This window comes from Rhipicephalus sanguineus, chromosome 8 (assembly GCF_013339695.2).
Source record: "Rhipicephalus sanguineus isolate Rsan-2018 chromosome 8, BIME_Rsan_1.4, whole genome shotgun sequence".
NCBI classification, from domain to species: Eukaryota; Metazoa; Arthropoda; class Arachnida; order Ixodida; family Ixodidae; genus Rhipicephalus; species Rhipicephalus sanguineus.
The window spans coordinates 44116839-44261017 of record NC_051183.1 but is presented as its reverse complement, the minus strand read 5'-3'; the positions used below and the strand labels follow the sequence as shown (position 1 = coordinate 44261017).

Sequence of the window (144179 nt, the reverse complement as noted above, 5' to 3'; positions counted from 1 at the left end):
CATGTGTGGCACATACCCGCATACCACGGCCTATGGAATGTGAGCATATGTCACAGATGATTCACAGTCTGTATGCACACAGGAACGGCGACCAGAGAGTTTGGAAATCTAACTCGCTCGCCCGATAAAGTTTTGCTTCCTTAACAAGATAATGTTCAGGAGCCCGTGTCGCAGAAAGTCCGGTGCTGGCTTATCGGCATTGTCGTTGAGCAAAGAATCCCGAGGTAAACAAAGAATTAAAATAAGGTTCGAGCTAGAATCGAAGCACGACGTTCTGCGAGGCAGTCTAGTATTCTACCAAAGAACTGCGCCAGTTATTTTAACTGCTTCGGAAAAACACTTGTCAGGTCAACGTGAATTGTGGTTCCAGTGTTGTCTCTCCGTGTTGAAAGAAATGCAATCAGCATTGCATTATACTCCCATGACTTAACAAGCTGCAGTCAAGCGTTGCTCGACCTCCTAAAAATACCCCAAGGACCTCTATTTATGACGTGCAGAACATCGCAGTGTACCCTGCTTTTTTGTTTAGATCACGAGTTCTCAAACTGTGTTCCGCGGAACCAATGGGTTCCGTGAAGGACATTCTCGGGTTCCGCGAGCGGCCAGAGCGAATGCAACCTGCTCCCGTTTTACCCTTATTAGCAAGCAATTTATTTATTTAGACAAGCATATTTGCGTTGCATTTTGCACTTAACGCAGCTGTCGCACGTCAACGTTGATCGCATGTCGCATCTCCACATCGGGTGTCTGCGGGTAGCTGGCGATCCACATGGTAGCCGCACTAAACGCTCGTCGTGTAGTGCGCCACTTGAAACTTTCACGATTTTGGTACCCGTGACGACAGATCGCGCGGAGCGCTGGTAAATCATGCTCGTGACCGTTGAAACCAGTTCAAACTGCATTATTGGGCACCTCGGCGCTTTATTCTTGGCTCATGGCGCGTCGGCGTTCACGTGGTCCAGTTTTCATACACGGTGATCGGCCACTGCTCTATGTCGGCTTAAAAAACGAGCGCTTGAATACGAGGCGTCGCTTCGTGCGGGCTGTGGGCTACACGAGCATTTATGCTTACCTTTACGACTGTTGTATCAGTCGACGGCCGTTTTGCTGTGCGACTGGCATGCCTCCTTTTTTGTTTTGGAAAAAATAAAACAGGCATCTGTACGTCCGGCGCTTCGTCTGCGTGAACACATGCCTTGCGATGCGCGGTGCCTGATGCACGAATGTGTATGGTCCGGCGCTTCACTCGACTCGCGGAGCGGCGCGTGAGGGAATAGCAAGCCTATCTATTATCCGAAGTTCTACATAAACGGCGAGGGCCTTCGATATTATAGAAAAGAGAAGAGGGCAACGCGGACAGCAGTGCGAAATACTGCGGTTGCGCGCGTCGAGAGGCGTCATCACCCCACTCCCCGCCAATTTTAAACGTTTTATTGCTACACGTATCATAACATTGACGATATATCACTATAACAGGGAGGTGAGCATGCATAACCAGATCACATTATAAAGCTAAGTACTGAGTGGTAGTAGGCCGAAAGAAGGAAAGGATAAATGAAAGGCAAGGATGTTAACCATAACTGACTCCTACTTTCGTCCTGGATGTTGCATTCAGAAATGCATATTTATTGAACCGGTTGATGAAGCAACTACACTATTGATAACTATAGATGAAACGGCCGATAACCGCAGCTTGTGCGGTTATGAGGATACCACCGAATACCTGTTACTACTATCCGTCTCTATGAGAATGAGATGACTCTTTATTTTCTCGTGCAGAACTGCTAGGTACCAACAATGTCGTCCCTTCGGTGCTTATATGCGTGTAGTCTCCTAGGCGTTGTACCCTGGGAGTGCACCCGCTGCTGTCTTCATTGCGTGCCTTTTGTATGCCATGTTGGCGCATCAGGTGTATATTTCACACTCCTCGCTTCCTGAAAAGATAGGTCTCATTTATAAAAAAAGAAATGCGAGGCCGGTGTCCACAAAGCTATGATATGCTAACGTTCATAATGCTGACATTATGATTGGTTGATTATATGCATTGCGATCATTTGTAGGCTGTAGCATATCATTATTGAAGCCTCTTGGCCAATGACAATGATGAATAACCTAGTGAACTCTGTCTCAAGTTTCTAAGAAAAACTAAAGGGGACGCGTTATTCGAAGGTTGCAGGTTCGGTCCCTGCCGGCGGCAAGTTGTCTTTTCATCCACTTTTAATTTCTTCCCGCTTATATCATAATTACTACAAATAGCGCCCCGTACATTTTCTTTGACTTGATTGTCTGTTGGTTCTCATTCAGTTCTTATAATCAGGAGCGTTTCATTGTTGTTTTTATAAACGCCCTGCAAGATGGTGTTTTTGATTCGTTCAAGCTACAAAGTTTACGTACTGAACAATACCATAGATTTGCTCTGACCAAAGCTGCGGTCTTCTAGAAGAAGTAGTTCTTTTTTTTTCACTCACAGTCTAAACAAATCCGCATCAAATGGTTTGCTCCTTTATTGCTGAACGGCTCATGTGTATTATTTTAACGACGTAGCACTGAGCAAGACGTAGGGTGTTTGGCAGCACATCAAAATATTACTAGCAGGAACTGCCTCCATAAATGTGGCCACAAAGTAATATAATTCGAATCACAATATTTTCTAAATATTTGTCGCTCTAAACGTTTTGCTAAAAGTTTACCAAGAGGTTTAAGCGACAAACCATTGGGGGGGGGGGGGGGGGGGCGCCTTGTCCTGTCGTATCTGTGTGTTTTCTTCATTCCTGTGCTGGAATGTTTTACCAACATGCAATTAAGTCAACGAATGAGCCCACTTAACTATTTTACTGCGCTGTAAACCTCAATTCCAGCCAAGGTGGGCAAATAAAAAATAACGACAAATGACATCTTCTGAGAACGTATCGCTTATCCTTGCCTAAATACACACGGTTGTCGACCTTGTTCTAACTTTGCAGTTCTCCTCTCTGTTCCGTTCGAAAGACACACTTGCAGCAAAACATTTTTGCAGTCTCTGAGCTTTTTCACGTGTATGCGAGTAATCGCAGTTGAAGAATTTCACAGAATACGCCGACAGAAAGTTATGATGGTGTGTCGTACGTGTGTGCAAATAGCGATGTCCGTTTTGTCTTACCCTTGTCACAACAGCGACATTGCTGTTGTAACAACACATTTCCGGCACTGCTACAAACATTTGTAGTAGTACTTCAGTCCTCTGTTGTAATCACACTAGCGGAAAAAATCACTTCTGTTCCCACGATAGAAAATGTCTGTTCTTCAACAGATAAGTGTCTAGCCGTATCAGAAATCTCTAGGAACTGCAGACAAATACTGCTGTAACAACATCAATATCTGTTGTGCCGATGGCAAGTTTTGTTCTCATTTCCAACTGGCATCTACTGCCTTCCAAGCAAGAAGACAGTGTAAAAGGCTGATTTAGAAAAACTCAGAGGGTCCCTTTATATTGGCCTACGACGACTTGAAGGCGAAAGCCATCTTCTTTTTCTTCTAATTCGATGTAATGATCTCCCCCCGCCACCCTCGAAAAACTTTCGACACTTAAGGTGACCTTGCAATGACTCCAAGATCGGAATCATTGCAATCTTTCTACACTGCCTCCGTGATCGGCCCACCTTTGAACAAGCGACGATGCCATGTGGTGACGTCGTCATGTCACGTCACGTTATGTGACGTCATAGTGACGCCATGATGATGCAACAAATATTAACAAACTGTGACGTCATAATGACGTCATACGGCCTGTGATACTTTCTTTAGCCTGTGAGATACGCGACGAATGTACGCGTATCTCACAGGCTAAACAACTAGATACGGCGTTAATGTTGTTTTCACGGCTGCCAATAAGCTAGGTAAGATTTGTGCCGCTGTGCAGAGGAAGAATGAGGGAGTAAAAGACAAGAAGCGGACAGATATTTGTTTCGTAAAACACACCAACAAATTCACTGATTGCCGTACGAGTGTGGTGTATAAGATCCCTTTCAGCTGCGGCCGCTTCTACGTAGGACAGACGGGCCGATGCATCAACCAGAGATTGTTGGAACATAAGAGATCGCTAACAGGAGGCTCACCTTCTAATCTATTTTTACATTGTCGAGATTGTAAGTGCACGCCAAAATTTGATGAATGCGCAGTGCTGTACCGGCATAGAAATGAAGAAACGTGCCTGATGATTGAAGCATGGCATATCGAGATTAGTGGTAGCGTATGCGTGAGCCAACCGTCGATTAACTTGCATAAAGATGAAATTAAATGCCTTAACAGTTATCTTCCACGTAGACCGCCACGCATGCCGGATTGAAAGGTTCGCCTGTTGCATGGGCATGCGCAGATAAGTTTTCGTGCCTTCTTTCTTTTCAGCCGTTGTGCGTCTTCAGTTGTTAGTCGGCGTTTGTGGTGTCCTGGCTTCTTTCATGTCTCCGTGTTTGCACGCCCTGTCTGTTTAGAATGAATACTTACCAACTAGCTCAGCTCTCTGTTATTCTAAACACTTTTGGCTGCTTTCTTGTTGTCCTTTATTAAGTCTTGGAGAATTTCCCAATTTTTTTTATGCAGCGGTAAAAAAAAACGCAGGTCAAACCGCAACGTATGCAGGCATTATGCTTGCGTCTGTATAAAATGATAAAACCCACTGACTTCCTAGACATATATGGAAGACCGGAAGGCAGCCACTGTACATCCCGCGCCGCGCAGCCTGATTATCGTTTTCCCGCCAAACACTCCGACGGGCTTGACGTGTCGCAACAACCGCTTTTGCCACGGCGTGCACAGTCGTCGCATCGCGGCGGCTCACTCAGCAGCCGCAGCGTTGCGTCCATGGTTGCGTCGATCTCTCTCCGCTGCCGCCTCCGCGATATCACGAAGCCTTGCCTTGCTCTCCTAACCGTAGGACTTTCCTCCTCACCCATCTACCGCGGAATTCGCTCGCGTTGCGAGGCCGGTGAGGCCTGCCTGCCCCTGCCTAACGCCAGGCGCCGCAGCAACCGCCGCCGATCGTGCGGTCTGGCGTCAGACGCAACAGTCGGCGTTGTTTTGATCGGTCTGTCTGGGGCTCTCGTTTCCCATGGTGCGCGCGCAGATCTAAGTCTACAGTTGCTCACTCTTCGAGTACCGCGAACCTCGTATCGTGTCTCCTGAAACCTAACAGTGCAATTCATCCCACCGCCTGTGTTCGTCGCCAGTCAGACCACGTGTCATCTCCAGCTGGTGCTTTATTTGCTGCGGGAGCCGCAGGCTGCGAGACATTTCTGGATTGTTCTGTGTCCCATAGTTTCGTATTGCGGCCCCCATCTGGACATCACGTTCTTAGACAGATTGTGGTACACTTCTTAAGTAGGTGTGTATACTTTTTCTGCTGTCCTGGTCACAATTTTCGCGGTGCTACGAAAGTGTACAGTGCTCCGTAATATTAGTCTAGAACTGCATCGGCAGTCAAAAAGACCATGGCAACCTCGAAAGAACGCGAGCTCGCAACGGTGACGGAGGTTCCACCATTGTACCCGGAAATGCCGCCACCGTATCCAGACATCAAGGAAACACCTCCACCGTATGTTCAGTACGTGCCGGCTGGACCGTCGAGCAACAGATTCGGAGTTGTGAATTCTGCGTCTTCAACGTTGCCGCAGGAAGGACCAGCTCTGAAAACGACACGGTTGTCGAGAAGGACGATCGTGAAATATTCTGTGTTCGCTTCGCTTTTCGTAGCGATTGTGATTGTGGCCATACTCCTTCTCCTGCGACTTGTGAAGGTGAGTGGTTGCGTCGCATTCCTGAAACGGTTTTGTTTTTGTTACCGTTTCACGAAATCGAACGTTGTAGCAGTGTGGATCGCTGGGCGAGACGTTGAGCATTAGAGCGCGAATGTTTCACGTGAACGATGATATAAAATCTAAGCAAAAAGCATAGTGTGGAGCAAGCACTACAAAACTTTCAAGCAAGCACTATAAACGGAAGGTTTATTTTAAATGCCTCAAATATATACATGGAGATGACTCAATGATCAAGAAGGAAGACAACAAAGTTGATGACTGCCTGGCAAAACTAGAAGAAAAAAATGATCGTCTACACGTTGTAAAGGAAAATGACCCACTAAACCCGGGAGTTCGTGTTACCGGCCAACAACTCTAACTCCTTGCCCGAAGGCGCGATGGACGATTCACTGACGCGTACGCGTGGTCAGATAATCACTTGATATTTTTATGGTTTTCCTATCCATGTGAATTTTTGACGCATTTTGAATAAACATTCAGTTGGCAGTCTGTTGCCGAAGAGGCGGTCAGTTATTGTCCGCGTAAAAATCTCGCGCTGTTAACCAAACACTCTGACGTGTATTATTTTCATAAAACATTGATACTGCGCAAACGTAGCACATTTCGCAACACATAGCACAAACGTTTAAACCACTTCAGTCATTGGTACAAAGCTTAATTTGATTATAGTTTTTTTCTGAACCGGCGCATAATTAGCTCAGCTGCAAGGTGTCGCGCTGCTAAGCTCAGAGACATGTGTTCGTTTCCACGGCTGTGGCTGTCGTATTTCGATGGGGCGAAGTGCAAAAGGACAGGTGTAGTTAGATGTAGGTTTCCTTTTCAGAAGCCCAGGTTATGAATATTGATCTACTCTCACCACGGCACGCCTCATAGCATATCGTTGGTTAGGCGCGCAAAATCCCAGAACTGGTTTTTTAATACGGCTCTTGTAGGCGATCGGCGCAAAGGAATGGTGGGCGCGCATTTTTCGCAATGCCGTAAGACGACCTGCATTGCATGATGGCACAAAACTGGCTGGCAGTTTTCAGGTGATGTGTGGAAATACACGAGCAAAGAAAAAAAAAATCTTGTTTTGAAGAACTTCTTCCGTTATCAATGTGTAATGAAACAGTATAATAGACACATCGTGCTATACAAAGCTGCGAGAAATGTTTTCAGGCCACCCGATCCTGCGGTCGTCGAAGGTAAATAAATTAGTTGCGCAATGAAACAATGTAATAAACACATCGTGTTATACAAAGCTAAAAGAAATGTTTTCAGGCCAGCAGATTCTGCCATCGTCGAAGGTAAATAAACGAGTAGCTTCCGTCGACGGTCAGTTTCTAAGCCCCTGGCAACAGAAGCACTAGGCAGTCCAGCCGTAGAAGCCTCGCAACAAAGTGCTGACAAAGATCCTTGCATGCGAGGCTGAGTGCACGTGCAAGAATCTGTTGATGCAGTACAGGGCTTCTCGTTTTCTTTCTCGTTGTGTTTTCTAATTCAGAAGACCTTAGGCAGTAACTCCAGCTATCTGAAGCCGTATGCAGCCAGTCTTGCTGCAGCGCCAGATGAAGCACGCTTTGTTTCCCGGGTGCCACGAAATACATTCGTGTTGCAAATAGGACGGAATAGGTATTGTTCTATTGAACATCAAATTCTACTAAGGCAGTGCAAAACGAAGATCAACTTGATAATTTTCGAGCGAGTGTCATCAATATGCGGCTTTGAAAAGATGGGATATCATGACTCTTAATAAAGTTTTGCGAATGAATGAATGAATGAAAAACTTGACTTTTCAAAACGTTTCTTTTTTTTCTCTCCGGTGCAGACAACATTTCGAATTTCCTTAAGCTTGAAAGTTCTGTCATAGCAGATTCACTTAGTGTCAACGATTGCCTTCAACGAACATAGAAGGCTTGCACACTAGTTTTCCTATTCTATTGCTATAATAAGTGCTTATAAATGCTCATATTGAGGAAACAATGTTGTTCCAACGTAAGTACCTCTAAGCATAATCCATTTTGGAGCGGATATTGTAGCATATATAACCAAGCCGCAACAAAACCCCCAGAATTGGCCGAAGTCATAGGCCTGGTGGCGGTTCTTTCTGTTGCGGCTTTGTCTGTACATGAAATGAATCTCGTATCGGAGAAGGTGTTCGAACATGCTGGGACAAATATGCACGAAGCTCCATGCAAGATAGAGGATGATAATTATATAAAAGCGGGCTGCACAATAAGTACGCGTGCAGTTTGTTTACGAAGAACAGTTGAGCGTACCTATTCAGCGCTAATATGGCTGGACGCAAAAAACTAATAATGTACAAGTGAAGAATCCTGGGAAAATAAACAGATAATGCCCCAGCTCTTCCGCATTTGTTATTTCTTGTTCTGTTCATGAGGTGGTAAGTGAAAGCACCGGAAAACACTTGGTGAATTTAGTGACATCTTTGAAAACAAGCCTCCAGCCAGATTTAAGAAGAACGAGCGATCTTTTGAGCGCCGCATTATCTTTTCTCTGGGGTAAAGCGACAAGTCGAGGGAAACGCTTAAAGGGCTGGTACCATCAAATTTGTAGCTTGCGCATTCTTTGTTGAAAACGTTTGTTACTGCTCTGGAAGCATGATACATGCTTCAAGGTTCGTGTATTCTCGCTAAAAAAATTGAAACCGCCTTATTTATATGAACGACTTTCGGTTTCGGTTTCTGGGCGCAAATTGGATAGTGACGTTTCTGTGTAGGAAGCTTGAACAGGTGGGCCCATACTACTGTGACGTACGCAGCGCTGTGTCGTCTCCTCTGCGCCCACCCTAATAACCTAAGAGGGGGGGGGGGCGCAAAGTCTGCCCCATACATTGACCTCCCTAGTCAAATCTGCCGTACATTTATTTACAAGGGGGGGGGGGGCGCTGCGATGAACCTGAACCCTCGCCCCCCCCCCCCCCCCTGATGGGGAACCCTGCGCACGCCTATGCCTGTAACAGCGCTCCTCCCACGCTAATCCGCCTACTGCTTTGTTTTATTACAGTTTAATATATATATATATATATATATATATATATATATATATATATATATATATATATATATATGTATATATATATATATATATATATATATATATTCTGCGGACGAAAAGTGCGGCGGCCAACTTTTACATTAAGATTTTCCTACAAATCCGATGTTGGTTGAGAAGCTGGCGACGTCGAGAAGTGTGCATGGTCGCAGAAACACGTGCACATGTGTTAGTAGATCATGTATGAAAGCTCGTACTTGCATACCTGCACTTTCGGTTTTCTACGAATAAGCGTCAACATTACGTGCCCCGAGCCACTGTCAGCACCTGCTCAAGCGTTACAGCTGCTCTTTGCGTCTGCTTTCAGAGGTCACGCGACAGCGTGTGCGAGCAATCAATTCAAGTACCGTGAAGGCTGCTTCACGGTTGCCTTGCTATAAAGAATGCCAGGAGTGAAAGGAGACGTAATATTTTGTGTTATTTTCCTTTGTTTCGAAAACAATGTGTTGCATTGAATTACGAGGCTATTTGTGATTAGAGGGCCACTGAAGGAAACGCCGATTTTTCACGTATAAGTAAATTACTATTTAGCAATACGAAAAGCACCAACCTTGATGCGAGAAGAAGCTTCGTAAGCAAAAAATGTGCAAGAACAAAATGCATGAGGCGAGGCCTTTGCTAGGGTTTCAGCAGCAAGTAACCGAAACGTCATAGATGTTGACAGCGTCCACTGGAGCCATGCGTAATTCTACATCGTTAAAAGTGAAATTAACTTTGTTTTAAGGCAGTCAGATTATTAGTATTGCAAATTTTAAGGTGTTTTATTCAACAAGTGCGGCCAATATACGAAAAACTGAAATTTGTAACTTCACATGCAATTCTCTTTCATAAATTTCTGCCCGAAATTCGAGAATCATCAACTTCATCTTATCTGATAATAACGAACCAACGTTGATGGAATTTCCAACACAGAATTTAAAGAATAATGTATCGGCCTAAATTGATATTTTATTGTATATTAATGTCCGCTTTAAACGAAGATCTACTCGGTAGCTCGTCTCTGTCATGGAGACTGAGCGAATTTGGGTACACTAGAATACACGTATGCACACACAAAACACAACTAATGTGTTAAAACGGTCTCTGTTTTTTTTTTTTCTAATGACATTATATAAAGGCGTGTGCTCTGTCGGGTCGAATTTTTCTCCGATTGCACTGCCGATGTTTCGTCCTACTAATAGTAGGTGATTCTTTGGATTTCACACAATTATAGCAATATCATCGTTCTTGTTTTGCTGTTTTGATTTCGTGATTACAGCGCCACTAAATGCACACCAGAACACGTGGACGTACCGCTGCTTGGATTTAATGACAGATGCAGTAATCAATGAAAGCTTTGAAAGCTGCAGTCTTCCTATATAGCATCGTGATTCCCTCGGATTGCCGTCGATAAGTATTGACATAACGAGAATATGATAACGCTCAATACCAGACTCCGGCTCTCACATAGCAGCTGTAGATCCCTTTAAGCGTAACTGTAGACCTTATTACAGGGCTCGTGTTGATATGAAGGCTTACAGAGTTTCTATACACGCCACAGACCTTTTGGCATCTGCGCATGTTGCATGCTCCACCGCCTACGCAGCGTCACGTTTCGTTGTTTGCTCTGATAAGCTGCAGCTAGCGGGGCAAACGGCCTCTTGTACCTACGCCAGGAAAGTGAGATAACTGCGCCCGCTTCACGTGCGCGGAATTTTTCATCGCGTTGTTGCCAACGGCTGCGATAGGTGCGTCGCCAATATACCCGTTGATAAGCCAACCAGCAATGCTTAGGCTAGAGTTCCATGTGCGCTTTTATTGCCATGCATGATGCTTATATATGGAAAAGCAAGGTGTGAAAAGATGTGACATTCTCAGTAGCTTATGTTACGTGTTTCGTAGGTTAGCACATCGTGCAAGTTATTTGCAAAACATTACAGGGTGTGTCAGTGGATGCAGAGGTTTTAGGAGGAAGGAACGCGTAATCACGTTACCTTTAAGAAGCACTCCCTCGTTAGCTCTAATTCCAGATATTGTCGTCAGCCTAAAAGAATGAAATTACTTGGCTCTATGTACCAACATCACGATGTGATGTTGGGACATGCCGTATGTGAGGGATTCTGGATGAAGTTCTTACAATAAATCTAAGTACACACGTGTTTTCAGCACTTCTCCCTGTTGAAATGTGGTCGCCGCGAGCGGCAGTCAATCCCGCGTCCTTGAACTTAACAGTGTAACATTTCACTTGCTACGCTGCAACGGTAGGCAACAGAAATAGGTATAATTGCCTCTGCAATTATTGATTTATTTCTCTTTTGAGCCTTCATGCAGAATGAATGCGATAGATGTGTTCATTACCATCATTTGGCGGGAAAACAATTGTTGGGGCTAATTTACATACTTCAGAGGTGCAGCTAAGCCATAATGCTTTTTTTTTGTTGTGCACGATGTTTATGCATCTTACCATCTTAAGTCGTAGAGGAGTATGGTCCGCCCGTGTAGCTTGCGTACCCTTCATTGGTTAAATGTTGTGCCATTTCTTCAATATTATTAGATTTATTACAGATGCACTGTACTAATACTGCTTTATTAACCACGATTACTAACCTTTAACTTGAAATGGTCATGTTTGCTCAAGTTTACGTAGCTTTTTCTGCCAATACCGTGCTTCATGAACTTTTCATTTTTCTCGAGGACTTGTGCATTCACCGCCCCTTTTGCTTTGGTGTCATTGAACGTGCCAGCATCGCTAATAATAATAATAATAATAATAATAATAATAATAATAATAATAATAATAATAATAATAATAATAATAATAACAACAAGCCTGAGCGAACTGCAGGTGGGATTTTGTGCTCCTATGTGGTTCTGGTCAATCATAATTTACCAAGCGCGTCATATATATCTGTTCCGCACACAGAGGATCTGTTTTGTCGAAGAATCACAATCCGACTACTTCCCAACTGGCACTCAAAACAGCTTCTCCACAGCTCAGATAAGCAAACACTTTTCAGCAGCTGCATCACCGATGTGCCGCAGTGGCAGTCACAACGTCTATAGGCAAACAATGCACCGGGCGTGGCTGAAAAAAACAACAAAAAACAATGTGGCAGCTGAGACGGCCCCTGCTGCAGGAGGATACCTAGACGTAAAAATTTCGTTCGTCAAGACTGCCTCTTAAGGTAACCAAAAATTTACGTCTTCGTACGCTTAAAACCTTCAAACATGTTTTGCGCAATGTTTTATTGCTTAATAGGCGTACATTATAGTGCCGTTCCATCGAAGTGAGCGCACGCAAGTGTTCGCGCAGGTGAGATGAAAGGGCGAATGTTTTATTTTTTTGAAGTCCTGAATGTGAAGCATGTGTTATGGCAAAAAAGAAATTTCTCAGCTGTATTACTGCTTCACAGTTTCGCGCTGATGCCTTTAATTTATCTGCATCACTGAAACACCAATGCACCAAATACCAACTGTATTTTTGTAGACGCCTATTCCCGTACTCAGCCGCCAATCTTGCTAGATATCCTGCCAAACTTGACGCTCGAAGCACCGCCATGTACGCTCAGCAGAATGCGGCAGCAACGAGAGCGTTCGGTATAAGCCTCATAGGTTTCCGGATTCTTATTTCTTACGCTGGCAGGATTTATTCGCAAGCAAACCGAGTGGCCAACACATAGAAGTCTCATCTGCCGGCCAGCGGTAAAAGCGAATACTTGTGAATCTTCTAAGTGCGAACAACATTTCAAGGATTAGCACATTTTCGCGGTGCCTCCACAACACCGAAAGGAAAACGGGCATGCTAAATATGAGGCGCGAATTCGTTCGCGGTTCTGGCGTATCCGAGGAATCCGCATGCCAGGAATGTACTCGACGTATCTTGCAATATCCATCTTGCAATATTCAGGTATAAGGCGTTGCTTTCGCGGCTAGACCAAGAACGTTGTCTTGTATCTCTCTTGAATGGGGTCGGAATTATTCTCCATGCAACTTTTGAGACATAGCAACGAAATTTCAAAGTGAGCTCCTGTAAACTAACTGTGCATTCTCATGTTATTTTCCTTATTTTTTCAGTTTGCTGTATATTTTTTATTTGTTCCTTTTCTTTTTTTTTATTGGGTAACTTTCTTTTCTGCCACACAAATTATAGAAATCGAGTAGCCGAAGGGATATAAACATCAATCTTTCCCCAGCAAGCCATCTAGAACAGAACAAAAATCATTTCGCTGAGAGAATTTTAGTGATGAAATTTCTAAAGTGAATTTCACAAGAGCAGAACTGCAGCGCTAGAACGAAGCAGTCTTCTTTTTAGTCTTCTTTTTCAAAGGCTTCTGCTGCGTTCTTAATTGTACAGCCAAAACTTGCTTTCCGATATTGTCAAATATACTTGGCAAATGCCGCATTAAAAACTGCCCGGTATGCTCTCCTCAAGAACTTTCCTCAAGTTTTCCTCCTGACCGCATTCGTTGCTGTGCGAATGATAAACAAGCCGACTCTGTGCGGCCACTAGCGGTTTCTTCACGGACGCCGAGATCTTTATCGTAGACGTTCAATCGAGTGCAGCAGTGCGTCCTTATTAGTGCCGGACTGAATAAATAACCAACCCGTGGCATTGAATGTAAGCCAACGAGAATCCACTAGCTCGCGCAGCGGCGGTAATCTCCGGTGCAGCTGCGGTGCTCATGCTGTTTCATCCATCATGGCGGCACGAGCGCGAATTCGCGTTTAGTTTTCAGAAAGCGAGGAGAAACGACGGCGTTTCTTATTTACAAAGTACAGTACGCGTTTTCATTCATTCATTTCATAGAATTACTACTATTCTTGCAAGTTAAGTCACGAACCTTCAACCACTTTGGCTCAGTTCTTGTGTACAGTTACAAACGTACCGTACCACTTCGTTACTGTCACGCGCATGTGTCAGGAATGTTTAAAGAACACTGAGCAGCAGAAAATTATTTCGTGCGTCCTACACTACTCAGAGCGTAATTTTTACAGTAGTAGGTGGCCTGATAAGCCCCCCCCCCCCCAAAAAAAAAAAAGAAGGAAAAATGACGGGTGGTGACACCACGCTGCACGTTGCGCAGTGACTCGCCGTCCACTAGGACCCATAGTAATTATTTTACAGTTAAGCATGAAGGACACTCTGCTCTAAACGAGCAAATGACTTAATAGGCGAGCTTCGGGAAGTTTGATTGCATCAGCACACAACTAAACTTCGTAATCTGATAAACTGCGGTGTAGAAAAAGAAGTGGTTTAATAAAGGATGGGGGCTCGTAGAAAAAAGAAGACGATAAGGTTCGAATGGGCCCTATGTGTCTGCGTCAGTCTCTCGCGTTTTTAATACGCCGAGCGCAAATAAGGAACCGGACATGGAAGAGCACAGACAGCACAGGACAAGCGTAACTCGCAACAAACTTTATTGTGGACAAACTTTCCTACACACTGTACAACCAGCATGCGCATGCGCACTGCCCATCATAATCACAAAAGAAATATCGTCAGAATGCAGATTAGAACACCAAATCTAAAAATTCATTTTCTTTGTTGCTCAGCACCACAGAGGTATCCCTGACGCAATCAATTCTGATATGGCAACCTGATATGTGCAATCTGTCACATCAAACTGATTTACCGGTAGTGCAGTCACGACGCAACATACACAAACATCAATTGAACTTTGACTGTCGTTTAATTTTCTGATTATAAACTTGTCGTCGTGAAATTCACGACACTAAGATTCTTCTAAACAGTACTTTATCAGTCTAAGCTCATCCGGTCTTTCTCATCAGCGCACCTTTACTCTCACGCCGGTTTAGCCCTAAGGACGTGTCTACCGCACTTCTGTACTCCATAACCCTTTCCCAACTCTCGCGATCTCACGTTTTCTTCGAACGATGTGCCGCTCTGATTAGTTCGCTACGCCGAAGCCAAGACGTGTGCTGCATACGCTGTAACCATGAACTAGCAGCGGCGCATAATATCTTTTTTACGGGCATAGAACCAGACTGGAACTTCCGTATCAACACAAGCGATCTCTTGCGCAGTGTTGGCGGGGGGAAGTCGTTTGTTTTGTGCACGCTTGTACTCGCGTCGTGGGTCATTTCCGGTGACTGCCTTATCGTGGCTAATTAAAGCGATCACGCCTTCGCGTCTGTTTTGTTTCCTGTGCTTGTCGGCGGCATGTGTAATTCTCAGCCGAGAGTGAGTCACGTGAACGTGTTAATAAGCGAGCGAATATTTTCTCGGTCGCCTTGTAAGGAACAGTCGTACCTTTCTTTTTTCTTATTTCTGTCGTTTGCTTCACTTCGATCTATTCCCTGAACGTGTCTTCCCATCAACGAATAATAATGTGCACGGCCTGTTTGTTGACATATGTAGAGAGAGTTTCACCGGTCGCTAATTTTTACATAACGTAAGATACACGTACGCCACGAAACAAAAACAGCAATAGCGTGCAAATGTGGGCTAGTTGGTTTATCTTCATGGTGAAAGCAGCGCAAAAAGACATTTGAGAGAGCACGCGTAGGCCGACTACTAGTATTTGTCTATTTCTGTGTACTAAAACCGACAGTCGTTAGTTCAGCGCCTCTTCTGCATCGTTCGTTTATTATTATTATTATTGAAATGATGAATATCAGAGGTTGGTGCAATTATGGTGGCACCGGCTACTCCTTCTCGCTTAGCAGCGGAGATATGCAATAAAGAGTACTTATAAGGTGGGCACAAAATGTTGTACAGTCGAACACAAGATGTGCAAATGCAGTACACTCGAACACCCAGCTCTTCTCTTGTTCTGGTCATTTTGCGCGGCTTTTACCATGAAGACAAGGACTGCACAGCAAAATAAGAATATCTGGTTATGCTAATCGAAGAAAGCCGAGTGAACTAGGTTATCAATCTAAAAAGTGTGCAGTTCTGCCAAATGAAGTGCTGTCCATGTACTCTTTCTTACATAATTCCTAATTAATTGAAAGTGCTTATGGAATCTCAGGAAACGTATTTTCTAAGTTACTTCCGTATGTTCTCTTTTCAGGAAAAAGAATATCCAGGTGAGTTTTTCTCTTATTTTATGTTCGAAAACTCGTAGATGAGCCCTTAGCGTTTGCGGCATTTATGCCAGATATCAAATGCTTAAGTACCACAAAAGTCCCGGAAAAGTTACTTTTTTTTTTGCGACTATCCCAGCCATCCTTACGTTCATGACTGAATGTGGCGGGCCAAACCAAAGTAATATTCACATCATATTTCTATTTAAAGTGACAATCTCTTGCTTGTCACCGTCTTTTCTGCGATGCTTGCTGATAAATAATTCACAGCTATGGCAACATGGCATTGAAAAACACTTTGTGAAGAGACACTTCCATTATCTCATGTAACGGCAAATTGGTTTTTAGTCAAGAGCGGTTAGTGAAGGATGCCTTTAAAGGTGAACATAAGGAGCAATGGCTAGCCTTAAGATAATAAATTCTGAAATACAAATACCTTCCTTGCACTACGTTTCTTTCAGACAAAAACGAATGTAGCGTTCGCTAACTTTCTCACTTGAGAAATACAGTTGGCGTTAAAGGTTTATAGACGTCTACGTCTAAGAAAACTTTGAATTTCTCAGCAATATGGGACTGTATTTGGTGGAAGTGTACATTACGTGCTAGCCTGCTTCAAAATGGGCTTGAAATATAGATTTCAGACTGCTTGCCCAGGCAGCGGAAATATTCGGCCTTTTTTGTGTGTCTCGTGGTCTCTAAAATTTTGATTCTGACTGTAAGCTGTGCCCTATTTTCTTGTGTAAAAAAATGTCGCATTGAGCTTTGTTCGCTTCTATCGCAACACTTTTATCGCGAGGTATATTAGACCATGACATCAAGAACCGACAAAAAAAAGAAGCTGAAACTTCATTTAACAGCAAAAGAAAAATGAAGAAATGCCTGCCTTAAAACAGGGACGCGCTTTCAACACTTCCAGGATTGCGAGTTTGATGATGAAAGTGAACAAAAACACACACGCAATCACAGAACATGTTTACGCCTACTGGTAGTGAAGTTTCTCGTATAAGGTTGTTGTCCTTACATGTTCAACAATTTTGTCGTGTGTTTGAGGTCGTCATTCCAAAATGACTTTTTCCAACGGTGATGTGTCACTCACGCTGTCGAGGGCAGTCGCGAGTTGTCCTGTCTCTATGCATCACCGGTGACAGCCGCATAAATAACGCTGACGGGAAATCCGGGTCTTCATGCGACCGCATTTGTTATCTGTGTGTTAATAACTTATTCAAAATCATATGGCTCGGCACGAGAGCATGGATAATGTGATGAAAAAACTATCATTCGCACAAGTACAAATCAACAGGTTTTCTTTGTCCGAGTTCACTAACCAGAATGAACCACTCAACAAGTTTTATTACAAGGAGCGAGGGGGGCATTCTTCTGTTTCGCTCCACCTTTGCAGGCGCTCCTTGGTGCGTCTTGTATTTAAACGTGGGCCATTGTTCTCGGTCACTGGTTCTCGGACAGATTTAGTTTTTATTTGCTTTCCGCCCTCTCCGTCTAGTCTGTTTTGTTTTATTACCGCAGTCATCACCAGCGGCTTTGTCAGCCACAGTGATACATAAGGTAAAAGCTCAGGTCACGCAGTTGACAGCGCGTAGCACACACGGGCGCGCACGCACGAACACAGTCAGATACGCACATGCGCACAGAGAGACGCAAACAACGCAACGCCTCAGTTCTCTACCCTGTTGTTGGTCTATTTCGTTATTTCAAGTTTGTTTTTCCTTTGTGCCGAAGTCGCACCATGTGCGAAACAAAAACTAAAGCTCACAGGGTACCTTCTGCATTCGCCTAAGATAACTGTTAAGCGATAGCCAACTTCTTTTTTATTCTCTGTCAATATATTGATCCTCGCCCGCCCCCTTACGGAAGTTTTCTGCGCATAACATGGTTCTCCACTGCATCCAGGATCGGAGGCATTGCAAGCTTTCTGTACTTCACCTGGCTTGCACTGCCTCTGTGATCGGTCCACCTTTGACCAAGCGACGATGCAATATGGTGACATCATCATGACGGTAGAAATTTCATCAATATGTGACGTCATAATGACGTGATAACAAGATTTGTGTACCACTTGTGTTGACACCGCTGACGCCGACGGTCAATTTTCGCGTTTGATGAGGCATCTAAGACTTTCGCGTTAATAATATTTACTTCAGGCCCTTTTTGCGACCGTAAGCGGTAATAGACACGAAAGCAACGGACTGCTTGCATCGCGATTCAAGTACACGTTCGCTTATGTGGTCGCAGTGCCTCCTGAAGTGGCCAACCTGACCCTGGTAGCAGTCGAGGGCGACTCGTTCACCGCGACGTGGGAGCGACCCGAGGGCCGCTTCGACTACTACTGGATCGAGGTCATTGACGATGGCGGGGGTACCGCAGGCACTAACGCAGAACCGCACCGCGTCGGCACATGCACCAACGGCACCATCATACACCCGGACCAGACGCAGGTCACCTGCGGGCACATTGATGCCTGTTCCAACGTGAGCCTCAATGTGCGAACCCACGTCACTGGACCGCCTGGACGCACGTCAGCGGCCGTCACCCTGCCGGGAATCTTCATACCGGGAAAATGTAAGTATAGTCAGCGTGTAGAAGCGTGTAGAAGGGAGGGGAGGGGGTGGAAATCTTTGGTGGGAAGAGGGGGGGGGGAGGGCGAGGAGGCTGTGAACTTCGGTAACGAACGACCACCATTGCTTCCTCCATGTTCTGCATTTGCCTTTCCGTATAAAAAAGTATCTGCCTATCACTAAAAAGAAAAAAAATTGTCTCTGTCGCTTTTCACAGAGCTGTTCAATACCTTGGCAGTACTGAGAGTACTCAAAGCACATGGTACACTAATATTTCACCCATCACTAATGCTCCATGCTTTCAATATGAACACTACTGGTAATATGGGCGAACTGAAGTTTTGCATGCTGCGTTAAAAATATATCATGTCTGTTAGCGTGTACATAGCTTGCGTTGTTGTATTGTTTTTACTTTTCATTACTACAGGTACGATGCAAATAATCACGTCTCAGAACATCGAACTTTTTCGAACATCGTTTTGCAAGCATTGATAACGCTCGATGAACTGTACCGTGGCTTCTCTCTAGTATTGGACGTGAGGTGGGAATAACAGGGACATTGCCTAAAGATCTTCAAGCGATTGTATATCTCCTGATCGCTTTGTAACAGTCTCAACATAACAGCCTTCGTGCTTGCAATAAAATGAAAACGTTTCCGCAAGACATAAAGGTTTATCAGTAGTCACGTACAGTTGTCGGTTCAATCTACATAAGCGCCCTCATGATACGCGTTAGTTTCTATTTGAAGGACAGCTTTGCTTGCATGTTCATTTAGGCATAACATATTTGCCAGCTGAAAGGAAAGTTCAACCAGGTATACCTCAACCATTTCCTGACATTGTTCTCTGCGTCGCAGTGAAGGAAAACTTAAGGACATCATTAAAATAATCTTTTTCTTTTGCAGAGTTACCGTAAGGGTGCTGACGAAACGATGTGTGGAAAATGAGCCACCATAATTACATTGTTTTAAATTCAGTATAGCTGATCTTATGCGCGATATAGCCAGCTCTTCTTATTGCCAAATACAACATGCCTTCACATAATACGTTGTTAGTGCATCATTTATTCTATTTCATTATGATCATAGTATGCGTTAGGTCGAGATTCATGTAAGACTACCAGCGTGCATGCATTCTATATTTCGTCTCTAATTAATAGAAATCCATTGATTAGGTGTTCGATTTCATTACCGGCCTTAATGTGCGTGCTTCGTCTTAGGAGCCCACCATATTGCGCGTGCATAGAGATTGTGTTTTTCTAGTGTACAGACATGACACTTAGTTGGAGTGCCAGATGACCGGACAAGAAAGGCGACCTCTGATAAGACCAGTGCTGGGCAGTATCGAAGATACATGTATCTTCGATACTATCTTAGATACTTTTTGGGTATCTTGTATCTGTATCGCGATACGTCTCGCAAAACAAGTATCTGTATCTGTATTTCCGATACATTGAAGAATGTATCGTGTATCTTAAGATACAAGATACTGCGATCGCACCACCACCGTGCGAAGCAATAAACTTTGGCTGAGCTCGAGCTTCTCGAGCTGATACTGCTGCCACTAAGTCACCGGAATAAAACTAAAGGCAGTGACATTATTTTATCTTTCCGCAAGAGTTTTTCAGCGAGGATAGGCGATAAGCTCTGAGCGTCCCTATATCCTCTTCAGACCCCGCGTGCATTAAAATGCACATTTGTTTTTTCCCGGTTTTCGAAATTCGCGCCAATATTAGAGCCAAGATTCTTGGTGCAATCGCATGCTCTGTCATGTGGTGCCATCTGGTCAGCAATACATTAAGCATACTACAGTGGAAGGTCCCTTTTGCCGCTTTGAAACATGGCGTCATTCTCGTCTTCGACGTTCTGTTCACGGCGTCCAAGTAATTCACAAATTGCTCAATAATCGTTGTGTCATATTTCTTTATTGTTGTTTAAATCTACTTAGGAAGGGTTTAGGGATAATTTCCGCACGTCATGTAACCCTAACGGTGAGTATTTTTGCTATCACAAGCTGTTTTCATAAAATGTGCATTATAATGCACACTCGGTCTCAATAGGTGCTTTTTCCTGCGTATGTTTGCCAATCTGATGCGGTTCGTTACTCTTTGGCATTAAGCTTTGGCTTTTGTTTCACCTAGGAATCAGTGATAAAGAAACGTGTTCTTGAGTCAATGACCAGCGACGACACCTCGGACCTAGAATTCTCATACGATGAGGCTGTCCCTTCCCCATTACCTGTTGCCGGAAGACAGGTATGGTGCAGAATTTCACAATAGGCAGTTCTCGAATAGCGTACGCTAAGTTAGCGTTAGCGTTTGTGGCCCCCTATTCGCGTCACTTAACGGGAGCCTGCAAGCGGAAGCGTACGACGCATGCGCAGTTGCGCGAAAAGCCAATGCAAAGCTTTGCGTACGCTACTTGAAAGCTCCCTAATGAGTCACGACGGAAGCTGCTGAAATCCAAGGTCGGGCCCATGCCTTCTGAGCCAAGAACTGCGCAAGCAAGCCACATTTCAGAGCTTGGGAACTAGGGATCCCCCTCGAGGTGCCGAAACAGGGGATATTCTCAGCGCAATAGGCGTGCGCACGGGGGGGGGAGGCAGGGGGTCGGGCGAACCCCCCCCCCCCCACTAGTCACCTAAGAGGGGGGGCAAAATATCTGCCCCATACGTTGACCCGCCTAGTCACCTATGAGTGGGGTCGCAAAATCTGCCTCGTACATTGACTTAGTAGGAGGGGCGCTGCGATGAACTTTCACCCCCCTGATGGGGAACCCTGCGCACGCCTATGCTCAGCGCACAAAGTTCCGGTGCATCACGTGCAACATTGTTCTTTGCATCACATCCCCGCGAAACTTCTGCAGGCAGTTTCACAAGAAATAAGCATGCTTTTCGCGAACAAATGTAAAAATTTCGTTATAGGCAAGTGTCGTTCGTTTTCCGTGCATTGAGACCCCGTGTGCATTATAATGCACACACTGCTGCGCAAAAACTGTTTGCCGTACAGACGCAATTTTTTTCTGGTTTAATACAGCATGTGTGTGCATTCCAAAAATGTGTTTTGATTTCCCCTGTGTGGCCACAAATTTGCTCAGGTCTCAGAAGGATATATTGGTTGAGCAGAGTTACGAGGTGGCGCTCGCGTCATCTCGACAGACAAGCGCGCGAACGTCTGCGCCCAGCCGAATTTTTGTTTAATCGTTTTTTTTTTAGTTTTGTCAGTGCCATGACACTTGGCACTTAGCCACCCTCCTGTGCCGCGTGCGACGTCTTTCGCACACATGTTGATGCCGCTGTAAAGTCATTATCGAAGTTCCTCTTGTGTGATGTTTCGTGTACGAAGTCTGAAGAATGCAAGAATGGCGGGTTGCTTTGCCTCTCGTGGCTTTCACACTTCGTCGATTTGAAGGGTCTTGTGAATGTAAGTTCGCATTACATGGAATGAGATTCACTTATATGCAAATAAGATTCTAATTCATTCTAAAAAGAGACAGGGCGTGCAAACACGGACACAAGAAAGAGATCAGGACACCACAAACGCCGACTAACAACTGAAGAGACGCACAACGGCTGAAAAGAAAGAAGGCACGAAAACTTATCTGCGCATGCCCATGCAACCGGCGAACCTATCAATCCGGCACGCGTGGCGGTCTACGTAGAAGATAACTGTTAAGGCATTTGATTTCATCTTTATGCAAGTTAATCGACGGTTGGCTCACGAATGCGCTACCACTATTCTCGATATGCCATGCTTCAATCATCAGGCGCGTTTCTTCATTTCTATGCCGGTACAACACTGCGCATTCATCGAATTTTGGCGTGCACTTACAATCTCGACAATGTAAAGATAGATTAGAAGGTGAGCCTCCTGTTAGCGATCTCTTATATTCCAACAATCTCTGGTTAATGCATCTGCCCGTCTGTCCTACGTAGAAGCGGCCGCAGCTGAAAGGGACCTTATACACCACACTCGTACGGCAATCAGTGAATTTGTTGGTGTGTTTTACGAAACATTTATCGGTCCGCTTCTTGTCTTTTACTCGCTCATTCTTCCTCTGCACAGCGGCACAAATCTTATTTAGCTTATTGGCAGCCGTGAAAACAACATTAACGCCGTATCTACTTCCTACTTTCTTTAGCCTGTGAGATATGCAATGAATGTACGGAATACCTACGACACGTTTCTTCCTATCGCTTTCTGCAACCATGCTCGGACTTAACACAATAGACTTCTTTAAACGCTCAGCGACCGTGGCCACTGCATCACGAGGATACCCTACATCTAAAAGACGCGTAACCTGTGCGCTAAAGCTATCACTCATTTTGTGCTCACATGACTTGGTGAGGGCTGACTTAAGGCAAGACATGGCGATACCGTTTTTTACAACCTTCGAGTGCTTCGACGAAAAATTTAACAGCGGTTTGGAAGATCTAGGAGAATACTGCCAGCGCACGTGGTTCTTCTGGAACGTTAAGGAAATGTCTAGAAATTGTATTCCATTATTCTGAGGCACCTCTTTAGTAAAGCTCAGCCCTCCTCCATTTAATTCAAATTTTTCGCTCACGGAAGTTACCACATTTTCAAAGTCCTCATCACTACAAAAAATGAAGTAGTCGTCCACATAACGAAAAACCTTAATAACCGAATTACCTAAGGCGCCTTCCAAAAGATTGTCAATCTTGCTAAGGTATAAATCACTAAGAACCGGAGCAACCTTAGAACCAATACATATCCCTGATTTCTGCACATAAACGCCTTCCTTCCAACCTACCAGCGTCGACTTTAAATACATGGAAAGGATTTCTAGAAATGCCCCGGTAGAAACACCACATTTATCGGTGAAAACCGTCTGGTCGCCTTGTTCGTTAATACATTCATTAACACATTTTAACAAGTCCTTATGCGGCAAAGAATAATATAGGTCTTCAATATCCATACTAAAAGCTTTACAACAGCCGGGGTTCTCCTCTGAGAGGAACTGAACTAGCGCCTGAGAATTACGCATACGAACAGGGTCTGAAAAACTCAAAGAGGTTAAGCAGTTCTGCAAATAACTAGATACAGCGACTTGCCAGGTGCCTTGCTCTGAAACGATTGCTCGAAACGGAATCTCGTTCTTATGTGTTTTGGCTGAAAAAAACAATTCTAAAGTAAGTGATTTAGCCTTCTTGACATTACAAGCCATTCTCTCAAGATTATGTCTTAACAAAAGGTCGACAGCACGTTGCCTAACTACCGATGGCTTAAGTTTTACCGTCCTAAAATTCTTTTCTATGGCTGTTAATGCTTTTTCTGAGAACAAACTGTCCGGCATAATTACAAAATACCCTTCCTTATCTGAAATTACTGGCCTGAGTTTCTTCTCGACACAGTGTCGTAGGTATTCCGTACATTCATCGCGTATCTCACAGGCTAAAGAAAGTAGGAAGTAGATACGGCGTTAATGTTGTTTTCACGGCTGCCAATAAGCTAGGTAAGATTTGTGCCGCTGTGCAGAGGAAGAATGAGCGAGTAAAAGACAAGAAGCGGACCGATAAATGTTTCGTAAAACACACCAACAAATTCACTGATTGCCGTACGAGTGTGGTGTATAAGGTCCCTTTCAGCTGCGGCCGCTTCTACGTAGGACAGACGGGCAGATGCATTAACCAGAGATTGTTGGAATATAAGAGATCGCTAACAGGAGGCTCACCTTCTAATCTATCTTTACATTGTCGAGATTGTAAGTGCACGCCAAAATTCGATGAATGCGCAGTGTTGTACCGGCATAGAAATGAAGAAACGCGCCTGATGATTGAAGCATGGCATATCGAGAATAGTGGTAGCGCATTCGTGAGCCAACCGTCGATTAACTTGCATAAAGATGAAATCAAATGCCTTAACAGTTATCTTCTACGTAGACCGCCACGCGTGCCGGATTGATAGGTTCGCCGGTTGCATGGGCATGCGCAGATAAGTTTTCGTGCCTTCTTTCTTTTCAGCCGTTGTGCGTCTCTTCAGTTGTTAGTCGGCGTTTGTGGTGTCCTGATCTCTTTCTTGTTTCCGTGTTTGCACGCCCTGTCTCTTTTTAGAATGAATACGTACCAACTAGCTCAGCTCTCTGTTATTCTAAGATTCTAACAGCTATAACACGAACGGTACCGATGCTGGATTTATCAGAACAAGCATTCACCTAACAGACGCTATCTTGGCGTACGTCTGTTTTTCTTTTATTCAAAGAGTTTTTAAAATCATAATTTGATTGTTAGCAGGAGTTATTTTTTAGCTGCCCTTCTTTTCCATTCCGTAGATTACCTATGCCTCTATGTCTCTAACTCGAGAATACTGTAAAAGCATACAACACATGATACCAAATTTTGTAGCCCGTGAATTAATCACGCACTTTGAGTACCGCTTATGGGTGAAAAATAATGAGCAAATATTGTTTTTTTTTTCTGCCGGTCTGCTTACTGCAATATGCCTTTAACGTGCTGCCAATGTAAGCGCTCTGCTTTATTCCTAGTTTTAACTGTCTGCGTCCTTTCTGCTGCTGTTCTTCAAGTGGAATATAAGTTGATATACTTATATTCCACTTGAATTTACTGTTATGTAAAGGTGATGTTGAGAACAAATATATAATAATCCGAGCACGCCTGGAGTTACAGTAACGATAATTCTGCTTACTGCTAAGTAAATTAGCAAATTTGAGTTTGCATTATAATGTAAAATATTAGGCGCCATCTTAAATACGTTGGCAAAGATATTCGAGAAACACTGTTATACCAAATGCTCCGATTTTCTCATGAGTGTCCCAAAGAGTCGTTTTACGCCATTTTCCATAGGCAGCGAATTTAACTGTAGCTATTAGGGGTTACCCGCCGCGGTGGTCCAGTGCTCATGGCGCTTGACTGCTGGCCCGAAGGTCGCGGTAGCCGGATTTCGATGGAGGGAAAATGGTAGAGGCTCGTGTGCATTTATGTAGGTCTTAGAACCCCAGGTGCTCAAAATTTCCGGAGCCCTCCATACAGCGTCTTTCATAATCATATCGTGGTTTTTCTACGTAAAACGCAACAATTATTAATTCTTGGGGGTGCCTCTTGTATCGTGTTTCTATACTTACTCGCTGTGTTTCGGAATCGCTTTTCTATTTTACTTAGATATATTTGTTTTCGTTGTTTACTCTTCCCTGAATCATTTTACTGCTGCGAATCACCAGGTAATCGGATCTATAAGTGTCAATAACGTGAATAGCGGCGGTGTCCTGCAGCGCGTTGCGGAACCGTACAATACGTCTGAAACGTTTCTGGGCTGCACATGTTCTTGGTGACGTACACTTGTCCGGTGATCCGTTATTGCGAAAACCGTAATATGTTTACCGGCAAGGTAGAACTCCACAGCGGTATTTGCACCATCGTGCGGAGGCTTCTTATAGAAGTTCATATGGTTACTTGACAACCCGCTTGCTGGTCAGCAATGAGAGCGGCGACTAGCTCCCATCAGTTAGAAAAGCTACAAGCAAGAACCGCTATCAGCGAAATATATAAAGAGCTGTTATGTTAAGCCGCTAAAACAACGCCAATAAGTTGTTTCGGAATGAAACGGATATACCTTGAACAAGAAGTACAAAACTTTTGAGATACTAACAGAGTTTTCATTCAAATGAAACACAATAGGTCGCAGTTCATAAATTTTCAAGCGAACATTTATGTGCATAGGCGTTTAGTGCTGCATTATATAGCATATATATGCATATATATTAACAAATTTGAGAATGTATCGAAGTATCTTAAGATACAATTGGAATGTATCGTATCAGATACAATCAGTGTTGCAGTATCTTGTATTTGTATCTCAAATACTTCTTGCCTGAGTATCTTGTATCGTATCGCGATACAATTTCAAAGTATCTTTGCCCAGCCCTGGATAAGACCAACAGGTTTTTATAGGAAGGCACATAGGCACTGAAAAGAGAAACACTAGGAGTTAAGGATTAGATCAGTACGACAACGAGAACCAATGTAAGAGACCAAGCACACATCAAGTCACTTGTACCAGGCTAGATCAAGACAGTTTACATAGTAGAGCTCTTTAAGGAAGAAGCGTAGTGATGTCACGCTTTCGTACAAGCGCCTCGTTAGTTACCGTTCGCCAACGTTCTAATGATTTAGCGCGCTTCATTTTCTTTCTTATGCCTGTGATTGAGAACTTACCAAATGCCGAAGTGCAACTGCACGATGCTTCATGGATGACTAGGCTGTTACTCCGTTTCTTGCCTTTCGTGCAACGTCGGTGCCAGTAGCGTAGCCAGAAATTTTTGGGGGGGGCAGGAGGTGGGGGGGGTGATCTTCAGTTTACTGTTTGGATCTTCAACCATACTTTATGTATGTTCGTGCGTGCGTTTGTATGAGTGCGCGTATATATACACACGCAAAATTTAAAAATTTCGGCGGGATGTGGTTTTACCCCCCTCCCCCCTTCCTCCTCACTGGCTACGTCAGTGGTCCCTGCCCAATTTTCCATGTACTATGTGCCCAATTTTCGATGTACTGTGTTCCATGAAGCGTGAGCCCGTAGCACGCGACCGTGCTTCAGCGGTGATCTGTACTGTAGAAGCGGCAGTTAATTAACTAGAAAGACTGAGTAAGGGCGCTTTACGATGCTTGCTCTGCCTAGCGTGGTATCCGAAAGCTTCAGCTGGTTATCTGCTGAAGCCCGCAACTGATGACCAGGTGAGAGTTCCAAGGCTTGAAGTCCACAGTACAAAGTTCAAATTTCAGCGCCTCTACGATCAAACTATATTCCAGTGAATGCTCTGTCCAGTCGGGCGCAGACCAAATTGTCGTATTTTCCGTTCTTGCAGATCCACATCCTCCCAAGAACATCACTGTGGCCCCTGAGTCGCCTTCGCAGAGCAGACTTTCCTGGGAACCCCCGACCACGTACAACGGCGTGCTCGACCAATACGCAGTGAAAGTCTGCTACACTTACGATTCCTGCGAAGCCGCTGCGGACGTCTCCACTTGCAGGGATTACGACACGGCTGTTACGTCACTGCACTTCGAGAGCACCGTGGACACGTCGTACTGTGTGCTTATAACGGCTAGCGCCCGTTGTGGTAGCCAAGTCTTAAGAAGTTCTACTGAGGCTGCCGAAATTCGGACCCCTTCTTTCGGTGAGTGCGTGTTTTTTTTCTCGGCAAACATTTATTTGTCTCTCTTATGAAGTCAGTTTTATTTGCGTATTTATTTACATTTTACACACAGTGCCCTGCACATTACAATACAGGCTGCTCGTTAAAAGATAGCTTCTTTGCACCGGCTGAGAGTTCATACTTAATTGGTAATACAAAAAGAAATCGTAATTGCAGACACCAAAGAAAAAGTGTAAGCTGACTCACATGGTAGCATCATACATATATGCACAACAAATGAAAATAACAAGGTGTCGTAAAAAGAGGGATTTAATTCCTGTTAAGCCGATAGGTAGTGAATAATGTAATTATTACAGTGAGTTAATCAAGAAATATATAACACTACCAATAGTGAACGCTGCTGCACAAAAGTTAACGTTTGCTTCTCACGAATCGTTTCGGAAAATCAGAAAGCACTTTTTTTCGAATGAATATCCGCAGGTCGTTCATTCGTACTTGTTATTGAAGAGAGCGCCCCAGGTAACTGGTGAATTTCTGGAAAGAGAAACCGCCCACAGCACCTTCAAACTTTTACGAAGCTGGAATTGAACTTGAGTTACTTTCACGGGAAATGCTTGCATGGAAAATGAGATAAAAGCATCTTTCCTGGAACATGATTTCAGTAAAAGATGAACTGATAGCACTATTGTTGTACACTCAAGTAAATAATTCGTTGCTTACACGATTGAAGGGTTTGCCTACCTACCGCATGTACCATGAATTTCTTTGAACACGATAGTGTTAAGCTTATTGTCTCGAGCAACGTATTACTTGTGCCGTTGTCAGACAGCACGAATGCGTTTCCTGAGATTTGAAACAAAGCCCGCTTTTGGCATAGCTGTCGATGAGAGGTTGCCTAGCTAATTACAGCTGATCTCATTGTTCCAAATTTATTTATCACTTTTCCTCACAGCACCAGGAGACTTCACGATATCTGCCACCGCACCCACTCCCAGGTCTGTGGAAGTCGAGGTGTTCGTGCCTGAAGTGAAAAACGGTGCCTTGGACAAGTGTTATGGCACGATACGTGGCCGCGGAACTGAACGGGAGTTTACCTGCAACGATCGCGATGGCAAATCGACCACGGTTACACTATACGAAATGGAACCTGAAACCGAATACAACGTCACTGTTACGTTCGCTAACATGTACGACGGCCGAGAGATGGCCACACGGAAATGGATTTCTGTCGCAACGCCTTATGGTGAGTGTATTTCGTGTTATCACGACAAAATGGCAGCAACGCGTGCTTTAAGTGGCATAGGCTGGCGTACACACTTTTCTATACCGAAGAAATTTGATGAATTATTGTACTCAAAATACTCAAGTTCAATGCGGTGACCGCCTTCTGTGGTCTTTGATAAGACGAAAGCGTTGACAGCGGTCCATTTTCAGCGGTGTCATGCGCATTCTCCATGTAGGGCGATAATGAGGCTGCGCTGGACAGTAAGCACTTTACGCAAAGTTGTAATTTCCGTATTTACTTGTAAACGGCGGTAACATAAATATTAACATCAAATCTTCTTGATAATGCACGAAGGAATGGCTGTAGTCGTTACTCACTCTATATCACTTCAAGTCGTGGCGAATACAGCGAAATTCCATTCCCTTCGATAATCCGTCAGTTAATCGAGCGGTTCAAGCTCAATTTTGTTACAAAAAGTCGGGATACATATGTGAGTTCTAAAGAATGAGTCACCTGCTTAGATGCACTCATATACTAAGTAGATGAGTGCTTATATATACTTATAGTAGGTATATAAGTGCTCAGACAGCACTGATATACTTACAACATTGTCGAGGACGCGCGGCTACCGTTTCACACAGCCCACCGCATTCCAGTGTAATTTGTTTCTGTGTATTGACCTATCGGCCAGCTCCCGAATATTTCTCAATAACTTTGTTGTTTAAGACGCACCAATGTTTTCTAGAAAACATTGCGTCTTAAACAGATACTACATTTCTGTTACACATTGCTTTCTATGTCGTAACAGTAATGTAAGTGTGAGCATGTTTGTTATGTATTCATCTCATCGCACGATCTCCACGCGAATGATTGACAGCATGAGACGCAGCAAAGTGTGACAGCAGTGCAGGCATGATGAACGCCTCTATAGCCCATGTGTGTCCGAATGCATGTATTTCACTATATGCTACATTGCAAAAGGCTTCTAAGCTTCGTTTGTTCTTTGACTTATGTTATGCATGTCTGTGTGCTTTTGGCTTAATGCTACAATGAATTATTCTGATTCCGCAGAAAAAAGAAAGGTGCCTCTTAGAGAATAGCAGTACGAGAATACTACTCAAATGCCACATTATCAAAATTACTTGCTTAGCGATAAGTCCTTTCTAATATGACACGATATTGCAAATCGGCAATAGTTCAGTTAACCTAACTTATCCCCTTCGCTACCTGCGTGCACGTTACTGTGCATGAATTCTTAAGCAAATAACAAAACTACAAACTATGCAGCGTCATTGAAAACTCAAGTCTTTGTTGCCCAGAGTGTCATCTCCCCATACTCCAAGAGCGAGCAGCAGAAGTCAACGTTAGCGGCTGACGTGCAGACAAAATGAAACGTTCGGTGGACAGATCGCGCAGCGCGTGGCTGCTTAGCTCCAACTGCTTAAAGTTTTGCAGTATTTTATTTGCATACTAAATACTGTGAACGTAAGTTATGCTATTGATCTTTGGCAATATTTGAATTGGAATACTCGAAGCACTGAAAGACAGAATTCGCATTTATAGGCCGTGTTTACGTCATAATTGCAACTGAAGTCCCCATTTGTGGACACCCATCTTTAGGCTTTGAAAACGAATTTTTTTGTCTGAATATTTTATATCTGCACTAGTGAAACCACGTGAAATAAAATGTTTGCAAACTGCATATCTTATTCTTGTCTGAAGCTTTGTTCGGTAGTGAAGATGTTTTTCTGAATTCCTTACTGCGGCTTTTATTTACAGAACCAATTGAACGAGACTGGAACCAGGACACCTGGAATCCTCCGTCGCACGATCGACCCTACGTGGCCGCCGGCGTGACTGTACTGCCGGCACCGGGAGCATTCTTATTGTGTGCAGCAACTATTCTAACGCTGATTCAGCTAGCGTTACAGCATTATTGAATGCGCCAACGAAGAGCGCCCGCTGACGTCAACAAGGTGACAGCTTATTGTCATCGAACTCGCACGCGGCTGTGTCCACAGGTAGCAGCCCTAAACGCTGGCCACGCTTGCAAGGTGTCAGGTGATTAGGGGATCGAGTGAAAGAATTTGCTGTCACTGCTGCGGCTTGCAGTTCCATTATATGTAGGATGCAGGCACTACGTGTGGGCATGTACGTTCGCGATCTGATACGCTGCCAAAGACAAAAAAGGTTACGCAGTCAAATTTATTGATGCAATTCTGTGGATATCGAACAATGATCGTACGCGTAACTTATGTGGCGTGGTCACCTTGCGCGCTTTTGTGTTTATTCACAGCACTGACTGTGTCTCCTGATATAGTCATATCTATGTCAGCTGTCGTCTTTTATTCAACACTACAGTTTTTGTTGTTAGTGTATTTTTTGTGAAACTTACTGCTTCACTGGCAACTGCAGTGTAAATACACTCGATTTTATTTTTGTTTCCCGCTGCTTAGAGCCGATTCTACCGACATTAAGGCTGGCTTTCCCCTGTCAAAACTTACAAACATGGTGCTGGCTAATGTTCCCGTTTTCTCCTTGCTATTTTATCAAGTTTTTGAGGGTTAGTACTTGGAAGGATGGGCATCGTCACAATGCATTTGTCGCTGCTAATCAGTGTGGAGCATCTGCTCAGTAATAGATCTCTAAGCGATGTGTACAGGTGCCATGTGGAATGTTATATTTCTTAAATTCTGTTTTCTGGAGTAATATTTTTGATCACTACACTTTCTTTCCTAATAACTGTGTTTGTTAACTTTTGTTTTGTTTTCAAGAGTATATCTGCGTAAGGCACTGCCAGGCAGCGTTGTACGTTCACTATTTATCGCTGCTTCAGACTGCCGCGTGTTTCTCGAAGGGCTGTTTCACATAACGTAGAACCTAGCAATTTTCAGGATGCGAATTCGCTCGCAACGAAAAAAAAAAAAGAAACGGCCGCTCTCTCTCGCCGAAACTGTCAGTGGCGAGGGACCAAAATGTTGGAAATTTTGTTCTGTTCGCAGTGGTGGAACGCTTTCTTGGTCGGGACCCGTCGAATTTTGACCGAGCCGGCTGAGCCGTCAAAACTACGCTGATTAGTTTGTTTTGGTTGTGGGTGCTGGTGCGCACTTTAAAGAGAATTTAGATTTGAAAGTGTTTTAAATGACAAAAACGGACGGGCTCTTCGCCACCGTTAATGGAAACTGGATAATATCAAAGCGTTCAGATTTTGAGATTACATTTGCAAATTTATGCCGTGTCTGTCACAAAGAACGGCAGCAAGATAACTTGTTCGCCGTGCCTGTCGCAGAGCGAAAATCGCAGACCATTGGACGCCCGTGTGAACCGGACCCTTCATGAGTGGCAGTTGCGAAGAGAGCGAACGGAGAAATCTTCTTTCGCTGCAATCGCGGCATGTGAAACAGCCTTAAAAAATCACGTTACACGAGACCATTGTGTACTTACTAGCTGTTGGAGTCTGTAGTTTTAAGGAGATGCATTGACTTAGACCGGTGCCTCGTGGACCCGTCTTACATTACGTCATTGGTGTGAAAGCAAACGGTGTGCTATTTGTTAAGGGACCAGTCTCTTTTGTATTCTGTTTCAGCAGTGATTTTTGGCACGCCGCTTTCTGTATGCTGAATAAAATTAATGTTTCTTAAGTTACCCTGCATGCATAGTTGAATCACAAGTGCCTTTTCTCACGGATCAACACAGCTCTCACCTAGGTTCTAGAAATACGGATGATAATATGAAATTGTGTTAATTTTGGGTGAATTTAGGCTAATAATCTTAGAGAACCATGGCGTTAACCAAATACCGACACGAGATATGCTTCCGTCTAGTACAACTAACACTGCTTTTTACAAAACACTGTGTACGTTGTTTCTTGAGAAGTGCTTAGGTGTAGTGCAACAAACACTATGAAGCGAGAAACATTACACGACGTGGCCGTGTCATTGTTTCGCCACTTTATTACAAGGCTAAGCGGAGAGGCGGCTGCAGGCGTCCAGGCGCCCGGGCTGCAGGCGTCCACACCGCCAGGAGCGTGAGCGCGTTTTACTCTGGCTCGTGCCTCAAGCTCTGGGCACGAACTGCACGAGAGGCACGAGCCAGAGTACTCCGGGCCACCAGTAACTGTAGCACTCTGAAGCACGGTTCTGGAAAACACACAGCGGTTTATTATTACACCTACGCTATTGTGAACTATATAACCTACGCCATTGTTCGAAACTTCTTCCTCCTCTTAAGCAGACTCCCCACTACCAGTTCATGTCCCAAGTGGTGGTGCCAGAAGAAGAAGAAAAGTCTGCCACAACTGCTTTCTACAAAACACTGTGCACGGTGTTTCTGGCTCATTTTTTTTTTCTTGCGCTTTGGGCTTATACCGCTCAGTCGTAGAGATACAACATCAAGTTCCGTGGACCGTTAGCAGCGCCATCCGCCGCCCTTGCGGAGAAAGACCAAAACTTCGCTTTCTGGAGCACGGCCGGGCTAGACCGCACGCGCGCTCGCGCGTGCGGTCTAGCCCGGCCCGGCAAGCGCTACTCTCTGGGTTTTTCTTTATTCCTCCGCTGACTACAACTCCTTTGTGATCACGGATAGCATGGATACAATGCGTTTTCATCGTGAACAACCATAATAGTTTAGAAAGCTGGGTAGCCCTGTTAAATTTTATCAGTTCGTCCACTACAACAGTTGTCTTCATGTCTCCACGGTAGCATGAGCTTACTGTGATATTCACGCTTTACAGACTCCTTACTAATACGGAGAGGGGGACAAGCCTGATGACTATGTTCATTTACCTTACCCTTTATGAAGCACATGTTACAGCAGTATATCGACGCATTTGTGCGTGTGTTGCAGTATTTCTTGAGCACGCGTCACCAGCCGAATGCACAGCACGGGCAAATGAACGAGCCTTCGTGGCTGGTTTATTTGCCTGTGCAACTGTCTAGTCTAGGTAGTGAACGATTCCATCTCTTCGTAGATTCAGAGGAATGCAGCCGCTGCAGATGTACACGAGTGAGCGTTTATGCCAGGGGCCTCAAGCACGCGGCCCGCGGCCCGCACAAGACTGTCTTCGTCCCACATTTTTTTTTTAATTTTCTTAATAAGCATGCTCGTGAGCTACACAGACATGCCTGTTACAGAGCATTGTTTTCGTGAGGCACCCCATGTGGTCAGCATGTGTTGAACCATAACCGCGAAACAAAAACTATATTTCAGAATCGGCGTCCAGATTTTAGTCATTTTGCAGATCAGTATCGACATGTTGTTGGAATCCTGGCGCTAAATCTTCTTGAGAAATGAACCCCCACCCGCGGTTCCTGCCTTCCCTGCCCCGACCCTTGCGGCATTAAATTGCGTGACCGCGGCCAGCTGGCTGAGGCAAGTTTGAAGCCTCTGGTTTATGTCAGCCTTAAATGAGCACGTTACCACCGCAGCCACTTGGGATTGGTTGAATAAGCACGCAGTAAAGGCAACCAAGCTGGCATTAAAATCGGCGCATGCGGCGCCTAATGCGGTTTCTTTAACGTGTGATAGAAATATCAGTACAAGCAACAAAGCTTCGGGTCATATCAGTGATTAAAGCGCGGTATAATTCTGCTTGCCCCCAACAGATGAAAATAAGTAAGAAACTAGCAGGCATGAACACACTGTATAAATTTTAATCTCGAACCATACTCATTTTCAAAGGGAAGTTACTGGAGAGGCTATCTGTTTGGCGAAGGGGATCACGTTTCGAGCAAGGTACAGGCGCAAGAAACCATGCTACATCCTTGGCAACGCCAAGCAGATCATCGCATCAGTGGCGGAGATGTTGTTCAGCGACCAAGTAAGTTCACCTATGTCAAGGTTTCTTTAACGGACTGTGAATCAAGGCAGGGGCGTAGCCAGAAATTTTTTTCGGGGGGGGGGGGGGGGGGCTCCTTGATCTGAAGTGGGGGTCGGGCAGGCAGATGTGATCGAGTGTCATTTTATGCCACGGCGACAAAATAATTTCGGGAGGGCGGGGGGCGCGGGCCCGGTGTGCCCCTCCCCCCACCCCCCTGGCTACTCCACTGAATCAAGGAGAGGTGTTTTACCACAATGCAATTTGTCGATGCCAGGAGGAGTTCGTAAAGTGACGCTGGCAGCGAGCGTTTTTGGAATTGAAGATGCAGTGCTGAGCGGATGAATGGTCTAGAACTTCCAAAATATAGGCTGCTCCTGACGAATCTATCAAAATGTTCTAGTTGCCCGTCTGCAGAAGTACACGCATTCTATAAAAATGTGCAACGGAAAGAAAAGGAAGAAGCAGGGAGTAAGTTATCTAAGGGAATTTTCGTGTGTCGGTAGAAATCTCATGAAGGCCTGCGCAAACAATACACAGCAAGAGTAGAAGAATGTACGCGACGCGTTCTGATGCGTTGTGATGGGAGCGCTTTCAATGTCAATTGCTAAGGAAGCGTTCTGAATACTCCTGTTTGCACCAGGAAATGTTGGGGTAGAAAGGCATGCTGTACTGGGCATTGGGATGCTCACAATCGTAGGCCGGGTTCTTTAATAGGGCTAGCAATGGTTCAACCCCCCCCCCCCCAACAACCACACCCCAGTGGACAAGTCCGAAAATCAGCAAGTTTGGCAATGGATGCAAAACTGAAAATCAAGCAATGGCGTGTTCCGCACGACAGCCTCTCCTTGGTCCCCGGCTTTTTGGTGAAAAATGTGGGAAGTAAGCCGCGCTTGAAATGCGAAATCAGCGGTGCTCGCCCGCAGTTATTGTTGGAAACCTCTGTCGCCCTAATGGGTGGCTCTTCTGAGGATGCTTTCAATAAGGTTCTTCGTACCTTACCATGCATGGGCATTGCCCTGCACATTTAACAACGAAGGGACAGGTCCAGCTGAGTAAAGATACAGGGCTGAATAGCGCCCCCTTTAAGGATTAAGGGGGCGCCCTCATTCCCAATGCACCCCTCTGCGCGCGCTAATGGGGACAATACTAATGCACATATCCGATATCAAGGCGACGCGCTTTGCGGCAAAATACACTTGACAGTCGTGCTTTTCCTCGATTGTTCGAATATAAAAGGCCGTGCGCATTTGCAAAATGAGTTGGTTACACCTGTCTATGAATTCCAAGTTTGCATTCTTGAGCGCTGCTTTTAGATTGCATACGAACGCATATACGTAGAATTTCCTAATTTAAATAAGTGCCCGTATCTTAAATATAGGACGTCGTGAAAACTATGCAGTATGGAAATCGACGCTGGTAAAAGCTGTTACGAAGTTAAACTTATATTCTCGCTTCAACGTGCATGGGCGTTTTGACATCTTACGTGTATGTTATAGTAAATACTATAGCAACAATGCTGCGATAAGTACGCGTGACTGCATTGTAATGGACGAAAATATGAAGATACAGAACGCCTGCGTAGACGTGGCGCTGTCTTTTGACTTGAGTATGATAAAAACAAGTGAGCGCAGTCAACGCCATCCGGCTTGATGTTTCCGTGCTGACGAGTCTTGTTCCGTGCAAGGAAACGGAGCTAAGGAAAAAGGAATTAAGAAACATTCGGAGCGATAGCTCTGCTCATCCACACTAATAATAATTGGTGCGGTTTTACGTCCCCAAACAACAATATGGCTATGAGGGACGCCGTACTGAAAGACTCCTGAAATAGTCACTACCTGGTAGTCTTTAACGTGCACCTAAATCTAAGTGCACGGGCCTCAAGCATTTCGCATCTATCGAAATGCGGCCGCCACGGCCGGGATTCCATCCCGCAACCTTTGTGTCAGCCGTCGAGCACCATCACCGCTAGAACACCGTGAAGGGTTCTCTACTCATACAGCTACAAACTGAGGAAACGCCTGGTGCCAAAAATTTTATCTTCAAGCCCAGCCAATGTCAACGCCGGCGAAAGAGCTTCAGCGAAATGCTAGTGCGGCGCATTTCCGAGAAGGAAGCTCGGCGCAAGGCCAGAATTTCGTGCGGCCACCGCCAGAGGCGCTGGCTGCATCTGAGTTCACTGCGTGTTTGCGCCGAGAGCGACGACGGCGGCGTGCAGCCTGTGTGTGTTGTCATGGGGTGCCGTATGTTTGCTTTCTTGTCGCAACGTGTAGTCGAATCGTGTGCTTTTCTCGTCGCCCTTGCGTAAATCAAGACATGCAATAATGTTAAACCTCTTAAAACTAATGGTCTAGTCCTTTCTCAAATCAAGCAAAACCAAGGTATCGCTCGACAAACTCCGTTTAACCGCCTTTAACAACGGCAAAATTTTTGTCGAGCACCCGACTGATATTACGTGCGGTTCCATTTCCAAATTGCCTCCTCACTGCGGTAGGATCGTAGAATGGTTGAAGTGCATAGCAGTCGGTCGTTATCGTTTGCTCCGCAATACCGCAATATGACATCGAAGCGAGAATGTTTGGTACAACAGATGCTAAAATAATTAGGTTCAGTTGAAAAAATGCGTGTAGTAGACAGCTTCAAACGTTTGCCAAGCCTCTCCATGAAATACGACCCTTTTTAAATAAATGACAAATACTACAAGTGGGAAATCACTTCATCTTTGTGAATAGACACAAACAACACGGAAGAAGAAAAAAAAAAAACGATACAAGTGCCAGTTTCGTCATTGCTTCGCTTCGTCCGTGTGGTGTGTGCACTTTTTCCGCTAGTGTAAAAACTTTAACTAGCTCAGATATTTGTTTTTTTTTATTCAATGTATTTAAGAAGAGGTTGCTGCTGATGTGTTGCGCCGGCTACTCACAGGAAAAAAAACAGCGCAAAATTCTGACAGGACACAAGATGAACAAGCAATAACAACAGTGCTGATGTCGTCCCTTCTTCGTCTTGTGTCCTGTCGGAATTTCGCGCTGCTTTTTCTTTTCCTTGTTACAAGCATGAACCAAGTAGCCCATTCAATCCTAGCCGACTACTGTTCTCTTGCATAGTAGCTGTCATCGCAACCAAGAGAACAAGCACAAAAGTACGCAAATGCACATAGAAGAACACACAATAACTTAATAATAATAATAATAATATCTGGGGTTTAACGTCCCAAAATCAGCGATATGATTATGAGAGACACCTGTAGTGGAGGGCTCCGGAAATTTCGACCACCCTGGGGTTCTTTAACGTGCACCTAAATCTATGTACACGGGCCTCAAAAGTTTTCGCCTCCATCGAAAATGCAGCCGCCGCGGCCTGGACTTCGATCCCGCTACCTTCGGGTCAGCAATCGAGCGCCATACCCACTAGACCACCGCTGCGGGTCCACACAACAAGTTAGCCCCAGTTTTTCAATACAAAAAAAGTATGTACTCAACATAAGAACTTACGAAGCACAAATATTCACACAAATTAAATGTCCACACATCACATAAAAGCTCGCTAACATGTCACAGCCGATCATAAGTCACTTGCAAATCGTCTCTTAAGTACCATATACTATCTCCAACAGCTTATGCTATCGCAAAAAAAAATTGCACGAAGACGACTTGCCGCGAGTCGCCAAGATTCAACCCGAAGTCTTACTTCGAAGCGAATTCGTGTTTGTGCCTCAACAATCATGTTAATTTACAGCGCACGTGCATGCTGCATAAACTCTTCGTGTGCACACCCAGCCCTGTCAGTCGCCACACAATACTGTTCATCGAATGCAATAGCAACCACCACCCGCTGCGGAAAAGCCGCAGCCAGTTCCTTTATTGGCGTGGGCGCGACGATTAGATATGGTAAAAGAAAGAACAACAACAAATGATGACGGCGGCTGTGTTTTCCGGGGCGTGCGTCTCCGCAAGGCATGAGCAACACTCTCGTCACACTCATAGGGGAGACAGTCAACAGTAATATAAAATCGGCCTCAGCGAACGCGCGCACTTTGCACTCTATTCGTCGGATAAGGTCGCTCGCTTCAAAGATCCTAGCACACTCAAGTAGGTCGTCGAGTCGAGAACTGCTGCAGTTGTGCTTCTCTGCATTCGGTAATCTGTCTTCACCATGGCAGCGTTTAGGCGAGAAACTTCTGAGAGGCAATGGACTGTTCGGGGCGTCGTGACTGTATTTCTACTGTTTGCTGCCATTTCGAAGGTAAGTTTATTCCTTCATTTGCACGACTCGTACTGATGACGACTGTCCATAAAAGCGTAGATAAAGTTGTTTCTTTTTTTTTATTACCCAACCGCCATTAATGTTATCATGAGGGCCTCCTTATTCAACATGCTCTGCAATGGTTCCTATGTGAACGTTCTTAGTTCTAACTCTTGATTTCGTTTTGTCGTGGTGGCATCTAAAGTCGCGAAGAAAGTAGTCGACAGATCACATAACCTCATAACTTAATTGCCTTCGAACAGTATAGTCCAAGGAATCCGACGTTCCTCTTTGTAATGTATGTCGATGAGTCACCTATGGGCATCCGCTATGCAAGCGTTTTTGCTGAAGTGTTTCACAGTATTGTTGTCATACTTTCCGTGCACAATGTATTGACTATTACTATACTTTACTTTCTTAACAGTCATTTTTTTGCATATGTTTTATTTAGAAGAAATAAACACGGGTCACAGTGTTATGTATTCCACCAACGTTTTGACAAACGCTCTTGTCTTCTTCAAAAGAGCAACTGTTGCAGCCTTCAAGAAGATCAGACCGCTTGTCGAAACCTTGACTCCAGCGACACCTGGAGTTCAAGAATTATGCAGAGTATATCGTTAAGTTACATAGATGGATTATTTGTATCAAATTCAACATGCAGATGCTATTACACACATGAACAATAAAGCAATTATCTTCTCTTATTCTGTACTATTTACAGGTCGACGCTCAGTCTGGTAAGTTACTTTTATCATCTTTTTCTCCAATTACCTACATATCATTATCAGGATATTACAAGGCAATCCTTCGTTCCTTGATGTTTAAGCACAATACAGCTATTTTCGTGCCTAAACAGGTGTGCGCCCGCCCCACTCAATAAAAATTATTCATATAGGACAAACTGTCAAATACCATAAATCTTCTACGATGGACCACACATCAATTCGCAAGCGCGTGATACTCCGCCAGACAGCGGCGCAAACGTTCTTCAGTCTGAGTACACATATAAAAATCACAGCATATCCACGGAGTGAATGATGATGAGTGGGCGAAGCTGCGGAGGTTCATCGGTGAACCGTGAATCTTCCGTGAATTCTGCCCAGTACATCATCACCGACGTGAGATCGGGCGCGTTTATACTAAAGGTTCGATGAGAGTTATGACGACTTGCAGCTCACTTTAATTTTACATGTACGCTCACACTTACACTTCTACTTCTACTAACGTTTCCTACTGGAACATGCCAATGGCTGCTAATGGGGAATGAGAGACAGAAGAATTCGGCTTTTAGTTAACGCGCACGCTGCGAATTTTTTATTGTTCAACAACGCACAGGAAAAATCTCCCACCGGCACCACCTTGGAGGTCAAGATCTGGTACTAGCGTTACGACTGGTTACGCACTACGACTATACTACGACTACGAGGGACGAACGGTTGCCGCCTTAAGGAGCTTCGCCCCTAAAAATATTTGAGGAGCGTAGGGCTTCATTCCAGCACCTTATGTGGTGGTACCTCCGCTTACGCGACAGAAGAAGACACCACGTCACCAAGCCAGACATTTACCAATGCATCTCTAGCACTACCTTTGTAAGTCAACTGAGGGCCGTCCAGGGAGCCTGTGAAGCGGTCGGGCGACTCTGGTTCCCGCCCCCGTCGCAGGCGATGCCTTCAGTGGGCTTTTATAGGAGCCCCTCCCCTCGGCTCTAAATTAGTTCGTCTGACTGACTGACTAAAGCGTCCTTGCATTCTTTTGCGAGTTGTCTCGCCCTCCCCCCCACCCATCTTTCCTACTTACGTTCTGCGTAAACGGCTTCTTATAGTGAGACAAATCAAAGCCACGTATCTATAGCCGCAGCATCATGTATGCCCAACACTACGAAGAAAGAGTGCGGGGCACTGGAGAAAAATGAAAAAAAAAAACAAATATACCTTTTCAAGCCTTGTGCTGCCTACAACGCTGTTTTGAGTGACGTTGAAGATGACGTCACTACCTCTGTAGTAACCATCGAATGCAATGCAATGGTGGACCTTAAATAGTATGTGCACTTGCGAGGTCAAATCCGCTTTTGGCGTTGCTGCTCTGCAAAGATGCACACTTAGACTTTTTTCCTCTACAATTTCGTTATTTTAGCGAAAGTATTATCCTTGGTTGGAGGCTGTTAAAGTGCCCTATAAGTTTCACCGGGACGTTTTATCTTCATCCTGTGTACCCAGCGATCCAGTTTTATAGATAAGAACACGCAAAAATGCTTGACCAGCCGCAAATTGGCGAACATGCTTGGCTGACACAATCATCGAACTTTGCCTTGGACCGCGGAGACCATGAAGCTGTAGCCTTTAGCTCGGGGCTTGCTACAGGTCGAGCCAGGTTGTAGGTTCCCTCGGTTGAGAGTTAAGCCGTGATTTAACCGTGGTGGTATAGTGCTTAGAATGTTGCGCTGATAACGCTGAAGAGCCTGGTATGTAGGGGCGGCGCCAGGATTTTTAGATGCATCTTATAGCCGAGTTCAATCCTGTGGTGGTGTGCGGCGTGACCACCCTTACTGCGCATGCGGAAACCCTCTCCACACACCTCTCCGCTTCCCCCTTCCCCTTGACTACCCCCCCCCGTCCTGCGCGACGCCGCGATGAGCGCCAGCGCATGCGCGTCCCCTCCCCATCTCTCTTCTCTCCTACGCTCCCCCCTCACGCACCTGTCGACCGCGTTCCCCGCTCATCCTGTGAGAATTAACGGCCATACTAGAGAGAAGACACGACGCGCGTAGCGCTCCTCATCGCGTTCCACGACGCGAGGTCAGTAGCATGCCCAACGAAGGCTAACGGAACGAGATCGTGCAAGTGCTCCGGCTTCGCATCGCCTCATGGTCCCTTTAGCGGCAGATGGTGTAATTTTTTACTGGTGAGGAACCCACGACAAGTGAGTTCCTTTTGAGATACGGGAAACTTATGCATTATATTTTTACTACGTTTGCTCTTGGGGCGGCAAGAGAGAGAAGGGGTGGAGAGGAGGCAGGTGAAACTTTTTGGGCAGCGAAACATTGTTTTAGGGGAGCGGGGGGAGTGGCTACCCCTTCCCCCGCTCCAGTGCCTCCCACTGGTTCGATCCCCGGGCACAGAGACTGAATATCGAGGTGGTCAGATATATAAGAACACTCCCATACTTACTTGGATTTAGGTGCAAGTTACACTTACCTTTCCATCGCTCGCTGCGTCGTCCTAAATTTAAGTTGAACCTCGTTGTAAGTCTCCAGGTTTCTGCTCCGTAGGTAAGTACCCGTGAGATGCAGCTTATATATATTCCTCTAGAGGGATAGTGGTAGACTACCATTCATGATTTGATAATGCTTGCCGAATGAGCCCCATCCTATCCTTATTCTTCTAGTTATTTCACTCTCATGGTTTGGCTCCGCGGTTACTACCTGTCCTAAGTAGGCGTACTCCTCTACAACTTCCAGTGTCTCGCCACCTGTCGCAAAGCGCTGTTCTCTGCCAAGATTGTTCCACATTACTTTAGTTTTATGCATAATAATTTTCAGACCTACTTTCTACTTTCCGTATCCACCTACTTTCCGTAGGTGTAACTTTAAGAGACAGGAAGAGAGCAGAATGGGTCAGGGAACAAACGGGGGTTAAGGGTATCATAGTTGAAATCAAGAAGAAGAAATGGATATGGGCCGGGCACGTAGCACGTTGGCAGGATAACCGATGATAATTAAGGGTAACTGACTGGATTCCAAGAGATGGCAAACGCGTGAGGGGGAGACAGAAAATTAGGTGGGTAGATGAGATTAAGAAGTTTGTAGGTATAACGTGGCAGCAAAAAGCACAGGACCGGGTTGATTGGCGGTACATGGGAGAGGTCTTTGTCCTGCAGTGGGCGTAGACAGACTGATGATGATCATGAAGATGAAACAACACTAGCTGATTAATCCGAAGTGTCCCATTATGGCGCACCTAATGTTTTTATCGTGCTTTTGGCACGTAAGGTCACATAATTCAAATCTTGCAGCCCTGATTTAGTGCAAGTTATCATTTAACCTATCTTTGTTTTTTCTTGCCATTCTACATAGCGCCAGGCGATTTTGAACTCTGGGGTACCGCCACTAGTCCTACGTCTCTCGAAGTTGTAGCCGTTGCGCCAGAACACAAGAATGGGCCCCTGGATATGTGCTACGGTACGCTTTCTGGTCCGCTCAACGAGCGAAACTTCACCTGCGATGACCACGGAGGGAAGTCGTCCACACAGACATTCAAGGGTCTGCTTCCGGACACTGAATACAACTGCACCGTCACCTTCGCCAACCGGCTGCCCGACGGCGAAGTGGCTGCTACTACCAAATCTATCTTGCTTAGGACGCAGGCTGGTGAGTAAATTTTCTTATTTGTTTTCATTAAATATGCATAAGGAGAGGCTGGTGATAATGCGTGGCTCCGGCTGCTCCTCTTGTCTCATAATAATTACCGTTGCAAAGTAGAGAACAAACACAAAACTGTGCAAATGCACATAGTGCAAAACTCATGCACTCAATTCCAGTTCATCAATACAAAAAAATTTCCTCGCACCACAAATTTACGAAAACACAAATATTCACACAAATGAAATGTCCACACATGACATAAAGGTTCGCTACGATATTGTCACATCCGATCATAAGTCACTTGTAAATTGTCTCTGAAGTGCCGCACTCTAACTACAACAGTTAAACTTTCGCACGCACAAGAAAAATTGTGGGCAGCTCCACTCTAAGTGAATGCTGGTGAAGTGAAACGCACTCCCTGTCCCTGTGTTTCTGTTTTCGCGGCATTTTGTCGTACTCGCACCTTGGAATCGGGTTGATACCGGCTTTTCGCTTTGTGTTTCTCTGGCTGTCGCCTTGGAATTTTCTTTAAGTTGTTTGCGTATGGATGCTGTGTCCTGCTTTCCTAAAGCAGTGTTGTACAATCGACGCAGTCGTTCTTCCTCCACTCGCTTAGCCCTGACGGCGAGATCGGCTCTTGTCGGCACTGCCGGTTCTCGGGTGAGCGCGCGCTGTCGCTATCGGCGAGCCTCCTCAGCGGTGTCTATGGCGGGAACGACCCTCCGCCAGCCGGCGCATTCCTATTGGCTGGTGCGTGGCAACGCCCCTAGCGCCGCAACACTGCGTGACCATGCCACCGCTCGCTTTCGGTCTATAAGTGCATTGCACTTGATATTCTGCGCAAAGAAGAAATTCGGGCGTCGCTTACAGCACGGTCTAAAAAAAACGCCTAAGCAGAAACAGTGATTTAAATGTATCTGGAACATCTATTTTCCTTGCAGGAAAAAACAAGGTTACTTCACACTCCGTCGGGTGAATATTTTTGTGATTTAGAGTCCGGCGTTTCAACTTGAACCGTCCTATAACTGGTCGTGAAGGGAATTTACCTTGTGCGTACATTACCCGAAGAGAAGAAGGAGATGCTGGAGAACCGCGTAAAGCTTTGACGGCCGCAGCTATAGAAATTTGTCGCGGGCCTCTAATGGGATACCTGCAGTTAGAAGCGAAAAAAAGAGAAGAAAGCTTACCCCAGTTCCGCCCAATTGTGAAACCTGCAGAAAATACGGAGCTGCGGTTTTCCTGCGTTTCGCTTTTCATCTCCTGTGATATTATGTGATTTTGTATGGTTGTCTGTGATTACATGATTTATAGAGTAGAGATGTACGGGAAATGACGTGTGGCAGCCCCTGGCACACTCAACCCTGCTAGAGTGACGTGAGGCCCAATTCACGCTCTAGCTGACCTTCCCCGTTTCACTGTGGGGTTGGGCTTCGTCCTCGACCGAGGCAGTCGCGCCATCTATGTGTGTATCTGGGAACAGGAGCGTGACATGCGACACGGACACACATCTGTCGTCAGGCCTAGCGCTACAACAGCTGCATGTTCTAAACCAAAATTCACTGAATACTAGCTAACCAAATAGCGTAAGGAAGGTGACGCAGCTGGGCAGTCACCTTCGTTCGATTTCGAAAACGCATACAACCTTGCTAGTGCTGTTTCAAAATAACTAACGAAAGAACATCGTGAGGCGTAGCACAACTGTACGGCAATGAATTCTGACGTTACACCTTAATGTGAAGGAATACATAAAGTCTTCAAAAATTTAACTTTTTTTTTTCACAGAGGTACCTGGTACCGGATCCAAGCCCAGCCATGGGATCCAACCGAACCGAAACCGACGCTGGCACGGTCTTCCCACCGACACCCATGATGGTCATCCTCTCCACATTAGCACTTTTTGTGGCAGCGACATTTAGGCAACAATTGCATTAGTTGTACAATACAGTGAAAAGGCGTTGCTGAAAGAGCTATCCATCAGACATGGCATACTATACTATGCGCAATATGTGTACGCATATATAATGTTCAAGAAAGATAGGTCTAATGCAGTATCTCATAAAGTAAGGACCGCGTACTTTGATGTATCATTCTGCTTTTTGTGTTGTGCCCAGAGATGTTGCAAAAACTTCGCCAGCATGTAAACACCGATAACTTATTTTACTCAGTTTTTTTCACAACTCGTTATCAGAGGCATAGCTGTATGGCGCTGCCTCTTTTTATGCTAAGTAATTTAAGAATAAAACTCATTTGAGGAAAACAACTTATCGCGACGCTCAATGTTTCTTGCATAGTGTCGCGAAGCATTTTACTGCTTGCTTTGTGCATGCCGATAACCGACGGCCCGTACCTTTATCATCTAGGTTCGTGATACGAGACGTGCCGCGCTTTATCTGGGATGATCGCCGTCCCACGCATTGACTTCGCGATAGTTGCCGAATGTAGTGACTGTTTTGGGGGGGCGTATCTCGAACGTTCTATGCCGTCGTAAATTGAGCGCTGGCGACTACAGCGGGCATTCCTGTTCGTCCACGATATTCGTGCTTGCTGCTGCCGCAGCAGAGTTGTATGTAGTACTGTTTCTTTTAGTCGGCGCAAGTCAGCCTAATAAACGTATTCTTTTCTTTTACGAGCCTTCCAGTCTCGTGTGTTCCGAACTACTGTCACTGCTACGTGACATCTGGTGGAGGTGCTGGGTATGCACCAGACCGATCCAGCAACAGCCGACGAAGACACCGATATTCGAAGCAGCCGCCGTCTCCGCAACCTGCCACCTGAGCTGGGACCACTGCCGAACCCCACAAGACAGCAAAAGGAAGCGTCCACATCCACCATGACTCCGCCAACGACATCCGTTCCCGTCATTCTGCAGCAGCCCCGGGTACCTCCAACGTTTCATGGCTCCCCTGGCGAAGACCGGAGGAATGGCTCGACCAATTTGAGCGAGTCGCTACCATCAACAGGTGGGATGATGACATGAAACTCCAATATGTCTTCTTTTCCTTGGATGGCCCCGCTAAAACGTGGTACGAAAACCACGAGAATACATTGGCAACTTGGGAATTATTTAAGAATGAGGTGCTGAAGACGTTTACTAGCAATATGCGGAACGAAAGGGCTCAGCTACTGCTTGAGTCAAGGACTCAACATCCAAATGAGACATTGAACGTGTACGTGGAAGAAATGACACGCCTTTTTCGGCGAGCGGACCCAAACATGACGGAAGAAAAGAGAGTGGGGTACTGGATGCGAGGCGTAAAGGAGTCTCTTTTGCCGGCCTCATAAGAACCCACCCAAAACTGTCGCTGAATTCGCACAAGAAGCGTGCACTAATCGAACGAACTCTCGACGCCCGGACCGACAGTACAACCGTCCGCTACAGATCAACTCAGCTGGCCCCGAACATTTCCACCACCCCCCACCGACTGGCGAGAAGTTGTGCGTGAAGTGGTCCGAGAGGAACTACGTCGACTGATGCCGTCTTTTGCACAGCCTCAAGCAGCATCACTTTTCCACGCTGTGCGTGAAGAAGTGCGGCTGGCGCTTGGCTCTCCGTTAGCGACGACTGGAATAGAGACCCAAGCTCTGAACTACGCCGCCGCAGCGCGCAATCCCCCAATCCGACGGGTCGAGCCGAGCCCCCCTCGACGCGAGCCGGCAGCGCCAAACCGCCGGCCCCTAACTCCCGCCCGCCCAATCTACGAGTCCACGACATACGAACAACGCCCCAGCCCCCGAAAGTGCGACGCCTGGCGAACTCCCGACGACCGTCCGCTGTGCTTCCACTGTGGTGAGGCCGGCCACATCCTTAGACACTACCCCTACAGGCGAATGGGGCTAGATGACTTCTCCTCCGGGGCACCACGACCACGCCCTGGACAGCTACCTCCAGCCATCGAAGACTACTTGCGCCACGCCGAGTACATGTCCAGCCGTTCACCATCGCCATTATCCGCACGGTTCACGTCGCCGGGCCGCAGCTATGCAGCAGCCCCACGAGGTAGGTCCCCAAGTCCCCGTAGGGGAAACTAAAACCAGCAGCCTTTGGAGGTGAGGTTGCTTCAAGACGAAAAGGCGAAGATCCTCCACCGACGACGACGCACGATGACGCTGCCTCAAGTACAACGACGATGACGCGACGCAGTTGCCATAAAAGCCGCGCTCCATTTCAAATGGCAACGGAAGGGCCCAACAGTCGTCCAGTACCCGACGAAGCCGTGACCATACACCCAAACCTTTTTGCAACTCCAGCACACGGACCACTGACATTGAAGTGTCTATCGATGGTCGCGCGGTAACTGCCTTGATAGATACAGGCGCCGACTACTCCGTCATAAGTGGCCCATTCGCAGCTCAGCTGAAGAAGGTAAAAACGGCTTGGGACGGCCCCCAGATCCGCACAGCAGGAGGCCACATTCTCACCCCATCGGGACGATGTACTGCAAGGGTGACATTCAACGGACACACGTACCCTGCGACTTTCTTGGTGCTACAAGAGTGCTCCCGTGACGTGATTCTCGGCCTGGACTTCTTGATCAAGCATCGAGCGGTTATCGATCTGAGGTTCAGGTCCATCACACTTTCCAGGGACGAGGCCATAAATTCACACTCGGCACTGAAAAAGCAAGTAGCCCTCCGTGTGCTCCAGGATGACGTGAGTGTCCCGCCCCGATCAGCAATGCTAGTCACCGTACGGCTGGCCACCGCTGAAAACATGCATGGCATTGTCGAGGGAAACATGCAGCTTCTTTGGACAGAGAAATTGGAATCGCAAGAGGCGTTACCGAATTGAAGAATGGGCAAAGTGCCGTGATGGTAACAAATTTCAGCCAAGAGTACCGTCACCTGGTCAAAGACGCAGCCATTGCATTTTTCGAAGAAATTGCCGAAGTGAGCAACACCCTCGCCCTCTCGGACCCGACCGCAGTGACCACACAGCCTCAAACCTCGGAGCCGACATTCGACATCAACCCGTCCCTACCCCAGCACAGGCAACAACTGCTCCAGAACCTTCTTCAAAGTTATGGCGACTGCTTCGCTGCTTCTTCAAAGGTCAAACCAACGTCGGTCGCAAAACACCGAATCATAATACAAGAAGACACCCGCCCCCTCCGCCAAAGCCCTTATCGTGTGTCAGCGCGTGAACGCCAAGCCATCCGCGAGCAAGTCGAAGAAATGTTGCATGACGATGTCATCCAACCACCTAAGAGCCCTTGGGCAGCACCGGTCGTCCTTGTCAAGAAGAAGGACGGAAGTCTTCGGTTTTGCGTCGATTATCGCCGGCTGAATAGCGTGACTAAGAAGGACGTCTACCCCTTACCCAGGATCGATGATACATTGGACCGCCTCGGCGAAGCAAAGTACTTCTCGTCCATGGATCTGAAGACTGGGTATTGGCAAATCGGAATCGATGAAAGAGATAGAGAAAAGACTGCCTTCATTACGCCGGATGGGCTGTACGAGTTCAAGGTGATGCCATTCGGGCTTTGTTCTGCTCCAGCATACCTTCCAACGTGTAATGGATACAGTACTGTCAGGGCTCAAATGGCAGATTTGTCTGGTATATTTGGATGATGTCGTCGTGTTCTCATCCAACTTTAGTGATCACCTGATAAGGCTTCAGACAGTATTGGACGCAATCAAATCATCAGGGCTAAGCCTGAAGCCAGAAAAATGCCACTTCGCCTAAAGAGAGCTGCAGTTTCTTGGCCACATTATAAGCAAAGAGGGGGTACGCCCAGATTCACAGAAAACAGATGCTATCGCACATTTTCCTCAGCCAGCAGACAAGAAAGCCGTGCGCAGGTTCTTAGGTCTGTGCGCGTATTACCGGCGGTTCGTCAGAAACTTTTCGCACATTGCGGCGCCTTTGACTGAGCTGACCAAGTCAGACGTACCTTTCAAATGGGAAGAAGCGCAACGTCAGGCATTCGAAGAACTTAAACGCCATTTACAGACACCGCCTGTGCTTGGAAACTTTGACGAAAACGCCGAAACTGAGATTCATACGGACGCGAGTGGTATTGGCTTGGGCGCTGTTCTCGTCCAGAAGAAAGAAGGCTCCGAGAGTGTCATAGCATATGCCAGCCGTTCTCTGTCGAAGTCGGAGGCTAACTATTCTACGACAGAGAAGGAGTGTCTTGCGATAGTCTGGGCCACGTCAAAATTTCGACCATACTTGTACGGCAGGCCCTTCAAGGTTGTCACTGACCACCACGCGTTATGCTGGCTGGCCAATCTGAAAGACCCATCCGGTCGCCTAGCTCGATGGAGCCTACGGCTTCAAGAGTTCGACGTCAGGGTGGTCTATGCGTCGGGCCGTAAGCACTCCGATGCAGACTGCCTGTCACGAGCTCCCGTGGGCCAACCTCCAACGCACGATTATGACGATGCCTTTCTTGGGCTTATCAGCAGCAAGCACTACTGTCACTGCTACGTGACAATAGTGAACATGCATTTTCATGAAGATTACAAAATGAAATCACCTACGCTATGGGGTTTTGCGTGCCAGAGTGACGACGCGAATATGACTCGCGCTGTTGTGGGGCTCTTAACCCTTTTGCCCTGAATCAAAATGCACTGGTGTTCTTGTACATCGAAATGCAGCCACCGTGGGCGGGAATCGAACCCGCGTCCACAAATTACCAGTGCGATACCTTAGCCGTTAAGCTATGCCACAGCGGATTGTAAAAATACTACTAAGTTCCAGGTGCAGGTAGACCACATCCGATGCATTCACTGAAGGGGTGGCCCGGATTGATACTTTACCGTTGTCTTATTACCTGCGCTGCGTTTGCAGTATACGGTTATATGTTACACACAATATTTGTGTAGAACGTTTTCTCAAGAGGAATTCTTCATTAGAACCATCAACACATATTGTTTGTATGCCTTTTAGTACTTGTTAATGGCTTATATTGTTATTAATGCTAATACCTGTCGCTGTGATATCAAGACAGGATTTTAATTTTGAAAAGCTTGCGTTTGCGGGAGCTAACTCATATTTCTTGTGCCAACAACGGTTTTGAGCGGGCGACAATGATCTGAAGTGCAGTAAAACCCTGCGGTAAAATCCACATGGTGGTGGCGTACCGCAAGTGTGATGGTACACAGTGTACAATGTGGAATCGCACTATAGGACACCTGGTGAAAAGGTGCCAATACGGGCGCTCTCTCTCATGGGTCTAGATAGCTTTTTTGTGGGCTCTCGAGGAAAAGTCGCAGCTGTGGTCCAAGGCACAGGCATTGTCGCTTGCAATGTCCTGCATTTAGAGATATGTGTACGGATTTCCACCGAAAACCGACACTCGCCCCGTCGTTTTGTTGTCCTGTGTTCATTTCTCCACCATGTATTCTGCTTGCGATGACCAAACATGCCCACACCATTTTCGAAATGATTTTCGAAATGGTCGGTGAGGAGATGATGGTGTGAGCATAGCTATTGCGTATTGTTTTGTTTTGTTTTTTTACATTGCGAAGCTTGCACTAAGCCGTACAAGGCTTGAAACAGCGAACCTGGACGATTCTGAAGAATAATTTGGTTGCTTCTGGGTTGTTTCTGGGCCTTAGCTAGGTGGTGCAAGTTCTAGGTTACTACTAGTTTGTTGTTTTGCATTAGCTAGGTGATGCTAGGTTGTTTCTACGTTGATTCTGAGCGCAGAGAGGTTCGAGTTAAACCACAAACAGTCAGAGACGACACGGTTGTCCGAAATCCAGATACAGGAACTCGCGCTTATAGATCTGCGATAATAGATCTGCGGCCACGTCGTCGTTGGCGTTGGCCTCCCATCGCTTCGGGATCTTCTCGCAGTCGCTGTTGCCTTTCCGGTCCTGGTATTCTCTCGTTATACGTACTCGTGGTCTTCGGCTCGCCGCCGTCGCTTCGCAGCCATTTGTTGGGCTAACTGCTACCTTCTTCTTTTTCAGTGCACCAGTTGTGAGTAGTGGGGTTTACCCAATTTCTGTGGCACAATCCCGTTTATGATGATGGTAGTTTTCTGGATGGGCTCACAAGGAATGATTTGCTAAACAGCTTCGCTGCTAAAAGACGGCGCCTTGCTGCGTACCCAGGAAAGTGCGAGATACACTTCCTCGGCCTGCGTGGAAACCGACAAGGTTTGTAGTGGGTAATCAGCTGAAAAGCTACAGGGGCGCGGCGCGCATGCCAGTTTCCGGGGTGTGGCGTTAGCAATGCTTCAAGCGGGCATATTGAGTAGTTACCTCTCAGTGCATCGTTGAATACTGTATTATTACCTATGATATTTATTCGCAAGTTACTTCTCTTTCGGTTCGGATAGGTTCCCTTAGATGAGACTGTGTAATTAGATATTCCGTAGGAGAAACAAGACAACATATGGTATATCATAACAAGTATGCTTTCATCAATGGTGTATGGGATCAATCCGACACTTTCATTGGATTACAGCCCGTTGTGTAAGTCCTGAAAATCAATATCACTGCTAACGAGGTCTTCAAGTGCATTGATATGAAAAAGAGGACTTCTAGGGCAAGAAAGCTGGGGAATTTTTCCCAACATCTACAGGCTCTTTTTGTTTTATTGTTTTTTTTTATTGTGCCTGCAATTCAATACACAAACGCAAAGGCCGGTCTTTGAACCTCATGCTCCACCCAAGCTGCAGCCGCTTTATCATGAAAGCTGCTGCGATGTTGTCAGGTGAGTTCAGTGAAACTAAATAACTCCTCGTCCATTGACAGGTGTACTTCGAACACCGACCACTTCCGAGCGATAGCGGCGTTCAGCGAATGGCAGATGAACAGATGGCGGCTATTGGAGCATTGGGTATTGTGCTTTCGTGCAGTTCAAGCTACATGCCACTCTTCACATTCACTGTGTTTCAACCGCTTCCAGAAATTTTACAACGGAGCTTATTGCGGCACCCCGTCACACGATCAACTGAAAAAAAAAAAATACACACACACACACACACACATATATATATATATATATATATATATATATATGTGTGTGTGTGCGGGGGGGGGGGTGAAGTAAAGTGCACAGGCTAGGCGATTTAGCGCAGTGCGTACGCGCCTACATTTAGTACGACCACAACGTGCGTTAGATATTTTATGCGCGAAAAAAATGTTTTTTCTTACAAAAACGATCTGGCAAACGCAATCCAGCATGTTGTCGACATCTGGGAAAAATCGAACAGTGACATTCCAAAGAAACTGCCACCGCCATACGGTGTACTGAGAATAAATTGTAGCGATCGTCGTCCCGCTATAGCGCTACGTTTTCTCGCTGATAGAGATAGGCTTTTGCATGGGAATTGACAACAGAAATTCCAGGAACATTGCAGTCCTCGGATGTTTTACATTTTTTGGATCTCAAAAATATCGTAGAAAAATTTTTTCAGAAGTTATTTCTAAAATGTTCACATTGAGTCGACGCTGCTAGAGGAATCAGGAGGAGAAGGAAAGAAGGAAGGCAGGGTGAATCCGGTTGGCTACCCTGCGCAGGGAAAGGAGAGTGAAAGTTAGAGAGGAAGAGAGAATGATCGCTATTGTTGCCGCCAACGTTATTGAAGTTGACTGTAGAGCGCACATTAGGTAGAGGACAAAGGACACACACACGCCACAGTACAAGCGCTTGTCTAATGGTTGCGACAGACGGTCAATAAGTCCGGTATCCTTAGTAATTCGTAGCAGCACTTTCGTTGCTTAAGGTGGGCTGAGAGTTTGAAAATGAGTTTCAAAATTTTGCTGTACAGCAGTAGTAATAAAAGTTGTGGCTATAACATTTGCAAGAAATTTTAAACATAGACGCAGTTGCATTGGAGCTCAAAATTAGTTTTAAATTGTGTTTAGTGTTTCTATTTGTTTTAGTTTTTCTAGATGTGAACTTTTTTGTTTAGATCTGCTATCTGCAGAGCATTACAGTTTTGTACAAATATAGCTAATAACGCTTTACAGGAGTCGAACTAAAATTGTGAGCGTCGAACAAACACTACATCTGTTATGTTATTACGTTTGTCGATGTATGAAAATTGACACTTATGAACGCTTTTTATATACAAAAAGAATAAAAATGCACCTATGGTGCTTATTCTAGTTCCAATTATGTAAATGCCGCCAATTATTACATCACATAATTTTTTGTTTGCTTACGCCATATAGTTCCTAGAAGAAAGGCACACACACCTCCAAGAAGGCTATTTTGAGAAAAACGCAGACACCGCGTAAAGGTACACTCACATTTCTTGTTAACGTGTCGAAATTATTTTTTAAATCCGTGAGTACCCAAATGTGATAATTTTACTAAAGATAAAGAAATCTCAAAATCGATTTTTTTTTTTGTGCCGAATGAAGCCTCACCCCGCCTTAAATGGATGACAATGTTGCCACGAATATATCGCGTTAAAGGCGAGGACGATACGTCGACATTTAAGCAAGGCAAAAAGACGAATTTCTAACCTCTGTGATAAGTGACCGACATTATACTATTCGCTTCCGATCTGTTTTTGTCCACCTGAATTCTGGGCGTTTCGACAATATTTGAACCACATCGTGTTCTACACTTATATTGACTACCTGGTGTGATTCCAGGTACGCATAAATAAAAGTGGATGAGCGCGCTTGCATGGAACAGCTAAGGGAAGAAAGGCAGAGTGGTGAATGAGTCCTGTTTTCGATCTTGCACGTAGGGATGGGTACGGGGTGGGGTGGAGTGAGGGACAACGAAAGAAAGCATGGTTCCCGATGATTCAGAACTCACTTCCACAGTGCACCGTAATGACACAGAGCCCATAAGTTAGTGTCCATCAAGTGTTGAAGAGATACTCGTGGGATTTTCTGGGCTAATGAGCTGTGAAGCCCAGGCTGCCAATAATAATTATTCTGTGAGATGTAGATCAAGTCTACTCAAGGCGTTTGGCGATCTTGTAAACATGACTTCTTCGGAGCTAAAATAATACAGGCAGAGAGAAAGACGCAGAGAACCAATGCGCTCTCTGCGTCTGGTCTTTTAACACGCAAAAAGTCACGTTTACAAAGCCGCGTTAACTTGCACTAGAAGAAGTGTTGCCATGTCTGGCGATGCCCGTCAAAACGAAAACAGCGGCGTAAAAGGGGAATGGTGGTGTCTTCGCATTTATCGTGTTTTCTCTGTGTCCTCGTTTAACGCCCATTAATATGCACATGCCACGAACGAGGACCATCCTCAAGCTCAGCAGCAACAGACTGAGCCACTGCGTCTCACATGTTTCTCTAACTATTTGAAATACGTACCCTTGGTGAATAAGGTTGTGTACAAATAAAATATTCTCCCGACGTCCAGCATCCTGTAGAATCAACAGAATATAATTCATTTTTCAAAACTCTAAGGCTAGAAAGAAGCTACAAAAATTTAATAGGCTGTGACTACACTACTCTCAACGCTGCCTACGATGACTGCCAGTGTTGAAAGATTACAATAAGCGTTTAGAGATAATTAGGTGCATCAATCAAGTCGAAGTGAATCAACACACGCCAGACATTAAATCCCTTCAGTTCAGTGTCGTGGCTCCCACTAATGCGTTAAAAAAGGTTTATTGCAGCTGAAAGCGTTTCTGTTTCAGTCGGCTACGCAGCTGTGCCCTTCTGATCTCTGCGCTTTCGAAACCCTCTATATATGTATACTGACCCATATCAAGCGGCCTACTCCCGCAGACGCTCTCTTTTGTGGGATGAGTACGGAGCATAATACATCGCTCACGTCCGCACAACGCTTCTTTACTACAGCTTTCCAGCTGGTCCCCTTTTGTGATATCAAATAGAATTCAAACTCTCTTTCTCTCTCGGCTTATCGCTCTTTACTTTTTGAGCCTGCAGCACTCAATAGAACCAGCAACAGCGACAGGATGTTGGGATGCGCCGGTCGTGTGACAAAAGAATGAACGTATAACGCGTGCACGGTGACGTACATAGGTGGCACTGGTGAAATGGTGAGCGGTGTATAGTCTCGCATGAAACGGATAATGGCTCTTGGGTCTCTGTAAAAGAGAGAGAGAGAGAGAAAAAAAAACGAAAGCGAAAGCGGACAAATGGGATGCCCACTTTCCTCTGCGCCTGGCTAGGTGAGGTCCCTGCTGTATTGCGCCTTTGAATCCACTCTCTCCACATGTCTGAGTGATTTGCACGGTAAGGGCACGTTGACGCACGTGGCACTGGTGAAATGGTGAGCGGTATATAGTCTGGCGTGAAGCGAACAATGGGGTCTCTGTAAAAGAGAGAGAGAGAGAGAAAACGAAACCGAAAGCGGACAAATGTGACTTTCCTCTGTTGCCTGGCAAGGCAAGGCCTCAGCGGTATTGCGCGTTCCGCTTCGCTCTCCCCTTCTCTCAGCGGTGCGCATGTTACCGTGGCTTCACGGCCGCTCGCTTAGGCAGGGGGCACTTCCGACTGCCCGCAGTCGCCAACTAACTGGAGGCCAAATACGATGATGCGTTGCGTTTTCCCTTAATCTTTTTTTACGTGTAGTTCCTTTTTTTTGCTGCGCTTAGTCTCCGACACGTGTCTTCCTTTTTCACCTTTATAGGCAGTCTCGAGTAATGCAGATTAGTTAGATAAATGACGTCTTATGGAGCAAAAGTAACTGCGGCCAGACTGCGTCAAGTAATACAGATTACTGACGGTACCTGAATGTATGAAGCAAACCGACGCAATTTATATCAAAGTGGGATTTTCCTTTCAGGGTTAGTATGGTCAGGGTAGTATCGTTAACGCACTGCAAGGCGTTAAATGAATGAAATATCCTGACGTTCATGATACTCGGGTTGCTCGTCGTGCTGTAAACACGCACTGACGCACCGGCAAAAAGAAGAGACGCCACACGGTTTCACCAAGCTCTCCCGAATACACCTGTTAAGTGCGCAAGCTCGTCTGGGGCGTGGAGTTGACATGACGTTGAAGAGGCGTGGAGTAGCGGCGTCATATCTGCGCCGGGCTTCCCGGTGAGAGGGCGCAGTCTGGAAGTTCCGTGCAATGCAGGGGGCTTTGTTGGCACGTGTTGTGGATGTCAGCGGTTTCAGATAGCGCAGCTCTTCAAATCAGCCTCCCCGTGCCGCTGTAGGGATTCAGAGCTCGTGTTGTTTTGAGCACCGACTGCGCTTTCGAAAGGAGGTGCGAAGACTGGTCATGTTGTCACCGCAGCAGCCGTACATGAGGCGAGGATGCACACCGTCATCAATCGCCCTGAAGATTGGTTTGCCAGTTCTCATTATCCTCATCATTCTCATAGTGGTGCTGTTCGCCGGAGTCTCGTGGGTAAGTTTTCTTGTTTTCATTATAACATCTTTTCCAAACTGATGTGTGACAAGCAGCCAAGGAAGTTCATCATGCATTTAACGCTTTTAACTAGTACAATGAACTTCGTTTTGTGTTTTGTAGCCAGGCTTTAATGTAGTATTTGAGTCTAAGCCCCTCTTGTACCGCATCCGTATTATGAGGCTGAACATTTGTTTTCAGTTCAGTTGATGCGGGAATTAACATAGTAATAAGCGTGATTTCTTTAGTGATTATATGAAACGATTAAATAAATTTCTGAAGAAATAGCGCTGAATGACAACATCGAAAAGACCACGGCGGCCAGGGCGCTGTCGTTTCTTTCTTTTTTTTAATCTTTGCTCAAATTATGAAAGAGCCAGCCAAGATGTGTGCCCTTCTACAATAATACAAAGTTTTGTTTAAGCTTGCTTTGGGAAAAGTGTATTGTACGTCGTTCGCTTTTTAAGTTTACAATATGTGTTCTGGCATCATTGACTGTATCTACTATTGCTAGTCGCAGTTCATCTTGTCTGTGGTGATCTTGTGTGTAATAGTTGCGCATTTTTTTTCTATCATTTCAGGACAACAGGGATCACAGTAAGTTGCTTTTTCGTGTTTTATACTATAAGGGAACGGACCCAACTTGGCCTCTCTAGGTGCATTTCTCATTCCTCATGCTCTTTACTTTATTGATTTACAAAATCTTGCACACATTACAATTATTTTGTATTGCCTTTACGTACAGATTATTTTTTTCTACTTATTCAGGTAAAGTAGTGTATGACATTTGGCTTTGATAAGTTATAACAATGTCAAAAAGCCCGACCGAGGAAAGAGCATAAGCTCAAAGAAATTTCTTCCCCGTAGCTACGACTTCGGCAAAACGTTTCGCGAACCTGGCAAACCTTTGCATTCCTTCGTTGGACTGACAAATAACTAGGACACAGGTGTACAGCACGCAACTCAATTACGTAGCATGTCCCGACAAAGAAAAAACGCCACAAACGATTCACGTTAAAAGACAGGGCTTACAAACACGGATCCAACAGAGAATTCAAGACACTACCAACGCCGCCTTTTCTCTTGATTTCTCTCTTGTGTCCGTGCATACACGTATGAACAAGCTCAGCTATCAGTTATTCTAAGGGACAAACGAATGATGCACATCGCATTTCCACTTGCACATTTGTTAAAATGGTTCGCAGATTCCGGTTCAGATTTGCTCATTGTTCTTTCGTGTTCATTCGGCGTCACGTTTATTAGAGATCACTTGAATAAAGGACAGAAACTCATGCCTTTTCCACAAACGCAGAGCCTCCTGAAGTAGTCAACCTCACATTGGTGTCGGCCGAAAATGGAACATTTACCGTGGCCTGGGAGAAGCCTGAAGGCATCGTCGACGAATATTGGGTCCAAGTTAGCGCCATAGCCGCCAGTGGTGACGACGATGGGGACGGAGAGCGCAGAGCTGGACTCTGCTCCAACGGCACGATCCTGAGGCCCGATGTTACGCATCTGACGTGTGGTGGCGTTGAACCGTGCACGAACGTTACTGTCACAGTGCACGTGCTCAATTTTCCACGCCGGAGCAGTTCTACGAGCTCTTCCGATGGAATACGGCTGCCGATCTTCTTCCCGGGATACGGTATGTAAAGAACGTTCATTTGCCTATAAGCGCTGCTAGATATCATCGGATACGAATATAGGCGTTATAAGATCATCACAAAGAGCGATGTACGTTTACAAAATATGCATATGATAGCACAAGCAACAAGGTCCTGAGCTACGCCAGCGTTTTCAAGCTTTTTGTCGTTTGTTCGCGTGTGTTTTCGCTCGTTCTCACCTGCAATAAATGCAGATGTTAGTACCAATATTTATAAACGATTACCAATACAATGTACTTTAAGTTGTACCTATGCAAGCAATATAGTCTTTTTTTTTCTGTAGGTATGTGTGGCAAACTATACTAACACTATGGTTACTTAATTGCCTTTATAAATGCTACGTAGCTCTTATTTGTATTTAACCTGTTTTGAAAGCTAAAAACAGCATATTGAAATATACTGGGAGAGTGTGTGTAAAAATAAAATATCGGAGATCTGCCAAAGTACATTATCGGATTGTGAAGTAGAAATACTGGAAAGGCAGAAACTTGTAGACAGGCTTGAAAACTGCTACTTGGAATCTTAAATTTATATGATTTGTTAAGTCTAGCATTTGTTTCTAAGTTAGTACAACAGTTGAATAAAAATAGTGCGCAATGCAACAATAGAACAGTGGCGCACCAGACATACAGTGTGCTTCAGTACATTGCAAGCTTACATGATATCAACTAAACGTTCAGATGTCGACACAAAACGCACAAGAGAATTGGCATATTACCTCCAGTATGTACACTTTAAACCGTATTACACCCATATAGATGTTTTTTTGGCGTCTGTAACTCACACCCATACACCCCAGGGAAAGGGCGTAACAGGTGCCTCTGGTATTTTCCAAGGGTTGATGGTGAATTATAGCTATAGTTCTGCCCTGGAAGAACTATAGCTATGGGATTTGCTTTATAGTGCTTCAGAAGGAAGGGAGGAAAGGGGGGGGGGTGCTTTGTTTATATTTATGAAAGGGTGTTAGGGGGTATGTTTGCTTGAAGACCTCATTCCACTTTTACCACAATGGTGTAGTTATCATACTACACCCTTTAAAATTAACGCATAAAGTGTATAAGTCCGTGAAGTTTACTCATGAAAAGGGTGTAATCCTGCTTGCTGCAGCCTTTCCGTTGGGTGTATGGGTGTGAGTTAAGACACAAAAAAACCGCATATATGGGTGTAATATGGTTTAAAGTGCAGGCTGTCTCTTTAGGTAGAAGAACTAAAATATACTTTATTTACAAGATGAACGAAAAATTGCGGTGTATGTGCATCAACTACTTCCTCTGGCAAATGATATGTTTACGTTGCCAAGACCAGCTATAATTTGCTTTACGGACATTTCTAGCGTAGAGGCCTTCTAAACACCGGTCCCTCGTGTTTGTTTATTACTTCACATGGTGTGCTGAGGTTTTCATTAACAAATTTATTAATATTCCTACTCTGCAGCGCTCAGCTGCTAGATGCACTTTGAAAATAATAAAAGTTACGCATCGAATGAGCAGATGTTGGCTTAGTAATTCCTAGCAGCACGTGCGACCGCATTGCGCGCAAAAGGAGAGGAAAAAAGCCTTGTACGGGCACATGTGTCGCCTTGCTATCGTGCTTTCCAACGGGCATACGTCGGAAACAGGAAATGGCTCACGCTGCTGTATTGTGCCTACGACGCGATTCGCCATCCTCTGCAGCTTTACTAGTTTAATCTCGTTACGGACACATCTGCGCAGTTTTTTTCAACCACGACCCACTCGCACTAGGGAACCAACTGTTGCGGTTTCTGTAGTGCCAACAGCTCGCATTTATCCTGTGCTCGGCGTCAGTAACATAAAAAAAAATGTAGAATAGCTTTAAAATACCGATGTTTTCAGTGAGTTTCCTACATTTCATACGTTTACACTGGTGCGGTGAAAGTGGAGAGAATATTGTCGATACAAGGAAAACGAACCCTATTGGAAAAAGTCAAATGGTGGACATGGTGGAAACCACCATCCACCATTATAGTGGATTAATGTAGTGGGTGGATGGTGGACGGTGGTGGATGGTGGGTGGATAGTGGACGGTGGTGGATGGTGGACAGTGGTGGGTGGATAGTGGACGGTGGTGGATGGTGGACAAGGTGGGTGGATAGTGGACAGTAATTTAGGTGGGCAGATGGTGGACGGTAGCCTTGGTGGCTAAAAATTATGCTGTGTACAAGGTACGCAGCAGGTATGGAGATGGCGGGCATATTTGTCAATGAACTATTTCTCTTTCAATGCTATTTCAGTTATATTTCAAAACATATTTGTTACACAAGGCATACAGGTTAACCACAGATTGGTAACTCAGCTTTGGTTCCAAATGTGTTATCAGGCAAAACAGGCACAATAATACCATGTTTGCACTAAGCAAAAAACACACTGGCTCAGTGAATAAGTTTATTCCCTTTTCTACATTTCTTGGCGTTATGCTTACTCCTTTGCCTCGACGAGCAGCTTCTGCAGAAAACCCTTGTAGAAAACCCTCACCACGACATCACGGTAGTTCCTCGGTGGCTATAATTGAAGCGGCTACAAAGAGATACATTTCTCCAAGCAACCTGAAAAATATTTAAAAAGCATCATTAAAAAATATAAATGATTTGTTTATAATCAATATATTGATGTGTCTTACACTGCTCCTTTCAATCAAATAAATAGTACTATAGTGAGTGCTTGTTGCAAGTATGGCATGTTGTTGGGCTAGTTGGTTCATAGATACAGCAGACACTTTTAAACTGGGCGAAGACAACACGTTAGAACACAGAAATAAACAGACACACACGAAGCGCACGGTGTGTGTGTTCTCTGCGCTTCGCTCGTCTTCGCGCAGTTTATACGTGTCTGCTGAACTTACGACTAAGTGACTTTTGAATTAATACAGTAAAATTGCACTACAAATCACTACAGCTGGTGAGGTACTACCGGCTGTTATATTATTTTATTCGCTAGTTGCCGTAAGCGAAATAGTGCCGGCATTCCGTGCGAGGACAATTACTTGCCCTCGCAACAGGTCGGCAGCGTTCACTTGATTGTAGCCCTTGAAATAAATCTTATTATAACCACAAGTGGGTCAGTTCTCGCGGCAATTAACCTAACCCTCGCAAAATGAACGCGGGATTCGCTAGCCCGCGTTGAGCAAGAGAAAAAAAAAACACACCGAAACCACAGCCCAAACTTTCAAACGTTGCAGCGGCAAAAGAAATCCACATTGGACGATGCCGGCGGCCAGCCAACGGGGATACGCAGCCGGCCAGTTGACGCTAGCGCCGCAGTGCCGAACCCCCGCCCCATTCCGCCTTCCCCGGAAGCCCACCTACCACATTATATCGTCCTTCAGGGGCGGATTCTGAACAAATTCCCGTTATTTCCGACGTAAAAACTTATGAGTGCACAAGGGTGCTAGCATAATCAGTGTTGTTTATTGCATCGCCAAATGAAACGTATCGCGCCTCACCGATTCCCAGTCACAGCACAACCCGGTGGCAGTAGCAATAATTTTTTTAGTTTGGTTATTACAAGTGCAGTGACGATTGTTAAATACCTGTGTAAGACGAGAGGCTGTCGAAAATTTGATCTATGTTTTCAGTTTTACGGCGGGTAGTGCGCCCGTCTCACATATTCAAGCACTTTGTAACAGTAGCGATTAAGCTGTTCACAAACGTCGGGCGGGAGCAGCTTCAACACAACTGCAAAGACATTCAGCACCACCGTATTCAATATCCCTTGGCAATACGCATACAGCAATAATAATGCATAACGTGCACAGAGTAGCACTCACAGCCACCTACCTTTCGCAAGAGAATCATGCTGGCAGCGTACACGTTGCGACGTCCGCCGGTCTTCAGGTGATGTAACGAGTCGGCGTTGGCTGACCACCCCGTTTGCAGGCATCCGTCGGTCTAGAGGCAATATGGTGAGTTCCCATGTGCACGAACTGTCACGTCGATTCTCCATGCCACAGCGCGCGTTGCGAGAAACTATTCCGGCACTCTTCATCGACGATGATCACCAACAAAGGAATCGTACTTGGGAAGCTGGCGCCTGCCGCTCACTTAGTGTGCCGTGTACCGCGCATCATACTGATTCAAGATGTTCCGCCTAAGTCAATGACCGCAACATAAACCACAAAGCACGGGCACGCACGAAAATCAACCGCATCAGCACAAACACAATCACCACGCCATGATCACGTTGTAAGCAGCGCGCCGCCATGACAGGAAAGAAAAATCTGGGAGGACGACAGCGGCGACGCCAGTGGCCACGGCCTAAACGAATTTCACTTCCGACGATGGCGGACGTGACGTCACCGCCGCCATTGAGACTGCGCCTATGGCGAACACGGCCTCAGAGACCGGCAGTAGACATTAATCTCAGAGGCTAGGTTGTAAGCCGCTACCAGCGCAGCGAGGAGGAGGGAGCTGGGAAGCAGCTGCTCGGCTCAGATAATAACTGCTGGGGTTTGACGACGTCCCAAAAGCACGATATGATTTTGAGAGACGCCGTAGTATGGGGGCTCCGGAAATTTCGACCACTTGGGGCTCTTTACGTGCGCCAAAATCTAAGTATACGGCTGTGCTTTGCACCTTGCCCCCGTCTAAATGAGGTTCTCGGCTCAAGCCGCAAATTGTTTTTGCATACAGTACATTGCAGGGGCGTAGCCAAGGGGGGGGTTGGGGGGGTTCAAACCCCCCCTGAAATTTTTCAGTTTTGCTTGCGTATATAGGCACGCACACATACAAACGCACGCACGAACATACATAAAGTATGGATGAACCCCCCCCCGAAAAAAATTTCTGGCTACGCCCCTGGTACATTGTCAATCTGTTTACGCGAGGTGATTCGGTTGCAGCATGCATTTCACGGACCTTTTTCTCAACATTTACATCCGTAGCGCACATGATGTTGATGTTTACTTCCAGCCTTATCATAAATGTGAGCGAGCAGCAAATTCAGCGCGAATGTTAAAGCGCAACAGGCGTGGTCTCGGGTAGGTACATCCCACGGAAGTCCAAAAATTAACTGCTATCCAGTGATCACTAATTTTGCTTTTTCTTCGTGCTCGAATCAATATTCTCAGCCAAGAAAATCATATTAAAATTTACGAATAATCAGGCAATACACTCTTGAGCATTTTTTCGCGATCAATAAAATAGGCACTGCAAACAAATGTAACATTGAAAACGAAAGCTCGAGGGGCTCGACCACTCACCACAAAAATATAGATTTATTTTATGTCAGTCAGTAAGAAATAAAAAAAATGCATGCTCACAAGGGGTGCATTACAAATACAAAACAAGTTCGATATCCTGTCTATTGAGTTTTACATTGCTCCATTAGGCATTACCAACTCGCTCAAAATGCTGTTCATTTGCACTGCAATGATATTTCACATTATACTCATCATAGTTGCCACTGCTTTCGAGTATAATGACGGTGTTTGGTGCAGCTTCTCCAGCATGGTGCAGCATGGTACACCATCATTTTCCTCACCCACCATTCCCTCGCTGCTTTCCACCATTCGCGCCATAGTGGGCGCTGTCTCCTGCCCCTACCCAGTATTTTGCTGCTACTCTCCACCATCGTCCACCATCCTTTCCACCTTACCCAGCTAACGTACACCTTGCCACCCACCACTGTCCACTATAACACCATGATTTACAGCATACCCAGCATTATTTCCACCATATCCACCACCTTTTCCAGTATCCACCATGGTAGTTTTTCCGATAGGGAAAACATTGGGTATGCCACGTGGAGTTTAACTGACACGAGAAAAACAGTATTATTATGCGTGTAAAAGAAGCGAACAATCACGTTGGAGCCTAGTTTTTAATTGTATTTATCGTCATGATGTCAATCTTTACAGCACACTTATACAGTTCTGAAGCCGCCGTTGTAGCTTGGTTTCTAGGGTGTGCTACTGCTGATATCTAGAACCAGGTTTGCTTCCTAGATAGTCATGAAACGGAAGAACACCTGTGTACTTAGAATTCATCGCATGTTAAGGAAACTCTAGTCTTCAAGCTTCATCAGGAGTCACATACTACGGCGTCCCTTAGCAAAATAGAACAACACGAAGGACGAGACGAAAGACGCATTAACCACAGAACGAGTGCTCGTCCTGTGCTTAATGTGTCTTTCGTCTCGTCCTTCGTGCATTTCTATTTGGCAAATGTCGCACCAACTCGCCCAGACAAAGTCTCTGCGTCCATTAGATTCAATGTGTGATTTTGGCACGTAACAAAAAAAGCCCTAAATCTTTTTAGTGTAAAAGTTATGGTACATACAAGGTGAATCAAAAGACGTTGGGTTTGTCACATAGACATGAAAAACGCCGCAGTATTACGCATCGTCATGATGCTAACCGTCACACTGATAAACTTGAATGCGTCTTGTCTGTCGTGACGTCACCATGGCAGTTCGTCTATCTTTTCTCAGATTACAATCCGCGGTGTCGTCTTCCATTTTCCCCAGCTCCTGACCCACCGAGCAACATCTCCTTCTATAAATACAAATCGTCGCCCATGGAGACCCGAATATTGTGGGACCTGGTGCCAGCCCGTCCAGGTGATGCGGTCCTGTATGACGTCAGGCTGTGCGACGCGTCGGGACCATGCGACGCCGTCAACCCCGGCGAATGCGCGCAGTTCAGGACACCGGACACTTCGCTCACGTTGAGCTCCGACGTGGCGAGCCGGCGCTGCTTATTCATGGAAGCGACGACGCAGTGCGCCGGGCAGGTCTTGAGGAGTCATACTAAAGTCGTGGAAAATTCCGTTGGATAAGACGCTGATTGTGGAACGTGCGCTTTTTGTGTTAGCCGCGTATAACTTATTTATTTTGATAATTGGTCAGAAGACCTAGAGATCACTTCATTTCATTGTCAGCCCGGCTGGATTGCGCGGCGTGGTTAGCATTTTATGCTGAGTCTACACGACGCGTCGACGCAGCGGTCTGATTCACATTCATCAACTGAATACGCACTTGCTGCGCTTGTTGCAGATATTTAATCTATACGCAGTGCGTATACACACAAATGAAAGAGTGTGGCTAAGATATTCAGTCTTAGGACAAACTTCGAAGCAAGCCTTTAACATCTACAAATGGCAATCTTTAATACATACCGTGTCTGTACAAAATGTCGTCAGTGGATACGCAATATATTTGAATAAATATACAAGCTTCTTCCCCTGCTATGCGCTGTTTTTATATATCTGCTTTATTTCCACATCGGCTAGAAGCTTCTGCAGAAGCTGTAGGCAGTACTTCTAAACATACCCGTATCTTCCTTCATGTGACACTCTTAATCAGGTCCCAGGTAAATGCCGGCTACATCCAGGAAACCAGACGAAATATCCTGTTTCCTAGCTATATCTAGCGTTGTAAGCAGGATCTGATTAAGAGTGTAGCGCGCATATCACTCCTATGCGCTAACTTCAGCTGTGTAAGAAAGAGTGTTTTGAGTCAATCGCTGTCAAAAACCCTGATATGATAAGGAGGCATATATGTAACCATACAGTACGCAGATGTATTAATCATAAGGGTTGATATGTGTTCAGACGGTCTTACGGGATATATGCCTGATGTGCAGTAGATTATTTTTCGATTATTCAGCAGTCGATATTTGGGGATTTTTTACCGCAACGTACTCCTCTTTCATATGTTAACATTCCTGCTTACTTAAGTACGAATTTAGTCTCGTGCCAGGACGAGCACATACACCTACAGAGCATAGTCCATGGGCCCTTAGTAAATCCCCTGCAGTGAGCATATAATTTCATGCACGTATTATTTTTATGAGATTAATTAGGTGTACGTTGTAGACGCAGAATAACAAACGATTCAGTACCAGAGTCTTACTGAGTATGACTTACTGACTATGCTAAGGAAGCTCATAACTGATTTCAGTAACATGGTTCGACTGTCTGAACCGTTCGTAAATTAGCAGTATGTAAGTGATTGAGCTTTATTTCAGCGTTCATCTTTCAGCTACATACGTGAGGAAAACATTTATAAACAAATGTAATGCTGGCTTGGCCTTTGCACACTGGCCGCTTCATCAGTCTAAAATCTAACTGATGCTGCACTATCTAAATAGCCAACGTAGCATTATACCTGTGCTATTCAGCTTCATTTTTAAGATATAGACACTGGCCTAATTGCTAGAACCTGCAAGCAATGCCATTCTACAAAGTACAATGTTGAGCGTCTTACGACTTGGCTGCAATAAAATAGGCTGTGAAACTGGTAAATTCAAAGCGCCCCTGCACATTTTCATGTCTCACATATGCGCACGCATATTTCTTACGCTTAATTTCGTTCTATTTATTCACAGTTCAATAGGAAATATGAACAGATCTTCGTTCTAGGTCGATATTTCATAGTGGGTAAGTGCCATTGGTTAGAAATAGGAACAACAATAAGAATGAAGTTCTTGGGACGCTTGTGCATTGCTCACGGTTTCTAAGCCACTCCAATACAAGCTCGCTAGAACGTGAGTACTTTCTTCTAACCTGTGTTCACTTTTTTATTCATGTTCACAGACTAAATTTTGTCATCGCTATGCACAAGCTCCATACATGTAGGGCTTTGTTTAGCCTCTGCCGATACCTGACAGCAACAAAAATCAAACATGAAGTCTATGACAAACAATGCTTCTATTTCCTGGAGCGACCAAAATCTTACACACATAGTATGAAAAACAGCAGGTCAGTTCGCAATGAAAAGCAGGATCTCTGACGAGGGCTATGTCAACAGCCATGCCAGCCCGCACAGCGAGCAATGGTTTCCTTGGACACGGAGAACAACGATACTGTAATTAATTTAAACACAGGAGGGTACATAGTCATTATTTCTCTTTCTGATAGCCACAGCGGCTAAGATGTTCTAGTTTGAACGCTAGCAAGAGCAAGCGTGATTATCGAAGACACGTGACAGTTAACTACGAGACGAGGATGACCGAGTTATTCATGCACGACTTCGTGCGTCCGAACAGGAAGTGATATACTTGCTCTGACGCAGTACCACTGCCTGTCGCACATGTCCACCAGAGTACGTACTGCAAAGGTGGTCAAAGTTTTATTGGTTCATGCCGCAATACAGGAAGAGGGCTCAATCACGATAAAACTGCTTCCGCCTGGAATTAATATGAGGTTGTCATTCTTCTCGCCACTCAGGCCCACTCTAATGCTGACGCAAAGGACTGACGATATCATTTAGAACGTGATTATTGTCCGATACACTAATGCAGCGAAGAGTTTCGGAAACTTAGCAAGGAACCTAGATGTAGGGATTTTTTTTCGTATTCTCCAGCCTACAACATTCCTTTGCATACCTTGCTGGTTTATAAGTTGACGGAAAAATAATTTTGCATTAATGAGATCGCTACAGGTGCTGTCCTTCAAGTTTGCTTGCCTAATTTCAAAAGGATGAGATTTTAGTTTATATTTCTGTTTGAATACTTCGGTGTGCCATTGCTAATTATTCATGCAGCACGTATTGTGACACCTTACACTGTTTTACAACAGAGGGCATTGTGTTGCCGTTTCATTTAGGTTTATTCTCGCCAACACAGCAGGTGTACGAGGAAGACGTTATGGAATATTGGAAACAATAAAATGACCAAATTGCGCTGCCAATTCCTATGTGCCGAGCATCTCAAACTGTGTCGCAGAAAAGTTTGGGAGCGTGATATCAAGAGAAGTAAACAAGCACAAAAGAAGAACGAGCGAGAAGCTGCTCACTCATGCGCGTCGCTGCCGGATATGCAGAGTGCACGCAGCCATGCGAAGCGAAGCAGAGACATCGCACGAAGCAACGCAAAATAAATAAGTGTCTTTAATAGTCGCGTAGAACAAGACAGAAGACCTTGCTTTCTCTTTGGGCAAGTAGTATAAAGATGTGAGTTGGGATAATGAGTTCATTTGCCCTGTGTCATACGTTCAGGCAATAAGGAACTACGAAGAAATAGTTTGCTACAAGACAGCGTTGGAATCGGATATTTTCTACAAATAGCAACGCTTTTGTGGGCTCAAGCGATAATAAGTGGCGTGGGACGTTGCGAGAACTACGAACACATCACCTGAGTACTGATCAGGGATGTAGCCAAAATATATTACGAGGGGCGGGGGTGGAGGTTTCAACCAAGTCTATTGTATATTCATGGGTATGCCTGCATGTGCATGTGTGCAAGGATATACACATGTAAAATTGAAATATTTCCGGTGGCTGAAATAGCCGCCCCCCCCCCCACCTAAAATATTTGGATTGGTGGCTACACCAGTGGCACTGGTCAAGGTTTCCAGCGCGTTCATGTCCGCCAGTGCTCTCTGACAATGCCTAATACAAGCATGCGGATAAGTCTAACTACACAGGGGTCTTCCCTATTTTGCACTACAAGCTCCTGAATTCACTTTACGGAATATTGTCAGTATTAGGTTTCTTTTCAACAAAATATCTACGGAAGACTCAGCAGTTCTCAAGTATTTCCGCTGCTTCGTGTCACGGTCCGTTATATCCTCGTGCTGTTTACGAACCGTCTCCGTCTGCTTTTGCGGCCCACAGAGGGTTTTCATTCTAGAAGCCTAACCTTTGTGAGCCGTAGACCTTGCGAAATTTTTAAGAAAACAAAGGCTACATTTTCTGGCAGCAAGGCTGCTGGCGAGGGCTTTCGAAATCCCTTCATTTGGAAGCGGAGAAATATTTCGGAAATATGAGAAATCAATACGGAATGTTCTTTAGAAGAAAAAGTCCTGAAACTAAATCTCTTTATTTTGCGGTTATCGTGGGAGCTACCAGTTAAACAGAGCCAAAGTTATTGCATGAGAAAATGCAATAACTTTCGCAATGTCCGTGTGTGTGGTTGCGCTGCCGGTAAATATGAAAAAGATGTCGACCATCAGGGGCGTAGCCAGAAATTTTTTTCGGGGGGGGGGGGGGGGGGGTGTCAACTACATTTCATGTTTACAACTACATGCATTTCATCCACAAGTCGCTAGTGACTGTATGGTAGTTAATAACAACAGTCTAAGCTACAAGAACAACCGCGCCAATAATAGCGGTGGTGGTGCCCTTTCGGATGGTTGAACAATAGCGAAGCAAACTAGGCGCAACAAGGCGCCGCGCACAAACAAATAGCAGGACACGCTTGCGTGCTGCCCATTCACTGCGGCTTTTGTATTCAGGGTCTCTTTTATGGTCGTTGCATACAATCTAGAGCGAACGGCAGTGACTCCCTTTGGAGGCCGTCATGCGGTATCACTGCGCGCTGAAGAGAACTCTCTGTTTTTTTAAGGCTCAGATTACATTAAGCTTTCACTCTCAGTACTGCATTTGCTCGCATACAAATGCGCCACAGAAAATTGCCTGCGGCACGGTATAGAGATGGTGGCGTAATTGCATGGTAATGTCCCGCACTCGTTATTCGGCGTATTTGACTACCATCGACACAGATTTGTCTTTTGAAAACTTTTCTTATTTGCGTTCACCTCCATGCTTTTAAACTTGAATTAAAAATAAGAGCAAACAAGATCAGCTACGTTTTATCTAGATATATTGTCATTTCTCTTCAAACTGCTTTCTCAGGGTCTTCTCTGTGTCCCTTTAATCACTTAATGTGAAACAGGTGAATGATCATTCAAATGAACCTTAGTGAAGCAGATATGTAACTGAGCAACTGCGTACACAAGCAAGATACGCAAACGTCTTGAATCGAACTTAATTATGAATTGATATTAAGCGATGTTTTCGGCACTTGTACAGAAGCAGAGTAGGTTTTTAAAGACAGAACATCGGGATGATTGTACAATGCTACGTTATAGATATCACGGAACAGCAGTCAGTTGTTTGAACGAATAATACGTGAAGAAGTGATCTAAGTGGGGGAGAATTCGATGGGCTGCCTATTAAGACAGGTGGAAAATGCCTAGAGATTCTGGTAAAGCTCAGTGAAGTCAGTTAGCAGGAACAACAGTCTTCATTTCTCCGGCTGTTTGCGCTTGCACTTGCAAGCTCGAACTTGTATTTCCGCTGTGGCGTGTGGGGATGTGTACTTTTGTTGGGCAACACTGCCATTTTGTACCGTCACAGTGGGCAGACGCAGTGGGAAATAATGGAGGCTACCCATATCAGCGCTCTGTCGGGTGCATGCGTTGCTCAACCCTCAATTGCCTTGCTTGACAAAGAGCTTAGTTATCTCAGCCTGAAAAGATAGTCATTACTTTGTTAGTGTTTCATTTCCTTTCCTTACCGGACCCTGCTGTACACGCGGTGTGTGACCGATGTTATTTAAACATGCTTGACAACTCAACCGCTAACAAAAGGTGAATACACTGAAAGGAATGACAACACGGGCGGTGAACTTTCAACTCTTTTAATCACGGCGACACGTTGTGATATATAGACAATTTAGACAAGCGCAGAACCCAGCAGATCCACTCATCAGGCTAGCGAGACAGCCACCTATAAAAAAACGGTTGAACCAATCATATGAAGGTGTTGATAACACAGTGTTCACCTTTATTATATGATATGCCTCCATGATCTCCCGGGCAGTTTGTTTTGCACAATAAGTGCTTTAGTTGGCAGTGAGCGCTCGTCGCGTGTGCTTCCTTTTGTATCTTGTTTTCTTCCTTTTTTTTGCGCTATTGATTAAGTATGCAACCGTACCACCTAGTCCAGGTTTCCACCCAGTTACTATAAACGTTTTGTGGGTGCTGCAATCTGTAAAGAATCACCGTTGCTTGCGGTAGTTTATTTCGTACAACGCAGCGGCCAGCGCTTCGGGCAACATCTGCTTCGAAGTTGCACGGTACCGACGACCTTGTCCATGTATACAACGCTCCACATATACCGGCCATTCGCCGCGCTTTCCCGACGCACTCCCGCGCGAAATAGAGCAACGGCCGAGCGGCGCCGGAAGGCCGACGACGCGGCCACGCATCAATGCCCTCCGCTAAGCGGCCGCACAGCGACCCACCATTGGCCTCGCGGAAATCCGGAGACGGCACGCTTTTGCGGGACCACGCGTGTTCATTTGTGGGCCAGCTTTTCGCGCCGTCCAATTCGCTCGACACGCACGGCACGTATACAGCTGCTGTAACAGGTTGCACAGGCGCACAGACGCCTAAGCCGGCGTGACATCGATAATTTCCCACTCTATGCAGGCTTGATCCTATTGGTATCACCGTTTGCCTCTGTTTATACATTGGACTGGTACATATTGGAGCAGACTTCGAAGTGGTATACAGGAAACCAGAGACAATTGGTTCCTTCGATAAAGCAATTTATGAAGTGACCACTTAGTGACCGGTGCAATTCGTTAACAAAATAGTAAATATACGACCGGCTGCTTTACGTTATCCTGCTCTTAAACTTTTAGCGCTGCGCAAATAGCAGTGTGTCAGACATAGTATAACGTTGTGCAATATATGTGTATGTCACTCCTCTCTGTAACCTCGTTATCCCTGCATTTAAAATGAACAAATACCATGGAGTAATTAACTTATTATTCACACAACCTGCCTACCGGTCCAAATGGGAGCCCGGAATAGTTAGGCCTAGGGTAACATTGGTTCGCACCTTGCGCAACTGCAACGTTCAATCCAATCTCCGCACATTGAGCGCCCCTTTTATACGTTGCTCTAAGCTATAACAGCTCAAACGCGTGAAACCAAGACGCAATACTTCTAGGGCCGTCCCGTGCGGTGGCGCAGTGGTTATGGCGCTCGGATGTCGACGCGAAATTCAAAGGTTCGATCCCGGCCGCGGCGGTTTCATTTCGATGGAGGCGAAGTGCTAGAGGCCCGTTTACTCTGCGATGTCAGTGCACATGATAGAACACCAGATGGTCGAAATTTCTGGAGCCCTCTACGGCCGTGCCTCTACTATGGCGGGCCTCGTAATCATATCCTGGTTTTGGCGCACGCAGAACCCCGCATATTATCATAATTGCTCTAACGCCCGGTGTCTTGTAGTGATGCCTCTTGTGATAATAATGCCTCCTGATCGCGCGGAGCCTGTGCACTCAGCGACAGCCCGTCCACGTTATCAAAGTGATGAAGTTGTCCCGGGAGAGGGAGATAAGGGTAGCGTAGTGTGACTGGTGTCGATCATAATGCACCCTTACAAGATACCGGCCTAGGCCGCACTATCTTTGCATCTACATGCGGGCCTCGCCTGCAGCGTCAGCTCATGTGCAAATCGTCAGCGGCGAAAAACCCGTAAATAGCATAGTTCTAAGCGTTATCGCAGTACCTCTACTGCATTCTTGTCATAAGCCAAAATTCCAATCAGCATATTGTTCTGCACATTTATTCTGACATCACAGTTTATCTGCTGTACCACATTGTTTAAATGATAGGTGTAGTTTGTTCAGGCCAGTTTGTACCAGATGACATTGTCGCTGTAGTCAAGAATTACATAAGGCAGCAAAATTATTGAGGAGCCTTCGATATGTCGTTTCTGGTATAGTGTTTGCTGCTTTGCGACGGTATTTATAAGCCTGGCAGATGGACAGTTATTCTCAAGTTCATCGTTAGAAGATTAACGGCAGGAACCTTCGTCTTGCAGGGGACATACAATCAAAACTTGACGAAGAATGTAGTGACATTCTCGTCCTCAAAGACTGGCCGTGCGAACACGGAAAGAAGGGAAAAGTCAAGACGCCACAAACGCCGTCTTTTAGCATGAATACGTACCAACTAACTCAGCTGTCTGTTATTCTAATGCATAGAGCGGTCGTGAGAATTTTGACTGCTGCTTCAATGGAGTCAAGCAGACACTGCTTGACTCCATTAAGCATGGAAATATCGTATAATTAGTCACCAGCATGATTCATTTAAAAAGAAATCTTCTGCACTTACGAAGATAATAACGCCAATACACGCATCGCAAAATGTTTGTGGGTAAGCACCACACCTCACGGCGCAACAATTTTTTGTACATACTGTATATATTGTACGTATTGTTCAATAGCTTGCTTTTCACCTTGATTTGACGGTATGCCACACTTTTCTTGAAATATTGTCCAGGGCATAAATTAATTTTGTTTTTGCCACGCGCTCTTGCGCTACGCCTTTCTGGAACAGCGCCTGTAATAAGCTCGGGCGTTGACCTTCTTAATTTCGTTCAGTTCTTTCTTCACTCCTGTTGGTTTGTCTTCGTTCGTTGTTATTATTTTTTTTTTCAAGGCATCTGTTCGAAATAGCCCTATTCCCTTTTGAGGAGTCGCAATCGCCACGTTGACTCCACCGAATCGTAATCTAATGATCAAGTTATCTGCTAATCTTTTCTATTCCTTAATCCTGCGTAGCCAGCCTCAACACGCCATGGTGTGGAAGGAGACGCGCTGGACTATGTCCATGCTCATGCAGCGTAGGGAGATGACCAAGGAAGAACGCGTCGCCTGGAGACTCCACAAGCAGAAGATCGTCAAGGGCGGTACGACACTGCTTCGATGGCTGTTCGTCATCGACATCGCGCTATTCGCCCTGTATGCGATAACACCTCGCATCCCTCTGAACTTCAATGCCTATGTGAGTATAGGCCACAACTGCAGAAGTTTTTGCACGACGAACTCGTTGATTGGTTGGGTTTCCTTTTGTCCTTTTCATCTGCGACAGTTAAGCATATCTAACTAGCCTTATCTGCAGTCCTAATTCTTGGCAAGTTATGATATACTGGAATCACGAGCGATGTTCTCGCATGACAGGTACAAAAATACTTTGGATAAGTAAAAACTGAGGGTCAGGGAGAGCTTTATATCGTGAGAGGCAGCTTTGCCGCTATACACCAGAGTACACCAGTTTCGCACCCAGCAACAGCCAAGCGCGACGCTCCACAGAGGACATAGACACTAGCATCGAAGCAGTGCGCAACCACGAGCTGGGGCGCAAGGTGCTCCTACGTTATAATAACGGCCTTCCCTCCAGCGCATGCATTGAGAGAGTGCTCAGTGTAGCAGCTGAACCCTTAACGAGGAAACGTAGAAGAATCAGCGACGACAACTTTCAAAAACTCCCGTAGAAAGTTACCAACGTGTAACACTATATCACGGAAGCCGCAGTATGCCTCCCAGCCTTCCCGCAAGCTTCTCTCTACGGTTATTATTATTATTATTATTATTATTATTATTATTATTATTATTATTATTATTATTATTATTATTATTATTATTATTATTATTATTATTATTATTATTATAATTATTAGGGCTTAATGCCGCAAAGGCTACTACTTCTCTTTACCATGCAATCCACAGCAGTTCGTTTTAGCTTTCGTAAACTTATGTTATTGTGTTACGCAAGAAAAGTTTTGCAGGGAAAGTAACGCGAAGGTAATCGATTAAAAATCTGCTATTGCTCAGTTACTTTTCCGTGGCTGTAAATGAGCACTGTAATCAATTACATTTCAAAGGAAGTAAGTGTAATTGTAATCATTTACTCATTATCTGTACCAACAAAGCTGGACAAAGGCACCTGCACAGAATAGATAGCATTGGCACGCATGTAAACAGTAATTGCGCCAACGCCCTATACGTCGCAGGCATTGGCGTGCGCAGAGTTCCCCATTAGGGGGGGCAAAGATCCGCCGCAGCGCCCCCCACCCTACTAAGTCAATGAATGGGGCAGATTTTGCGCCTCCCCCCCTCTTAGGTGGCTAGAAGGGTCAATGTACGGGGCAGATTTTGCGCCCCCCCCCCTCTTAGATGACTAGGAGGGGGGGGCGGCCGCCCCCTCTGCGCCCCCTGTGCGCACGCCTATGGTCGCAGGCGTAGCGCTAGCTGAAACAGCTAAATTTTTAGCGTATGGTTGCACAGCACACCTTTAATAAGAGACAGTGGGATTCCGCCAATTTCAATATCCGCTTAACTAAAAGTAGCGCAGTTTCCCTTGTGAAACGTCATCGTTACATAATTAAAATCACGCAGATTGCTTCCAAAAGAGATCGATGAACGATACTGCAGGTGATACTCTCCGATTGCACGCTTTTGTGAGCAAGACTCATGATTGTAAGATCGCTCATGGAACAAAAATTACATTCCGGTGAACTACTCGAAAGGAATACATTAATTATTACGCGATGCATATTGAAATGACGAGTTTTCATAAAACTTTGTGCACAACTTGTAATATGCGGCAACACAACATCGTTTCGCTCTTTCGCAAGATGAATGCCAATTACGACTGACGCCTACTAACAGCCCGCACGTTTTGTACAAATGTAACAGCCCACGTACCTGACGATGTTGTTTCCGCAGCCTGCACGACACTTGCATGAGCAACTTGATGTTTCAATAAAAACAGCGGAAACGTCCAGGCTTAAAAAACCGCGAAACACGCTCTCCGTCGGACTGAGTTTCGGAAGTTTCGCGTTTGGATTGTGTAGAGTCTGCTGGCATGACAGCCCGGGCACGGCCTCCGATATTGCGTGCCAGTAGGCGCGCAATCTTCGAGGCCATGGCGCGGGAATGTTGCTTCGCCGCGCTTGCGATAGATGGCGCGACGCGCGATGCAAATATGGGCGAAAAGTCGGATAGATGGAGAGGGTTTATTGGATAGCAGCGATGAAAAAAAAATAATAACGGCTCTGAGTAACTACCGAAAATGCAAAAAGGAAATAAGGAGGGAGGCATTTTATGATAATTCAAGGGAATCGCTTTACCCTTTGAAGCGCGGGGGGTTGCCTTATAACGCGTAGTTGTAAAGCGAGATTCAGTAAAGAAGAACAATGCACATGCTGTGTGGAAGCTAAGGAAACGACGGAGCAGGTTCTGAATGAATGTGGAGATATCTACCGCGGTGTATGTTTGGACACGAGCCTACATGAAGCTTTGCCTTTTAGGGACAACAATGGAAAGCTGAACACGTCCGCGATAGAAATAAGTAAGAGACGGTTACAGTGTTGGTGGCAGAAAACTAGAGAGAAAGGACAAAAACGAATAGTTGGAAAAATAACGTCCTTCTGCCGTAAGGGGCAGAACACTGGGTTGTGAATGTTTTTTTTTTTCTGTAGTAATATCCAATTAATCGAAGTAGACAAGGCATTAAGCGAACTATAAAAAAAAGTGTTTATTTTCTTCTTTTTTCTTTTTGTATAGCCTGGTGGCGCAAGTCACCGCCCCGTTACAAATGGGATGCGCATAGCATCCATCCATCCATCAATCCATATGGCAGTACACCTTGAATTCGCTGTGTTCTGGCCTATAAACGAGCAAATTCAGCTGCTTACAACCACCGTGCTCACATCTTGTGGCATTCACGCTGTGGTATGCTGGAATGTCAGTGGCGCGCGACAGCAGGTAGGCTGTCTTTGTCCACCAACACAATTACGCTCGTGGGAACGCCTGTTTACCTGGTGTCCTGATTTCTTACGATTTATTACAAAGCAGATTTCAAACGCAAATGAATACAGGTAAACAAATCACGGAAAAATCTGACCTTGTTGCTTCGTTCATGCAAGGCATCGGTGGTAGCGTTGAGCAACATAATTTCCCATTCTGTTTCATGTTTAATACATTTGCCATTCCTCGTCTCGTGGCGACTTATCTGTCACGACGGTAACTGCGTGTGCGGCTGTGTGCTACGTACAGCAATACAAGAGGCAACAGTGAAAGCTTACGTAACGCTTATAAAAAAGTGGCTGGCTCTACAGTAATCGAGCATTCATGTAAGCTTTTAATGGTTACCGACAAATCAGATTGGTTGGATATGATACTAGCCACATCTAGGCGCCAGGCTGCGTCGTGCGCCGCACGCAGCATGCCGCCATCTCTCGAAGGAGGCGCGAAACCACGCCGCAATACTGTAGCCTTCACGATTAGCTCCGGCTGCGCGCTCCCACTAGCTCTAATGAGAGCACAGGCCTGGCGCTGGGGTTTAAAGTGCGAGTGTATGGTGCCCTGTATCTGTCATTAGAACGTCGCGATTAGAAAATTACAAGCAAAACTTCAAGTGTACTAGGAGTTAGAGCTTCAGTGATAGTGTAATCTAACACCGAGAACTCGGAAACTACGATTTGTGTAATTTGTTTGGGCCGCAACTAGTGTTTGTAATGCGGCCCTCTACAAGGCGTTAGCGGCTAGAGACCGCATTTTTTTAGTTATTGGCTAAGTACCCGAATGTTCACGTTGTAGTCTCGCATCGATGCCCGGATGTCTCGTTTGAGTGCCCGGGTAGCGGCGCTAGCTTCTGACTCGACCTCAGTTCAAGGCCGTGGGCAGCGGAAGCTAAAAGCATTTCATGCATAATATCGCACCTTTCTCGCATCCCATTTCTGTGTATCGCCTTACCTTACAGCTGGCCCGAGAAGTGGCGCGAGAGCGGAGCGTTGACCAGCACTACGCCGACGACATCGACGATTCGGATGGATACGGTGAAGCGGATGATGCAGGAATGTTCGACGTCTACAATGATGATTATCGAAGCACATACGGCGACGACTTCGATATACGCGAAGGAAAGGATGTTCAGCCAGACGCTGGTTATTCAGGTACCGTTAACTAAGTGCCTTGAAGACACGCACGCACACACACACACACACACACACACACACACACACACACACACACACACACACACACACACACACACACACACACACACACACACACACACACACACACACACATACACACACACACAACCTAAATACACACACACACCTATGATATAAAAAAATGTTGCACGCAACGTTGACAGAGCACGTGAGGTTCGAAGCTTTGTTCGACTCCGTTGTGCCTGTGCCCTGGTGGCATGCGAGATTTAGTAGTACGCGGTGCAGATTAAAGGTCGACCCTTCAACGGGGCATTAAACATGTGTGAGCAACTGTTTTTGTTTACTGATGGTTTCTATAATGTCACATTATAGGTTATTACGTTAAATATGAAACACAGTGCGTAGCAAAGTACCCTACCGGTAAACAAGAATTTGAAGGGACATAGCTTGCTAAGCGTTATATATGGGCGTTTATTTATTCATTAATTTAATCATTAAATACTGCAGGCCCTATACGGGTAGAACAAGGGTAAGCAAAAGCAAGAGAGAAACGAACAGTAATGGACACCGTTGCCAGGATGATGCAGTGTCCAACATCGGCGAGACGCAACGAGATCAGTGCTACGACAACCAGTGTCACACCTGTTTTAGCAACGCTTGATCATGCTGATGACGCTTACACGCGCGTGTATAGAAGGAAACAGCACAACAGAAAACGCTCGCAAATGAGCATGCTTTGTGCACGTGCACATGTTGGAGCAGATCCATTTACTGTTCGCCGACATTGTACGCTACCATATCGTGGGATGAACGTTCGCGTGAAGTTATAAAAATGTACAGACCGTACAACATTGCGGCAGGGTAGGCATATATAGGCAAGGCGAGCAACAGATGTGTATCTGAGATTATTTACTCAATCTATCAACTGAAATAGTTTTTAACGTGTAGATTATGGTATAATACGTGTGTTAAGGAACGTTGGTTCGCATCTCGTGTTGTTAGTGCTATGGTTTGAACAGGTAAAGTCACGGACAAAATTTTGCGAGTAAGGGAGCACCGTTCGAAAAGTGTCCTCGTGACAACTCTGTATTACCGATCTTTGAAACTGTTTCGCCGCGAATGCCCGATATTGTTGTTAGTGAACAGGGCATATTGAACATGCTTGTGAACCTTAATATCAGAAAGTCCTCTGGACCGGACAATATCCCTAATTGCGTTCTTAAAGAGATACGCCTGAATGGATGTCGAAATACCTCCATGTTCTTTTTACAAAATCGCTGTGTGAGGGCCAGGTTCCAGACGATTGGAAAACAGCTAGAGTCAAGCCTATCCATAAATCAGGCAACAAGCAGAGTGTCAAAAATTATCGCCCCGTATCGTTAACTTCAACCGTTTGTAAGCTTCTGGAACACATTATCCACAATAGTATTTCATATTTCTGGACGAACATAATATCTTAAACCAACATCAGCATGGATTCAGGAAGGGATTTTCAACAACGACACAATTGGTATCAACAATACACGACTTCGCTACTTCAATTAATAATGGAAAACAAAACAGATGCAATTTTATGGATTTTGCCAAAGCTTTTGACAAGGTTTTCGCACAATAAATTAGTATACAAATTAGAAAAATTCTCGGGAATGATCAACTTATTAAATGGATATCGGCCTACTTAAAAAACAGAGAACAATTTGTAGTTTTTAACAATCATTCCTCTCACAGGGTTTCCGTTGACTCTGGCGTCCCCCAAGGGTCAGTTTTGGGTCCCCTTCTATTTATTTTATATATTAACGACATAGTAAATGGTATCCCTGTAAATATTAGGCTCTACGCGGACGATTGCGTTATTTATTCTGAAATAGAATCCTCAAAGGACCAAGTTTTGTTAAACGAGTCGTTTAACAAGGTTGTTTCGTGGTGCGAGGCTTGGCAAATGTCAATCAATTTTGAAAAAACAGTGTACATGTCCATTTCTCATAAGAAAAACAAATTAAATTTTCAATACTTTGCAAACAATGCCATTCTTCAGAGGTTCAATCCTACAAGTATCTAGGGTTATGGATAACAAACGATCTTAACTGGACAAAACACATTGACAAAGTAACTTCCAAGGCTAATCAGAAACTGTTCTTTTTAAGAAGGGCTTTGAAACTCTCCCCTCCATCTGTCCGGGTTCTTGCTTACAAATCGATAGTCCTCCCCATACTTGATTATGCTGCGATGATCTGGGATCCTTTTACTCAAATCAACATTCATAAAGTCGAAAAAATACAAAGAAGAGCCGTTCGCTTCATATACAACAGTTACGGACGAACCTCGGTAAATGAACTGTTAGTCAGAGCTAACTTACCTCCACTTTCAGAAAGAAACCGCATATCCCGATTAAATATTTGTATCAAATAATTAATGGGCATTACAAGATAGATATTGGAAAAAATTATTTCATTTTCTTCAGGTTACGCCACTAGACAACGCCATGATCGTACAATAACTCCCTTCCGTACCCGCAATAACTGCTTTAAATATTCTTTTTTCCCCAGAACTGTGCAGGATTGGAATAGTTTAAATAAATTACACTGGCGGCGCAGTGCACGCGCCGAGGCTACGCTGAACGAATACTAAGCGCATTTTCGTCCGATAGCCTCTCGTTTTCCTGCCTCAGGTCGCGATCGGGCATGCAAACTAGAGCATATAGGACACGCGTTGCGCATAGTAATTGTCCAGCGTAGCGTCGACGCGCGCACTGCGCCGCCTAATGTCCCAGAGGCAGGTATCGAGCAGCGCTGCGGAATGTCGCAAACTTTTGTCCGTGACTCTACTTGTTGCCCTCGATTTGGCCGTGACCAGCACTTCCCGCTCGTTATGCATGATACGACGGATGGGCAACGCTTCAACGTTCGGACCAGGTCACCCGCTATTTGATTGCAATCATCCACAACCGCATTTGAAAGCCGGGAAAAGACGGAAAACAATAGTATATTTCTCCAGCAATTTGGGCATGTTGGTATAAATTCGTAATTACATAAGCAAAACACGAACAGAGACCAGGAAAGAACACAGGACGGAGCGCTTTTCTCTTTTCTTTCTTAGCCTCCGTTATAGTTTTGCTTTTGTAATTACGAATCATGAATTTTAATTCGTAATCATGAATTTGAATCACCAGTATTGCTCCGAGGCGTTCATTCAGATGAATCGATGGAGTGATCATTCAAGATTACAGCCGCTGCTTTTACTGAGGCGTACGTTGATACGGTCATGCACATTGGTGCGCAGATGACCATGGAAGCGGCGACAGCGAAGAAGGTTGCAGTGGCAGCGGAACGAAGCCAGCAATGGGAGGAACTTGCCCGGACACAGAGACATGCCCTGAAGGCTGCTCGTGCAAGTCCCCCGGTTGTGGAGGCACTGCCCAACCGGACACGGAAACATCGACTTCCAAAACAATATCCACTGTGCAAGTCCCATAAGGAACCTGAGCAACAGCCTCGCAGTAAACGGCTCACGGGCACATGCAAGGACAGGAACGTGCTTCGACGACCTATTCCAAGAGACGCCAGGGCAAGGTACTTCATCGTAAGTAGCTCAGCATCGACAAAACTTTAACAATGGACTAGAGTGTATATTTGGGTGGGTTGGTGCATGTCCATAGAAAACTAGAAAGAGCGCGAACCACAGGATCACAGAGACGGACTCAGAGACGGACAGCACCTGGTCCGGCTGTTAGGCGTTCTCTATCGATTTTACAATGGGGTATGTTTTGTTATTTTAACTTACTGGCTGTTTGCAGCTTTACCATGCTTCGCTCAACGATTATTCCAAGGAAAGAGTGGATATCGGAATTATTCTTGCGCGTATACGTAAATATATTGAAACAAAAAAAAAATGCAAGGAATAGTATACCTTGCTTGTCGCGCGATTTGTTTTATCATATCATGGTAGGAGGTGGTAGAAAATGATCAAGGTCACAGGTGAGAAAATGTCTGTGCGAGTGCTATGAAACCACTACATATTTTCAGTGACTCTGAAATTCAAGTGTTCCTATTGGACTACGTCAAACCATGCTTCACGCACCTTCGTGCGTGCGTTTGTATGTGTATATGTATATATACAATTGCGAAGTTGAAAAATTTTGGAGGGCTTTAAACCCCAATCTCCCCCCTGGCTAGTGACAGTGGCGCCTGGCTACAACACGAAGCTCCGCACGTGCGCACTTTGTTTGTGGCGTGTTCACTTTACTACCCCGCGCACCACGTCATCAGTGAACACCTTCGACGAACTTGCGCTCAGATAAAATGGTACGCGCGATCGCAAAATGGCTTGCCGCTAACGCACTGAGCGCGCGCCGAGTGTCGCGTTGGTGTTGAGGAGCGGCGGTGATAGCACCATGTGGCGTGCACCAGCCACAATGATATAGCGGTTATGGTGCTCGACTGCCGACTCGAAGGTCGCGGGAACAAAAATGCTTGAAGCCAGTGTACTTAGATTTGGGTGCACGTAAAGCTAACCCCAGCTGGTAGAAATTTCTCAATCCTCCACTACGGCGTCTCCCATAATCGTATAGTGGTTTTGGGACGTGAAACCCTCGACATTATTATTACTATGCGGCACTCACGCCAGTGTGCAGGCTAAACATGCTCATGACTGCACGTAATTAAGAGTAGCGCCAAATCGAACAACAGGGAGAAGGATAAGGGCGACCGCTTGTCCTCGTCGTCTTTGTCTCTGAATGGCCTGATAGGGCGGTACCCTTGTGATCAGGCGGCGGCTCACGCCAGCTAGCCGTAACTCACAATAAAGTACTAAATCTATGTAGTGAAATCCTAAGTTCAGCTCTTGCCTCGATTTTAGGGACCAGTCAGAAAACCTGCTCTTGGTATTCCTACCTGCTTAAAGTCCATTCCGCCCGTTCTGTCCCTAAATCCCATTGCTTTTGAAAAATTTAGCTACAGCGCCTTAAACCGTCGGGTGAAGCCCTTTACAAAAAAGTATCAGGTGTTCACGCTGTGGTCCACTTTCGCGCTCATCGTGCAGAACTCACTGTAATTGTCTGTTGTATCGTGACCGAAAGCCGAGTTACCGACCGCATCATTCTCGCACTTACACTCCATACACATTATTTAGTGCTTACTCCAATACCACGTGGAACGTCACCGTCGCAGGAACACATCTACAAGCCGACGGACGCCGACAGCTCGTTCCGGCAGACTCCGTGCTCAACGTCGAGTTGCCGCTGGCTGCAGTCCCTCCTGGACAGTGGTGGCTCGGCCAGGAAGGAGGCCGCGCGCGGGAACCCGCCCTGCACCGACTTCTACCGCCACGTCTGCGAAGCCAAGACACGGTCGCCTTACAAGACCGGCTCGGACAAGCTCATGGATAGCATGCGTCGAATCATAAGCCGTCACAAGACCCAGGAAGGTGCCCTACCCGCAAACTCCGACTCTCTGTTCAAGCGTTGCATGGAAGGCGTGGATCTCATGATCAAGGACCACATCAGATAGTATGTTTGTTTTTTTTATTTGTTTAGTATATCGTGCAGGCACATGTGGACCCAAGGCAGGAGGGGCAAAATTAGAAGAGAAAACACAGAATTCCGAAAGGAGAAAAACAGACACAAACATCTCAATTACAAAGTTCACATATCAGAAATTGATCAGGTCAATCGAGACAACAGAGTAAACCGAATAATAATGGTAGTGTAAATGGGGAAAACAGCGCGAAAGGAGACGTAGTGCAAGTGAAAGAAAACACACATGACGAGCGTTGACTAACTGCTGAACGTTTTATTGCTTCAATGCGAAATAACAGAAAATTGGCTAAAAAACAACGGCACGTCAAATTTCAAGCCTTCGTCACGATGCAATGGTCAATAGAACTTTCAGTTGTTAGTTACCGCTCGTCCTGTGTGTTCTTTCGCTTGTGCCACGTCTCCTTTCGCGCTCCTTTTCGCATTTACAAATCTCTGACCAACTAGCCCAACGAACCACACTTCTGGAATAGTTTAGTGTTTCATTCGTCAATAGTGCGAGGGAAAAAAATGAAAATTTGAGGGTGTTAGTTCTTGTGTGATAAAGAAACTCGAACTCGAATGAACGAACTACGAGAATCAACACAGCAAACTTTCGCACTACCGTTCGAGCGATCTGTGAGTGAAGATAGAGAGGTCACTATAGGAATAAGGAGCCGTAGCTGTTGAATTTGCCTAATATGCGTACATGTCAATTTAGAGGACACTGTTGTTTCGAAAATGGGTATTTGTGAGAATATATTGGTATATAAGTTTAAGGACCCGCTATGTAGTTGAAGTGTGTAGAAGGAATTTACAAACGATATTTAGCGCAAGGTAACACAAGGCCGAGAAGGGAGGACACAACACGTCCTTGTGTCACCTTGCGCTAAATATCGCTTCATGCCATACCAACCAGGCCGAATTTCTTCCCATTGTGAACCTACAAAGGTGATACTGCTTGTAATGTTGAAAGCAGAAGGAGGATAAGTAACGCCACAGGAATGTCACAGGCCTCAATCACGACCGCAAGACAGATCCACATATTACGCAGTGTGACGGCTGAATTATAGAAGGGCTGGCCTTCCTTCATGCAATTTATGTTGCAATGTTTACATTATTCGTGCATAGAGAACATTATATTTCACGGTTGTCAGCTTTCTGTTATTTGAAGCATCCGTGCGTTTTTGGTTGGATAATATATAATTGCAAGGGATGTGTATTGTGTATTTCAGCAAAAGGTTTCAGTTTCAGATCCAACCAGGAGGATGACGTTTTCTTGAACAATATAGATGCGTTAGATGATCGTGTTTAGTAGCTCACGATTTCGCAAGGGTACGCCGATTGTCAAGTTGAAGTAGCACAAAAGCAGAAACGAATAATCGAGGTTATTGCAAGCACAACAGAAATTGAGACTATTTGCCGTAACGTGACATGAAGGGCATTGAACAAGTACAAATTGCTGTTCTGTAATTACTTATTCCAACCGAGGAACCGATCAAAAAGCAAGATATTGCATTCGCCGTTTACATTTACTACACTTAGAAAATGAGGCTCGTATTTTGCTGTTGTTATTTTTCGGAAATGTACCTGTAAACTGCGGTTACATGCGAGAGATCTCTTCCCGGGCTGGATACGTTCACTTTGCTAGATGGCCAGGACGCGGGATTCAGTGCACAACACAGCCTAAAAATTCAATCTATGCGTGCAAGACAAAAACAGACAAGCACCCCGATAAAATCCATGTGTATGTGCGTTTCAAACAATGCACAGCGGCTCGTTACCACAGTGCTCCCTATATAATTCCGCGCCGCACAATTTTCTATTTTGATAATAATAAGATGATCATTAGGCACGCGCTGAGATTATATATGCTAGAAAAACGATCTAATTTTGTGCCTTTCACTTCATGCTATCCGTGGCGCTTTTGCAGCGACTGGGATGAGAAGAAGCTAGACGGCTGCAGTTACAACGTGCCCAAGACACCTCTGACCTTGTCGGAGCGATTCTTCAAGTCGGGTCGCCGTCGCACCATGCCAGAGTTCTTTGATTACATCAGAAGGTATGCAAGCAATACATTCCTTGTGACAGTGACACGTGAAAATTTATGAAAATGTTACAGTTATGAATAAATGAAGCGTGAACAGCTTTCGCTGTTGGAAGGTTGAAGAGCACAGCCCCCAACTGGTAATTTTGCGGTTGTTGCATATTGTATGGACATCAAATTAAGAGTGCGAACTGAAATCGTGCTCGAATAACGAGTGATGGTGAAAATAATTAAAAAACCAAAAACCCTGTTTATTTAGCCCTAACTTATTATTTCAATTTTCATCAGTTTACCTAAATTAAACATGTTAACAGCGGTGAGCTGCTCGAGAACCATGTGTGCTGTACCTTCTATACACAGGTCAAAACAGGGAATACTGAATCATCCTTATTTTTCTAGCAACATCAGTACAGTAACGGTGGTAAAAATGAGTGACTGCAGTTTATTTTTTTTTTACCTTCCCATACATAAATATTGACGCGGGAAGGTCATTACATGTATAATACCTTCCGGCAATGATTTGCTATTGAATATTCATAAGGATGATTGACACTATAGACCTTTCGGGAACAATCCCGCATCGGACAGACGCACGTGACAAAAGAAAATGCGCGGGACGCCAACATGCGAGGAATCCAAGAGTCAGTAATCGTGGAGTTACCATTTGATTTCTTGCTTCCGGGCGAATCCTGACTCTATCGCTTTATTTTGGACCTCCCCATACACACTGACATGTTTTCTAAGGACTATCGGTTGGATTATCGTAGAGTGCCTGGTTTGTGTCAGTTAACGCCGCGACGTCTGTGACGGCGAACATGTCAACGCCGCTGCAATACGCACATGTTGAGCCTGTGTTAGAGCCCAAGCGAGTGACTTTTTTGTCGCTTAATGCTCTGCGCAGCCTTACCAACAACCTCAGCCTCGACGACTCCACTCTACCCGCTACAGGCTTCTTTACTCGTGAGTGGATTCCGGCCGCCTGCCAGTGGGTAGCCCGCTCTGCCCGATGTCACTACGCCATAGACTTGGCAATGGAGACAGGAGAACATTTGGACCGATACCAGCTGTACTGGAAGGTCATCTATTTCTCTCCCCTCCTTGGCCCGATGGTGAGTACACACACGTCTTTTGGCGCACGCCAATCACGATTGCATTGCAGAATTGCCAACGCTACGTTGACCAGATAAGATAACAACAGTTTTCCTGATAACAGTTTTTCCTGATGTACCCATATATGTTGCACGGGCGATAATGATGGATGAAATATTAACACCTGTTGTATTCAACTTGGTTCCAAGACAGTAGTACTAGTGACAAAAAACAAGAGAGAGAAAATATGTCTTTCGAGATAACACAAGGTATCTCGAAAGGCGTGCCACTGCCAGTGGATTTTACGTGACTAAGATTGCAGTTTAGATGTTCATTGTGCCATACATTTCATATAAATAAATAACATTGAATGGTTGATGTAGAGAAAAGTGAACTGAAAATCGTCGCGGCGAATCCATTTCTCCGACATTCGACTTCAATATACTGCTTGCAAAAGAATATCGAGGTTTGAAATTTATTGAGATCACATCAGTTTGGGCATGTTTGTAGTCGATTTCAGCATCTGTCGGACAAACCAAGACAGAGACCGAGTGACAACAGACGAACACAGGCGTAACTTCCACCAGATTATTTGCAAAGCTTCGCGCCCATACACACGGGGTCAATGAAAGGTCTGCCCAAATGTATGTCACATTTTATATCAGATACGGTGAACAGTGCAAAATAAATCCGGCTATGAACTATAAGATTGTGAGACGATTTGTATTACCCTTTCCATCGAGTCGTGCACGGTTTCTGATTAAGATAATTTATTTCATCTTTTGTTAAATCAAGCGATTGCGCACTTACGCACGTGCCCCCCCCCCCCCCCGTATCTTATGTAAAATGCGACAAGTGCGGTTGCGCAGGCTTTTCATCAGCCCCATATATATGACTATGGCGCTTTCAAACTATATATGTGGCAAGTTATCGCGCCTGTCTTCGTCAGTTGTCACTCGGTCCATGTCTTTGGTTGTGCGCTAGATGTTAAAACTGAAATTATGAATTGCATAACCCATGTCTGAACTACACTGAAGTACGACCACGCCTTTCTGACCCAGGCAAACCGAATCTTCGAAGCTGTGTTCGACGAACCACCGAAAGCCCGCGTTCAGGCCTGCTTCAACCTTATGGAAGATCATTACATCACCAACACCACAAAGACGGCACGTCTCGCTCTGAAGAACGCCATACGGCGGCCCCACGACATCCTCTCCAAGGTGTCATGGTTGCTCCGCTGGGCACTGAGGGACCGCGTGCCGAGGTGGCTTTCACGCCGGAACAGGCAAGGTTCTTTATGCACGAGGTTTTTTTTACAGCGACAGCTGTTATGAGATCAGAACAAGCGCCGATTTTGGTGCCGTAATTATCTTCCGCCGCCGGTATCCGTAACGGCTATCGCGCGCAATAAAAAAATGAAATGAGAAAAACAAATTGTAGGATCGGATTCATTTCAAACCGTGCCTATTACGTGGCAGTCGAGTATTCTACCACAGAGCCACGCCGGTGCTTGAAACTTCTTCGCAAAAGACCCTGTACAGGTGTCATATCGGGCAAGGAATTCTGTTAACGTGTGTAATACAGCGTGGTTGAAGAGTAAGATATCAACCAGGCGTCACACAATGCGAATTGCGCAACGAGTTGATCGTTGAATGCTTGCAGCCTATTACAAAGGGCTCATCCATAATTCTTTATCGTCATCAGCCACATGCAACATCAAGAAAGTGCACGTAATACCTTAGAGATGTGTAGTAGGTACCTCGCTTCTCAGCAGAGAGACGAATGATGGCATAGTGGGTTTTTCTCCACTTCATAAAAATTGCGATGATTTAGAAAGTAGTGGGTACCTTGGTTGTCTACAACAACAGGCTGTAAAGAGGCCGCTCTTCCAGCTTTCGCTGGGACTGTGCTGCGTGTTCTCCGATAGACTGGGATGTTTTTGTGGGCTAGTTGCTTTATCTCATTTATGGCGAAACGGCGCAAATGACGGAACAAATGAAAGAACGAACAGGATAAAAAACTGACTATCCACGTGCTTACTATTAGAAATAAGCACAGTATATATAAGGCAGTGTACATGGAGCAACAAATGGGGGAAGGAGTGAGGTCAGGGGGCACAACGGTATCTGGTGACGCGACAGGGCAGCATAGAAGTTAGTGTATAATCTAAATTATTTCTATGCGGGCCAGTGGAGTCACGAAATAGCGTTGTGCCGCATTTTTGTTGTTCCTTTCTCTGCTTCATATGTGCCGGGCTATTTCCAATAGAAAAAAAATACAGTCGATCGTCAGCGCTTTGTCCGGTCGCGTCATTCATCTGACCCGTCGTTCGCGCTGCTTCACCCTGATGTCTGAGAGGTTGTTGCTGGTGCACTTAGCGCACACTTCGCAACATATAGAAACAGTATGAATCGAATGAAGGCCTTCATCACCGTGTGTTATAACCGTGAAAATGTACCACTGAAGTGGTATTTATTTTCCGCGAATGAGGATTCATTAGCATCTGCCTCGAATTGTGAACGTGTGGCAAATAAGAGCTGGTGTCATTACCTACCATATTTACTCGCCTACTACGAACGCTGGTTAATAGTTGGCTAGTATATTGCTTAAAGTCAAGTTAATCATGGCTTGTGTTGACTATATGATCTTAGCTGTGTATGCTCGTAGGGACCCTTGTCATGAAGTTATCACGATTTCAAATATTACGATACCTTGCTTCAAAATAATCTGATGACGAAAGACGTAACAGTTGCGTTTGAAATGTGACTGCAACGCATGTGAAGAAAAAAGACATACTAACGAATGCGACTGCCTATCTGTTGTATTACATCCACTGCAGCCACATTTCAAATGAAATACCAACTAGCCCGTTCCCAAACATTTCTTCAGTACCATTTGCATCATAAATGCAGAGGCGATTTTAACGAAAAATCGCTCACGTTAGTGTTCATTTTAGCACGCCTCCCTGGACGTGGTTGTCATCGTAGAAATATCGGTAGTTAGTGCTTTCATTATTGTGTGCGCATACGGCGTCACACTGACACATCAGCAGTAGATAGCATAGCCACGCGATATGTGGCCGGAATATGACACCACCTGACCTGCAGGAACACCTGATCCTGATGAAGGCTTTTCACTTTCGCGGCAATCGACAGTGTTCGTGCAGGTACTGAAATGGTTGTAGCTTATAGCCTACACTAGAGTTTCATATCACTGAGGCACTTCCGCTGTGCCGGCTGCGTTGCGATCAGCATTTCTCGGCAATCGTCCCGTGTCGCAGAACCAATGTCGCGGAAGCCACAGACGTCTCCAGGACAGTTGCCGGTGCCGGCGCAGCGGCCAAGCTGGAAGGGGACTACTTCAACGAATCTATTGCTGCGGAGGTCCGGAGACACCTCGAAGTGGTGGACGCCGAATTCATGAACAGCAAGCGTCACCGCGACGTGCCTTTGATGTCTCTCTTCACTGCCGACGTACGTATCTTCGTAAATCATTTTCATTTGACGCCAGGCAAAAGTTTTAACCTGACATGCATGGCTCACAATAGGTTGTATCGTTTTACGTCTAGACGCAGTGCTGTGGGAACTTTTGGAGTAGCCAGTGTTTACTCGCATATTACGAACGCTTGTTCGCACTCTTTAATGTTCATTGGGTGAATTTAGTGGCTTCAAAATGGCACCATTGTCATTATGTACCCCGTATTCAAACCGCTGGCTGAAATTACTCACGATGCACTTATAAGACAGGGCTAGCTATGTAAAACATAAAAGATGAGTGCAAACATTTGAAATTAGACGCATTGAGTGAATTATTAGGGCGGGGCTTTTGCTGGCGCGCGTTAACACAACACATCACCAGGCATTGATTCACTGGTGTACTGCTGTGAATAGTGGAGAAGATGGCTGAATGCATATTATGGGTCGCGTGTTCCTTCGAAATGATTTACAAGTTTTCGGAGGACATAGCCAGTGGCTACAGTAACTGTTCTGGCATTACCTTTAAGGCCAGTATGTTGCGAGGTGTTTACCAAGAGAAATGCGTGCAGGTACCCCACAGACCTTGCATATGTCTAATGATTGAGTTGCCTACCAGCGCAACCACAGAGGACAGTGAATTTCACAGTACAATCATTCACGCATAAATGTCATGAAACACGGTATCCTAATATTAGTTTGTATTGGCCTATCATAATAAGTCATTTTTGTTCGCGGTTTTTATTTAAACCGATCACGTGTTATTTACATGGACATATGCAGGTATCAATAATAGTTTTTTGTATACCTATGAAACAGACGCCCGAAAGTGTTTTTCGTTAATATGTCCACGAACGTATACACCACCGATGTTGCGAAATGCAGTTAGTGTAGTGTCCCGGCGTTCTAATTTGTCAGAACATCACCGATTACCAGTAAAAGTGGCGCAGTTGTCAACTTGAACAGGTTTCGCGTTGGGCGTGTCCTCGATGGGCAATTGTGAACAGTACTTGCAAACTTAGAAATGGCAGCTTCGATAAAGACAACAGAAGTAGGACGTTCAACCTTACGCCATGAATCCTATCATCTATAAATTAACATGCACAAAAAGTTATTACTTTTGATTTCGCCGAAAGTGTGGCTTTGCGATGTTGTGATGCTCCATAGTTGAGTTATTCAGCAATGGCAACGTACGCCGGCTACAAGGACAACACGAAACAAGAAAGACATACACAAGCCCTTGTACCTATACTTCTTGTTTCGTGTCGTCCTCTTCGCGCAGTGTGCGCTGGCGTATGCTTTACTCATCAACCAATTAGCCCACCTGTACATTTTAATCTTAGATCAGCGTTCGTGTATGTCCTCTTTGTTGTATGCATATTACTTTCCATATCTTACAGGCACTTTCGAGTTTGGATAGACTGTGGGAATGGCAAATATTCAATCACACTTGAAAGCTGTACTTTGGTGAAAACTTTGAAAACCACCAACCAACATGAAAATATATTTGCTTTGACGTTTGGTCCCTTGATCGGTGTCTTTCAAAGTCTTCACCAATGTTTCATCCCTACCAGACGAGATTTCTTCAGACCGTCGACTTCGTGAAAGCCTCAGGTCTTTGCGCCCGTTCTTACAGACGCAGTACGTGAAGAAGCGCAAGGCCGTGGTGGCGTCCACAGGCCTAGTGAGTGTGATAATGAACGTGACACACAGCCCGGATCCTATAGCGACTCTTCTGATCGGAGCGCCCATCATGCGAGCCATGGTTCCGCGTCGCCAGGGCGCATACAGATGGAGATGGGCTAACCAGCACCACCTGAACCAGGCTACCAACTGTGTTGAGAACAAGATGGCGTCGAGCAAGGCGATAGCCGGGAGGGTGAGTAATGGGGCGTTTGAGAGCGGCGGCTCCAAGAGGCGTGCACACGAAAACACAGGCACGTGTACGCCACCTACTACAGAAAAGTGGGATAGGTGAATTCTTGACACTCCATTTCAAGCGCTTTTGAACAAAAAACGAAATACTTCTTTTTCTTTTTCTTCTTGCTTGAAAGTGCTTAAAGGGCCCCTACACCACACCGAGTTTAAAGACAAAAGAGTTACCCGCCACGGTGGTGAAGTGGTTATGATGCTCGACTGCTGACCTGAAGGTCGCGGGTCAAATACCAGCCGCGACGGCCGCATTTTTGATGGGGGCTTAAAAAGTCCCAGGTGGTCGACATTTCCGCAGCCCTCCACTACCATGTCCCTCATCCTGGTTTTGGGACGTTGAACCCCATCAATTATTATAACAACAGAAAACAGTGGTTTCGTTCTGAACTTCACTGCCCTCCCTACAGAAGCTATCTCCTTCTCGCCACTTATTTCTTCATAAACCACGTGGAAAATGTCAACACTAAGTCTTGAGCCTATTGGGATTTCGCGCATCTCGGCTACGCGCTCATATCACCGCTTGTACGGTTGAAAACGCACAAAACAAAGTGAAATCAGTTCATCGCGCTCGACAGTCATGCAAGACGAGGCAGAACTGGCTTACGACTGCATGGCAAAGCAGGGTAGGAGACAATTTTCAACCGAGATAACTCGTATAAGGACCAATCGAGAGCTTATTTTCTCTTGACGTAACGTGAACAGACTGCTGGCGTCACGAATTGTGCCGTAAAGACTGGAAACGCCTGGAGAGGATGACACGCTCATTCTTTGTATATTCAAAGGTTGTTTAGGGTCTTTTAAAACACATCAGCTTCGAGGAATCCAAACAGCCTTACTTTATTCCATAAGTGCTTCTCATTCAGTAAACCGGGCCAGAGACAGCGCGGGTGGACCCGCGGAACACGATTGCCTCACCAGCTACAACGACCTCACGAAAGCATTTTATCTCTAAAAGAAGAACCTTTCCCACCCTTCATCGCAAGCTAAACAGAGCACAGGCAACTACCCTCCGCCTGTTACAGACAAACAAGGACCCGTCACTGTATCGATACCACGAAGTATACCCAGACATTTATCCTAACCACACTTGTAGAAGAGACAGGAGGTGTAAACACGGACGCGAGAGAGAAGTGAAGACAGCAGAAACGCCGGTGTTTGTGGTGTCATCACTTCTCTCCTTTGTCCGAGTTTGAACGCCCTGTCTCATTAACATGAATACACTTACCAACTAGTTCAGCAATCTGTTATTTCAAACTTGTACGATCTGTAAGACCCAGGTAGCCTGGCCCCGCATATGCCGTGGTAATGTAAACCCCAATGCCCGTCCATTAACACCGAGACCCTGTCGTCGAGATAGCACGCCACCCTGCGCAGCTCCCACCTCGACGACTAACTTTGGGCTACCCAGTAATCCCGCGAGGCGACGAGGAGGCAAGACCTCGACGTCCCCACGTGGGAGGCCTTGGTCCAGCCAACTAAACTGCTGGTTATAATAAACGTTTATTCCTCCTCCTCCTGCTCAGGCACGCTGGGCTCTTTTATTATATCCTGTCCTTCGAGAGCCGCGGGCTTCGTCAGCCTTATTTCTCTGACATCCCCGCAGAGCATGATATACGCGTTCATCTCTAACTATCGTCGTGTGCTTACAGATCGAAAGAGGAGACAGCCTCCTGGCTCTGCTATTGATTTGATGTTCCTGCTTCTTCCTTTTTTCCTCAAAAACGCCGAATATATATCAAATCTCCGCTACACTTCACTTTCCTGAAGCTGGTGAATGGCAAAGGAAAATTTCGCTTCCTGACGTTGTGGTACCTTGTATTCAAGCGGTGGCTATAATTTTACTCCTAGCAGGATCGATCCCCATTGCGGCTATTGTGCGTGCATATGACTGCTGCCACCTATTACTTGTAGTGATAGAGAGCATGTGTAGACAAGCAATAATTTGCGAAAAACAAAATAGAAAACTAAAATACTCTCACCACAGCTGCCTTTAAGTAACAGGTGTCCTCGATGGCAACGACAGTATTGGGAATGAACCGACCCAGTTAATTAACACCGGCATGCTGTCATAAGCCCACGTCATAAATAATGTGCAGAAATTTGCGGCCAATTAAGGACGACCATGCCTTCTCCGAAATAGAAGATAATATTCGGTATTCTCAGAAACGATTCTAGTTGGTACAACAGTATCAACGCAGTAGCATTCTAATCGCTTTGATCTTGAGTGGTCTCCCAAAAGTCCTCTGAAGACACCCAGTAGACTAATCTTGATGGAAAGAGACGAAACCTGAACCAGTTAAAAGAGATTTATTATACTGACGGCGACAAAGAGAGTGTCAACATAGGCCGGCAAAGCGCTTGCCCAGAGTTAATGTTTTCCTTCTCCCCTTTAATGTAACGTTAAATTGTTTACTGTGGTATATTGTGGCTTCATAAGACATGACTACAATATCGCAACGGTACAGGCACATGGAAGGAAGACTTCACGTCCCTGTCCCATTACACATGCTCGATAGCAGCTGGCCCAAAAATCTGCCAATATGTGTCTTCTTTGTGGCCTTGCTCGACCTGCTTACCTAATTTAAAAGAAAACGTTGCTGTGCTAGTCAGTTCCTTTTACACAGTAGACCGTTTAGCGCGAACAAATAACGTGGGAAGGGTTCAACGGCGTTGCGAATTTTCGGCTGTTTATCCGATTGCATTTTAATCATATTGCAGTGCAACCACAGACATAGGCAATGACATGCTCAGCATACCACGAAAAGTTAAAACCCGGAACACCCCAGTCACAGCCTGCTATAAAAAAAGACATTCTTTCTGCCCCCGAGAGTAACACCGATGTGTCAATATTACATGTGTCTTCGGATTTTGTTGCGAAAGGCCTCCAACAATTCGCGAGCCGTGGTGTCCTTGCTTTTTCTTGCCATCCGATTCTTATAGAGTCGTTGGTATTCCCACTCTCATACCAGGTTCAGACAGAGTCGGCCGTCCTCGAGCCCTTGTTCGATGCCTACCGACGGAGCCTCGCCGATGAAGTCGGCCTTGGCAAGCGCCTCACGACGCAGTACAGCAACAGCGAGCTGTTCTACGTGCTGTGGGCCCAGGGCCACTGCGACGACCCGCTAGCGGAGGTGGTCGTCAACGGTGTCGCTAACAACTCCGCCCACTTCGCCAAAACTTTCGGGTGCTCTCGCGGTGACAGGCTGTGGTCCGAGGACAAGTGCACCTTTTGGACATAGAACACTTTCCTCCTTTTTTTTATTTCTCAGTTTTTCTCCAAATGTTTGTTACGCTTTTCGTTTTCTCAGAGGTTATTTTATTGCTTGTATATAGTGTCATAATAAATGCGTTTTGTTTTGACAGTTACATCCTAACAGGTTGTGTTATTTGGACTTATACGTCTAAAATCATGTCTCGGGCTAGTTAGTAGGAACAGTTCGGGAAATAAGTGATAGCATAACAATTTTCATGGTGGTGGTGATCATAGGTCGGCACACGCCCTCAAGAGTCGACTCACTCAGATCGAGCCGTGAGTCCGAGCCCGAATGAGTCCGGTTGAGGAAAAGTTTGATGATTCTGAGTGTGAATGAGCCCTAAGCGTAAAGATATATTTCTTGAGGAGCCTCAGTGAGCACATTTTTTTGCCGACCTGTGGTCTGTACTCATTTTCAGCATTACTAACAGCCTTATGTCGGCTCACGCTTATAGTCATGACTACTCACACATACTTCAACCCTTTGTGAGGCACTACCTTGAAAAAAAAACTGTTTTCTTATAATCTGCAGAATAGCACTTAAAATGACTTAAGAAAATGTTTGACAAAAACGGCAAAATAGCTTCTGAGAAAAAAGTGGTAGATATATGTACCGCTGTCCTCGGGGGATATGAAATGAAAAAAAAAATTGAGCAGGCACATTAGTTACAAATTAAAGGGGGCTGTTTACTTTTAGAAATGCTTCAAGCATACAATGCGCTGCGGAACTTGATATTTGCTGCACTGACAGCTGATGTGCAATTACGGCTCCAACACTCGAAGGTGACCTGTGACAGGTATATATGAACCAACGCGACTTCACGATTGCGGTAATTATAACTGCACCTAAAGCGGACTGCGATCGGTGCTGCGTTTGGAAATAAAACCCGTGCTACAATGAAAATGGAAATACTGCGTTTGTGCAACCTTACCGGTGCGATAGCTCTCCTGGTAGGGCTAACACCACCAGCCGAAATAAAGCCCGAGAATGGTTCGTTGAAGAAAAGTCAACAACAAGCGCAGCAAAAACCTCTTTCGATATTGAAAGTGAGTCACTAGGCTCCGTTTAGTAATTGGGTAAAATAGGACACTTCACAGGCATGTTCAATCAAAGCTTTCAAGGCGATCATTTAGGCGACAACAGCCGATAGCCAGCGGTAATCAAGGAACGCGCGAAATCCAATTTGCTGTCCGCGCCGCATGTGTTAGCGAAATAAACTCGTGATAACCTTCTTCAATACCTCGGTAGATGGCACCACCAGAAAAAGCGGCGCCAGTTTGGGCCGTTTGTTTATTGTGAGTGTTTCAAACGTAGTGAAAAAGTGATTACAATTGTACCACTGTCCTACAAAGGGTTAGGGCACTAGCGTTGAAGTGCCAGCTCAGTATTTATTGATCAGAGGCGTTAGTTGTGGAGAGTCGGTGCTGGACCCCCCCCCCCTGTCTGCTTCCCGTCGCAAGCTTTGTCACGGTAAGCTATTTCACGAAGACCCAAGGCGCGCAAGGCAGGGTAGGCAGGAAGCGAGAAGCAGGCGAGCAGCAAACTCGAGGCAAAGTGCGGTTCTTGTTGGAGCCAGACGATCCTCTTCCCTGTGCTACGTGAAGGCGGCCACATTTTAAGGGCGCAGTATGGAACACGCCCCTCGGTCACTGCGCATCACGTGCTGCTATCAAGCCAGTCAATGACGGTGTGCCTCTTACAACATATATATCTAGCATTTAGCGATGAAATGTCCAGGAGAAAGCCAGCGCTCGTCCTGTACGCGCCTCATCTAGTCCTTCCATGTACGCGCTACATGACTTCATTGCTACAGAACTGAACAGACAACTCAGACATTCTTCTACCCTCCATTCAGACAACTTCAAAATTTCCATAGGCTTACCCTATAGGCCAAAAATTCACACAAAATTTATATCATCAGAACGCGACGAAATCTTTCAAAATCTAGAAATTAAATATTTCCAGAAATCTATAGCCTTAGGCTTCTGGTCCCAAATGACACAAGAATTTAGTTTGGAAGCTCTGCATTTGCTAAGCGCACAAACAGCGGTTAAGGTTCCCGTATGCGCGGCAATAATGCGCAGAGCAACTTGAAAACATTTTGTCCTGCCTCGTTGTTGTAGCCGAGAGCGTAACGCGTTTGACTCACAACCGAAGGGGCGCTGGTTAGAATCTCGCTGTTGGCCTCGCAGAGAAAAAGAAAAGACATGCTGCAGCGATACCTTGACCATGGCTAAAACCCAGTTCGTACATGAAAAACGGGTGCTTCGTATCGCAATGCCGGTGATGCTGAGCATAGAATGATTCTTTCAGAATGATGGATTTGTAAGCATGGGCTGCAATACCTCAGCGATTGGCCCTTAAACGCAGTAGAGTTGCCGTCCAGGCCTCAAAAGAACCGCCTTTGGTCTTTATTTTTTTTTTTTTCTAACTTGAATCTGAGATCGGAAAAGAGAAGACCCTCCGTTCCCTGAACGGGACGTGGCCATTGCTCCCATACAGCAAGTGCAGAGTCCTCCAAGCATCGTAAGCTCCGCACCACTGCGGCACTCTAGCACCACCCCGAAGCCCGCTTGTGCCCATTGGAAACCGCTGGGTGGCCGGCCGGCACTACGGATCGAACCCGGTACCTCCCGTATGGAAAGCTGACGCCGAAGCGTATCGCCACTACTCAGATGAGTGTACAGGTAAACAAGGCGCAATACATTGGTTTCGTTGAAATGCGACGGAACTTAAAAAAGTATCGAACGGAAGCGCAGCGTTAAATTTTCACGCATGCGCTAGAATAATGTGGAGAGCAACTTCTAAACACCTTTCCTTTGCTGTTGTTGTAGCCGAGATGGTAAAGCGTTGGTCTCACAACTAAAGGGGCGCTGGTTCGAATCCTGCTGGCGGCCTGGATGCGAAAGAGAAAACCCTCACAATGGTGTCATTACCGTGATCAAAACAAAATTCGTGCGGGAAAGACTGGTTCTTCGAATCGCACTGTCGGCATTCCCAAGAATACAATGATGGCGTCATGGGTGTATCGAGGCTCGCACTGACAAGCCCACAATTGGATTTGTAAGCAAGGGTTCCAATTGTATACACGCCGACTCTTAAATGCAGTGGAGGTGCCTGCCGTGCCTCAAAAGATCTCTCGATTTTTATTATTATTTTTTTTAAATTGAAGTTCGGAGAACAAAAAAGAGGATCCCCGGTTCGCTGCACGGGAAGCTACCCTTGGTCCCGTGCAGCGCGTTGGGAATCCTCCAAGCGTCTTAAGCCTCGCCCACTGCGGCACAGAAGCGCCACCACGAAGCCCGGTTGTACCCATTTGAAACCGCTGGGTGGGCGGCCGGCCCTGGGGATCGAACCCGGTACCTCCCGTAGTGGAAGCTGACGCCCACGCGTTTCGCCACCACTGCGGTGAGGGTACTGGTGAACAACGTGCAAGATATAGGTTTCGTGAAAAAGCGGCGAAATTTAAAAGAGTGGAATGAATGAAATAAAAGTCAGGGTCACTCTAGATTGGAGAGTTCCTTAATCCAGGAATCCTCCAGCCGAAATCGCGTTCCTTAGGAAATCCGAGAGTTATTGCCTTACCTGGTTCGTAGTAATGCCCTCACTGGGATTCGAACCACCGCCCTCTCGGTTACGAACTTAACGCCTTAGTCACTCGGCTACTGGAACGGCACAACAAGCGCGCTTATAAGTTGGTCTGTACATTATTTCAGCCCCTAATCCTAACAATTTAACGCTAGGATTGTTTGTCCAAGCCTCGGCACAGGTACCACTTCAAAATATTACTGATATCATTCATGATGAAGGCTGTAGCCTCAATGAATTTCGTCTTTCTCAATTTTTTAAGTGTTGCACTCTTATGAAAAGAGTCATTGAAGCATTTTCGACCAAAAGGCAGGCCTATAGCCTTATTATTTGATGAAAATTAACCCTCGCAACTATTTTAAAGGAGATTTAGCAAAACTTTGCCAAGTCGAAAAGCAATAGATTAGCTAAGGCTATAGTTTGCTTTCTTGGTTGAAAATACGCTCACACCATATATTTAATCAAACTTCGACAAAACTGAGAAATCTCTAGAAGGAGATTGACAAATTCTATAGGTTGACGTTCAGGTTGAAAATGGTCTCAAAATCGAATTCATCGGAAAACAACGAACCCTTTGAAAAATCGAAAAATACCAGTTTTCCAAAGGCTATAGGCATGCCATTCAGCTTTAAATTGTCCTTAAAATCGAATTAATCGCACTACTAAGAAAATTGGAAAACTCGAAAAATGCAAGATTTCCAAAGGCTTATAGGCTTGCCGTTGAGGTCGAAGAAAGTCTCGAAATCGAATTCATCAGAATACGAAAGATCGGAAAATGCAAGATTTCTATAGGCTGTAGGCTTGCTATTCAAGTTGAATGGTCTAAAAAAGGAATTCATCACAATACGAAGAAAATTGGTAAAACTCGTAAAATTCAACATTTCCAAAGGCTTGCTATTTAGGTTGATAATTGTCTCGATATCGAATTCAACAGAATGGGAGGAAAGTTTGAAAAATCGAAAAATACAAGTTTTGAAAACGGTATAGGCTTGCCGTTTAGGTTGATAATGGTCTGGAAATTAAATTCATCGGAATATGAAAAAAATTGAACAACTCGAAAAATGCACCACTTACAAAGGCTACATACAGGCCTGGCGTTTACGTTGAAAATAGTCTCGAAATCGAATTCATTAGAATACAAGGAACCATGAAAAATCGTAAAATACAAGTTTTCCAAAGGCTATAAGGCTTGCCATTCAGGTTGAAAATGGTCTCAATATCGAATTCATCGGTATAGGAAGAAAATTGGGAAAACTCGAAAATTGTAACATTTCCAAAGGCCAGTTAGGTCGATGATGGTCTCAAAATGGAATTCAACAGAATACGAAAAAAACTGGAAAACACGAAAAATGCGAGATTTCCTAAGCGTACAGGCTTCCCATTTCGGTTGAGAATGGCCTGAATATCGAATTCAACAGAATACGACGCAAGTTTTGAAAAATCGAAACACAATATTTGCAAAGCCTTTAGGCTTACCCTTAAGGTTGAAAATTGTCCAGAAATCGAATTCATCAGAATACGAAGAAAACTTGAGAAATCGAAACAAACAAGTTTTCCAAAGGCTATTGGTTTGCCATATAGTTTGAAAATAGTCTGAAAATCTAATTCATAACAATACGATGAAACATTTAAAGATTGGAACACAAAACATTTCGAGAGGCTTGCTGTTTAGCTGAAAATAGTCTCGAAATCGAATTTCAGAGTACGATGGAACTATGAAATATTGAAAAAAAAACAAGATTTCTTTAGGCTGTAGGCTTACCATCTCGTCCGAAAAAATCCTAAAATTGGCAAAGAAATTGTACAGCACCAACAAAGCAGGTTGACAAGAGAAACACCAAAATGGTAATAACGTTAACGTTGCACAGAATGCTGTCTTCCCTTTAGAAATCGTGACGCATATATGTGTGCGCACATGATCCAAAAATCAGACAAAATTTATGAAGAAATCAACTTCGTTCCTTAATTGGGATAGTCATGGCGTACATACAGCACTTGCATAAAGGTAAAAGATATGTTACAATAATTTCGCGCTCAAGGTTATCACGCGGCCCATACGAAGGCGTGGTCTTATGGAAAGAACCAGCAAGCGCGTGAACATAAACTGCGTGTTAGGAACTAATCTTTTGTGCAATTCCTATTCATCGCAAACAGTGTGAATGCGCTGCTCTTTTCTATACCACGACGTATTTTCAACGGGCGCGTGATAAGCTTCAATGCACTGAGGCATATTTCCTTAATCAAGAAGGAAGTATAGTCTTTTCGGTAGGCCATCGCTGTCACGGCGCACATTGTGCGTGTTGGGCTTGCTGCATCCCGTCCGTATTTAAACAAAGGCTCAAGCAGACTTCACATAACAAGGGAGATTAATTTATTTAACGCTCACTCGTCAGCACGACGACCGAAGGCGCGCAAGGCAGGCAGGAAGCGTGAAGCAGGCGAACAGGAACTCCAGGAAGCGTGTGGCCCTTCTTGGAGCCAGGCGATCCTCTCCCTGGCAAACGCGAAGGCGAAGGCATTTCAAGGACACAGGATGGGCCACGCGCATCCCTAGTGCCCATCACGTGGTGCTATGAAGCCAGCCAGTGAGGGCGTGGCTCCTACAACATATATATGTCCAATTTTGTGATGAAACGTTCTGCTTAAAGGAGCGCTCGTCCTGTATCTTTGTGCCTCATCTAGTCCTTTTTCGTTCGCGCTCGAGAATTATGTGTTACGAAGCAGATAGATAATTCGACAGTCTTCAACCCTAATGTCGATTTCTTTAAAATGCGACGAAACTATCAAAAATGGAGCATCTAAAGATTTCCAAAGGCTATAGGCTTCTCCTTTCAGTCCAAATTTTCCACAAAACACATTCCAGGATATCACGGCAAAACTCTCAAAAATCCCGAAAATAAAGATTGCCGGACGCTATATTCTTACCGTTCTGGTCTCAAATGACACCACATTTTCTTCATGAACGTCTGAATTTGCGTTACGAAGGACACGAAAGCGCAAAGGTAAATTTACACGTATGCACTACAATAATGTGCAGAGCAACTTCTAAACTCTGTTTCCCGTGCCGTGGTTGTGGCCGAGATGGTAAAGCGTTCTGCTCAGAACCGAAAGGGCACTGGTTCGAATCCCGATCGCGGCCGCATTGAAAAAAGAAAAAAAAAAACGGAAAACCATGCCGCAGTGACGCGGTTACCGTGGCTGAAACCCACTTCGTATATCCAAAAACTGGTGTTTCAAATCGCTCTGCCAGCATTCCTCAGGATACAACGATGGCGTCATGGGTGTATCGAGGCACGCACTGACACGCCCACAATTGGATTTGCAAACAATGGTTGCAATTGTGTACACACCGACCCTTAAATGCAGTGGAGGCGCCTGCCGCGCCTCAAAAGCACTCTCTGGGTCTTTGTTTTATTTTTTTTAAATTGAAGTTCGGAGAACAAAAAAGAGGACCCCCGGTTCGCTGCACGGGAAGCTACCCTTGGTCCCGTGCAGCGCGTTGGGAATCCTCCAAGCGTCTTAAGCCTCGCCCACTGCGGCACAGAAGCGCCACCACGAAGCCCGGTTGTACCCATTTGAAACCGCTGGGTGGGCGGCCGGCCCTGGGGATCGAACCCGGTACCTCCCGTAGTGGAAGCTGACGCCCAAGCGTTTCGCCACCGCTGCGGTGAGGGTACTGGTGAACAAAGTGCAAGATATAGGTTTCGTGAAAAAGTGGCGAAATTTAAAAGAGTGGAATGAATTAAATAAAAGTCAGGTTCACTCTAGGTTGCGGGTCCCTTCTTCCAGGAACCATTTAGCCGAAATCGCATCCAGTAACAAATCCGAGAGTTATAGCCTTACCTTTTTGGTAGCAATGCCCTCACTGGGATTCGAACCACCGCCCTCTCGGTTACGAACTTAACGCCTTAGCCACTCGGCTACTGGAACGGCACAGCGAGCGTGCTTATAAGTTGGTCTGTACATTATTGCAGTCCATAATCCTGAAATTTAACGCTGTGGTTGTTTGTCCAAGCCTCGGCACGAGTACCCGTTCAAGATATTATTGCTGTCATTCATGATGAAGGCTATATCCTCTATAGATCTTGTATTCCTCTATTTTTAAGTATCGTTGCAACTTTATGAAACATGTCATTGAAGCCTATAGCCTTACCGTATGATGAAAATTAGCCCTCGCCACTATTTTACGGAGATTCAGCAAAATTTTGCCAAGTCGCAATGCTATAGATAGCTAAGGTTATAGCTTTGCTTTCTTGGTTGAAAATACGCTCACACCATATATTTCACCAAATTTCGAGGAAACTGAGGAATCAAAAAAAGAAAAGAGATTTATAAAGGCTATAGGCTTGCCGCTTAGGTTTAAAATGGTCTCGAAATCGAATTCATCACAATACGGCGAAACTACAAAAATTTGAAAATACAAGTTTTCCATGGGTTATAGGCTTGCCTTTCAAGTTGAAAATGGTCTCAAAAACGAATTCATCACAATACGAAGAAAACGGAAATACTAGAAAAATGCAACATTTCCAAAGGCATAGGCTGAAAATGGCCTCGAAATCGAATTCATCAGAATACGACGAAACTACGAAAAATCGAAAATAGAAGTTTTCCATAGGCTATAGGCTTGCCATTTAGCTTGAAAATGGCCTCAAAAACGAATTCATCAGAATACGAAGAAAACGGAAATACTAGAAAAATGCAACATTTCCAATGGCTTGCTATTTAGGCGGAAAATTGTCTCGAAATCGAATTCATCAAAATACGACGAAACTACGAAAAATCGAAAATAGAAGTTTTCCATAGGCTTGCCATTTAGCTTGAAACCTTGAAAAATCAAAGCACACAAGTTTCCAAATGGCTGTATAGGCTTGCTATTTCGGTTAAAAATGCTCTCAAAATCGAATTCCTCACAATACGAAGAAAACTGGAAAACCCGCAAAATGCAGCATTTCCAAAGGCTTGCCATTTTGGTTGAGAACGGTCTCAAGATCGTGTTTAATAGAATACGACGCAACTTTGAAAAATCGAAACACAACATTTGCAAAGACTATAGGCTTTGCCCTTTAGGTTACAAAATGGCCTAGAAATCGACATCTTCATAATACGAACGAAACCTTAAGAAATCGAAACACATCACTCCAGCCATGCTAAACAGAATCGATCCAGACTTTTCACCTCACTGTCAGCACTGTAATCACGACCACTGCAATTTCGAACACATGCTCTGGCTGTGCCCCTTTAATTCGGGGTCAGGATTATCGGACAAACCCTCCTGGGAGGCTGCCATGCGCAGCATGGACCTCAACAAACAACTCCTGGCAGTGCAGAGGGCCCGGGACATCGCCGAGAGGCTCCAGCTTCCGGCACCTTCCTGGGTGGAGCCACCTGGCTGAGCTAGCGGGACCTCCAGTCGCGTTCAGCTTCTGCCACTTTTGGACCACAATAAAGTTCTGACTCACTCACTCCAATAGCTATAGGCTTGCCATATAGGTTGAAAATGGTCTCAAAGTCTAATTATTTAGAATAAGAAGAAGAAATGAAATCTCGAAAAATGCAAGACTTCGAAAGGCTATTTGCTTGCCATTTATGTTGAAAATGGTCTCGAAATCGAATTCATCAGAATGCGATGAAACTTTCAAAAATCGGAACACAACATCTTCAAAGGATAAAGGCTTGCTCTTTACGCTTAAAATGGACTAGAAATTGAATTCATCAGAATACGACAAAAATATGAAGACTTGAAAAATACAAGATTTCTATAGGCTGTAGGCTTACTATTTTCGTCCGAAAAGACCCTAAAATTGGCAAAGAAATTGTGCAGCATCAACAAAGCAGGTCGACATGAGAAACACTAAAATGGTACGAGCGCTAACGTTGCACAGAATGCTGTCTTTGTTAGATATAGTGACGTATATATGTGTGTCCACATCAACCAAAAATTAGATGAAATATATCAAGAAATCAACTTCCTTCCTCAAATGTGATAGTCATGGCGTACATACAGTACTGGCATAAATGTAAACATGCTTCAATAATTTCGCGTTCTATGTGATCACGCGGCCCATACAAAAGCGTGGTGTTATGGAAAAGAACCAGCCAGCGCTTGAACATAAACTGGGTTTTAGGAACTAATCTTTTGTGCAATTCCTTTTCATTGTAAACAGTGCGAATGCGCTGCTCTTTTCCATACCACGACGTTTTATCAAAGGGCGCGTGATAACCTCAAATGCGTTCAGGTATATTTCCTTAAACAAGAGTGAAGTATGGTCTTTTCGGTACTGCCTAACTATCACCGCGAACGTTGTGCGTGTTGGACTTGCTACATCCCGTACGTAGTTAAACAAAGACTCAAACAGGCTTCACATAACAACGGACAAGAATTTATTTTACGCTCACTCGTCAGCAGGACGACCGAAGGCGAGCACGGCAGGCAGGCAGGAAGCGAGAAGCAGGCGAACAGCAACTCCGGGAAGCGTGTGGTTCTTTTTGGAGCCAGGCGATCCTTTCTCTGGGATACGCGTAGGCGGCAACATTTGAAGTACACAGGATGGGCCACGCGCATCTCTAGTGCGCATCACGTGGTGCTATGAAGCCAGTCAGTGAGGGCGTGGCTCCTACAACATATATATGTAGAATTTTGTGATGAAACGTTCAGTTGAAAGGAGCCTCGTCCTGTATTTATTCGCCTCAGTCTAGTCCCTTTTCGTTCGCGATGGAGAATTTATTTGCTGGAAAGCAGACAGGCAATTCGACACATTCTTTTAACCTTAGATCGATTTCTTTAAAATGCGACGAAACTCTCAGAAATGGGGCATTTAAAGATTTCCAAAGTACAGGCTGAACCTTTCATTCCAAAATTTCCACTAAACATATTGCATCATATCACGACGAAACTTTCAAAAATCCCGAAATTAAAGATTGCCGAAGCTATATTCTTACCGTTCTGGCCACAAGTGACACCGCATTTTATTTATGACGCTCTGAACTTACGTTAGGATGGACACGGAAGCTCAGCATTAAATTTTCACGCATGCGCTAGAATAATGTGGAGAGCAACTTCTAAACGCCATTTCCTGTGCTGTTGTAGCCGAGATGGTAAAGCGTACGTCTCACAACCAAAAAGGCGCTGGTTCGAATCCTGCTGGCGGCCGGGATGCGAAAGAGAAAACCGTCACAATGATGCCGTTACCGTGGTTCAAAACAGAATTCGTGCCGGAAAGACTGGTGCTTCCAATCGCACTGCGGACATACCCGAGGATACAATGATGGCGTCATGGGTGTATCGAGGCTCGCACTTACGCGTCCACCATTGGAGTCGTAACGAATGATTGCAGTAATGTACACACCCACCCTAAAATGCAGCAGAGGTGCCTGCCGGTCTTGAAGAGGTCTCTGGATCTTTCTTTTATTTTTTCAAAATTAAGTTCGGAGAACAAACAAGAGGACCCCCGGTTCGCTGCACGGGAAGCTACCCTTGGTCCCGTGCAGCGCGTTGGGAATCCTCCGAGCGTCATAAGCCTCGCCCACTGCGGCACAGAAGCGCCACCACGAAGACCGGTTGTACCCATTTGAAACCGCTGGGTGGGCGGCCGGCCCTGGGGATCGAACCCGGTACCTCCCGTAGTGGAAGCAGACGCCCAAGCGTTTCGCCACCGCTGCGGTGAGTGTACTGGTGAACAACGTGCAAGATATAGGTTTGTGATAAAGCGGCGAAATTAAAAAAGAGTGAAATGAATGAAATAAAAGTCCGGGTCACTCTAGATTGGAGGGTCCCTTAATCCGGGAACCCTCCAGCCGAAATCGCATCCATGAGGATTCCTAGATTTAAGGCCTTTTTTCGATAGCGATGCCCGCACTGGGATTCGAACCACCGCCCTTTCGGTTACGAGCTTAACATCTTAGCCAATTGGCTACTTGAGCGGCACAGCGAACAGTGCTCACGAGATGGTCTGAACATTAGACATTTATAGTTTAGCGTTAACGTGATATCGGGGGTAAAGGTAATAGCGTTACCGTGCCGCAAACGTTGGTTGCAGAAAGCGTGTTTTAGTTTAGCGGGATAGCGTTACGTGCCCAAGCCGGGACGGGGGCGCCACCTAGGGAAGGATGAATGCGTTAAAAAAAAGTGAAAAGAACAAACCCTAGAATGCTCGCCTGTATCCCCGCACGCAGCAAGATGACTTCTTTTTTTAGTGACACTAAAAGTGAATAAATGTGAACTAAATTCCAAAAGCGAATATTTTCATGTTGCAGACTTGTTTACACCGATCTTTTAGATAGGCCTAGGGACGTTCGAAATGGGAAGCGATCTCAAAACCTACGCCAAGTTATCCGTAATACCGTGTTGTCGAAGCTACCTGAATGCAAGCGAAGCCGTTTAGCGCAGTATTTTGCTACGAAAGAAGTGGATCCGTCCACATGAACGCTAAATTCAGTTCGAAGTGGGCGTCCAAAACCACCGCCATGTTTTACGTACACTACGTAAACCACGAAAACACGGTAATGCTAAAACTGAAAAATAGCGTGCGTACGGTAAACGCGACGGGTAACTTACGGTACTGCGCATGCGCATTTCGGTCCCGGTATTCCGGTAAGGCCGCTGTTCCGTTAAGCCCGCTAAACTATAACTGTCTATTATTGCAGCCCAAAGCCGTAAAAAGTTAATGTTAGGGTTGTTTGTCTAATCCTCGGTACACACGTCACTTCAAAACATATTTGAATCATTATTATGAAGACTACAGCTTCTGAAGACTATCGCATTCTTGACCAAAAGAGAGGTCTACAGCCTTACTTTTTGATGAAAATAGCCCCAGAAATCATTTTATGGAAACTCAACAAAACACTGCCCGGTCGCGCGCACATCATGGACAGTGTACCGATCATCGGTCGCGCGCCGATCTGCAGTGTGCGCGCCGATCATCGGCGTGCACACTGCCGCGCGCGCCGATGATCCAGGCGGCCGCGGTAGTTGAGACATGTTTCGCACAATGCCTCACAGATGGCAGTACAATATCTAATGTTTGCTGTTTGCTTGATATGTTTTCCGCTAGATGGACATAGTTGTCCATTTTTGGAGCTGTTTGCAAGTTTGTGTGTGTTTCTAGCTGCGATGAGTGCAATATCCCTGCTTTTTTGGAAGCATGGCGTCGAGCAAAAAACGTAGTTTGATGGCCTCGCCAATGCGCCTACAAATCACCGAATGGGCTGAGTTTCGTCATGACACCTGCCGAACAAAATGCGTTTGGAGACTCCTTCCACTACATGGCATTTATGTATTGTTTTTTTTCGAAGCAGTTGCAAGCAACATCGTGGCTTTGTGGTAGGACACCTTCTGGCCAGGCAAAGGGCGCGGGATCGATCCTCAATGAGAGCGAAGATTTTAATTGTTTCTTTTGTTTGCATCTTTCTCGATTTTTTGGTCACGGACGATTTTTCGCTCACAAGCGACGCCGTCACCGACGCCTAAGCCGACGGCGGAATTTATGAAAACGAGTTCTCTGACGCTATCGCGTTAAAATCTTGAAAAATCGAAAGCTAAAATATTTCCAAATGCTATAGGCTTGCAATTGCGCTTCAAAATGGTAAGAAAATCAAATTCATCAAAATGTGAGAAAATTTTGAAAAATCGAAAAACACAAGATTTCCAAAGGCTATACGCTTGAAATTGCGGTTCAATATGGTCAGAAAATTGAATTAACCAAAATGCGTGAAAATGTAGTGAAAACTGATAAGATCCCCCGCGCATTGTGTGTTCTACCGCGGTTAAAAGCGCGCGAGCGGGGGCAACGAACGTGGCCGATGCAGAGATCAAACGAGCCGGCCCATTTCTGTCGCTCGGAGGGTGCACGCGATAATATCACCCCGCTCGAGAGGCCTGCCGTCGAAGCAGACAGGAAGCACCCTGCCCGTCTAGCAACTTTCAACTTTGAATCTAAGGGCGCAGTCGCGATCGCTGGCGCGCGCGCTATCTCGAAAGCCATCACAGCGGGTGGTTCCTCTACCCTTCTACGTGCTGCGCTCTCAACGCGAAGTGACTATGCGGAGAGGATCTCTCTCTGGAGCGGCCGTGTTCTCTTACACCAGCGTTTTGTAGTTACGCGAGATCGAATGCAAAACAGCTGCCATCCTCACTTCGTGTAACACTACAACTTGTTGCTATCGCATTCATTGCTTCACCCTTGCGTTGAAACTGTGACTTTTTGTAGTACAGTCAAATTTGAAGCCACGTTGCCTTAGCAAGCGAACACTTTAAGGTGGTAGGCCACTTAAGCGTTAAAATAACATTTTCTTCAAAACAAGCACGTCTTATTTCACTTACCCAGGCATTTATAGTAAAAAAATATTATTTATTTTTTGGGATGTGATCTTTGTCAAAAATAGTATTAAAAGTGGTAGTCACGCCAGCCGTGATAGTGACTAAGGGTGGCTTAATTCAGTAAAGCTTTGGCATTTATGCAACGAAAGGTTGGAGCTATGTAGTGAACTAGGATAAGTATTATGCAGTAAATATCAAGGAAGTAATGTTACAAAAAAACAAAAAGACGGGGAAAAAGAGCGAATTTAAACTGAACCTGTTTGCAAAATCAGCTGTGAATTAAGAAATATTCCATCAATTTCTTTTATTCTAATTCATTGCACAGATATATATGTTGTAAACTATTATACAAAATTTCAGTTCGAAGTACACACTGAGAAAAAAGTTATGAAAGTTTGCGTCACATAATTTGGAGGAAATTCTTATTTTGAGTAAAACGTAAAGATTTCAGAGCTTGCAAGATGTGTGCGTCCCCGTTGTGGCCGTTTTTAGGGATTTAAAAACAATTAAAAACGCAAAGTTTTATTTAATGACATCCTCCTATGTAACAGTCAAAATGAGGTTTATAAAGTAAAAAAATCATTATTATAGACGAAAAAACACTTACTTTCGAAAAAAACACAATGTGGTTTCGGTTTCGCTGTACGAGCATGGGGTATTGAAAACTTGCTGTAACTTGCAAACTAATGACGATACGAGGATAATTTTTGCTGCAACATATTTTTGAATGCTCGGGCGTCCACAAAAAGAAAAAAAAACTAAAAATCGGCCTCGTGAGAAATATTCCACTTTTGAGGGTGGCCTACCACCTTAAGTAAATGGAGGCGAGTTGAAGTTTGCTAGTGAAATGTTTCGAAATGCCGCTATACAATCCCTCTAGATTTCTTGACATTTCAAGGGGACTACTTTGTGCTGGCTGTACTCCTCTACATCTTCTAAGCCGTACCTAAACTGTACATCCAAGAATTCTAAAGCTGCACAAACATTTCACGAGTTTGAAAGAGTGAAATGCTGATAAGATATTTTATTTTGACATTAGGTCAATTTTCGCATGGCACACCTACTGACATCCACACTAGCGTATTCACGAATGAAAAACATATAACGAATGAAAAGGAAAACATCCTCACTGTTTATTCTTATATCTTTAATTTTTATGCGGCAAGATAAAATATTTGACTTGAAATTTATAGGCATAGAGGCCAGATGCAAAAGCAGTAAAGTCGCGCGTGGAAAAGCTATCGCAAACACAGAATTTGAAACAAAAGCCGCATTAAAAAAAGACGTTCAAAATCAGCAAGCAGAGCAACTGCAAAAATATTACGCAACTTTTAGACAAATTAGCAAGGTAATACTGCACGAATGGCGAGCATGTTTACACATAGTGTAGGCAGAAAAAGTGCACGGTGAATCAGAAGAAGTTGCTGCATCGCATGAACATTCATTTCGGTATAGATAAACATACGACATTAAGACAACCTGTCAAAGTCCACTTGGCTTACAGCTCATCTGGTGGTGAATGCAATGCGACAGCTAAACGTACAAAAGCGATCATGAATAAAATATGAGTGGTCGGAACTCTGAAGAGCGCGAGAATTTTCCGACAAAACCATTAAAGAATAATTCTAAAGAAAGTTTCCTTAAGGCTGCACGATCTGTCCGCGACACTATTTCCACTGTTCGCTAACGTCTTACAAGCAGCGCACACAATTCATTGCTCGTGTGAACCCTAAACGCACGCGCACAGCCGTCAGAGTCGGCACTTGTCACCAACGTAGTCCTCTCGTGATGCGCAGCCAAAGGCTGCAGCGAACTCGGGCATGTTGTGCAAGGGCAGGAGGCAGCCGGCGCGAGGCGACAGCGGGTCGGGCGTCTGGACGGCGTCGCAAGACATGAGACAGAAGCGGACGAAGAAGGTCTTCTGGGCCTCGGGCCAATACGTTTGGAACTCCTGAGTTGATGCGTAAGCGCCTAAACTCCCAAGGAGGCCCTCGTAGGCCAGCCGCAGGCTCAGGGCCTGCTGGTACATGGCGTTTCGCTGGAGATCGCCACTCCCAACTTCTTGGCGCTGTAGACCGAGTCGACTGTGGAGTCGCTGCAGGCAGAGGACACTCGTGTTGTACATCTCCGCCATTCTACCATGACCAGGATCGTTATGATGCGATGCGGGTCTCTGTTGGACAATTATAAGCAAAGAAGCGTATCTTGATTGGCGCATGAGGCTAAGGAACGCTAGTTATCTGTGGCATTCGTAGAATCTGTTATTACGACAGTTGTGATTATGGATTGCATTGTATCAAAATTAATTAAGTGAGTTTAGAGTGTAAGATATTACTCCAAAGTTTACGGAAGTGAAGCAAGGTGCTAAGGTAGATTTAAGTATGTCTTGTAAGTCGTCGATTTGGTTGACGCCATTGTAATGCGTGTTAGAGCAAACAAAGAAACAGGAACTCGAGTCATAGTAGTAGGAGGCAGACCTAGGCCCGGCCTTTCTGCCTCCTACTCTTTTTTTTTATTACGGAAGTGTACCAAGCCGGGGTTCACCAAGACTTCACTGACGTACTTCTGTCACGGATATGGTGTTGTAAAATGTACACGAAGAGATGACAAAGAAAAAAACTAGAAGAAAAGGTTCCGTCACTGGGGATTGAACCCACGACCCTTCACTCCACAGCGCGCGGCGCTAAACGACTCGCCTACCAAGCGCGCGTTCTTCAGCACACCAATGGCGAGCTGTTTATATAGACCATTTACCGCTGGCGGTACTCAGAGCTCGGTGGCACCTCAGCGTGTTAATCACCTGTGAGATGGCCCGAAGGGCGCGTTTTCATAGTCGTCGCCCCGCTCGTTGCGATGCGCGCGCACCTCCTACGTATACCACCAGCACTTTGCCCTACAGGGCATGGCGCCCGTTCGAGCGAGCCTATCTCGAAATGGGGGTGGTTTGTACTTCTTGTGACTTCACCGCAAGTGTTGCGTTGAAGTTACAGAACGCACGAACATCACTTCGCTCGCTGAAGCGGCCACATTTGCGAAAGGTGCAGGCTGCTCAAACAAAAATAAAGTAACAGCTGTGACAGTTGTTAGTTCGCGCTCGTCCTGAGTATACTTGCGTTCGTTTCCTGCGTCCTTCTTTGGGTTTGACGGAGCTATAGCTACCAAACACCAATAGGCACTGTACAAGATCTCATATATCAATGCACAACGAACGCTCAACTACGTCTGTGAAGGCACGTTTCACTTTCGTGTCATACCGATTCCTATGACGGAGGGATCAGAGATGTTTTTTCACCAGTATGTTTCTTTATTTGAGCTAACACGTATGGCCGAGGTAGATTTAGCTAGATTATGGCGTGTATTAGGACGGATTATGCCTTCGTCCTAAGTCGTCTTATCGTAAGTTAAGAGGCCCCAAGGATATTTTATAGCCTGCCTTTGTACCCTCAGCAGTAGTCTAGAGGATATGTGTTAGAGTACTGATCCGATAATATTGATATCTGGGGTTTAACATCCCAAAACCATGATATGATTATGAGGGATGCCGTAGTGGAGGGCTCCGGAAATTTCGACCACCTGGGTTTCTTTAATGTGCACCTTAGTCTAAGTACACGGGCCTCAAACATTTTCGCCTACATCGAAAATACAGCCGCCGCGGCCGGGATTCGATCCCGCGACCTTCGGGTCAGCACTCGAGCGCCATAACCACTAGACCACCGTGGCGGGTCTAGTACTAATCCGAAAGTTGCGGAATTGAATGCCGGCCGCGGCGGCCGCATTTCGATGGAGACGAAATGCTAGACGCCTGCGTACTTAGATATTTAGGTACATGTGCCTGCAGCGCTGCCGTAGTCCTCCTGTATGGTGGTAGAGGCCTAGTCAGGTGACGTTTCTTTCAACGTCACCTTTTGCCACGAGCACCATGACAATCTTGGATCGTTGCACAAATGAAGAAATAAAATGGTAAAGTGCTTCAGGAGGTTGAAATTTCCGAAGCGAACCATATGGCGTTACTCACATTCATATCATGGTTTTGGGACGTAAAAGACGAACAAATATTAGTAGACATACTATGTATTTGCCAGCTAGTTATGAACAGCACACAACGCCCATGCTCACCGCGTGCGTCGTAGTCATTGAAGCCGGTGAGACGATTTCAGCAATGCGCGCAGACAGCAGCGCCCCGACGGTCGCGTAATTGTATTGGGGCGGCACGCCGTTAGCGTAGAGGAACGGCGACCTCTGGTACAACGTGGGCACCACCACGGCCTGCAGCGCTGCCGAGTAGGCCAGCTCGTGGCGTCGCTCATAGCCCAAGACGAACATCTGCGCCATTGCGGGTGGTGAGCGGGCTCGCCGCTGGTGGCCGTACGCCATGACCTTCAGGTACAGGTCGGTAAAGTGAGCGTCCTGCTGCTCTTCGATGTAGGCTAGAAGAGGAGCGTAGTCCTCCTTAGCGGCGTCGTCGGCGGTTGCGACAATGTCGTCCTGAAATGCCGACCACAACTGCTGCATCAAAATGACTACTCATACAGGAATGTTATCGCGTAGCCGCCTTGACATATTGAGAATTTCCCTACCTAAACCGCTTCTTTAACGATTACAAACAGAGAAAGAAGATAACAAGGCCTGCCTTGTTCTGTCACTCTCTTTTGTGTTTAGCGTTGTGCGCATTTTCCATAAAGAAAAACTCTCAAGGTCCCTTATGCATTCGCCTATGACGACTCGAAGGCGTAAGCAACGTTTTTTTTTTTCTTGTCGGTAGAGATACTAATTCTCCCCCGCCCCCCTCTGAAAGCTTTGTGCACCTCACCTGAGTTTGCACTGCCTCAGTGATCGGCCCACGTTTGACCAAGTGACGATCGCATATCAAGGCGTTAATCATGTGACATCACGTTATGTCACAACGAGTACGTCATATTCCGGCGCAGTGACGTCATGATGGCGTCATATGGCGCCGTCATCGCGCATACCCGCCAATGATGCGGTACGCCCTAAATGGGCAAATATGATGTGTACTACAACAGCAAACAGCCTGTTTCTTGCATCAGCACAGGCAAAAATATAAACACGTCTTATTCGAAAATTGTCTCACTCCGCGAGATAGAGACCATCAGAGAACACATCGTCTTTGTTGTATGCATAGACCTGGCGCGCCAATCTATATCTGTGAGTGTAAATATTGACTTAGATCCGCGTCTGTATTCTTGTATAACAATATCTTACCAACATGCAGTGAGGAAAATAGAGAAAATCATAGTGACGCGTAAATGCCACAGATGGAGAAAGCCACAGAAATGGTCAATCACACGTTGGTAGTCAGCATGGAGGTTGCGCAGGCACTTGGGGTGTATAATAGAGAAAATTTTGTCTACAGTTTCACACCTTTATACTCCTACGGCAAAAGTGGCATGTGTTGTTAAATCAACCTACAGCCCAAGCGTGATACAAACCACTACGCAGATACCCTGCTCCAAGCGCTCAACTCCTGAGGCACCATCGAATGCATCATCGTTTCAAATGGCTCTCAGAAAGGGCCACCGATTATGTCACGAGTGGTAAGGAATTGAAGGATTCTCCGCTCAAGGAGTTGACACTGAGCATAAGACAACCTAAGACTGGTAGTTTCGTCTTGCTGCCGCCGATGGTAGACTGGAAGTGGTGGCTGAGAAATCTCTACCACAACAGTCATAGTCAACAATTTCAAGCCACAGGTACGAGCATGTGCTGACTCACCCGCAGCAGTTGTGCACGCAATGAAGGCGCAACCCAACAGTGCGAATACACTGCCGCTGCAGATTTCGATGGCATCACCACACTCTTAGGGTGAAGTGCAGCTCGTCGAGCAATATTAAAATAATACCTTATTTCACGAACATACCAAAGTTGTGCACCCTAACATAACAGAGCAAACCTGAGATGTTATACCTCGCAACAGACCCATACTCAAGATGTACAATCGAAATGAAGCGCACGGAAGTGTGCACGTGTCGGAACACTATCAGCAACTTCAGCACAAGACCCCCTGCTCGAACGCCTCTCTGCGCTCCTTTCACGAAGAGGGGCGTCATGCGCAGCCTGCATTCACGCGCAGCTGCACAACCCCGACACCTTCGCTGTACTGATCAAGCTGGCACACATGCGCACCAGCAGCATTTCGAGAGGCGCCACTTTCCATCTCAGACGAACATGCTTCTATTGTCGTCATTGTTCTAGTTTATTTTATCTAGTATATGACGATATTGATCGTATCTATACAATGGTATCTTCGCAAACGAACGTTTATTTCTGATTGTAACATTTCAAGGATCAGCGAAGCTTCGCTTATGATGAATGATAAGAAAGTACGATAGTCATGTGTCTTGAGAGAATTCGTTGCTAGGCTAGTTGCTTCATAATGACAAACTGCAGAACGCAAATTAGGTACTGGGCATAGAAGGACACACAGCGCTTGTCCTTTCGCGTGTTTGTTCGCCTAGGTCACGTATCTAATTTGTGCTCTGTAGTTAACTAACAGTCGCGTATACTGTCACATGGTTGTCGCGGTGAGGAACGCGGAAGTTGAACCGGTGAAGATTGAACTCTTTAAAGGGAGAATTTGTGCCCAACAAGGGGAGTAACACTCACAGTGCCACGAAAGGGAAAAGCACAGTCGTCGGTTGCCAATAATCAGGCCCCTGGGTAAAACCACGCGGGGGAAACGTGTCGGCTTTTGTAAATGCGTCATCACCTATGCACATTCTATCGTTATCGCTGGAAATTCAAGATTCTGCAGCCGCTTCCGCGTTGCGCATGCAACCTCACTAGAAGTGCAGAAAACATTGGGGAATATTTCGGTAAGTTTCGGCATGCCTTCCGCTGATGAAAAGCATCTATAACAGCTTTACACCGTGAAAACCAGTAGCCATAAAACACATGTAGGCGTTTCAAGGCCACATTTTATCATTGAAAGAATTAATTTGATGATAAGCGGTACGATTCCGCAAGTAGATTAAAATTTGCTTTAAGATTGCCAAGTGCCATGCATTAGAATGATGATTTATCATTTGATGTACAACAACCTCTTCATGTGACCCACGTGGAGCAGTGCCAAACTGGAGATACGTGTAGGCTTATCTCCGACACTGGGAGCGCACTGTGTTTCGATCATAGGCTAAGGGTTGTTCCGCAAGTTATTTCGAGTGAAGCCTCGTTTGCAGGGAACCTTTTAGCAATAATGAACCACTGCCTCAGACATCTTTTGTTTAATTATGATAATAATATATGGTGGTTAGTGGCGGAATGGCCAGGGATGGCCGAAGAGCGCCAGGACGGCAGTTAGAGAGTGATCAATGATAGTAAGAGGTGGTTGTATGAGGGCCTAAAATCCTGAGCAATAAAAGTGCGTAAAGCACATATAAATCATAACAGTGAAGTGAAAGTTCCAGGAATGAAAACGGTGACATGGTTGAAATGTACGAAAAGGGGATAGAAAACGTCTTAATTATGCAATAAAAATGCATTGACTGAGAGCGTGCACTCACCATTACGTCTTCGGACACCACCACAGGTGACACCGCATCGACTTTTCTCTCCGATGTTCTCCGCATCGAAGCGGAAAGCCAAACGAGCACATTACGAGCATCGTGTAACGCTTGCGCTAGCTCCTGGTACATGGTCTGCAGAACCGTCACACTCTCTTTGACGTCCATGAGATTCGCCACCATGAGTGGCCCTGAGTCCGTGAGGCATCTCTCGGTTAGTGAAACGCAGAACCGCGTCGTTTCTTCGGGGTCCGAGAGCAGCCTTTCTCTGGACAACTCCAACGACAATATCTCAGTGTCAAGGTGGGACGCCACGTACAGCGCGGTCATCGCGACACCATTCGCGTCGGCCAAGTTGCGCAATGATTTCTTTAAGAACTGCGCACCGGTCGCGAAGGCGGTGTCACCGGAACTAAGAGGCCTGTAGCCAGGTTTCAGAACGTTGTTCAGCCCGTGGACCCAGTCCTCCGCTGTAACGTTCGGAAAGGTGTCATCCAGGAAGTCTTTCAGAGCTGCGGCTACGTCCTGTTCGTATTGGTCTTCCGCGAAGTGGTTACCGCCCAGGTCGACATCAAAGGTGACGTCGGCGTTCACTATAGTAGACAGGTCGTCCTTGAGAACGCGTTCCAAGGCCTTCCTCAAGTCCTCCTTGTCGCCAGTTGTGGTCAGCTTGCGCAGGAGAGAACGACCAGGGGAGAGCCTCATGGCCAGGTGATCGTTATCGATGAACGTACGCACGGTCATTATTGTTTGACATCCGGACAGGATCGCAGATCGCAGAACATTCTCCACGATCTCTTTGTAGGTCCTGGCACCACGAACTTGCGTCCAGTTGAGCTGCTCGCGAGCCGAATTAAGCGCTGCTTCAAACGACAGCCCCGTCGACATGTTCGTGAAGAAACGGAGGCAATGCCCGTAGACGTGGCGCATGACACGGATTCCGCCTTTTTCTTCGGCATTTCGTCCTGCGATTGAATTAAACGTGGTCGGTGGAGACAGATGTGCGATTACGATTAGATCAAGAAAAAAGCACCGTCTGAGACATACGCGTCTATTTTCATGCACATTGATAACACAGCACGAACTCAGGTAAGAGGAACCAAGGAGAACGACCCATCAAGAATATATAGGTTGGTGGTTGGTTGAGACTGCATCTAGCCTACTGTGCAACTTCGCACAGTTCTCCAAAATGAACCATGAACTTAATCAGCCTACGCGAGGCCAACATATTCGAATGGGCTATGCATCATCGAACAAATTCGCTCATTGTAGAAAAGCATCGGCGAATTATCATTGTGGGCTAACGAGTTAAGGCTCGGCCGCACACTAAGAAGCAATTTTTGGAGGAAAACGATGGAGAGCTTAGGCGTACTCTTAAAGTAGAGCGCATGGCTAGTCTTTTAAAGGTATTTTATGATTCACAAGTTTTGAAGTATGAGAGCCCGAACGAAGCAGTACGAAATTTTCTTGGCACCTACATGCAAACTTCGCCCTTTGCTCGCGGTCTTTATCAACTCTTCGAGCATTGTGAAAACAATGTGTCAAATGCGTACATTTTATATGTAAAGGTAAAACTTTCGAATATCTGTCGAGTAGACAACCATTAGCCCATAATTATTCATTCACCTTGGTTAAAAAAATGACCGCAGAAAGGAAGACAGAAAATAAATTTTGAAAGGGCTTCAACTACACAAGCTGGAAGTGTTGTGGACCACTAGTGGACAGACGGACACGTAAACGCAGCGGTTAAAGAACGTCGAGCTATATGCTTCCGTCCACGATGGCATACCCGTTTGTGTCCTATATCACAATAAATCTCGTAAAACGTACTTCCTCGGGGTAAAATAAAATCGTCAGGGCAGTGAACAAGAACTAATACGAAGAACCGTCATTCGCCACCGAGATCCGTGACTTTCAAACGACGTCAGTGTGCGACGTTTCTCCGTTCCCCCAATAAATAGCGAAGCTTGCGAGCTCGCTTCCAATTGATTGTTCAAACGCGGCGCTCGTGATCACCAACCAGCGCGCCATGCAGCGCGTGGTAGGCTATCTCAGAGGCCATGTTTTGAACTGTCCGCTTCTTAGTTCTTCCGCTAGATGGCAACGCGTGTCCACTGGCTCACCATTATAATGATTTATCGAACTTTCTTGTCCATAGCAAATGCCTAAAAGAGTGCGAAGTTAACGTTGCTTCACGAGCAGCAATAAAGAAATAGAAACTGTGCAAGATATAGAACGAGAGAAATATGAACACATTAGTAGCAGTTATTCGTATAGGCGTGCGCACAAAGGGGGGCGCACCCCCTTAATCACCTAAGAGGTGGGGCGCAAAGTCTGCCCTGTACATTGACCCTTCTAGTCACCTAAGAGGGGGGGGGGGGGGCGGACGAATAATCTGCCCCATACATTGCATTAGTAGTGTGGGTGGGCGCTGCGATGAACCCTTGCCCCCCCCCCACCCCCCACCCCCCTTGATGGGGAACCCTACGCACGCCTATGGTGATTCGGTTGGTTCGTCATTCTGTCGTGCAGCATCCTGGACTCTGCAGAATTGTAGTTATCTCCAGGTTCATTGCACTTCAAAGATGTGTGCATGGTTATGGCGCAAACCTGTCATTGCTTAGTTGCTTATCAGGAGGGGGAAGCTGTTATCTTTGATCTGGGTGTGCTGAATGCCCACAAGTGCAGCGGAAAAAAGAGACTTGAAAGTGTTAGTGCTGGTGGCTAGCCTCAATACGGTGTACAAGTTGCGTCGACGCGCAATAAATGTATGTAGCTGCAAAACAGCGGTTGCCGGTGGCGTTTATTATAATTACTTCGACATGTCAGCGGATAAAGGTCAAATCTAGCTGCCACGTTCTGTTGCATCGCTCCAGATTTGCCAAGTATTATGACGTTGATGAAAAAGTCTAGTGAATCCTTCATTGCTCCTGACATGTAGGACACATGTTTCATATGTTATTATCTGACATACCAAATAACCTGAAGACGTGCAAGTCTGATGCAGTAAAGTGTGGAAAACATATAATTACGCCTACATACAGGACACAATAAAGAAGCGGACGAGACCAGTGCAGACTAATCGTAGTTTTATGTTTTCCATGCCTTACCAACTAGCCCCCCACCGTACGCTTCTTGCAGTAAAGTAGCAAGAACTCTTTTTCTGGGGGCGGGGGGGTCAATCATACATTTTGTATGTTCGCGCGTGCGTTTGTATGTGTTGGTGTATATATACACGTGCAAAATTGAAAATTTTCGAGGAAGGGAGGGAGGGGTTAACCCCCCAACCCCTATGTCTACGCCCCTGGTCTGATGTATAGGTAGTACGTATCGTAGCAGTCCATTGCACTAACTATGTCGGACCTCTGTAGGTAATTGCATGTCTAAATTTCCGGAACCCTCCACTACGGCGTCTCCAAAAAACATAGCTTGGTTATGGCACGTAAAACAAGATAAATTGTTAGCTTTATCTTTGCAAATAATTTACAAAGTTCGAGATAATGATGTCAGCATGTTGCTTTTGCTCAAACATGCGGTGTGCATACAGTGGAAACCAGATATGTCGAATCTCAAGGGAATTACAAAAGAGTTCTATATACATAAAAGTATTTCGATATCTAACATAATTTATATACCTAAGATATATTCAAGGGGACATTGCAACTTCGACATGTTTGCACGGCGCATACGCATCGATGAACGGAGGACACGACAGAACACAGGCGCTGACTTCAGTTAAAGGGACTGTCTACCGCTCGGAAAAAAATTTCTGATTGTGGTGAAAATGAGAAGATCGTTCGTCACATCGGCGGCAACGAGCATGCTTTTGCCCCTTAAACAGGAATTATATTTTTAATTTGATGCTGAAAATCGTGAAAGAATGACCGCTAGCGTCATCCAACAGCGATGTGGTCAATCGACTGGTAGGACAAGAAATCCTCGCAGGTAGACCCATTTTGCTTAAACACAAACGTTTATACCTTGAAATTGTATTTTGCGCACTTGAGGCAGCTTTGGGTTGCGTCAGAGAGCAATTTTTTGTTGTTTTTTTCTCACGCATCCAAAAAGGCACCCGGTCGCGCTGCTTGCGGCGCTGTCTTCGATTTCGTTGTTTCAACTCATGCGGTATGCCATACGGCCCTCCGCGCCTGTCGTACTGTGCCGCTGTATTGTTGTTAGGATGTCTCACACGTGCTGCGCCGTGAAGGCGTGCACTTATCGTCTCTTTTTGACGCATAAAACATGGCTTGGATTGCGGCAGCAGTGCTAAAATAAATGCATAGACTGCGATTACAGCAAAACAAGTGTTCTGTAATCGTATAATAAGGCTTCATTTAACCCCTAGAGCGTTGAAAACGACTATTGCATTCATTACATTAGTGTTCAGCGAAAATAAAGTAATCCTACAGAAATCACATGTGCTCTCTGTTTTCATTTTTACCGTCATTACAATCGTCATCGGTTCCACCAACCAGTGTTCTGGACATGTTTCACGCCAATGGAAGAAGACCGAACGCCGATTGAAAAATTGTTTTAAAGATTTCTACTCACTTTCCAGAGAAACCACTGCAAGGTTGGACGCTTCAGACGGTACGCTTTCTATTGCGGTACAAAACAGAAAAGCGATGAAGGACGTCAGACAGTCCCTTTAGGCTTTACTAGCGCAACCAACAGAAATATATACATAAGTCATAAACATGAAGTGGGCAGAATCTGCTCATGATATCACACAACCTATCTCATCACAGCCAGATAATCAATCTCGTTTCTACTCACTCATGTTCATGCCTTGTGTATATATTTCTGGTGGTTTCGCTGATAAAACTTCCTTGAGGTCAGCGCATTTGTGGTGTCGCCTCCTCTGTCCTCGTTCCATTTGCGCTGTAAACATGTCGGTATTGAATCACCCGCTAGCCTGAGCTACCATCTTATCAAGATACTAGGATTGTTCGATAGAACACATAATAGACCGATCTCACCGCGAGTTTCACTACGCCACCGCTGCCGCAGTGCATGCCGGTACTTGTAGTACTCGGCAAGGTTGGTAGCGTAACTTCCGTAGAAGCCCACGTGTCAAGCCGGTGGCTAGTTGTTGCAACAGTCGCCATCTATGTGAGGAGGGGACAAACAGAATTAAAAAAAAGAAAAGGATGACGTCACAACCGGAAGCGGAAATGACGTCACGTTTTAACGCGATGGGCGCGAAATTATGAAATTTTTTGACAGGGCGCCGCTTCTTACTTTTTTTTATAGCTGCATGTTCTTTTTCTTATCACTATGACGGCTCGATAATGGAAGCCTGCAAGATAACCGGAAGACGAAAAAGACAGATTTGATAAATAAGGTGTATTTTATTGGCGAAATATTGCAGTTGAACAGGATATTACCCCAAAATATATAACACAGAAATAAGAAGTAGCATAACAATTCAACGTGCACAATGTGATGGTGTAATGTGGGCCCAGGATCCGAAATAATTCAACCGGCAGTCAGGTGATTCTGTACACACAACACAGACTTTAACACAACCGATAACTCTGACGATTCACACACAACACACTACAGCATTCCTTATTTACATCCTAAACGTCCTACGCGCCTCGCACACAAACTGTCCTACTCGCCGTTATGAACAGTTGCCGCTGCGGCGAGGTCGGTCGTCACCGGTACTCCTTGGGCAGTCAACAGTCACGCTGCCTTGACCGTGGCGAGGTGGTAGTGGTGCTGATGATGGCACTGCAGGCCGGTAGATCACCAGGCCACGGCAGCGCAGGTTAGCTGCCCGTCGCCAACATGAGCCGCGGCCACCTCGTGACACCACTCGGGCCCCCGGACCTCAGGCCAGGAACAGACTAGGCTGCCGGTCTCTGTGTCAGCACCGGGCACAGAGCGGGAATCAGGCTCACCAGGTCCACATGGATGCCGGACGCCTGGTTAAGCGATGTCGCGACCCGAACCGCCGACCAGCGGCTGCCGTTCCAACCGTGTCGCGCTCCAACTCCTCGAGCAGCACGCCCCGCTCGCGCTTCCTTTTCGTCGTCTTCCCCTCCAAGGCGTACGGCAGAGCAAAACTGTCGTTCCCTCTTCGCCCCGTCACGGGCCACACAATCCACATCATCACACACACAAACCTTGCACACGTGTTGCTCTTGCATCCGTAGACAGCGCAGCGTTTCTTCGCGTAGCGTGACGGGTTCATCGTCCCGAAGGGCGACAGCACGCCGGCCGTGCGCTGGCAAAACACAGTCACTGAAACGGTTCCCGATGGCTGCGATGGGCTATATTACCTTCTGCCAAGTACCACGACTAGAAAACAACGCTTATGCGAGGAAATATCTACGGACGACAGGCACAAACCTACTGCGCAAAAACGAGCGACGCCATTTGCATCACAAAATGCGCAAAACCGTTGGCCCATGTTACCAGACTGCCTGCATGTGCCCGCTGTTTCTGAAAAAAAACGAAAAAAATTGGCCACGCAACCACATACCCAAGACTAAAGTTTGATTAAAGTAATCTACTAATTTAATTCGTGACAAATAAATTTAAAACTAATGAAAATAAACGCTTAATTAATTTTTTGTTTTCATTATTTGTCCCCCCCTCACCTAGTAGCGCTTTAATCGTCACGCGGGTGTTGATGTTTGTCGCAATAGGTTTCCGACCAATTTTCGTTCCGACTTTCGCGACCTATTTAGATTGACCTTGGTACTCGGTACGTTCAGCTGCCTACAGCTGGTGCATTGGCGAGCTGCATTAACGAGCTTTAGCGGCCTTATTTGGAGGAATTGCGATGGTTGGGTTGACGTGCTGTGTACTGGAATGCTACAACAGAAGCCTGAAGCAAAATGACTCGGATTTTGCGTGTTCTCAAAGGATTTCAAGCTCCTACAGGAGGGAATGTGTGCGACAGTCAACGAAGTCGGACAGAGAGGCAACAAAAAAAATTTCAATTACGGACAGAGAGGCAACTACAGCGCACTTTCTTGTTCAACGTGTTTGTGAACTCCCTGTTCATGATGCATCGTGGTTTAGCAGTGGCCTATTGCGTCATAACAACCTTGATGCGCGAACGATGGACCGATCAGCGACAGCAAAAGCTCATATAACGCGAGCTGGATCCCCTTGCCGGGCCGATCGCTTTAGCGGCGACAGGTTGGATACAACGTCCTTTCCGGGCTCAACAGATATCGCTTTAATATATTAGGAAGACCTAAACCGGCCTCTAACCAAATGCGATGACGACTGTCAAGCGTCTAGCATGAACGAGGCCTGTGATACAAGCCAAGATTATAACTGCATGCTGTGTACAGCTCGCGCCGTGGAGCGCACGGCGAAAACTCGGCCGTGCCGGTATCGCAGCCAACTCCGCCGCCGAGATTTTCCTGTTCCTTTCAATATGCGATATTATTGTGAACGCATCGTAAAGCGGGCAACAGCGGTAGCAAAGCTGGACTTCTTTATGAGCGTAGGCTATTAACCGTACACTGCCGTTTCGAAGCGGTAGGCCTAGCGACGATACCGGCGCCGAGCCACCGGCTGAGGCCGCCGCCGCCAGCCGGAGCTAGCTACTGCTTATCCGCCGCATTGCGTGTGCCGCCAAAATCTCTTACTGACTCATCCATCCCTTGTACAGCAGGAAATATTATGCCATTCAGGAGATTTTCGTGATGTTAACCTTTGCGAAACGGCATGAGCGGCCAGTCACTGTTCAGCGGACGCGCCTCTAACCTGCTTCACGGCGACCGTTTTATCTTCATTCCCGTTTAACGTTTAACTTATTACTGCGATCGAAGTACAGCGTTGACAACACAGTCTACAGGGGAAGTGTCGTTTCGGCAAAAAAAAAAGCGCAATAAGCTTCTTTTTTTGGTCCCCTTCGGCTTTTTTTTTTCTCCTGTTGTCGTATAGCGGAGAGCTCTGCGCAGTTTGGGCAAGTTATTTTCCGGATACTGTAGCTTGTGTCGCTTGCGTGCTTCCGTTCACTGAAGAAGATATTTGCTCTCATGACGACGGGAACGTGATTTCTCTTTTTTTTATTACTAATATTTATTCAGTAAAACGAGGCAAGCTCATCAACCCGACGAGACCACCTCGTCACACGTAAGCACTATCAACTGTTCTTTTTTTCTTTTAGCGCTAGGATGCAGTTAACCTGAAATAAAATAACATACGTTGGAGGTGCGGACACAGTTTTACACCGCGTTTAATCGTCTTGCGTGTCGAGGATTGGTGCAAAACGCCAATATACCTGAAACACGCAGCAAGCAGCCGCACCAGCAGCGCTCCGAGAACTACAACTAAGATGGCGACAGTGCCACTGTCGGAAACTCGCGCATGCGCAGATGGTCTGGTGGGAGCGGTCTATTCGTTACATGTGAGTTCGATATATGCGGGTTTCATAGTATCGCACAATGGTCGCGAGGTTGCGCAGTACGGCATTTTGCTTATCCGTTACACCAACCTTCCCAGCCAACGTTGCTTATAAGAGACTCGTTCATCTTGGCCACCCACGCGGCGATGGTGTCCCGGCGAAAGCTGCCGCCGTCCTTTCGTCGCTCCAGCCACGAGTCGCAAACGTAGCCGTAGAAATCGCTGCACACGTCCCTGCTGGCGTTGACGATGGCGCTCAAGTAATCGCGTGCCGCGATGCACTCGGGCGTCAGGCACGCCAGCGGTGACAATGCTGGCTCGGCGTAAAAGATGAACGCCATACCTACCGAAAACAGGGTGAGCACCACGGCGCAGGTCATGACCAAGAAGGCGCACACGATGCGCTCGTCTCGGGTGTTCATCTCGGTCAGGGCTGCACGCGCACAGTTGCCCGCATTTTATGAAGTGAATACCCACAAAAAAGATAAAAAACATAGAAGAGGCTAAACTTGTCTTTTCGTTTGATGCATTAGGGACGCCCACGGAACTTGAAAAAAGGCACCGCAAATATAGGAGGAATACGAGATACCTTGGCGCTGCTATAAATCTTCGTAACGTAGCGTTTTGGGCATGGTTGTATGTCATACTGAGGCTTATAGCGCACAAAAAACACGAACGAAGAAAGGCGTGACGTGCGTAGGCGCTAACTTGCAACAATGATTATTTCGAAATCAGGGAGCTGTGTATATGGGCAACATCGTTTCACAATCACCATCATACTGCGTAGTTTGCAATGCTCAAATATCTTTACGTAGATAGGCTAACTGCTAACAAGAGAGAGCAATCGATGTGCTGATGCAGTCGTATACAAGCTTCCATTACCATGTGGCGAGAATTATGTGGGTCAAAGTGGACGGTGCCTAAATGAGCGTTTGTAGGAAGACCGCTACAACGCGAAAGGAACAAAAAAAAGAGAGGTGGTTTCCTCGGTGCCCACTGCAGGCATTGCAGTAATCAAGGTGCCTGTGCAGGTGTGCAGGTGACGTTGCTTATGCCACGTGCATGACAGTATTTCAAGATTCCTCAATTGTTAGTACCAGCAGAGCGAATTAAGACGCAAAATAATTGAGGCTGAATTGTTTGATAGGCTGGTGGATAACCGTGTTTCTAAGCCATCGATTTTACTCTTCTGAAAAGAGTGAGCCTATCTACGTAAAGACAGTTCAGTACTGGAAGCTGTGCATAGTGATGATGATTGTAAAACAATGTGGCTTATATATGTGGTTCCCTGTTTTCGGAATAAATATTGTTGCAAGTTAGCGCCTCTGCGTGTCATTCCTTTCTTTTTTCATGTTTTTCGTGTGCCATAGCTCTGAGTATAGGCCAGCAGTTTTTCACGTTATGTGAAAAACTGCTGGTGTCACGAATTGTGCCAAAAACACGGGAAACGCCAGGAGGGTATACCGAGCATGTTCTTTGTATTTTCATAGGTTGTTTAGGGGCCTTTTAAACCACAATAACCTCAGTGGGAGCGGTCACGAAACTCTCTGGAGTGTTTCACACTCCAGAGTGCGAAATCACACGTAAGGAGTGCGCACTTTATAAGTACAAAGGCACGCGGCACGACACACGCCTTGAATTGCTCGTGTTGGCTCCTTTCGCTTTACAATGGGCACTGTTTAGGGGCGAAGCACCTTAGGGTCTAGGCTGGTCCGTTGTGTGGTGGTTGTGCTCACGGCACAGCAACTCGTAAAACCCCTAAAACGCATAAACAATACACTAATATCTATCATAATTGTCACAAAACAATATAAAACACCTAGATGCACAAACCCTTCTTTCTAGCCGGCGATTTCAACGTATACATTATAGACCTTAGGACCTAGCTTTGTCGTCGACACTCACTGTCAGCTGTCGTGGTGGTTAGAAAACCACTGCTAGTCGAAACGTGTGTATGTGAATAAAAAAGGTTTACAATAGACGAACAAGAATCATAATGGTGACAGAACAATATAAAACACCTACAAGCACAAACCCTTTATACTAGTCGGCGACTTCAACGTACACATTATGGACCTTAGGACCTAGCTTTGTCATCGGCTCTTCATGTCAATTTATGTCACTCAATTTACATTATATGGGGCAACGCTCGGGTAACATATGTGAGACACAAAAAAAGGTTGAACAGTACACTAATATCAACCATAATTGTGAGAGAACAATATAATACGCCTACAAGCACAAACAATTTATACTAGTCAGAGACTACAACGTAGACACTATGGACTTTAGGACCTAGCTTCGCCCACTCGTCATCATTCATTTCGTGGAGATACGCTCCATTTTTTTCTCCGGAAGCGGCTGTAACCAGACCGCTATGCCTAACAACCTCACGCACTCTGTCGTCATGCGTGAGCACCGTCTGGACATTGTTGTTTGGTTTAGTGCAAAATTGTACCGTGAAATATTTGCGATGCTCTTGCGGGACCCAGCTCAAAACTTTTTTTATATACTGCTGGTCTCGTGGTCGCACAAAGGATATCGAACGTGGCAGCGGCATTATTGGAATTATTGAAGGCGGGTCTACACCTATAGACCATGTTACGTACTTCCTTCAATGTTTGGTTTGCTTGACAGCTTGCACGGTATGTGCAGGATGTAATTGATGAAACAATCGTTTTGCTGAAATGTTTCCTGTCGACAGTGTTTAACCAGCATTTCTACTTGCATAAAAAGTTTACACGGCTTCAGTAACAGGCTTAATGCTGTCAAATTGCGCAGCTAAAAGCGTCCGCCCTTTGTTTACGTTAAGCCACACGTTTGGACGTTATGACATTTTCGGAACTAGCCCAGCAATCCTTCGATTGTCCGATCGAAAATCTTGAAAGATCTCAAAGTGGAACTTTCTTGACTGCACAGGCAGTTCATGTGCGGGGCTTCTGAACGTAGAAGGAATAAAACTTTTGACTAGGCCAGTTGACTGATGTCAGGAAACATCCGCGAGTAGCGCAAAGAACGGGAACAGTGAAGGCACTGCACCTGTCCTGTTTCTTCTTGTCTTCACTGTCCTTGCTCTATTGGTCAATATTTTCAGTGTGGAATGAAACGCATGCTGGTCATCGTTCTCAACTGCTGCCCTCGGAGCTGTTAAAAAGGCATGCCGCCAAACAACCTGCCATAGGTAATGAATCCAAGCGGAGACGAACTTATCCTAATAATGTAGCGTGTGTTAATGGCTCTTTTTTTTTAGTTCGAACATTAACCCACTTCGATCTACATTTAGTCCGCTCACTTCGTGTTGAATTTTTTTAGCTACACTCGGGATATTTGGCGCTGCTTTCAAGCACAAAATTCTTAGCGAAGGGACTAATAACGATTAGACGGCACAAAGAAACGAAAAGACGAGGATTGGCGCTGACTGCCGCCCTAAACGTCGTTAAAAACATCTTTTCTCATTTTACTGCGCTCTATAATGAATGGATGCTATGCGCGTCCCCTTTATAACGGGCGGGTGACATGTGCGCCACCAGGTTCGACAAAAGAAAAAGATAAAAAATGCGTCTTTCTATTTAGTTAGCCTAATGCCTTGTCTACTTTGATTAAATCGATCTTACCGTAGAAAAAATACCATCAATTCACAGCCCAGCTCTCTGTCCCTTCCGACGGGAGGATTTTTCCCCACTATAAATTTTTGTCCTTTCTCTCTACTTTTCTGCCAGAAATACTCGAACAGTCTCTTACTTATTTATATCGCGGACGTGTTCAGCTTTCTATTGTTATCACTAAAACCCAAGGCTACACGTAGGCTTATGCACAACTTACAGCAGGCTGGATTTCTCCACATTCAATCAGAACATGCGCCGTCGTTTTCTTAACTTCCTCAGAGCCCGTACATTTTTCTTCTTCTGTACTGAATCTCGCTTTATAACTGTGCGTTCTAGGGCAACCCGACCTTGCTTCAAACAATCGCGTTCTAAGGCAACCATACCTCACTTCTCAGCCAACCTAAACGTTCTAAGGTAACCCGACCTCGCTTCAGAATGCCGACTAGAATGCGCCCTCTGGAGAGGCTCCTTCGACTCACGGAAGTGTGACCAGTGGAACGAGGAACGCCTCCGCCCAGACTCTTCTCTATCCGCGTTTGGGCTAAAACCACGGGTGCCGTCGTTGCTTGCTACCGTCTTGTCCTTCATGATGCCTGGCATGAACCCCTTGGAACCTCTAGGAACAATCCTTCGGTCCTGGAAAGTTTGGTAGTTCGCAAGATTCCCGTATGTTTACAAACGTTTGATTATATGGGAGTGCAACGCAAATATTTTTGCCCCTTAGATGTAGACTATATCATGCTCGCGCTCTAGCCCGGAAGGCCACAAGAATCTCCATTGCGCACACATGCTGAGCTCCAAGATTCTACACTAAGACAACCTATTTCACCTACTTCAAAAATATGCATTTTTTCCTTATCATTTAGTATTATAAGCTATTCTATTATTTGTATTCGATTGAGAAACTTCCTTGTTAGAACAAGGAACCATGTAAATATGAAGTGTCTAAGCATCCTCATTCAGCATATAAGTTACACATGTTCATATAAATTACAACAGCAACTCTTATGTAAGTATAGCAAAATCCCACAAAAAGTCCAGAACACTCACTAGAGCCGCTTCAGCAGTGTCAAATCGCAATCGCCACTAATTAACGTAGCAGAGACAACGAACGCTTTTGCGGAGATTTGTTAAGTAATTTATTGGTTTAGTCATTTACACAGTGAGTCAGTGAGCGAAATTAACATATTGTATTTTACTTTTCATTAGATTTTCGTACATTTTCGTTAGAGTTCTCGCGAAGTTCCTTTAAGAACAGAACGGTATCGAGTAAAATGTTGATTAGTTGTAGCAATCACCCCAAAGAAAATGTTTAGCCGTGTGAAAACCCTAGTTATAAGTAGTTGCCATATCAATCACCATTCAAAATTTCTCGCTTGCATTACAAGTGGACACGTCACAAAAGATCGCAACGTGGGCGTTTCGAATAACGAGACTGAAAATAAAGGGGCTCCTATTGCTGCTCGCCTGCATGAAGTGACGCTTGACCCGCAGTGCGCGACCACCAAAATAGAGTGCCACACGCAACTGTCATTGCCTTGCTGTAAAATCTCAAATGACACTTACAGCCGCATGCGTCATCTATACTTGCTATCACGTGGACGTACACAAGCTATTTAAATACTGCTGATGAAGAAATAGAGCAGCCACTAGTCTAGCATTTTGCCAATACCCTTTCAGAAGCGCATATCACGAACCTAATTCGGTTAGTTTATCAATCGCGTCAACAAGCTTGGAACACAAAAAAACTGGCCATATCCACGGAATGAATGATGATAAGTGGGCGAAGCTCGAGAGGGGGAGATCATCGGTAAACCGTAACCCTCCCGGGAATGTTAGCCCATTACATCATTAGAAAGACGTAAGACTGTGCGGATATTATACAAAATCAACTTTTATTTTGTTCTTGTTCGTTTGTTGTTTCGTTTCTTTGTTTGTTCTTTTCATTTCGTCGTTGTCATGGCGGCTGGATTGCAAGGTCCCTTCATTATGACGGCTTTATGGTCCGTGAAATGAAGCGAGAGAGGTTCTAGCACTGGCTGCAGTGGGAAGTTTGCAAACACTAAGTCTATGCACGTCCCTCGGATCGTGGTAGGTTGCATATGGATACATCTGAGTGCGTATTTGGAAAGCATGTGCTGCACGACCCAGTCATTGGCGATGAGGTCCACGTTGAAGTCCCCAACCAGCACAAACGGACGGTTCTTGTACTTGTTGTCGTAGTCACGTAACGCAGCGTCTATAAACGACTTGACGTCCCCGACAGACGGCGACTGAATCGGTGGACCGGTGTTTCGACGCGTGGTGGCGATTCCGGGCTCGATTGTCGGCTCCACGATGGAGTGCCAAGCATGAAGCTTACCCCGCACCTCCACCAGCGTAACGACGTGGGATCGACGAGGACACGGAGCACGACAAACAAACACGCTTTATGGATCAGAGAAAGAACTGCAACGTCTTCTTCGTCCCTGCGCTGGACCGAACACTCGCGCTGCTTCGTTGCCATCACCACTGGCACATACGCGCGGCATAGGCGGTCACGTACGAGCTAGGAGGGACAGAGCCACGGCTTTAGGAGCTTCGCCCCTAAACCATCACGATGCTGGTTTAAGGAACAATATTCGCTCTCCTATATTTCCTTTCTCTGTGCCAAGATTTCTCGCGCAACGGTTTGCGGACATTTTAACAAGCATAGCTAAAGCGGATTTTCGTTTCGTTTGGCCAACAGACACAACTTGCATAAAGAAGAAGCACTCCATAACTTACACTCACGTTACATTCCACGTGGTTAATTAGTGGGGGCCAAGATACTACCACGCCCGCTTCTTGTTTTATTTTGGTGTATTCGGGTTTGCCAGCAAGGACGGTTAACAAAGCTCGACGTGGACCGCGCCGCAGTGTTCGACCATTTTCGCGATTGTAGTAGATCGTTTCGTCAAGATTGCGCGCAGGACTCGAATAGTCAAGATTATTCCAGTCATCTTGAGAAGCTTTTAGCGCAAAAAAAGACAGGGACACAGAGGGAGAGAACAACACCAGCGGTAGTGTTGTTCCCTCCCTCTGTGTCCCTGTCTTTTTTTTGCGCTAAAAGCTTCTCAAGATGAATTTGTACCAACTAGCTCGACTTTCGGTCTTACTTCAGTTTATTCCAGAGCTTGCGCGACCACCAGTGATAAGGCTGGAAAGTTCGATGCGTGATGTATAAAAGACGGCGCGTCTCTGCGATGATCACATTATCGACGGCCGACGCTCTGTTGGCCGCTATCAGTGTACAGCGTGCGTTGCTTGCTGTAGTATGAGTGTCCGTTTCCCGGCTACAAACTCGGCCACATAAAGAGTTTCATCTTGGACACCCCGACTGCTGCCTTCGTCAACGTCACGACCCCGTGACAATGCAATCAAAACAACTTATCTGAATTCACCATTACTTACCGGCGCGACGTTTCTACCAGCGGCCGTTCTCGCCTTGGCGCTCTTGCCTTTGTCATCGGCAGTTGAAGCAGCTGGATAAAAAGATTGAGCCGGCGCATAGCTTAATAATGGCATTATTAGAATTGCACCTACTTGAACACAAGTATTGACCACATTGCGTAGAGCTCATTTACATTGGTAGCTTTGATAATGGCATAAGTGTTGAACGGTAGTCTGTCAGTACTCTCGAGTCGATGAGAACACACATGCAATACAAGCTTTTCAAGCAAATTGTATCGGTAAGAAAAAAAGCTATCTGAAGGTACCTCTACAAGCTTTGCACATATATTGCGTTCTGCGAAGACTGAAACTTATATAATAACAAGATTTACAAATTATCGTAAAATAAAACTAATACATAAGATGCCTAAATTAAAATAAAATACATAAAAATTTTAGTATGTAGTCTGTGTAAGACACATCACGCCAGAGTTGATCCCCATGAATCATTACTCATTAAACACATTTCTACAAATTGAAAGAAATGGGCAAATTAATCAGTCGAATACCAGGAAATGACAGAAATCCTGAAACAGCAGACCATTCATTTCACAGAGTCGCCCTATAGCATTCGTATTTTCGGCAGCACCAGCAAAGTAAGTACTAAGCTTTATCATATGCAGGCGATTAAGCTCTATCATAAGACTCTGAAACGTAGACTGGCATACATTATAAGTTACATATGTTCATAATCGCTATGCCAAAGCAGCTCATGACGAAACAGTTCCAGTTGGTTGGATATATTACGACGCGTATAGCAAACTATTAAAAAAGTGACGACCAAAGCTAGTCTTCGATTATCCGATTTTCCACCGACAGCATATCACGTTTGTACATATGTGTTGTCATACTGGATGTATCTGTGCCTTCGAAGATGCAGAGTCTCTTACATTAAGCTATCGGCTCATTCCATAGCAGGAACAATTTGGAGTTCATACTGTTGTTGAACGAATAAGCTATCATTGAATTAAATTTAAAAAAAGAATCTAAATTTAGTAAGCTTCAAAGGCCAAAACAACGGCCTATAACAGCCCAGAAAAAACAGTGTAGCCAAGAATCTAGGCAACATGAAGAAAACGTGGACACGGGCAGATAACGCATGGACATACAACCGTCGCTCAAAGCGATGGAATGAATACCAAAAAGGGATAGACGACCCAGCCGAGGACGGCAGAGGTTTTGATGAAGTGACAAAATCAGGAAGTTCGCAGGCATGAGATGTAACCACCCCAGAAGAGATAGGGATGACTGTAAATCAATAAGAGAGGTCTTGGTCCTACAGCCCACATAGCATAAGATAAAAATCATGATGAGGATGATGAATATTGACTACATCTAGCAAAACATTTTTCTTAAGACAATTTGTTTCTAGGGCTCTTCTACACAATTTGCATGGCTAGGTAAAATGAGCGATAAAAATTTAACCGAAACGACAACAGAAATGTCAGATACATAAAACAGAGACAAAACATAAAACATAATGTGAAAACATGAAACTAATAAAAAAAGGAGAAGAAAACAAGAAAAAAGAACACACGATTGAACAGCTAATATATAAAACAAGGCTAATGAAGCCACTTTTTTTCATTCAATGGAAATCGAATGACTGAGTGTTCCTTTCTGATTTTCAAAGGACAATGCGCTCAGGTCTTTGAAGACTGTAAAGAGCTTAGACAATACGGAGAATCATGTTCAGCGCTTTTTGGCAGCAATGATACATAAGCAACGTTACCTGAAACCCCTGCGTCTGCACTGCCCGTTGTCGCCGATGTTACTGCTTGGTGGCCGCAGCCACCGCTCAGTCCAGCATAATCTTGCGATTTCGGCGTCACACCTGGTGTCCATTCGGTAGCTGACCTACCTGGCGTTGATATCTTCGGCGTGAGGGCCACTGAGCTCGCTTGCGAGTTTTTGAGTTGCCCTGTATCCTTTGTTGATGCCGGCACTGTTAGACTCGTCGGTGCCGTCGGATGTTTGCTCTTTCTTCGTGAAACGGTCGAACTTCCCTTCGGAGCTTCGCGAACGGCTTCGTTTGTGCCATTCTTAGCTGACTGCTGCTTGTGTCTGAAATGAGCGGATTACTCGCATTACGCTATCTGATAGTTTTGTTTATTTTTTCTGGGAAACCAAAGGTACCTTACAAAGGCGGGCAGTATAGCACGCCTAAAACAACTAGCTTGTGCAACCGACTTCATAGGAAGTGCTTTTCCTTGCACGAACAAGAGTCAGCGGAAGCTTACATTGAAATTGAGTGTTGGAACAAGCGCACAAGCACATAAGGTACAACAATATGGATAACCCCGCAGTAAAAATAAATTCAACAAAAGTAAGCGTGAACTGGTTGAACAAAGTGTTGTCGAACACCTCTTCGAGAGCTCAGAAGCGTATATGAATCCTACGGGTTTCTTCAGCACCATCACGAGGAAGCCATTTATTTGCTACAGGAGAGAACCCTGGGCCGATATACAGACCCTGGTATTTTCGATGAGGCGACTTGTTCTGTGATCACGCGGGATACACATCTGCCGTTGTCGAGTTTGTTTTCATTCGTTCGGCGACCCCACTCTCTTAAGTACATCAAGCATCTACTTTGATTTTTAAGTCAACAGTCTATAAGAAGCTACGGGACCTCCCATATTCCTGCACTCTAGTTCCTGTCTGTTGCGCTCTTACATTTGTTATATCCTACCAACATGCCAAAGGTTGCACCCTTCATAGGCTATGTTCTACCTTTCGCTGTGCAGCAACACTTTTAGGCGTTATACACCAGCAGACGTTGAACAGCGCTGCCGGAGATAAAAGCAGAAGATATAATTTTGTTTTGGATATAGTTTCCAAACGGAATTTGCACTCTCTTTTGGTGTGGCGATTTCTTCACTTTATTTACCGATTGCATTCTTCTGTTGAATTGTCCATCTAGTACTGAATGCCAACTGTGGCATAAAATAGGCGGAAAAAATAACAGTCCTTTGAGCTAAAGCTAAAAACTCAGAAGAGGCGAAAGCATACGCTCTCACGAAGCACTCATTAATTTAAGCCTTTACCCTGAACCTTGCTGCACCTCACATGTTGTTGCACGGCCTCCGTGATCGGCCCGCCTTTGACCAAGCGACGTGCCATGGTCACGTCGTGACGTCACCATTACGTCACATATTTCGCTGATGTATGCCGTCACATGCCCCGGATGTCGTCATTATGACGTTATCACTGATCGTGGGATGTATGTTGTACCGTTCTGGTGGACGCCGCGGCCTCACGAGGTCTCGCGAAGTACTGTCAGGTCTCACCACATCTCGCAATTTTTTTTTACACATGAGGCCTATGAGACTAGGGTAGTTACGCTTTGGATACGATTTCTTGCAGTCTTACATTGGCTACAGTTCTGTGTCACTGGTAAGAAGCTCTCTGTAGCTAGATCATTTTTTTGTTTTTTGTTGTTTTTTGCCAGGAGGCGATGATGATGTATTTAGAGAGTGGACTGCTAACGAGATCTATGAACACGTCATCGTGCTCAACATGACAAACTGTGAGGGCGTGGCGCTTTTCTCTCGTGTTCCATTTGCTGGTTGACCTAATAAAATCAGTCTGTGTTCGACAACCGAAGGGGTTGGACGTGTCTTATTTATGCTCACTGGTCCGCTGCCTATTGCGGTAGGCCTAACGTGAAGGCCGTTGCCTCCCGACTGGTGTTGGCGTAAAGAAAATCCCACGGGTCTGCGACCGGAGGGTCTACAGTACCGTTGATGTTCTGGGTCAGGGTATACCGCATCAGCGAATACAACAATTGGCATGTAAGGCGACTACCTAAAAAACATAAAATGTATAACTGCTACCTATTTACTTTACTTCTCATGTCACGTTATTTTCGCTCTCTTTAAAGCACTAGGAAAGCAAGCTTGTTCAAACTTAACTATACTAAAGATACCCTCGTCTATACGTAGAAATTCCTGAAACTCACTCGGACTGGGATTGTGTAGCCTTAGACTTGGCCTCCGTTCCCGTAGAATCGATTTGCTGCCTGGCTGCGGCACGAGATTCTTGCTGCTTTGAGGGCGTCACTGACGATGACAAAGTCTTCGAGGCTTTTGGTTGCTCCTTCGGGGTTGACGGAGTCGTCAAAGAAGTCTTCGACCCCGTACTGGAATTGCTTTTCTTCCTCTGCCTGGAATGTTCTGTGGGCACTGCGACCAGATTATCGGTTTTCGCACCATCAACGAGTTTGTTTGAACGAGCAATACTTCCATGTTGTCCTCCAGCGGTAGAGCCGACGTTCGCGTTCCGCAAATCGGGTCTCACGGAAAGGGAAGTTTGAGAATCCTTGGAGGTCGCCTTCTTTCCTTCGACTGCACCGGCTGCGGCCGCCTTCGGTACCAGAGCCTTGACATCTTGTGCACGAAGCTTTGAGCGGCTTTGGTCTTGACCTTTGATACGACTGACCTTGCGGCCGGCTTCGCCTTCCATGGAGAGCTTGAAGAGGGTTCTGTCGAAGATACTTCGCGAGAAAAAGCGAATGAAGTTGAGGTGATGTCGCAGTTGCTGCTCTTGTAACCTAAAGAAAGGAAACCCACTGTACGAGTCGAAACGGCGCGCTGCGTCTTCTTCTTCTTCTTCTTCTTCTTATCCTCAGTCGATGGCTAGTGCCGCGTGTTGCTGTTGTTCACGTACACACTATAACTCACACCCACTGCTGGGGATTGGCCAAGAAGTGAGGGGTTTTGTTTTTTAGGGGCGAAGCTCCTTAAGGCGGCACCCGTTCGTCCCTCGTAGTCGTAGTCGTAGTAGTCGTAGTGCGTAACCAGTCTTACGCTTTGACCTCCAAGTGGGTGCCGGTGGGAGATTTTTCCTGTGCGTTGTTGAACAATAAAAAATTCGCAGCGTGCGCGTTAACTAAAAGCCGAATTCTTCTGTCTCTCATTCCCCATTAGCCGCCATTGGCATGTTCCAGTAGGAAACGTTAGTAGAAGTAGAAGTGTAAGTGTTAGCTAAAAGCCGACTTCTTCTGTCTCTCACTCCCATTAGCAGCCATTGTTTACCTCCAAGGTAGTGCCTGGTGAGATTTCTCCTGTGCGTGATTAAACAATAAAAATTTTGTTCAAAACGCCGTTGATTGATGAAATAAACCAACGAAGACGCCAGATGTTTTGTAAAAGCAAAACGAAAGAACGCCAGATGTTTCTAAAGCAAAACGAAAAGATGCCAGCTGCTTAACGAAAGACGCCAGATGTTTTCTAAAGCAATGGTTTTCTAAACAATGAAAATTCACCGCGTACATGTAAAATTAAAGTGAGCTGCAAGTCGTCATAACTCATCGAACCTTTAGTATAAACGCGCCCGATCTCACGTCGGTGATGATGTACTGGGCAGAATTCACGGAAGATTCATGGTTTACCGATGAACCTCCGCAGCTTCGCCCACTCATCATCATTCACTCCGTGGATATGCTGTGATTTTTATATACACATGTACGTGCCATCCAGAACCAAAATTTCTTACAATATTTTGTAACATTTCTATTCTAAAATACTGTACTTCGAAGCTTTATAAAAGTTTACGAAAACGCATCTTACGCCGTACTCTTTCTTCTTTCTCTCAATAACTTACTAGACCACGTTTTGGTAAAATATAATACTATACATGCGGCGCTCCAGTAGACTTATTCGTAAGCAGATATATGGATCTTACGCGTATATAACTATATTAATATGTTTTTGTTTAATAGAAGTATGAATTAAGGCATTTTTAAAAGAGATGGCTCTGTAGTCTATGATGGAGTGCGCGCAGATGAGCATGGTTTGTTTTGTTTTGTCGCCTCGGAATGCGACACGATAACCTTTGGAGATACCGCCGTAACTTCGCTTTGAGTGAGCTTACTGGCTGGTTTAGGAAAGGTTGACGTGTACCTTTACTCACTCGGCACGCAGGATTCTATGTCATGCGAAGTGACGCTGTCGCCGAAAGTTGCTGTTTATAAATGCGGTCGCATCTGCAAAATTCGGTCATTTATCAAATAAGGAAAGCAGTGTTGCAAAGTCATCTGGATGCCAAAATATTGAGAGTAAAATTTAAGCCAGAATTTGCCAGAATTTATGGTTTCTGAAAGTTTTTTTAAAGAAGGCTATCAGTTACCGATGCCTTCTTCTTTACATACTAAAGCATTACCTTTTTATATCCAGTAGCTCAACTGTTCCTGTTAAATTGAGACAACGTAGGTGTTTTTACAGTATGTTGCTCATCCAATAATTACTAGGGAAACATGTAGATCAATGTTACCGTAAGTATGTTTACTCTCTCGCAGCTTTTCGCAAACGGAATACAACAGAAACGAGCTGCACGGCCTCAAAATTTGCTACATTGGCGAGTCGATTATCAGTTGATTTACAATGACTGACGTGACACGGCACGTTACCAAAAACGCCAGGCCTGCGCTGAAACGGCAGCACAGTCACAGCGAAAGCTGGAAGAGCGGTGTTTCTAGAGCTTGTTAAGCTCTCTTGGGGCTACAATACAAGTACACTAGAAAGGTACCCACTACGCCATAAATCACAATTTTTGTGAAGTTGGGAAGCACCTACTAAGCCATTATTCGTCATTCTGCGGAGAAGCGAGGCACCAGCTACACGTCTGTAAGGCATTATGTGCACTTTGTTTACGCGACGAGTAATGACGATGAAGAATTAAGGCTCAGCCCGTTGTAATGGGTTGGAATCTTTAAACGGCCCACCAGTTATGTAATTTGCATTGGGTGAAGCCCGGTCGTTATTTCCCTCTGCCGTCATGCTGTATAACATAGGTTGACGTGGGAGAGAGACGGGGGGGGGGGGGCGAAGAACTTCACTAAAACCCCAAGGAAATGGATCATGCGCTCATGGGCTTCCTTGGCAACCAATACAAGTGCACTTGCGAGGAACCCACTACGCTATAAATCAGTGTAATTTTTGAGAAGTAGGGCAGCAGGCACTGTGCCATTTTTCGTCATTCTACGGAGAGCCGTGGTACCTGCTAAACGCATGTAAGGCATTATGCGCACTTTGTTGATGCTGTACTTGATGACGACGAAGAATTATGGCAGAGCCCTTTGTAATGGGTTGGAAGCATTCAACAACCTACTCGTTGCGCAATTCGCATTGTGTGACGCCTGGTTACAGAATTCGCGTTGTGTGACGCTTGGTGCTTATTTTACTCTTCTACCACGCTATATTGCATATGCTAATGTGGTTCCTTCCCGACACGAAGCCTGTATAGGACCTCTTTGCAAAGCAGTTTCAAGCACCGGCATGGCTCGGAGGCTGAATACTGGGCTCCCACGCAGAGGGCCCAGGTTCGAACCTCGTTCCGTCCTGGAATTTTTTTCTTATTTCGTTTTTTTTTTCTTATTTCGAGCGATACTGGTTACGGACACCGGCGGCGGCGGCGGCGGCGGACAACTACGGCGCCAAAAACGGCCGGTGAAATGATCTTATAACAGCTTTCGCTGTAAAATATACTAACAGGTTGGCTGATACGCAAATAATAATCGGTGCTGATGCATATGTGGTTCCTAAGATCCAGCGATACATGCCCAATCATCGCCGATCATGTCGTATGTTTAACTCGCATGTCGCATGTTTCTAGTTATAGCTAGAGACCGGATTTTAGGAAAATGCCTATTTTCTTCCTTGCACTCCTATTGCGCTATTTTGATATGAGCATGAATTAGAGGTTATGAAGGGCTTTTATAGTGTTTTATAGTGCCTATAAATGCCCACCTTTGGCTTTCCTGCCTAAATGCTTAGAAATGCCTATTTGCAACATTGGAGCTTATATGAACCCTTTTTAGCCTCAAGTTTCGCTCCCGGGTTTGAGACTGTTATTCATTTTAGCGCGCAACGTTGACTGCTCGGAACTATGGCGCTCAACCTAGTCCTCTAGTTCAATCAACTCCCGGAAACAACCGCTAGCAGCAGTCATGTGGAGCATGGCGCCGAGAATTCGCCGCCGCGCGGACATGGCGCGAACGGTTGGCCACTGCGAAACTGCGGAGAGCCGTCAGTGGAAACGAGAGTGAAGAGGGAAAAAAAGGAAAGAAAATTGCGATGCGCGCGGCTTTTGTTTTGTATGTGATTTACTTTTTAAGGTGTTCACTGCAGCAGCGCAGCCAGACATGTTTCTCGACGAGCTCAACCATGCTTTATTTATATTCGTGCATGCGCTTGTATGTGTTCGTGTATGCATACACATGCAAAACTGAAAAGTCTCGGGGAGGAGAGGTGTTCAACCCACGAACTACGCGTCCATAAGGCAACATGCGAACCTACGCACCTGCTCACTTTATTGTTGCTTTTGCAGTTGATGATGATTAAATGTGTGAGCGCTTTGTAATGGGTCGGCCTTTAAAACACCCACTCTTTGCGCAATTAACATGCTTTCACACCTGGTGCCATGACATCCGTGTAGTGTTTTACAGCGAAAGCTGTTATGAGATCATTTCACCGGCCATTTTTGGCGCCGCAGTTGTCCGCCGCCGCCGCCGGTGTCCGTAACCAGTATCGCTCAAAATAAGAAAAAAAACGAAATAAGAAAAAAATTCCAGGACGGAACGAGGTTCCAACCTGGGCCCTCCGCGTGGGAGCCCAGTATTCAACCTCTGAGCCATGCCCGTGCTTGAAACTGCTTTGCAAAGAGGTCCTATACAGGCTTCGTGTCGGGAAGGAACCACATTAGCATATGCAATATAGCGTGGTAGAAGAGTAAAATAAGCACCAAGCGTCGCACAACGCGAATTCTGTAACCAGGCGTCACACAATGCGAATTGCGCAACGAGTAGGTTGTTGAATGCTTCCAACCCATTACAAAGGGTTCTGCAATAATTCTTCATCGTCATCAAGTACAGCATCAACAAAGTGCGCATAATGCCTTACATGCGTTTAGCAGGTACCACGGCTCTCCGTAGAATGACGAAAAATGGCACAGTGCCTGCTGCCCTACTTCTAAAAAATTACAATGATTTATAGCGTAGTGGGTTCCTCGCAAGTGCACTTGTATTGGTTGCCAAGGAAGCCCATAAGCGCATGATCCACTTCCTCGGGGTCTCAGTAAAATTACACTGATTTTTAGCGTAGTGGGTTCCTCGCAAGTGCACGTGTGTTGGTTGCCAAGTAAGCCCATGAGCGCATGATCCATTTCCTTGAGGTTTCAGTGAAGTTCTTCGCCCCCCCCCCCCCCCGTCTCTCTCCCACGTCAACCTATGTTATACAGCATGACGGGAGAGGGAAATAACGACCGGGCGTCACCCAATGCAAATTACATAACTGGTGGGCCGTTTAAAGATTCCAACCCATTACAGAGGGCTGAGCCTTAATTCTTCATCGTCATCACTCGTCGCGTCAACAAAGTGCACATAATTCCTTACAGACGTGTAGCTGGTGCCTCGCTTCTCCGCAGAACGACGAATAATGGCTTAGTAGGTGCTTCCCAACTTCACAAAAATTGTGATTTATGGCGTAGTGGGTACCTTTCTAGTGTACTTGTATTGTAGCCCCAAGAGAGCTTAACGGGCTCTAGAAACACCGCTCTTCCAGCTTTCGCTGTGACTGTGCTGCGGTTTTAGCGCAGGCCTGGCGTTTTTTTTTTGTTTTTCCGAAGCTGTTTCAAGCAATAGCGTCGCTTTGAGGTAGACCCCCTGCTTTGGTGTAGAACTCGCAGACGGCCTGGGTTCGATTCTCACTCGAACCGAAGTTTTTTATTATTTATTTAAGTTGCATCTTTCTGCATTTTCCGGTTGCGGACAAGATGATGATTTTTCGCTCACAACCAACAACGCCGACACCGACGCCGCAATTTCTGCGAAACAAGCTGTTTAAGGCTGTCGCGTTAATGGTTTATTTGCATGGCGTTAGAATTTAATTTTATTATTTGTAGATACTATCTTCCCTGGTACCCAATGTCCACTGCTCTGTAGTGGGTATGTAACAGCGTTTGTTTATGCGGAGCTGCCAAAGCAATAGCCCTCGATTCACTGCGCCCAAGACGGCAGATTCCCAACTTAGACCCGTCCTAAAGTCATCGCGTCTGCATCATCACTCTCATCGGCAGCTCTGAAGAGAAGTCCCAGTCCATATATCCGGCAAGTCTGCAAATATAGCGGGAAGCGACAATTCAACATCCTCGTCATGGCATCACTGATACCCGAGATGCAACCGCAATGCAAGAACCTTATCGTAAAGATCGGCCACACTATAATCATTGTCCTCGCCATCATCGACGTGTTGCTGCTTCTTTACTACTGGACGGCCAACTAAAACTGGCCGCTTTCACCGATGTGTAGACGGTACTGTTCAATGTAATGCCTTGTGCGGCGCAGCAAGCGAGGACCACCGTAAACGCGAGAGGCGAGAAGTCGCAGTGGTACAGATTCACTGTATTAACGTGTTTTATATGTTGTTTGGAACTGTTCACTGATGGTATTCCATGTTGAGGTATGAACCGCTATTTGCATTGTCGCGAACCTCACGCAATGTTATAAATTTGCACGAAGGAGGTTATCACTGTGTCTATTCCTGAATGTCGAGTATGCTGACTGTAACGCCAAACGTAAGCCAGGAACGTCACTTGAGAGCAACATAAACCAAAGGGGAATGTGCACCCAAACGCATTCATACATAGACAGGGTTTTAGTGCCGGGCCCCAAATTGGTTGCGTACGTAAGCCCTTGCGTTCCTTTGTATTCTCCATGGGTGCGTCTGGGGGTACAAAGTAACGCACGAGCGTGCATAGGGAAGCGGCTTATGGTCCCCGGCACTAGAGCACTGCACGGGCCCGGGCCGGCCCGAAAGCCCGGGCCCGGGCCGGCCCGCGGGCCGGGCCGGGCCGTCCGAAGCGTTTTTCGGCGGGCCCGGGCTGGGCTCGGGCTTGAAAGTGCGGGCCCGGGCCGGGCCCGGGCTTGAAGCTGCAGGCCTGGGCTGGGCCCGGCCCGGGCCCGGGCTTGAAGCTGCGGGCCTGGGCCGGGCCCGGGCTTGAGGCTGCGGGCCGGGCCGGACTCGGACCCGCTCATCAAAAGGCGTAAGTCGGGCCTTCGAGCACACGCGAACGTTATGCATTGCATGGTCTAAGGTATACTGCGCCAAGCTGAAGTGACACGTGCAAAGAGCTGGCTCTAAGTAAAGCTTAGCAATAAAAATAGAAAAACAGTTGAAGTGCTATTTTTTTCACCAGTATAGATATAGATTGGCACTGTATATTTTCACTAACGTTTCGTCTGCGGGACCAGGCTTTGTCAAAGTAATGGCACCACCGTAGTGGCACCGGATCAATTTCGACCACCTCGAGTTATCTAACGTGCACCTAAAGGTAAGTATATACACGGGTGTTCTTGCATTTCGCCCCCATCAAATTGCGGCCGCCGTCGCCGCGGGAATCGCACCCGTGTCCTAGGACTCAACAGCGAAACAGCTTAACCGCTGAGCTACCACCACAGGCAAAGCAAGATTTCGATGCATGTACAAACCGAATTTTCCGTCCGATCGGCCGCTACAAAGTGCACGGCATCATTAATAATAATCATCATCAACAGCTAATATCCTCTAGCGGGCCCGGGTGGGACCTGGTCATGAACAAGCGCGCCCTGGATTAGTTTAGTAATGAACGCCCGGGCCCAGGCCGGGCCCGGGCGTGGTACGACGGGCCCGGGCCGGACTCGGGCTGGGTACGGTCAAGTACGCCCGGGCCCGGGCCAGGCCCGGGCTTGGAACCACGGGCCCGGGCCGGGCTCGGGCTGGGTTCGGTCATGTACGCCCGGGCCAGGGCCGGGCCCGCGCTTGGAACCACGGGCCCGGGCTGGGCTCGGGCTTCATAAAGCGGGCCCGGGCCGGGCCCGGGCCGTAAGATCCGACCCGTGCAGTGTTCTACCCGGCACTAAGACTCTCTATTGTGTTCTGCCGTGTATGCTACATCATTTGCCATCTCTCCTTACAAAGTGAGGACCACTCAGCATTTGTGCGCGCTGCCTTGCTCACTATTAGTGAGAACTTCAGAGATAATCCATGAGCTCCAGAGAATTCGGCCGCAAATGTTTGGTGGGTGCACCTACAATGGGTGAAGGCGATGTCCTAGCTCACTCTTGCTTTCACAAAGTGTGACCCATCAAGTATCAGAAATCGTGTGTTAACCTTTAGGTACGGCGATTGGATCCCGTGTTCGTGCTTTGAGAAAAAAAAACAGCTCAGCGAATGAGTGCGTGCCTTGTGTGTTATGCCGAATGAATCACAGGTACCCATCATGCTCCATTAAAAGGGTAATAGTCGCAAGCCAAAATCTTAATCAGGTCATCAACTAAAGTGCTAGCTACAGCCCGGAAACTAAATGAAAATCTTCCCTTTTCCT

At 45.6% G+C, this 144179-nt stretch overlaps 6 protein-coding genes and 1 long non-coding RNA gene across 7 annotated transcripts; 5 read left to right on the top strand and 2 right to left on the bottom strand.

The window, feature by feature from the left end:
- The first annotated feature begins 10926 nt into the window (after positions 1–10926).
- On the top strand, positions 10927–32445 carry LOC119401793 (tenascin-X-like). The gene is made up of 6 exons (XM_049418214.1): positions 10927–10931; positions 15860–15875; positions 18032–18449; positions 27285–27596; positions 28528–28818; positions 30580–32445. The coding sequence occupies exons 1-6, from the start codon at positions 10927–10929 to the stop codon at positions 30738–30740; spliced, it is 1203 nt and encodes a 400-aa protein (XP_049274171.1). The 3' UTR covers positions 30741–32445.
- Positions 32446–34520: 2075 nt separating this feature from the next.
- Positions 34521–45507, top strand: LOC119402703 (uncharacterized). Its single transcript, XM_049418667.1, has 5 exons — positions 34521–34618; positions 38778–38860; positions 39582–39597; positions 42933–43223; positions 45001–45507. The coding sequence occupies exons 1-5, from the start codon at positions 34552–34554 to the stop codon at positions 45150–45152; spliced, it is 609 nt and encodes a 202-aa protein (XP_049274624.1). The 5' UTR covers positions 34521–34551; the 3' UTR covers positions 45153–45507.
- On the bottom strand, positions 38558–45136 carry LOC125759646 (uncharacterized). The gene is made up of 3 exons (XR_007417274.1): positions 45001–45136; positions 42929–43223; positions 38558–38872 (listed from the first exon to the last, which is right to left on the bottom strand). It is a non-coding gene; the product is annotated as an uncharacterized LOC125759646 (long non-coding RNA).
- Positions 45508–56151: 10644 nt separating the features above from the next.
- On the top strand, positions 56152–65337 carry LOC119401791 (uncharacterized). Its single transcript, XM_049418140.1, has 3 exons — positions 56152–56483; positions 57796–58128; positions 64627–65337. The coding sequence occupies exons 1-3, from the start codon at positions 56390–56392 to the stop codon at positions 64935–64937; spliced, it is 738 nt and encodes a 245-aa protein (XP_049274097.1). The 5' UTR covers positions 56152–56389; the 3' UTR covers positions 64938–65337.
- Positions 65338–73478: 8141 nt separating this feature from the next.
- On the top strand, positions 73479–88241 carry LOC119401790 (uncharacterized). Its single transcript, XM_049418213.1, has 8 exons — positions 73479–73642; positions 77448–77640; positions 80926–81225; positions 82812–83149; positions 85089–85217; positions 86104–86311; positions 87353–87581; positions 88219–88241. Exons 1-8 carry the CDS (start codon positions 73479–73481, stop codon positions 88239–88241), a joined length of 1584 nt encoding a protein of 527 aa, XP_049274170.1.
- A 1132-nt stretch (positions 88242–89373) lies between these two features.
- LOC125759645 (uncharacterized) lies at positions 89374–94985 on the top strand. The gene is made up of 3 exons (XM_049418666.1): positions 89374–89764; positions 91401–91643; positions 94666–94985. The coding sequence occupies exons 1-3, from the start codon at positions 89711–89713 to the stop codon at positions 94933–94935; spliced, it is 567 nt and encodes a 188-aa protein (XP_049274623.1). The 5' UTR covers positions 89374–89710; the 3' UTR covers positions 94936–94985.
- A 15618-nt stretch (positions 94986–110603) lies between these two features.
- Positions 110604–128939, bottom strand: LOC119403183 (uncharacterized). Its single transcript, XM_037670129.2, has 5 exons — positions 128831–128939; positions 124838–125179; positions 116374–117338; positions 112970–113338; positions 110604–111026 (listed from the first exon to the last, which is right to left on the bottom strand). Exons 1-5 carry the CDS (start codon positions 128937–128939, stop codon positions 110604–110606), a joined length of 2208 nt encoding a protein of 735 aa, XP_037526057.2.
- Positions 128940–144179: the final 15240 nt, after the last annotated feature.

What these genes read in the sequence shown, in the direction of transcription:
- LOC119401793 (XM_049418214.1), top strand. An exon ending in AATTCGGACCCCTTCTTTCG is followed by an intron (nt 27,597 to 28,527) that starts GTGAGTGCGTGT and finishes TTTTCCTCACAG; the next exon opens with CACCAGGAGACTTCACGATA. An exon ending in TTCTGTCGCAACGCCTTATG is followed by an intron (nt 28,819 to 30,579) that starts GTGAGTGTATTT and finishes TTTTATTTACAG; the next exon opens with AACCAATTGAACGAGACTGG.
- LOC119402703 (XM_049418667.1), top strand. Translation starts at nt 34,552, where the DNA reads ATGCTACATCCTTGGCAACGCCAAGCAGATCATCGCATCAGTGGCGGA. An exon ending in AGATGTTGTTCAGCGACCAA is followed by an intron (nt 34,619 to 38,777) that starts GTAAGTTCACCT and finishes TCACCATGGCAG; the next exon opens with CGTTTAGGCGAGAAACTTCT. An exon ending in TATCTTGCTTAGGACGCAGG is followed by an intron (nt 43,224 to 45,000) that starts CTGGTGAGTAAA and finishes TTTTTTTTTCAC; the next exon opens with AGAGGTACCTGGTACCGGAT.
- LOC119401791 (XM_049418140.1), top strand. Translation starts at nt 56,390, where the DNA reads ATGCACACCGTCATCAATCGCCCTGAAGATTGGTTTGCCAGTTCTCAT. An exon ending in TGTTCGCCGGAGTCTCGTGG is followed by an intron (nt 56,484 to 57,795) that starts GTAAGTTTTCTT and finishes CCACAAACGCAG; the next exon opens with AGCCTCCTGAAGTAGTCAAC. An exon ending in GATCTTCTTCCCGGGATACG is followed by an intron (nt 58,129 to 64,626) that starts GTATGTAAAGAA and finishes CATTTTCCCCAG; the next exon opens with CTCCTGACCCACCGAGCAAC.
- LOC119401790 (XM_049418213.1), top strand. Translation starts at nt 73,479, where the DNA reads ATGGTGTGGAAGGAGACGCGCTGGACTATGTCCATGCTCATGCAGCGT. An exon ending in ATCAAGGACCACATCAGATA is followed by an intron (nt 83,150 to 85,088) that starts GTATGTTTGTTT and finishes GCGCTTTTGCAG; the next exon opens with CGACTGGGATGAGAAGAAGC. An exon ending in TTCACGCCGGAACAGGCAAG is followed by an intron (nt 87,582 to 88,218) that starts GTTCTTTATGCA and finishes GTTCTCCGATAG; the next exon opens with ACTGGGATGTTTTTGTGGGC.
- LOC125759645 (XM_049418666.1), top strand. Translation starts at nt 89,711, where the DNA reads ATGAACAGCAAGCGTCACCGCGACGTGCCTTTGATGTCTCTCTTCACT. An exon ending in TGTCTCTCTTCACTGCCGAC is followed by an intron (nt 89,765 to 91,400) that starts GTACGTATCTTC and finishes CCGTTCTTACAG; the next exon opens with ACGCAGTACGTGAAGAAGCG. An exon ending in GCAAGGCGATAGCCGGGAGG is followed by an intron (nt 91,644 to 94,665) that starts GTGAGTAATGGG and finishes CTCTCATACCAG; the next exon opens with GTTCAGACAGAGTCGGCCGT.
- LOC119403183 (XM_037670129.2), bottom strand. Translation starts at nt 128,939, where the DNA reads ATGAAGGACAAGACGGTAGCAAGCAACGACGGCACCCGTGGTTTTAGC. An exon ending in AAGCAACGTTGGCTGGGAAG is followed by an intron (nt 117,339 to 124,837) that starts GTTGGTGTAACG and finishes ATTCAATCGCAG; the next exon opens with GACGAAATGCCGAAGAAAAA. An exon ending in TGGTGTCCGAAGACGTAATG is followed by an intron (nt 113,339 to 116,373) that starts GTGAGTGCACGC and finishes TCGGCATTTCAG; the next exon opens with GACGACATTGTCGCAACCGC.